At 42.2% G+C, this 144,179-nt stretch overlaps 2 protein-coding genes across 5 annotated transcripts; both read left to right on the top strand.

The window, feature by feature from the left end:
• Nucleotides 1-42,217: 42,217 nt before the first annotated feature.
• Nucleotides 42,218-58,721, top strand: LOC125452717 (tudor domain-containing protein 15-like). The gene is given in 4 exon segments (XM_059645712.1): nucleotides 42,218-42,312; nucleotides 48,536-48,649; nucleotides 48,878-53,983; nucleotides 58,004-58,721. Coding segments are annotated over 2 exon segments (5,121 nt in total). The 5' UTR covers nucleotides 42,218-42,312; nucleotides 48,536-48,649; nucleotides 48,878-48,882; the 3' UTR covers nucleotides 58,024-58,721.
• Nucleotides 58,722-75,583: 16,862 nt separating this feature from the next.
• On the top strand, nucleotides 75,584-93,033 carry dusp23b (dual specificity phosphatase 23b). 4 transcript variants are annotated; one of them, XM_048531826.2, is made up of 3 exons: nucleotides 75,584-75,709; nucleotides 79,255-79,532; nucleotides 91,640-93,033. In XM_048531826.2, the coding sequence occupies exons 2-3, from the start codon at nucleotides 79,266-79,268 to the stop codon at nucleotides 91,823-91,825; spliced, it is 453 nt and encodes a 150-aa protein (XP_048387783.1). In that variant the 5' UTR covers nucleotides 75,584-75,709; nucleotides 79,255-79,265; the 3' UTR covers nucleotides 91,826-93,033. The 4 variants fall into 4 exon arrangements, with proteins under 4 accessions (XP_048387783.1, XP_059501620.1, XP_048387784.1 ...); XM_059645637.1 differs by lacking the exon at nucleotides 91,640-93,033 and adding an exon at nucleotides 84,100-85,671; XM_048531827.2 differs by having other exon boundaries at nucleotides 75,599-75,691.
• Nucleotides 93,034-144,179: the final 51,146 nt, after the last annotated feature.

The following is a 144,179-nucleotide window of genomic DNA, read 5'->3' as shown; positions in this document are numbered from 1 at the left end:
TTTCAGCAACTTCTGTTTTTGTTCCTGATAATAAGCAGGACTGACTGTTACCCACTCCCCAGGCAATAGATGGGCTGATTCACCAAACCTGAATGGCCCAAACAGACACTGAATGAGGCAAGACCCCTATACTGTAAGGCCATCCACCAGGTGCCTTCACACTCAGGAAAACAAAATCACAAACTTGCAGTAATCCAAAAAATCCAACTTCATCAACCACACAAAGCTCTCTCAAATTAGGTTCAAGAAGTCACAGGAAAAACCTTTCTCGGCACCATGTTCCTTTATCTTTATAGTTTATCATGTTGAAATAACAACTTAGGCAAAATATGGAAAGCAGATAATGAAAGGATACACTATCTATTCAAAACATTAAGTCAGCAAATCAATTGGTCTTGAACTCTTTTTGCAGTACATGAGAACAACTACGTTCCTTGTTCATGTAATGTCTGCGGCTCACGGCTATTTTGTTGTCAGTTACAACTCCAAGGTGTATTATATCACAACAACGTCAGAAATTTCAGTCCAGTAAATTTAATGAGGTTCATAATATTTCACGTTAATCTTCAGAGTACCATTCAAAGTTTTGTGTTATAAATTTTGTTTCCACTTAGTGCATACTGTTCTGGTCACTACATTACCAGAAGAATGTGGAAGCTTTGGAGAGGGCACAGAAAAAATTTACCAGGATGTTGCCTGGTATGGGAGATCTTAGCTGTGAAGTAGGGTTGGATAGACTGGCTTTGTTTTCGCTGGTTTGCAGGAAGTTGAGGGGCAACCTGATTAAAGCTTATAAGATTGTGAATGGCATTGATAGAGAGGAAAGTATGAGGCTTTTTCCCAGGGTAGAGAGGTCAATTACTAGGGGATTCAGGTTCAAGGTGTGAGGGGGGAAAGTTTAAAAGAGATGTGCGGGGCAAGTTCTTCAGACAGAGTGGTGAGTACCTGGAACACGGTGCCAGAGGTGGTGATGTAGCAGACACAATCGCAGCTTTCAAGAAGCACTTGGATGAGTACATGAATAAAAGGGAAATAGAGGGATACAGATCCTGTAAGTGAGACAATATTCATACGGAAGAGCAAAATGTATCCACACAGGCTGGGAGGGCCAAAGGGCCTGCTCCTGTGCTGTATTGTTCTTTGTTCTTTGTCCTTTGTTGTACATGTAATGTATTGAATTTATTCATTAACACACTCTAGAACAAATTTTATGTATTTACCAAACACAAAACCTAGCTTAGTGGCACAGTCAGTTACAATGTCAAAATCTGATGTTACAGTCTAGAGTGGCCCAGTGCCAGAGGTGCAAAGGACATGTGTATTCAGCTAGATAAAGCATCAACACTGAAATCCAGATTATTCAAGCATAGAAATTTATCTATTCAAAAATCTGCTAAAATGCAATGATCACATGGCCATCCTCACTCCAAGCACCCAACGGAAACTTGTACAATTCTTATATATACTATGTTATTGAGACAGATAGTCTGGTTTTCTAAAACAATTACTACAGTCATGCAAGCTAGAGGATAACATCAAGGTCTTTTATGTATCTGAATAAATCTAATTATAATTTTATAGGAGCTTGTTACGGTGCTTTAAGCATCAAGTCTATTATTCTGGGACTCAAGATTCAAAAATAAATTTTCTATCCTCTTTTCCTACTCGGTATGAATAACTTTTAATCTCATCATAATTTCAACCTCAATCTTAACTGTTTAGTTGGACTTTAGTAAAGCCTTTGACAAGGTTCCACATGGTAGACTATTTAATAAAGTTAGATCACAATGGATTGAGGGTGAGCCTGCCAATTGATTACGGGAACCCTGCAGCCATATGGTATCAATGTGGACTTCACCAGTTTCAAAATCTCCCCTTCCCCTACTGCATCCCTAAACCAGCCCAGTTCATCCCCTCCCCCCACTGCACCACACAACCAGCCCAGCTCTTCCCCCCCACCCACTGCATCCCAAAACCAGTCCAACCTGTCTCTGCCTCCCTAACCGGTTCTTCCTCTCACCCATCCCTTCCTCCCACCCCAAGCCGCACCCCCAGCTACCTACTAACCTCATCCCACCTCCTTGACCTGTCCGTCTTCCCTGGACTGACCTATCCCCTCCCTACCTCCCCACTTACACCCTCTCCACCTATCTTCTTTACTCTCCATCTTCGGTCCGCCTCCCTCTCTCTCCCTATTTATTCCAGTTCCCTCCCCCCATCCCCCTCTCTGATGAAGGGTCTAGGCCCGAAACGTCAGCTTTTGTGCTCCTGAGATGCTGCTTGGCCTGCTGTGTTCATCCAGCCTCACATTTTATTATCTTGTGATGGTAGAGGGGTTTTTTTGGACTAAAGGCCTGTGACTAGTGGTGTTCCACGTGACTGCTGCTGGGTGAACTTTTGCTTGTTATTTATATAAATGATTTAGATGACAACACAGAAGGCATGGTTAGTAAGTTTGTGGATGACACCAAAATTGGTAGTATTGTAGACAGTGAACAAGGTTATCTAAGATTACAAAGAGATCTTGATCATTTGGGGTGATGAGTGGCAGATGGAGTTTAACACAGATAAATGTGAGGTATTGCATTTTGGTAAAACAAACAAAGTGCAGAATTTATACAATTAAAAGTAGGGCCTTGGGTAATGTTGTAGAACTGGGAGACCTAGGAGTTCAGGCACACAGTTCTTTGAAATTTACATCACATGTAGACAGGGTGGTTAAGAAGGCATTTAGCTCGCTTGCCTTCACTACTCAGACCTTTGAGTATGGGTGTTGGGATGTCATGTTGAAGTTGGACAAGGCATTGGTGAGGTCTCTTCTGGAATACTGTGTTCAATTCTGGTTGCCCAGTTATAGGTAAGATATTATCAAGCTGAAGAGGGTTCAGAAGAGATTTACCAGGATGTTGCCAGAAATGGAGGTTTTGAGTTATAAGGAGAGGCTGGATAAGCTGGGGCTGTTTTCACTGGAACGCCTGAGGGTAAGGGGTGACCTCAAATCATGAGGGGTATAGATTAGGTGAATGGCAGGTTTCATTTCCCTAGGGTGTGGAATTTCAAGACTACTGCGCATATTTTTAAGGTGAGAGAAGAAAGATAAAAAAAACACTCAAGGGGCAATTTTTTTTTTACACAGTGGTTCGTGTTTAGAATGAAGTTCCAGAGGTGTGGACTGGTTGGGCCAAAGGGTCTGTTTCCATGCTGTATGTCTCTATGAGTCTATGACTCAATTTCTTTCTCTCTTTTCCTGAATAATTGATTTCCTTTTCTCCCTAAATTTCTCTCTTCTTATAAGTTTTCCTCAAAGTATTAACAGCAACTTCTTCTAACCAATCATCTCCCGACTCTGACTGTAACTATTACTGATAAGACAATCTCTGGTTATTTTGTTTTATCGCTCTGTATTCATATTTCCCATCCCCCAGCCCTATTTCTTTCTCCGCCTTCTCTCCAAAGTCTCCTACCACTGTACTTTCAAATTCCCAAAGATCTAGCCTTTAGCCTATGAGTCATAACATTCTCACAGCTATCGATGTGTTAAATCACACCCTCTCCACTATTAATTTTGTTTGTTATCCCCATAAAAACCGTTACACTCTGTCATGCTAATCATTCAAATGATATATCGTCCCATCGCCACTTCCTTGACTCATGTTTGCTTTCATCATACATTTACCATATCTGGATGGATTACATAAAGCATAATTAAATCATGATCTTGATTCCTGAAACTATGCACTCTTCAAAGACTATTGAAGCTGTAACATAACATCTGGCTCATCTTCAACACCATTGATCATATGTTCAAACCATTCCTTTTCTGCTTTCTTCACCCTCATTTCTAACCACAGGTGCCAGGAGCTCTTAAAATTTCTATTACAGTAGAAGTAGCAACCATCTAATGCATGGGAGTTGTAGTTGGGAGAGGGCTGGCAGGGTGGTATTGAGACTTTTGGAGAAAAAAGTCAGTCAGGAATTTTGGAGATTACACAGTATGGAGCTGGAAGTACACAGCAGGCCAGACAGCATTATAGGAGCAGGAAAGTTGATGTTTCGGTTTGGGACCCTTCTTCAGGAATTTTGGTGCTTAGAATTAGATGGATGCAGACACCTAAAGGTGTTTACATTGGGGTGGGGTTGGAGGTTGAGATGAATTCAAAAATGTGAAAATAGTTCTAAATGCACTTCAGCCTTTCTACAAGCTGAATTATTGAGGTGCGAGGGTCCAGTGGGGATAAAGATTAAAGACAAATTCAATGATGAGTTATAAAATGGAAGGCCATTACAAAGTGAAAGTGCTATTAATATTCTGTTTGGTGTGAAGAGACCTTTTTGATACATAATGTGAATGATTTCCCTGTGTGGACAGCATTCTCGAAAGCCAAAAATCAGATGACACCAAGCTATAATAGAACAGGTTTACTTAAAATCAAAAGTTTTTGGATTGCAGCAGGAGCACTCCAAAAGCTTGTAATTTCAAATTAACCAGTTGGACCGTAGTGTGGTGTTATGTAATTTTTGACTTTATCCACCCCAGTCCAACACCAGCACCTCTACTTCCTTAAAAATCATGGAACAACAATGTATCACAGCAGTTCAGAGATATCAACTTGACCAGGTGCTGCCTAAACATCTACAAAGTCTGGAAATATACATTAGAATGGTGCACTCTAAAGTATTTGATCAACAGACTACATATCAGGTAGATATAAGTGCACAAAAAGTAGATTAGTAATATTCATTTTTTTGCAAACTAATGGATCAACATTGTAGACAGTCAAGACGTGGCATACAATAAAAACATCCAGATTTTGCAAGTTCAACAGATTGGAAATGATAGAGCAATTAATGGCGCTGATTACTTTCAAAATTGAACTAATATGATAGAACTAAGAATATATGTCCTTCAGTGGCTCAGCAATTCAGTGAGAAAGATATGCTCTCCAATGAAGGGAAATACCCTCTCAGCATTCATCCTGTCAAGCCCGTTAATAATCCTACACATGTCAAAGAGATCACCTCTCATTCTTCCAAACTCCAGTGAGTAGAGTCCCAACCTACAGGTCGGCGCAACATCTGCATTGTATTGTTCTACGCTCTATGTTCTGTAAACTACTGGCATTGCTGACCCCTCCATATTTCACTTTTATCAGCACATATAGGAAGTAAATTGTTGAATTTTTGTAGAGTTGCAGAGGTGATCTCATTGACAAGTATAGGATTCTTAAGGGGATTGACAGGTTAAATGCTGAGAGGATGTTTCTCCTCATTGGAGACTCTAGGACAAGAGGGCAGAGTTTCAGAATAAAGGGGTGCCAATTTAAGACTGAGATCAAAAGGAATTGCAGAGGATTGACACATAAGCACAACAACTGGGTACAGTATCTCTCCATTTCTCTACTATTGCTGCAATGCTCCCATGCAGCAGATATTTTGAGCTGTAATTGATTCAGAGGTAGTAGGAACTGCCAATTGAGCTGTTGTTCACGTTGAAATTGAGAAATTGCCTAAGTCAATGAGAAACTATATGCCAAGGATGAAAAATATTCAGAGATTCACTCACCTTAAAATGTGAAACTGTTCTGTCAGAAACAATGATGGAGCTAACATTGCATCAGCTCTGGAAAAGGCAGAGGGTAAAAATATGCAAAAAAGGATGAGAACAGGGAAATGGAGCCAGAATGATAACTCTGAAATAGGTCTAGCAAGGATGTGGTTGTTGTTTATTATTGCAGAATCCTAATGCCTGTGCTACCCTTTATCAAAAAACATTGTCGCTGGAAGTGTACAAGCATCTGAATTAGAAGCAGGAGCTGGCCATTCAGCCAAGTTAGCTTGCTCCGCCATTGGATTGTGACTGATCTTATTGTGGTCTCAATGCCAAACTTCAAGAAATTACCAATTAACCATTCACTCCTTGGTAAGACAAGAATGCACCTACTTCTTTCAGTGGTCCAGGTCCGTTTGGCTGATCCCAGTATGGAAGGGTTGTTTTAGAAGCAAAGGTTAAACAAGTTGGGACTCTACTCACTGGAGTTTGGAAGAATGAGAGGTGATCTCTTTGACATGTGCAGGATTATTAAGGGGCTTGACAGGATAAATGCTGAGAGGGTATTTCCCTTCATTGGAGAGCATAGGACCAGAGGGTGGAGTTTCAGAAGAAAGGGGTGCCAATTTAAGACTGAGATGAGGAGGAATTCTTATTGAGGGTTATGAGTCTTTCGAACACAGAGAGCTGTGGGGGCAGAGTCCTTGTGTACATTTAGGCCTGAGATAGATGAATTCTTGATCAGTAGAGGAACCAATGGCTTTGGAGAAAGGACAGGAAAGTGGATGTGAGGATTGTTGGATCAGCCATGATCCTATTGAATGGTGCAGCAGGCTCAAGAGGCTGAATGGCCCCCTTCTGTTCTTATTTGATATGTTATTATAGCCAGAATTGATTTGAGGAAATGTCTTTCAAAGGCTTGTGAAACTCTGAGGGGAATAAAATCCTCATCTCTGACTTAAATTGGAGACAGTGATCTTGTTTTAAACAGCACCCCCTAGTTCTAATGTCTTCCACAAAAGTAAAAAATCCTTTCAGTATCTACATTTTGAAGTCCCCTCAGAATTGGATAGGCTTCAATAAGATCATGTCAAATTCTTCTGAACTCGATTGGATACGGGTCCAGTCTGTTTAACTTATCCTCACAAGATAACCATTCCCACTACAAGTGTTAATCAAGTGAACCTTCTTAAAACACCTCAGAAATATGTAAGATAATAAAATGTGAGGCTGGATGAACACAGCAGGCCAAGCAGCATCTCAGGAGCACAAAAGCTGACGTTTCGGGCCTAGACCCTTCATCAGAGAGGGGGATGGGGGGAGGGAACTGGAATAAATAGGGAGAGAGGGGGAGGCGGACCGAAGATGGAGAGTAAAGAAGATAGGTGGAGAGAGTGTAGGTGGGGAGGTAGGGAGGGGATAGGTCAGTCCAGGGAAGACGGACAGGTCAAGGAGGTGGGATGAGGTTAGTAGGTAGCGGGGGGTGCGGCTTGGGGTGGGAGGAAGGGATGGGTGAGAGGAAGAACCGGTTAGGGAGGCAGAGACCGGTTGGACTGGTTTTGGGACGCAGTGGGTGGGGGGGAAGAGCAGGGCTGGTTGTGTGGTGCAGTGGGGGGAGGGGACGAACTGGGCTGGTTGAGGGATGCAGTAGGGGAAGGGGAGATTTTGAAACTGGTGAAGTCCACATTGATAACATATGGCTGCAGGGTTCCCAGGCGGAATATGAGTTGCTGTTCCTGCAACCTTCGGGTGGCATCATTGTGGCAGTGCAGGAGGCCCATGATGGACATGTCATCAAGAGAATGGGAGGGGGAGTGGAAATGGTTTGCGACTGGGAGGTGCAGTTGTTTTTTGCGAACTGAGCGGAGGTGTTCTGCAAAGCGGTCCCCAAGCCTCCGCTTGGTTTCCCCAATGTAGAGGAAGCCGCACCGGGTACAGTGGATGCAGTATACCACATTAGTAGATGTGCAGGTGAACCTCTGCTTGATGTGGAATGTCATCTTGGGGCCTGGGATGGGGGTGAGGGAGGAGGTGTGGGGACAAGTGTAGCATTTCCTGCGGTTGCGGTCCCCTACTGCATCCCTCAACCAGCCCAGTTCGTCCCCTCCCCCCACTGCACCACACAACCAGCCCAGCTCTTCCCCCCCACCCACTGCGTCCCAAAACCAGTCCAACCGGTCTCTGCCTCCCTAACCGGTTCTTCCTCTCACCCATCCCTTCCTCCCACCCCAAGCCGCACCCCCCGCTACCTACTAACCTCATCCCACCTCCTTGACCTGTCCGTCTTCCCTGGACTGACCTATCCCCTCCCTACCTCCCCACCTACACTCTCTCCACCTATCTTCTTTACTCTCCATCTTCGGTCCGCCTCCCCCTCTCTCCCTATTTATTCCAGTTCCCTCCCCCCATCCCCCTCTCTGATGAAGGGTCTAGGCCCGAAACGTCAGCTTTTGTGCTCCTGAGATGCTGCTTGGCCTGCTGTGTTCATCCAGCCTCACATTTTATTATCTTGGAATCTCCAGCATCTGCAGTCCCCATTATCAAAAATATGTACATCCCTTTTTAAAATAAGGAAAACAAAGTCATACAAAGTAATCCAAATGTGGCTTCAATAATGCTCTATACAATGGTAGCAAAATATCCTTATTTTTATAGTCCATAATAATTGACAACATTCCATTTGCTATCCTAATGACTTGCTGAAACTGCATGCCAACATTTTGTGATTATGTGACAATATAAACGTTCCAGCTACACCCTTGAGAGAGTAGGTACACAAAATCTCACTACATGCCAATCTTCATGAGATTCCTTTGAAGCTGAAGAAATGGGAACTCCTACCATGGGCAGTCCCCATGCTAGCTCCACCCTATCAGTGCCTACCCTACCAGCCTGCTTAAGTGACTAAGCAATCTTTGTGCCCTTGCTTATAAAATACAGAAATTGCAAAAAAAACATCTGAACACCTTAGCACACAATATTTAGATACTAAATCACTGACATACAGAAATAACTTGAGGTTAAGTTACCTTATTGAAAGCAGGGACAATCCTAGGAAAATATTAGTTCTATTGATGGTTGCCAATAAAAGGGTTATGACTAAATTGGAATCACAGCACCTGCAAAAGAATGTTATTGTTCTCTATCCAACTAGCTCAACAAATTGCTCTTAATCAGAGTACATCGGTCTGAACAATCAGGCATAGATATACTTGTGTACTACACAGATCACAAACTGTAGGACTTTGTACACTAATGATCCAGCTTGGCTTAAACTTTGAACAAGATAATAAATCTGTATGCGTGGCAGGAATATCACCTGGTGATAAATACTGTCACAAATATAGTTTAAAAGATTTGTCATATTTAGATGTGTTTTCTTTTCCTTGTATATTTGTACGTACCTAATTATAGGTATTTTTCAGTTGAGTTTGTTGGATAATATTCTACAAAACGCTATTTGCTTCCTCTCCTCTTAATGAAATTATCTAGAACCCAGGGCTTACAATAAGCCAGAAATGACCCCGTTATCCGAAAGCCCATTCAGCAATCCTTTAAAATTAACATATTGATCTTAAAGATAAGTAACCACAATCCAGCTTTACAAAATTTAAAATAAAATAGAACAAGATTAGACAATTAGTTTGGCTTACAACCATACCATGTTGAGTCATTATCTTGGTCATAACACTTAAACTATTTGATTCTCAGAATTGTCCTTTCTTGAGAATGTAGTGTATTCACAAACCTGTTTAATAGAGAAACGTAGAAGCAGCAACAGAGCCATTCAACCTTTCAAGCCTGCCCAATCAATATAGAGTCATATAGTCATACAGCACAGAAACAGGCCCTTCGTTCTAACCATAATCCATGCTGACCATAATCCCAAACTAAACTATTGCCACCTACCTGCCCTTGGCCAATATCCTTCCAAACATTTTATTCATGTACTTATCTAAATGTCTTTTAGATGTTGTAACTCAACCTGCATCCACCACTTCTTTTGGAAGTTCATTCCACGTACAAACCCCGCTGTGTAAAAAAAATGCCTCTCGTCATTTTTAAATCTTTCTCCTCTCATCTTAAAAATAAACCCCTAGTCTTGAAATGCCCTACCCTAGGGGAAAGACACCCGCCACTCCTCAAATCTATGCCCCTCATGGTTTTATAAACCTCGATAGGGTCATCCCTGAACCTCCTACACTCCAGTTATAAAAGCCCCAGCCTATCCAGTCTCTCCCTGTTACTCAAGCCCTTCATTCCCAGCAACATCCTGGTAAATCTCTTTAGAACCCCCTCCAGCTTAATAATATCCTTCCTTTAGCAAGGTGACCAGAATCTGACACAGTAGTCCAGAAGAGGTCTCACCAGCATCCTGTACATCCTCAATATAACATCACAACTCCTATATTCAAAAGTCTGAGCAATGAAGGCAACCATGCTAAATGCCTTAATCAACTTATCTATATGAGATGCAAACTTCAAGGAAATATGTACCTGAAACCTAAGCCTCTCTGTTGTACAACACCAAAGCTCTACTTTCAATTGTATCAGCCTTTGTTTGTTTTTACAAAGGGAAATACTTTGCATTTATCCAAATTAAACTCCATCTGTCAATCTTCAGTCCATTGACCCAATTGATCAAGATCTCTTCGTAATCTTAGATAATAATATATGATTTTATATACACTGTATAAAATATTAGGTGATCATGGTTGATCATCCAATGCAGTATCCTGTTCCCGCTTTCTCCCCAAACACTTTGCCCAAGGGATGGTATCCAACTGCTTCTAGAAAATGTTATGGCTTCAGCCACTTTCTGTTGCAGAGAATTCAGTAGGCTCACTGCTCTCTGGGAGAAAGAAATTTCTCCTCACCTCAGCCCTAAGTGACCTACCCTGTATCTGTGGGCTGTGAGCCCTGGTGCTGGACTCCCTGGTCATCAAGACCATCCCTCCTCCTTTCTGCATTTACCCTGTTTAAAACTGTCAGAATGTTGCATTGTTTTAAACTCTAGTGAACAAACTGTTAATCAGAACATCCTTCCTCAGGTAAGGAGACTAAACTGTGCACAGAACTCCAGATGTGTGAAATAACTCCACAGAGGCTGATATCCTATTACCAAGTCAGCCTTTATTCACACATGCAAAGCACTTGACACTGGCCCAGCTTCCACAGAGCCAGCTCATAGAGTGAACAGAAATTCTGACACTTCAATTTATCTCTATCAGCTGGGGCTCCCTGATTGGACCAGATTAACAGCCCAATCAGGAAACCCATATTCTGTGAGGTCCACCTGGCTGACCTCTTTACAATCACTGTAATATGATCTCACCAAGGTCCTGTACGATTGCTGAAAGACATCCCTGCTCCTGTACTCAAATCCTCTTGCTAAGAAGGCCACGCACCATTAAGCTTGACTTCTGCACAACCCCCATTCCCAACCTACCACCTTTCAGATAATAGAGATAATGGGAACTGCAGATGCTGGAGATTCCAAGATAATAAAATGTGAGGCTGGATGAACACAGCAGACCAAGCAGCATCTCAGGAGCACAAAAGCTGACGTTTCGGGCCTAGACCCTTCATCAGAGAGGGGGATGGGGGGAGGGAACTGGAATAAATAGGGAGAGAGGGGGAGGCGGACCGAAGATGGAGAGTAAAGAAGATAGGTGGAGAGGGTGTAGGTGGGGAGGTAGGGAGGGGATAGGTCAGTCCAGGGAAGACGGACAGGTCAAGGAGGTGGGATGAGATTAGTAGGTAGCTGGGGGTGCGGCTTGGCGTGGGAGGAAGGGATGGGTGAGAGGAACAGTGGAACAGTCCCTCTTCCGCACCTACACAGGCCCCAAACCCCACCTCTTCCTCCGGTACATTGATGACTGTATCGGCGCCGCCTCTTGCTCCCCAGAGGAGCTCGAACAGTTCATCCACTTCACCAACACCTTCCACCCCAACCTTCAGTTCACCTGGGCCATCTCCAGCACATCCCTCACCTTCCTGGACCTCTCAGTCTCCATTTCAGGCAACCAGCTTGTAACTGATGTCCATTTCAAGCCCACCGACTCCCACAGCTACCTAGAATACACCTCCTCCCACCCACCCTCCTGCAAAAATTCCATCCCCTATTCCCAATTCCTCCGCCTCCACCGCATCTGCTCCCACGATAAGACATTCCACTCCCGCACATCCCAGATGTCCAAGTTCTTTAAGGACCGCAACTTTCCCCCCACGGTGATTGAGAACGCCCTTGACCGCGTCTCCCGCATTTCCCGTGACACATCCCTCACACCCCGCCCCCGCCACAACCGCCCCAAGAGGATCCCCCTCGTTCTCACACACCACCCTACCAACCTCCGGATACAACGCATTATCCTCCGACACTTCCGCCATTTACAATCCGACCCCACCACCCAAGACATTTTTCCATCCCCTCCCCTGTCTGCTTTCCGGATAAACCACTCTCTCCGTGACTCCCTTGTTCGCTCCACACTGCCCTCCAACCCCACCGCACCCGGCACCTTCCCCTGCAACCGCAGGAAATGCTACACTTGTCCCCACACCTCCTCCCTCACCCCCATCCCAGGCCCCAAGATGACATTCCACATTAAGCAGAGGTTCACCTGCACATCTGCCAATGTGGTATACTGCATCCACTGTACCCGGTGCGGCTTCCTCTACATTGGGGAAACCAAGCGGAGGCTTGGAGACCGCTTTGCAGAACACCTCCGCTCAGTTCGCAACAAACAACTGCACCTCCCAGTCGCAAACCATTTCCACTCCCCCTCCCATTCTCTTGATGACATGTCCATCATGGGCCTCCTGCACTGCCACAATGATGCCACCCGAAGGTTGCAGGAACAGCAACTCATATTCCGCCTGGGAACCCTGCAGCCATATGGTATCAATGTGGACTTCACCAGTTTCAAAATCTCCCCTTCCCCTACTGCATCCCTAAACCAGCCCAGTGCATCCCCTCCCCCCACTGCACCACACAACCAGCCCAGCTCTTCCCCCCCACCCACTGCATCCCAAAACCAGTCCAACCTGTCTCTGCCTCCCTAACCGGTTCTTCCTCTCACCCATCCCTTCCTCCCACCCCAAGCCGCACCCCCAGCTACCTACTAATCTCATCCCACCTCCTTGACCTGTCCGTCTTCCCTGGACTGACCTATCCCCTCCCTACCTCCCCACCTACACCCTCTCCACCTATCTTCTTTACTCTCCATCTTCGGTCCGCCTCCCCCTCTCTCCCTATTTATTCCAGTTCCCTCCCCCCATCCCCCTCTCTGATGAAGGGTCTAGGCCCGAAACGTCAGCTTTTGTGCTCCTGAGATGCTGCTTGGTCTGCTGTGTTCATCCAGCCTCACATTTTATTACCTTTCAGATAATAATCAGCTTTCATGTTTGTTGGTACTGAAGTGTATTACCTCACATTTATCTACACTGTACTTCATCTGCCATACATTTGCCCACTTAGTCAACGTGTCAAAATTGCTTTGAAGTACCTAAACATCCTCCTCACGGCTTACCCTCCCACCCGACTTTGTGTTATCTGCAAACTTAGAGATTTTACCGTCATCTAAATGATTAATGATTATTGTGAATGTCCAGGGTCAAACCATTGATCCCTGTAGTACCCTAGTAGTCACTGCCTGCGAGTTGGAAAAAGAGACATTTTCTATTATTCTTCTTTCCTACCTAGAAGTAAGTTCTCTAACCATGAAAATAGACCTATTTGAAAATCATAGAAGATGAATTTATGTTTCCTACATGTCATACATTTTTTCAATCATCCATGGGATTTGGGCGTCATTGACTAGGCCAGCATTGATTACACTTCCCTAGTTGTCCTTGAGAAGGTGGTGGTGAGCTACGTTCTTGAAGTGAGATAATAGGAACTGCAGATGCTGGAGAATCTGAGATAAAAAGGTGTGGAGCTGGACGAACACAGCAGGCCAAGCAGCATCATAGGAGCAGGAAAGCTGACGTTTCGGGCCTAGACCCTCCTTCAGAAACTGGGGACAGGGAGGGGGCTCTGAAATAAATAGGGGGAGAGGGATAGGCAGATTGAAGATGGATAGAGGAGAAGATAGGTGGAGAGGATATAGAACAGTCAAAGAGACAGGGATGGAGCCAATAAATGTGAGTTTAGGTGGGGAGGTAGAGAGGAGATAGGTAAGTCAAGGGAGGACATACAGGTCAAGGGGGGCAGTATGAGATTAGTAGGTAGGAGATAGGTGTGGGGCTAGAGGTGGGAGGAGGGGAAATGTGAGAGGAAGAACAGGTTAAGGAGACGGGTTGAGCCGGGTTGGTTTTGGGATGTGGTGGGGGGAGGGGAGATTTTGGAGCTTGTGAAATCCACATTGATACCATTGGGCTGCAGGGTTCCCAAGCAGAATATGAGTTGCTGTTCCTGCAACCTTCGGGTGGCATCATTGTGGCACTGCAGGATGCCCAGGATGGACATGTCATCTAAGGAATGGGAGAGGGAGTTGAAATGGTTTGCAACTGGGAGGTGCAGTTGTTTAGTGTGAACTGAGTGTAGGTGTTCAGCAAAGCGATCCCCAAGCATCCACATGGTTTCCCCAATGTAATGGAAGCCACAGCGAGTACAGCGGATGCAGAGTACCACATTGGTGGATGTGCAGGTGAACATCTGCTTGATGTGGAAAGTCATCTTGGGGCCTGGGATAGGGGTGAGGGAGGTGGTGTGGGGACAAGTGTAGCACTTCCTGCAGTTGCAAGGGAAAGTGCTGGGTGTGGTGGGGTTGGAGGGGCGTGTGGAGCAGACAAGGGAGTTGCGGAGAGAATGGTCTTTCCGGAAGGCAGACTAGGGTGGGGATGGAAAAATGTCTTTAGTGGTGAGGTCGGATTGTAGATGGCGGAAATTTTGGAGGATGATGCGTTGCATCCAGAGGTTGGTGGGGTGGTATGTGAGGACTAGCGGGATTTTCTTTTAGCGTTTATTGCGGGTGCGGGGTGTGAGGGATGAGGTGCGGGAAATGCAGGCGTTCTTGACCACTGCAGGGGGCGAAGTCGTGGTCCTTGAAGAACGAGGGCATCTGGGATGTGCGGGAGTGGAATGCATCATCTAGGAGCAGATGCGGCAGAGGCGAAGGAATTGGGGATAGGGGATGGAATTTTTGCAGGAAGGTGGGTGGGAGGAGGTTTATTCTAGGTAGCTGTGGGAGTCAGTGGGCTTGAAATGGACATTGGTTTCTCAGTGGTTGCCTGAGATAGAGACAGAGAGGTCCAGGAAGTTGAGGGATGTGTTGGAGATGGTCCAGGTGAATTTGAGGTTTGGGTGGAAGGTGTTGATGAAGTGGATAAACTTTTCGAGCTCCTTTTGGGAGCGAGAGGTGGCGCCGATACAGTCATCAATGTAAGGAGGAAGAGGTGGGCTTCAGGGCCAGTGTAGGTGCAGAAGAGGGACTGTTCCACGTAACCTACAAAGAGTTAGGCATAGCTTGGGCCCATGCGGGTACTCATGGCCACCCCCTTTGTCTGTAGGAAGTGGGACAAATCGAAAGAGAAGTTGTTGTGGGTGAGGATGGGTTCGGCCAGGCGGATGAGGGTGTCGGTGGAGGGGGACTGGTCGGATCTGCAGGACAGGAAGAAGTGGGGGATCTCCCCCCCCCCCATGCATCCCAAAACCAGTCCAGCTCGTCCCCACCTCCCTAACCTGTTCTTCATCTCACCTATCCCCTCCTCCCACCTCAAGCCGCACATCCATTTCCTCCCTCCTAACCTCATCCGTCCCCCTTGACCTGTCCATCCTCCCCAGACTGACCTATCCCCTCCCTACCACCCCACCTATGTTCTCCTCTGCACCTATCTTCTCCTCTCTCCATCTTCGGTCCGCCTCCCCATCTCTCCCTATTTATTTCGGAATCCTCTCACCATCCCCCTTTTCTGATGAAGGGTCTAGGCCCGAAGCGTCAGCTTTTGTGCTCCTAAATACCTGATAGGGCCCATCCCTTAATTGTTAAGCTTCAGGGATATATTCATAATCCTGGATCATGGCTCTTTACTCAGCTTCATACACTGCAGTTTGATGTTCTGAATAATTAATGAAAGCACATGTAGCTGTACTTATCAGGACACTTAGTAACATTAAAGGCCTTTTCTTCAAGAATTGCAACTTCACAGATATATTTTTAAATTGATGAACTAATTTGCAATTCTATTGTCTGAAAATTCTGTCCCTTTGCGCGGATTTCTAGGTAAATTAAATCCTTTATTGGAATCAGAATTATCCTCCAAGCTACCATCTCTTCCTCCTTCCTTTATCATTTGGGGCAGCACAATGGCTCAGTGGTTAACACTGCTGCCTCACACCACCAGGGACCCCTGTTCCCTTCCAGCCTCAGGCAACTGTCTGTGTAGAGTTTGCACATTCTCCCTGTGTTTTCATGGGTTTCTTCCCACAGTTCAAGGATGTGCAGGCTATGTGGATTGGTCATGCTATGATGCCCAGGGAAGTTTAGGTTAGGTGGATCAGACATGAAAAACGCAGGGATAGGGAATGGGTCTGGGTGGGATGTTCTTCAGAGGGGCAGTGTGGACTTGTTAGGCTGAATGGCCTGTTGCCACACTGTAAGGATTCTATGAAGTTATTATAAGGTTTTCTCTAGCTGAGTTATTTGTTTGACTTTCCTTGCTCTTTGTAATTCAAGATTCTTAAAATCTAGTTCCTTTTCTTTTACCTATTCCGGTCTTCCCACTTCTCTTCAGTTTTCTTTCTCTTTACTTTCCAATACAAACATTCTAATTTTTATTTCCTTTCTTTTCTCCTTCCTTTTTTTTTCATTTCATTGTCCAGCCTTCCCATTTATCTTTTCGTTCACTTGACTTTTATTGTCATCCTCTCATTTTCTTTTACTTTTTCACCTGATTGCTAGAGTTAGCTAAAGAGTTACAATTTCAGGTTTCCCTCATTTTAACTCAGTTCTGGATTACAACTTTAAGCATCTCATTCTTACAAGTTTCTGCTGTTAGTTTTACCTTTAACATTGCTGTTAACTGTCTCAGTTTAGCTCTAGACAAAGACTTTGGCTGTGAACTTAAACCGATGTTTCTGTTGATGCTCCTGCTGAGCCTGATCTGTTTTACATGCCATTTGGTGCACAATTTCTTGTAAAATGACAAACCTTTCAGTGGATTGATGGTACGGAGCTTATAGTTTTACCAGCTTCTCCTCTTTTTCATTTAGCTCTTTGGTCATCTTTATGAGCTAAGCAGAAAAAAAAAACTTACTCAGATATGGTGATGTCAGGCTTAGATTTCACCTGAATTAGAATTTTAGCTATTTTCTCTTCAACTTTCATTTTCCCCCCCCCATAGAATAGGCCTGAGGTTTTAGCTCCGCTCATCCAGAAGACGACAAACAGCTGTCATTCTGTTCTGCAAGCATTTCTTGAATAGGGTGCTACAGTGTTACAGTATCTGGTGTCCATGTAGTGTGACTATTGGGAGGTCACAGCATGCTGGTGTACTCACAAGTATTGGATTGACAGGATTTGTAATGAAGTGCATCTGCGACATCCAGGTATATTCACTCCAACACTACTAAGCCATTGTATGCTGAACAATTCACATTGTCAGTTTTGTGTTGGCTTCCCATGCCCAAGGATGCATGTTTTCTTAGAATTTACAGGACTAGCATAAGTGCAATTGTTCTGTGTCAGCCTTTGCCAATAATGAATAGTCATGAGCTTTATGAGGACAGCTGATTTGAATTCTTGCAAACACTTCAGTCAATGTGAGGGCATCAATGTTTTTCAAGAGATTGACAGTGTGAATATGCTTTACCAATCTTTGTGCACATTGTCAGGTCTGGTTTCTCAACTACTTCACGCATTTGCATCTGGCATAGTCCCAGGCAGTATTTATTGTGGTTTGAAGGCACTTGTACACAGTCTGTTTGGGTCAGCACAGAGCTCTTTGTAGCTCCATTAGCCTTTGCTCTGCTCTGCCAAAGGCCTCTTTTCCCCAATACCTTGTAAAATAGGTTGAAAGTTGACATTTCCATGGTGCCTGTAGAAGGCCACATCACCTGCATCTCTCGCCATGTTTGGGTGTTCTATTAATTGTGTCAACCACAGTTTGTGTAGTTATAAGTTTCATTGACCTGTGAGGATTGCTTTGTACTTGCATAATCCTTAGCAGCTTGTTAACATTGTAAGTTTTTAGCTGATCTGGCATTAGGAATGGATGCAATCACCAACTCACTGATTCTGTTTGGTAGTTGCCCATCTGCAACATCACACACTGAGCAATTTCTCTGGATCTGCTCGTGAAGTGATTGATTGTTTTTGCAACTTTCTACACAAATGACATGATTGGAGCTGACAAATACAGAAGCTTAAGCTGACTATGAATTGGTCCTCTGATGTGGCTTTTATGTCTGTGTTGACTTGCATTCTTTATTGATGAGCAAATCTTAATGGGTTCTGTTTCTATATTGGACAAACTGGATAATCATTGGACAATGCTGTTTAAATCATTTTAAATCCTGTTAGGAGGTTTGCTGTGTCTCAAGTTAAACTTGGGACATTCTGACAATATACATGAATGTCCGTTGCATGCTATCAATTCAGTACACATCCTAATCACCTGTCTTTTTTCAAGTGTGTTAAACAGGTCTCCTGATATGGAACTGTCTGCACACTAGCAAGCTGTAATTTCAACATTCTGACACTGAGCGAACAAATACCTCAAGCATTCTCTCATGCACATTAGCACAATTTATGTTTGTTGATTATGCATTTCACCTTTAGGTTAACTTGCTTGCTCAGTGTTCGAATGTGATAAATCTTATCGGCATGTTTATTTCCACCACGGTTCAGCATGTCGTGTTAATGGTCAAATGATCAATCACTCTTTGGAGAATTGATTAACTCAATAGATTAGTTTGTTGAAATAGTAAAACAGTTATAACTTATGAAGCAGACATTACAACAGCCAATTCATTTATTTGCGTTTTCAGCTTACAAACCCACAGCAGACTCATTAGACAGAATCACAATATTATCTACATTAAACTATGGTGTGTTTAAAAGGAAATTCTTTTGAAGGGAAGGTATACACACTGGTGTGCATTGCCTTGACAATCAATGACAATAGCAGCTGGGAAACAAATGCGAAAGAAACAGAAATTGCTGGGAAAGCTCAGCATGTCTTGCAGCTTCTGTGGAGAGAAATCATAGTTAATGTTTCAAGTCAAGTCACTCTTGACCTGAAAGTGACTCAGATCGAGGATCACTTGGAAGCTTCTATTGTAGGAATAAAAAATTGATATTTTCATAGATTAAATCATCAATGTCATTCATTAATATGGAACTTCTTGTGCATAAATGGTATCTTTGGAATCATGCATGAGGTGCATAAATGCACATGTCTTTTGGATCACAGCATTTAAAGGAGGTCATGAGCAGGTGAATGATCTACGAAGGGAAGGTGAGCCACTTGGAACTACCTGCCACAAGTCAATCATTTTCAGCAAAAAACAGAGATTGAATACCCATAGCATTATGCCTACCACACAATTGATCAGCATTGTATATGAGTTACAGGACTAGTACAATGCCATATATATAGGTCATTAGTTCAAATGAGTGTCTGATCAAATCAAATAATAAATTGTTTGGTTGTTCATAATAGGCAGAGTACACACTGTACTCAATTAGCCTGTGCTTGAAAATCTCCACTTACATATAATCCTGCACTTGGACAACACGTGCTGAACAATCCCAAGTATGCTAATAGCTACACTAACAGCCAAATAAATCCATTGTGCCTGTAGTGTGGCTCATTTAGTGTGCAAAGTAATATGCTTTCACATGCAGGTACAGATTGCCTCAAAACAGAAGCAAGTCTTGCACCTTCTTCAAATTAGCGTAGTCTTGGGGAGACTACAGTTCCCCATTACTTCGTCAATGACAATGCCTTAGCCAGAGTTTACTTGATCACGAGTAACATGTTATGCTAAGTTGTACTTCTTGCAATTGTATTGATGGGTGCAAGACAATGGCTTTGACAACATGTTTCCCCTTTCAGCAATGAAATGTACATCATGGATGAATAAAGGTAGCTATTAAGCACCATGCTGAAAATGAAGTTTCACTGCAATGACTGTTCTGGCAGAGCTCTACAATATGTTTCCAGATAATTGTCACTGGCTGTATATAGCCTAGCTTAACACAGTAAAGGGTGACTTTGTGACTACTAAACTTCAGATGTCGTCATCTGACAAGGACAGAGGAAGTACAGCATGCAGGACAGTGTATTGAAGTACCTGGCCAATATGTGATGGAAGCCTATCAGTCCCTCATTCAAGATAATAAAATGTGAGGCTGGATGAACACAGCAGGCCAAGCAGCATCTCAGGAGCACAAAAGCTGACATTTCGGGCCTAGACCCTTCATCAGATGAAGGGTCTAGGCCCGAAACGTCAGCTTTTGTGCTCCTGAGATGCTGCTTGGCCTGCTGTGTTCATCCAGCCTCACATTTTATTATCTTGGAATCTCCAGCATCTGCAGTTCCCATTATCTCAGTCCCTCATTCATACCAGATTCCATAAGGCATCCTGATTTTGACAAATTCTATGCTTAAATCTTACACCCATGAGAACTCTGCATCTCCTATTGACAATGGTGTACCATAGCCCCTCAAGAAATGGGAATATTTAATTGGCCACCACCTTAAACAATCACGTGATAGTTAAAACATGCATCACCTTGAGAAATGACATGCTCTTTCTCATAGATTTATAAGCATTACAGTGTGGTGTAACCCAGGCACTCAGCAGCTCAGGTGCAGGCAGGCTGTTGAGTGCAATGCCCCACTACCTGACATGAACTCGACATCCGATCTCTGTTTGCTCAAGGTCTGGAATTGCCCAGCATGATTGAAGGGCTTCTACATGGATGACTGTGACCACAAACGGAGGTGTTAATAGAATAGCATCTGAGGAGTTACTACTCACTCTGATATAGCCCTCAGAAGATGCCAGCTGGCATTTCTCACATACGGTTTTCAATGCTACCTCCCTAACTACCAGGAATGAGGCACCTCTGGATGTGTCTGGATGCCTATTCCCTCTCTATCTTTGTCATGTGTAGGTCCATTCAGCTAGGGATGGCAAATTGTCACTCCCCAAAGAGTATTAATGAAGCTCATAAGTTTTGATGGCTATTGGCAATACTTACATGTTCGGCATTTAACCTTTCTTCGAATTCCATGATTATTGAATCAAATTTCACCATCTACCAGAATGAGTCGTACCCGTATCCCTGGAATGTTAACCTGGGACTCTGGATTAGCAATCCAGCCATTTTACCATTATGCCACCACTTCTCTGAGAGCTTCTGGCAATGCTTTTATTTTGCTCAGTCTAATACAAAATGTACTAATAAACTCAGTCATGAGATAAATATATGCATATTAAAAATGCAGTCAATTTTTTAAGCTAACCATGTCCTGTTCCAATATATTCTAAACTGCAAAACTCAATTTATATTTAAAAAACTAATCACAAAAAACTGCTAAAAGATGGTTACCATCTGACTTATTTTAACATTTGAAACACTCCCCAGTCTCAAGAGGTAACAAAACAGACCACCCTGCATTTAAGTAAAAATGCTCATCATAATAATCTTGCAAAATAGATTGACAATTGGATCAGCTTTTAACACCCTGGAGACAATGACATTAGTGTGTGATCAGTCACTGACAACAGAAAAATCAGTGAGTAGTGAAGAACTTCCAACTGAATTATGATATAGCTCATGAATTAAAAGGAGAATGTACATGTGTTTGTGAAAAATGATTTGCTTTTATTTCTTGGGATGTCACTGGATCTTCCAAGCTTGCATTTATTGCCAACCTGAAGGTAGTCATGGGCTCTCCCTCTCATTTTAAGGGCGATTAGATTTTCGTTTACTGCACTATACATTGCATTTATACAGTTATTCAGTTATGAATCAAAGTGTTACTTGAGACTACTTCCAAATAACAATGTTATTTTTAAACTGCAGCTTTTAAGGAATGGCTTCTGAGTTTCAGAAGAGTTTTCAGTTCATTTTTATTTTGGCCAATCAGTGTGATTAATTTAGTTATTTGAGCCAAATAGGAAAATAAAATTCATCAGAGAAAAGAAACTGGTGTCACATTGCAGATCAATATGCTCAGATTCATGAGCATATCAGAGGTCACTAACGAAAAAGATCTCATCCTTTTGGCTTGGGTACGGATGAAAGCTCTATTACTATGAAGTCAGAGTGTTCCTAACTGGTTTGCTTAAAAATCACTGATTAAAGGGAAATTATGTTTGACAACCTATTTTAAACTTATTTGTAAACACCTAGTACGTGCATAAATATTGATTTAACTTGGAGCACACTTTTCACAGGCAGGGACAGGTTTAGCATAGAGCACACTTGCTGATCTCAAATACATTTCCCCGGTTCCATTTAATTTGAAAGGTGTGTTTCCCAGATGACACTGCAAGCAGTGGAAAATTTTTGTACTGCATCCTCTCCAGTAGCCCTTGAGAAACCTATGTGAAATGCACATGAGAGATAATGGGAACTGCAGATGCTGGAGATTCCAAGATAATAAAATGTGAGGCTGGATGAACACAGCAGGATGATGAAGGGTCCAGGCCCGAAACGTCAGCTTTTGTGCTCCTGAGATGCTGCTTGGCCTGCTGTGTTCATCCAGCCTCACATTTTATTATCTTGAAATGCACATGCTTTGTTTCTGTGAAGTGATATTTACTTTTGGTAAATTGCTGTGTGGGACTACTGTAAAAAAGATTTTTTTGCAGTAATGAATCTTCTTGCAGCAATGAGCCAAAAGCAATTCTCCAGATTTTCTGAAAGTTGTAATGGTCAAATAATTGAAAGCATAGGAGGACTTTCTTCACTGACTCACACCAAGAAGGTTACAAGAATGAGAAAATACCAGGCATTGGCAAATATTGTGGTGATTGTTTAGGCCAGGATTACAACTGATAGGTCTTTGGTTCAATGTAAGAAACGTTTCAATGGCCTGACAGCAGCGATGAGTGTGTGCTCAGTTCTTCATTTCTTCACCTGTTTCAATAACAAATGGCTATGCCCTTCATCCACTCTGAAGAATTTCATCTTCTATATCACATCCTTCATTTACAATCTGAGAGTCGTACAGCATAGAAACAGACCCCCAGTCCAGACCGACCGTAAACCCAAACCAAACTCCCCCCAACTGCCTGTGCTTGGCTCATATCCCTCAGAATATTTCTTACTGATGTACCTATCTAACTATCTTTTAAACATTGTAACTGTACCCACACCCACCCGCTTCCCTGGCAGCTCATTCCACGCATGACCCACTGTCTGAAAAATAATTGCCCGTCATGGTTTTTAAATTCTTTCTCCTGTCACATTATAAATACGCCCCCTAGTCTTGAAAGACCCCATCCTAGGGAAAAGGCACCTGCCATTCCTCTTATCTATACCCCTCATCATTTCATAAGCCTCTATAAGGTCATCCCTCAACCTCCTATGCTCAAGTGAAAAAAACTCCAGCTTATCCAGCCTCCATTCCCAGCAACAGCCTGGTATATCTTGGAAATGGATTCTGATTCGGATTGCTTACAAAATTTAAAGAAAAACAGATGACCACCTTGACAACTGCTACTACATAGCTTATCAATACCTTGTTAACTTGTTGCCCCTCCCTGTAGCTTATTGGTTCATCTCAGCTTTAAGAGCTTTCAAAAGGTTAAAACTCAGAAGAATTATTTGGAGGGAAACATCATCCAGCACATTATACTTCCTAAAGACCAACCACAGAGATAGGAGCCTGGGTGGAAAATGTTTCATCATTCTGTGTATATTAAGGCACATAGCAGAAGTTAGCAGAAACACATTGTAGTGGTGAGGAGCTTTGTGCATAATGACCAACGCAGGGCAAGGTTTCCTCCCAGCTCTGATGCAATGCTGAAATCATTCTAGCTTTGAAGAGAGAAATGGCATACCTCGCACACTCAGAATCATACAAGGTCCTGGAAGGACTGTCAAAGAGTTTCAGCAACCGTTGATTTATGAAAGAATAGCTTTCACTTTGTGTGATGTCAGTTCACACAGCTTCACCATTCTGTAGCCTATCTTGGAGCATTGACTTTTCATGAAATCATCCTTCAGATATGGAAATCACAAAATCTTGCATTCATTGCCCACTTCTAATTGCCCCGGAGAAGATTGTGACAGGCTCATCGTCCTGAACTGCTGTGAACAGCAGTGACTGCAATCCCAAAGTGCCACATCCAGGTATTTCAACCAAAAACAATAAAAGAATGGCAAAGTTTTTTTTATTATCCTTTCATGGGATTTAAGTGTTGCTGAAAAGATCAGCATTTATTGTGTTCCCCTAATTGTTTAGCGAATTGAATGGATTTCATTTTTTTTACTGGAACACCTTAGGATACTGAACAATTCTATGGGAAATTAAACATTTTTATATTTTCTGCGGAATTATTCTTCGTTCAAGTCATACAAAATCCACTTGCCAATTGATGGATAGAAAATAGATTCTCTCTTTGTCTGAGGACCAGAGACTCAGTTGGCTGAACTGCTGCTGAGTGATGCCAACAGCATGGATTCAATTCCTGCACCAGCTGAAGTTATTTTGAAGGTTTCTCCATCTCAACCTTTCCACTTGCCTGAGGTGTGGGTGACTTTCAGTGTAAACCATTATCAGCCATCTTTCTCTCATGCGAAAGCAACGCTGTGGTCTGGTAAGTTGATGGTGACTTTACCTTTTCTATTCATCCATGAAGAAGTATTAGAAGCACCTCAATTGACACTCTGACAAATTTACCTTCTTTTCAAGGAAACAACTTTTTGACTGTATTATCCGTTTAAAATTTGACTGAGGTCATCTAACACGCCCTGGAGAAGGGAAAAGAGCAAAATGTACAGCTGAATCTGAGTACCTACCATTCAACAAGTAAACAATTTCAGTGTTTGGTGAAAAATAAATATTTGGTGCGTTTAGCACCTGTCTGTTAATATTCATTCTGGGCAACCCAAGATACTGTGAACTGCAGCCATCAAGTACATGCATTCAATGAATAAAATCTCTCCTCTCTCAGGCATAGTAGTCATCATATTCACATGTGAATTTTTAGCAAAAATGAAAACTCAGCAGTTAGGATACATTTATGGTTAACAAAATTTCTTTATTTGTACTACACATTGACTATATAGCAATCCCAATATAGCAAAGCCTTGGTGACTGTGTCATTGAACATCTACGTTCTGCTCGCAAAAAAGACCCTGAACTACCTGTTGCCCGCCACTTCAATGCACCTCCTTGCCCCCTGGCCAACATCTCTGTCTCTGGCTTGCTGCAGTTTTCCAGAGAAGTCCAGCGCAAGCTTGAGGAACAACACCTCATTTTCCGCTTGGGGACGCTATAGCCCTCCGGACTCAATATCGAGTTCAATAATTTTAGGGCCTAAACTCTTCCATGTCTCAGTCCCCACCCCACACACCGGGCCTTGTTACCACATAGCCTGCCATGATACACCCCCTGTTGTTGGTCCCCATTAATAACTATTCATCCTCCCAGGCTGATCATTAGCAACCTCTTTGTCTGTCCAACTGTCTTTCTCTCTCTTTGAGCTCTATCCTATTGTTTACCCCCTTCCCCAGCCACCTCCCTATTTTCTGCAGATAAACTGACGTTTTCCCAGCCACCACCAGTTCTGAGAAAGGGTCATTGGACTCGTAACGTCAACTCTGTTTTCTCCTTCACAGATGCTGCCGGACCTGCTGATCTTTTCCAGCAACTTTGTTTTTGTTCCTGATTTACAGCATCTGCCGTGCCTTTTGTTTTTCTTAGTAGAAGACAAGCCGCTGTACTGAGCCAAAAAAACTGTGGATTTGAAAGGAACTGTCAAGAGGTCACCAGCAGAGCAAGCCAATAGGTAACTACTGATGTAGGGAATTGATTTGGAGCTCTGAGATGGAAACGATGCTGAGGTATCTTTTGGCACACTGACACTGAACCTACCCATGAGCCAGGAGGCCTGTGTTCAAGTCCCACCTGCTCCAGATGTGTGAAACAACATTACCGGGCAGGTTGCTTAAAGCAGCAGGTTATACCCAATTTGCAAAAACAAAGCATTCAGAGCTGGCAAGAAGCAAACAGACTCAAACTGAGCTGTATTGACAAGAAATGCAGGCTGATGGGTGACAATAAACATGGAAAACAAATTTGATTAACCATTCGAAATAAGAAGTGGCAACATAGCTGATTCTGTGCAAAGATTGAATCATAGAATGGAATCCCTACAGCGTGGAAACAAGCCATTCAACAAATCACGTACATATCAAACCACCTAGACCCACCCTGTCCCTGCAACCCCACATTTCCTACACCTATTCCACCTGACCTGCACATCCCTTGACACATGGGAAATTTAACATGGCCAATCCACGTAACCTGCATATCTTTGGGCTAAGGGAGGAAACCGGAGCACCTGGAGGAAATACACGCAGACATAGAGAGAATATGCAAACTCCACGCAGGCCGTCATCCAGGGCTGGAATCAAACCTAGGTCCCTGATGCTGTGAGGCAGCAGTGCTAACCATAGGGCCACCATGCTGCCATGCAGTTGATAGATTTGGCGTATAGATTAACAGCTCACTGAAAGCAAAATAAAGTGTGCAGTGGTGTTAAGGAAAGCCAAATTAAATTTGATATATATCGCTAAGGGGATACAAATCTCAAAGGATGACAATTAGATTGAGCAAGGCAATCATATATATACTTGTGGATTATCTTGCATAATTCAGGTCACTGTTTGTATCAAGCTATTCATAAAGTGTCAGTATGCAAACATCAAGTGTCACGATGTGCTGAGTTATAAATGCCCAAAATATTGTGACAGGTGGGCCTTAGCACTCTGTTGCAGAACATTGAGTCGGGCAGTGCTGTTCCAGACATACCTCATGAAGAATACTAAACACAAGATCATCTCAGGCAATAAAGGACTTGTGGGTCAAGGAGAGAAGGGATCCTGTCAGATGGTTCCCTGAGAAAATTATAAAAGTCATCAGGCAGATTGTTTCACTGTCAAAACTTTCAAACAGTGAGCATGGTGGCTCAGCAGTTAGCACTGTTGCCTCACAGCGCCAGGGACCTGGGCTTGATTCCACCCTTGGTCAACTGTCTGTGTGAAGTTTGCTCATTCTCCCTGTGTCTTTGTGCGTTTCCTCTGGGTGCTCCAGTTTCCTCCCATAGTCCAAAGATGTACGGTTAGGTAGATTGGCCATGCTAAATTGCCCTTAGTGTCCAGGGGTATGCAAGTTTGGTGGATTCGCTATGGGAAATGCAGGGCTAAAGGGAAAGGGTAGGGGGATGAGGCTGGGTGGGGCGTTCTTCGCAGGGGCAGTGTGGACTTGTTTAGCTGTTTGGCCTATTTCCACACAACATTATTGGCTACTGGAGAACCATCAATCAGATGTAAAATAACCCTTGATCTGCTAAAATCTTGCCAGTCTTCAAGTGCAAAAGGTTGTCAATGATTAAGTTTTGTACATGTGGCACATTCCAACAACCAGGTCAACATGGCAGAGATGCATAAAACCTGGGTCAGTTGCCACAAAACCTCAGCGGGGAAAGGCCACTGTTAGAAAGCCCTGACAAAGCACACTGAAGGGCTAGAAGCCAAATGCAACGCCTTAAGCTGGATTCACTACAGAATGTTTGATTTGAAGTGCAAGTGTATATTGTTAATGAAACCTGCATGACTGAAAGCAGCTGATCTGTATTTCAATTTACATCACTTCAAATTTCAAATGTTTTGTAGTGAAGTTCTACTCATTTAAAAATATATATTTTCAGAAAAATAACTGTACAATTTTGTTACTGTGCAGTAATGATATCCAGATACTGGAGACTATAAGGAGAAAGGCAATCATACCACATCTAACATTAAGTATGAAGAGAGGGATGTTCAGTTGTTAATAATTGATCTTTGCAATGTACACAATAAATGAGTGAAATAATACTGAGAGACTTTGGTGGGGGGAAGCCCAATGGAGCAGAGGAACAGTGTTTAGCTCTGCTGCCTCACAGTGCCAGGAACCTGGGTTTGATTCCAGCTTCAGGTGACTGTGTAGAGTTTGCATATTCTCCCTGAATCTTCATTGGTTTCCTCCGGGTGCTCAAGTTTCCTCCCACATTCCAAAGCTGTGCAGGTTGGGTGGATTGGCTCTGCTAAATTGCCCATAGCATCCAAGAATGTGCAGATTGGATGGATTAGCCTTGGAAATGCAGGATTGTATGGATGGAGTAGGCAGATAGGTCTGAGTTGGATGCTCCTTGGAGGTTAATGTGGACCACTAGAGGTTGTGATCTGGGCCAGCATTTATTGCTCATCCCTAGGTGCCCTTGAAAAGATGGTTGTTGATTGCCGTTAATGGAAGATAGGCCCACAATGCCGTCAGGGAGGAAGTTCTGTGATTTTCATCTCGTGACACTGAAGAAACAGTGGTTTATTTCTAGGTTTGGATATATTATTCCTTTATTCATTCATGGGATGAGGGTGTTGCTGACTAAGCAACATTTATTGCCCATCCCCAATTTCCAGGGGGAAGTTAAGAGTCAACCACATTGCTGTGGCTCTGGAGTCACATGTAGACCAGACCAGGTAAGGATGTCAGTTTCCTTCCCTAAAGGGCATTCGTGAACAAGATGGGGTTTTCTGACAATCAGCAATGACAGTGAATGGCTTGGAGGGGAATTTCCAGGTGACGGTGTTCCCATATATCTACAGCTCTTACCCTTCTAGTTGGAAATGGTTATGGCCTGGGAAAGAACTCCTGAAGGAGCCTTGATGAATTTCTACAGAGAATTTTGTATATGTTACACAGTGCTGCTATTGAGCATTGGAGGTGAAGGGAGTGAATGTTTGCGGATGTAATCCTGTCAGGTGGGCTGCTTTGTCCTAGACAATGTCAACAGTCTTAAGTGTTATTGGAGCTGCACCCATCCAGGCAATTAGGGAGTACTCCAACTCACTCCTGTCTTATACTTTGTCAATGATGAATATAGTTTGGAAAGTCAGGAGGTGAGTAACTGACTGCAATGTTCCGAGTCTCTGACCTGCTCTTGTAGTCATTTTATTTATATGGTGCGTCCAAGTGGTCAATGGTAATTCCCAGGATATTTGTAGTGGGAGATTGAGTGATGTGGATGCCATTGAATTTCAAGGGGCAATGGTTAGTTTCTCTCTAACTGGCGATGTTCATTCTCTGGTACTTGCACGGCATGAATTTGTCTTGCCATTTATCTGACCATGTCTGCATTTTGGCCTTGTCATGCTGCATATGGACACAAGCTGCTTCTGAGAAATTGCAAAAGGTGCTGAACATTGTGCAATCATTGGCAAACATCCTCACTTTTGATCATATGATGGAGGCAAAGACATTTATGAAACAACTGAAGATGGTTGGGCAAGGGCACTATTCTGAGAAACTCCTACAGAGCAGTGCTGGTGCCTAGGTGACTGATGCCCACCTTCTTTTGTACCAGTTGTGACACCAATCAGCAGCAAGGGTTCCTCTGATTGACTCCAGTTTTGCTAGGGCTTTTTGAGGCCATGCTTGATCAGTTGTGGTCTTGATGTCAAGGGTTGTCACTCTCACCTCTCCAGGATGTCTTGCATTTAGTCACAGACAGCTTCAGTATTTGAGGAGTCATATATGGTGTTGAGCTTTGCACATGTTGTGATAGATGGAAGGCTGTTGATAAACCACCTGAAAGTAGTTAAGCCTAGAACACTACACTGAGGAACTTCTACAATATTGACTTGTGATTGAGACAATTGAGATCTAAAACTAGAACCATCTCTGTTTTTGCTAGTGATAATGGGAACTGCAGGTGCTGGAGAATCCAAGATGATAAAGTGTGAAGCTGGACGAACACAGCAGGCCAAGCAGCATCTCCGGAGCACAAAATCTGACGTTTCGGGCCTAGACGCTTCATGAAGGGTCTAGGCCCGAAACGTCAGATTTGTGCTCCTGAGATGCTGCTTGGCCTGCTGTGTTCATCCAGCTTCACACTTTATTATCTGTTTTTGCTATGTATGATTCCATTGAGCAAAGAGCTATTTCATGATGCCCATTTATTCCAATTATTATAGAGTTTCTTTCTGCCACATTCAGCCAAATGCTGCCTCGCATCCCCTTGATAGTAGGAACTGTAGGAATACAATACTGTAGAAATAGGAGTAGTAGTATTTTCTGAAGAAGGGTCTCGTCCCGAAATGTCAGCCTTCCTGCTCCTCTGATGCTGCTTGGCCTGCTGTGTTCATCCAGCTCTACACCTTGTTATCTCATGTCTGCTTCAGCTCAGTTAATTTGTACATGTTTGAAGGAAAGCCATAATGAGGTCAGGAAATGAATGGGCCTTTTGAAATGCAAACTGAGTGTCATTCATCAAGTGCTATTTGACAGCATTATTGCCAACATCTTCCGTTACTTTGTAAATGATTGAGAGTAGTCTGATGAGGCAGTAACTGGCCAGTTGGATTTGCCCTGTTCTTTGTGACAGGACACACCTTGGCAATCTTCCACGCCACAGATTGGGTGCCAATGTTGCCATTGCACAAGAAGAACTTGGTTAGGAATGCAGATGGTACTGCAACACAAATGTTCAGTTATATTGTTGGAATATTGTCAGTTCACAAAGGCCTTGCATTATCCGATGCCTGCATATCTTGATATCACTTGGGTGAATTAAATTGGTTAAAGACTGCAAGTTATAAAACTCGGGATTTCAAGTGGAATTAGAATTAGATGGACCACTTGGCCCTGCTGGCTGTAGATGCTTGTAAATGCTTCAGCCTCTTTTTTTGCATTGATGCTGTTTCCCCCGCTATTGAGAACTTGTGGAATTTTCGCCTCCGGTCAGCTGTTCAACCACCACTATTCAACAGTGGATACAGCAAGATTGCAGAGCTTAGATTTATCCATTAGTTGTGGGATACAAATTGTCTTGAGTTGCACTTTCAGCAAGTTGAAATTTCATTTTTATTAGGTATGCCTGGTGCTGCTCCTGGTAAACCCTCCTACACTCTTCAGTGAACTAGAGTTGATCTCCTTGCTTGGTGGTGGAGGTAGCAAGGGGAATAAACCTGGACAGGAGGTTTCAGATTGTGGTTGAAAATAATTCTGTTCTGTTGATGGCCTACAGTATCCAATGGATGTCCAGTCTAGTATCTCGAGATCTATTCAAAATCTATCCAATTAAACAGGTGGTAGTGCTACATAATACAATAGAGGATGACCTCAATGAGTGTGGGAAGTGGTCTTGACTCAACAAGGACTGTGTAGTGCTCACTCCTGGAAATACTGTTATGCACTGTATGTCATGGTAAGTAAAGAAATGGTCAAGTATGTTTTTCCCTCTTGTTGACTCTTTCATCACCTGCTGAACACCATGTCTAAGAGCTATCCTTTAACAATGAGTAAATTCATTCAGTTTGGTGCCGCTGAATCACACATGGTGATGGACATTTGAAGTCCTCCACCCAGAGTCCATTCTGTGCTTTTGCCACCTTCAGACTGTCCTCCAAATGATGTTCGACATGGAAAAGAATGATTCATTCACTGATGGGATCAATAGGCAATGATAAGCTGGGGGTTTCCTTACCCACATTTGACCTGATGCCATGAGACATCCATGGAGCTCAGAGTTGATGTTGAGGCCCTCCTCATCCTGACTGTATATCATAGCATTCCCACCTCTGGTGGGTCAGTTCTGTCAATGGAACAGCAGACACCCAGGTAATGCAATAGCATTGTCTGGAACATTGTCACTGACGTATGATTTTGTGAGAATGACTATGTAAGGCTATTATTTCAATAATCTATGAGACAGTTCTCCCAATAACACCCCAGATGTTATTAAATATGGAAAACCTTGGGCTCAGGTTTGAAATGAAACCTGGTTGACAGAAAAAGCTAAGAAGTATGTCAGCTCCACCAGCAGCAAAGACTTTCACTTTTGTTAAAGTTGTGGTTTTCATTCCCCAGGAGATAAATTTCATTCAATATGGAGAACAGAAAATCAAGCCAGAACTGAATGGCTGTTTGAGAGAAAAAAAACATAAAATGTTGAAATCACTCACTAATTTGGCACCAGAGATAAAATGGCTGATTTGGGGACATTAGCTTTTGAACTCTGTGTGAGACCTGCAGATGCCTTTTCTTCCCTTCATTGCCCTCTGTAACTGTAAAATTTATTCTTGTTCATAGGATATTTATAAACAAGCTGGTTTCCTCTTACAATTAGTAAAATACTCTGACATATTTATGATTATACAAATAAAATTATTAGTAAGCCTAGTGCTTCAATTGAACACTGTGTTGATGCTCCAACCAAGTGCATACACAACTTTACTACTGTGTAATTTTCTTTTACCTTCCTTTGTAAGCTTTATATTTGATTACTGGTGCTGTACTTCCCTCGGTGATTGTTGTGAGTGAGCGAGGGCCAGAGCAATTATAGTTCCTGCACATCATGCAATTTTAACATCCCAGTGTTTTATTTTCCCGAGTAAGTTCTTTGCTTGCAAGCAAACCTGATTGATTGTCTTCAATCTTTGTCTGGTAAGGAATACTCTGGTGGTGGCCATGGATAATCAGCAGCAGGTAGGAAGCCTGCTCCTGAACTTGTGACTGTGTAGGAGAGGCAGGGGCAAATGAGTAGGAAGGTAAGATTGGTGGCTTGGTGAGTTAGGAGTAAGTACTGTTGCTCCTCCTGTTCCATCCATTCTGTTATACAGGCACTCACCATTCCTACAAAGTAATCTTTAACTACCTTCAACTGCAGTTATCTGAAGCTGCATAGCCATGAAGGGGGAATAAATCTGAGATAAGCAGTCTCATTGTAATATTTAAATAACTAACCCACCTCCATCGAGCAAGTTGGTCAACTGCACTTGACTCATCTCTATTAATAGCGGAAATGAGCAAGTTTGGGTTGTGCTAGGAGGTTTCTTAAATTTTCATATCTGACTCAATCCAAACCCACCCACTGCTGGGGTTAAAATTTCCCTTGATATGATTGCAGCATTAAATGTTTACAATGCTCATTATTTATTAATGTCAAATGACCAGGTTCTGAAACAAAGTTGATAAAGCTCTAGGTCACTTGCTGTTTACAAACGCACTGTTCTCTTACAATGTTTAAGTAAAACATTTTCAAAGAAAATATTAACAGATTATCTATTGGACAAACATTGAGACAACATCCGATGTTCATGAGCTGAAACAATCTACTTTTCGAAAAATTGACGCAAATCTCCTCGCTTAGTTTAAAATAATACCTGTTAAAATATAATAGAGCCGACTTTCAACTTACACACTATTTTTGAGGAAATCAGTTGAACAACAACAGTACCTATGGAGGATTGGTATTGAGACCCTGAATTGTTATTGTTTCTTGAACGTAGTTGACCAGCTGGGCTATCAGATGGCCACCTTGCTGCAAGTTGGGTAGAAGGACAGGAATACTAAGCTTAGCCTGCAGGCAAGTTAGGCTGTAGGAAGTGTCTATCTTGAAGCTTAAATAGGGTATATGTACAGACAGGCACTGACCCCTAAACAACTAGGAATCAGGAAAAGCCCTGTTCTGGGCTTTTAGATTAAGATTCACCCAGCATAGGAAAAGTCCCTTCAGCCCATTATCTCTATGCCAACCAAAAAACACCAAACTACACTAACTCCATTTATCTGCACTTGGTCCCTGGCCTTTTATGCCCTGACATTTAAATACTCATCATCTCAAATGCTTCTTAAATGCTACAAGGGCACTTACCTCCACCAGCCTCTCAGGCAGCATTTTACATATATCTACCACCCTCTGGGTGAAAAATATTTTCCTCAAATCTTCTCTAACCTTGATCCTCACTTAAAACTTATGCCGTCTGGTCTTAGACACATTTGCAGTGGGGAATACATTCCCATGAACTACTCTGTCTATGCCTCTGATCATTTTGTACACCTCAGTACCCCCATCACCGCCTCCTCTGCAGATGTGCTAATTTACAGATTTGCACAGATATTGCAGCTGATGTGTCTTGAGTATCCATGAACACAGCAACATACTGTCCATTTCCCATTGGCAACTACCACTCATCATTTTTCAAGATGACAATCTGATGGCCAGATAATCTCCCTAAAATTGAACAAATTGAATGTATCACTTCTACGTTAAACAGCAAACATATTTGTATTCTAAACACTGAAGTACCACTTCTTTTTCATTCCTTCACACATATGAACATTACTGGGAAGGCTAGCATTTATTGCCTTTCCCTAATTGCTCCTCACAAGGTAATGCTGACCCATCCTTTTGAACTGCTGCGGTGCATGTAATGTGGGTACACCCACAGGGCTGTTGGGAAGGGAGTTTAAGGTTTTTGACCTAACTACACATGAAGGAACATTGATCTAGTGCTGTGGACCACAGCAGTACAGAAGGCAGCTCATCACTACCTTCTCCAGGGTAATTAGGGATGAGTAATAAATGTGGCATAGCCAGCAATGTCCTCATCCTATGAATAAACAAATCCAGTTCCAAGAAAGAGTGGGGTGTGTGACCAGAAGGGGATCTGCAAATGTACATTTGCTGAGCTTCTCTTATGTGGAGGATTGTCACAGATTTGGAAGCAGCTGTCGACGGGGCCTCAGTGATTTACTGCTCAAATGGGACACATTGCCGCAGCGGTATGGGAAGGGAGTGAATATCTAATATACTTGATAGAATGCTGATTATAAAATTGTGTCCTGCAAGTTGGTGCTCTCCTCTGAGGCAGACATTGATGGATGAACCTTCCTTCCTGGAATACTGCATGGCAACATGACTCCATGACTGACATGCTGCAAATTTCTTCAGAAACCCCTGTTGTTATGTTTGTGAGTTAAGTCCAATGGTATTGGACAGCTGAGAAGAAAGTTTCAGTTTGAGAGTCTGCAGATAGTTTAAGCAGTGTACAAGCAGCAGGGGGAAGGTTAGCAATATGGTTTGAAGCAACAGCATCAAGCCATGCTGACTAAATTAGCTTCCCTTGGAGAATACTTGATATTCCTCTCTCCTCCACACATCTATTGTGGAATAGAATTTCAATCGTAAGGCCCATCCCCTGGCTCTCAGTTACTGACTCAATATCCCTCTAGAATTATAACACTTCCAACAGTAATGCAGATAGATTGCAACAATCAAACCTGGGCGTCCCTGTACACCTGTCACGAAGAATAAGCATGCAGGTGCAGCAGGCAGTGGAGAAGGCAAATGGTGCGTTGGCCTTCATAGTGAGAAGATTTGAATACAAGAGCAGGGATGTTTGCTGCAGTTGTACAGGGCCTTGGTAAGAACGCACCTGCATATTGTTGCAGTTTTGGTTTCTTTATCTGAGGAAGGATGTTCTGACTATGTAGAGAGTACAACAAAGACTTACCAGACTGATTCCCAGAATAGAAAGACTGACACATGAATAGAGATTAGATCATTTGGGCCTAAATTCACTGGGGGTTTCATGTGAAATCTTACAAATTCATACAAAATTAACCTACAAAATTCCAAGAGGGAGTTATGCAGAGTAAATGTTTTTGATGACTGGGAGTTCAGGACCAGAGGTTACAGACTGAGGATATAGGATAGGACATTTTGGTTTGAGATGAGAGGAAGTTTCTTCATCCAGAGAATGGTGAGTCTGTGGAACGCTCTGCCACAGAAATCACTTTAAGCCAAAACATTGAAAACTTTTCAAGAAAGAGTTAGTTTTAGTTCTTGGGGGTGAAGGCACCAAAGGCTGCAGGGAGAAAGCAGAAGCAGAGTATTGAGTCATGTAATCAGCTATGATCATATTGAACGATGGAGCAGGCTTGAAGGATCCGACTCCTGCTCCTGTTTGGTAGGTTTATACAGTTCCATAAGAATTGCCGTATTGTTAAAATCCCAGGACAGGCAGGCGGGTTAGTGAAGAAGGTGTTTATCATGTTTGCCTTTACTGATCAAAACATTTAAGTAAACAAGTTGGGATGTCATGTTTAGGCTGTATAGGATACTGGTGAAACTATTTTTAGAATCCTGCATACAATTCTGGTCAGTCTTCAGTTGGAAGGATGTTGTTAAACTTCAGAAGGTGAAGAAAATATTTACAAGCATGTTGCCAGGATTGGAGAGTTTGAGCGATAGGGAGAGGCTGAATAGGTCAGGGCTTTTTCCCTGGATTGTCGGAGACTGAAGGGTGACCTTATAGAGGTTTATAAAATCATGAGGGCCGTGGATAGGATGAATAGCCAAGGTCTATTTCCTAGGGTAAGGGAGGCCAAAACTAATGGAGATAGGTTTATGGTGAGAGGGGAAAGATATAAAAGGGATGTAAGGGGTAACTTTTTCACACAGAGGTTGGTGCGTGCATGGAATGAGCTGTCAGAGGAGGTGGTGGAGGCTGGTACAATTACAACATTTATAAGGCATCTGGATGGGTACATGAAAAGGAAAGGATTAGAGGGATATGGGCTAAATGCTAACAAATATAGGCTAAATGCTAACAAATTTGATGTTAGTAAGATAATATGCTGGCACAACACCGTGGGCCGAAGGACCTGTACTGTGCTGTACTGTTCTATGTTCTATGTAAATAGGACTAGGTTAGATTGGAACGTCTGGTCAGCAGGAATGAATTAGACCAAAGGATCTATTTCCGTGCTGTATGACTCTGCAACAGAATACAGTCAAGAGTTAAAACTCACTTATGTAATTAATGTGCTTATTTCTGCAGCTGCCATCATTTCGCAGTAGGCAGACAAGGTGAGAAAAATGAAGTAAACCTTTCAGTTAAGGGTAATGGTTAAAGAAAGTTTAGGTTGGAAACAACCTAGAGTGGGTTTTGTTGCATGCAAAAAAAAAGAAAATCATAATTCTCCACGTCCTTGAACAACATGGGCCATGGAGGTGTGGAGGGTCATTGGGAAAATACAGTGAGTTCCTGAAAATTAGATCCTCAACATGAGAGGAATAAAATGCAATTTTGCTCTCAAGGCTTGAACAGAGAGTCAAAAATCTCACCAGTTAGCAAAATTATTAAAGTCTTATTGTTCTGTATTGTGTCCAAATTTATACGCAGTTTGCTATTCTCCTACATGGAGGAGAAAGATGACAAGAATTCCCCAAACAGATGTTAGAGCAGGTAGCTGGAAGCTCCAGCTCAACACTTGCTTGTCCAGGCCTGCACCTTGGCCAGCAGTCCCTAAGATCTGAGGGCATGCTCAGTGGATAGTGCAGCCTGCTTTTCCCTATCCATGGATGATGGCATTGGACAGCTTCACCATATCATGATCGTACATTTCTGACTCAGTTAGTTAAATGTTATTCATTTAAATGCTATATCTCTGGTGACCCCTTATGTTGTAATGCTGCTGCCAGGTGCTTTCAAAAAGGAAACGGCACCCATATTGTGTGTCTCTTACTTGTTTCCATAGCGCACACATGTTTTACACCCACCTGGATGCTCACAGCATCCTTATCTTGCCCTTCCTTGATTTTTTTTAATTTTTCCACCTCATTCAGAACTTGAATGCTCACAGATCTTTTACTTTGCCTTGCTTTATAGTGCAGACCCAACACCGGGAAGCTTGTCATATTTGCCAGAAATGATGATATTGTTGTGGACATGTTTTTTGACACTATACTGCGTTAAAGTTCTACATACAGCATGTGTCACCCTACAGTACAAACACACTGAATGTTTCTTAACCAAATGACCAAATCTGAAATTCTGAAGGGAGCAGTGCTCAGTCAAAACACAGGCACCAGGGCTAGGAGTTAATTTTCTGGTATAAAGTCACACATGATTCTTGTAAAGGATGTTGATAAGTTTCATAGAACATTGAACTGTATCAGTTGGGAGATTTGAAATATTAAATCACTATGGAGGCAGAAATACTCAAATGCGCGTCTTTTGCAGTTGCATAAATTTTCATTGATGTCACTTTAACTTGATAAAGATCTATGAAATTGGTCAGATAAAAGGGATAATTTACAATTAGAATTAGCTTTATTGTCACATGTCAAATGAGTATAGCAAAAAGTTTACAATAAAATGTGAGGCTGGATGAACACAGCAGGCCCAGCAGCATCTCAGGAGCACAAAAGCTGACGTTTCAGGCCTAGACCCTTCACCCTCTGATGAAGGGTCTAGGCCCGAAACGTCAGCTTTTGTGCTCCTGAGATGCTGCTGGGCCTGCTGTGTTCATCCAGCCTCACATTTTATTGTCTTGGATTCTCCAGCATCTGCAGTTCCCATTATCACTGTAAAAAGTTTACAAGTTGTCACTAATGGCTTACTTAGGCACAAAGATACCTGTGTACAGATTCTTAAGTAGAAATTCTTAGGGTAAAAAATAAGGAAAATAAAGAAATAAAAAGACCAGCATTTCAGATCATATGAATAAATTAGAAAGAATAAATAAATAAAAAGTTCAGAATAGCAGTCCCCCTAATCCAGTCCATGCTGGCATGGAGCCTTTAGTTCGCACTAGGCCTTCATTCCAGACAGTACCAGTCTTCACCTTGGAGTTCTCGAGTTCAGGAGACTGGTCCGGACTTTTGCAAACTAATTGACACATCAAAGGATGAATCACTATTCAGTAGAAAATGACAAAATAAGATAATTATTACATTTTTAAAAAATCAATCAGGAATTGGGCAGGCACTACCTAGCCAATCCAATACTGACCATGAACTGTTCATGCACCTATGAGCCAATTATATTTCGGGATGCCTCTGATCATGCAGAGAGGGTAATGGCTTGCAAGTGTTAATAAGTGGTGATTCTCACCAATTTGATGCACAAGTAGGAAGGCTGAAACCAGAAGGGCTATTTCAGCCAACAGAACAAGAGGTTTGTGCCTAGTATATCAGTGTCATGAACTTGTAATCTGAATCGATTGACTGCAAACCACTGATTTCATTAAAGTATTATTTCTTTTCCACTTTTTACGACAACTTTCATATACTCTGTACAACTTGTGAAAACATAACTGCACCTAGAATAGGTCTTCTGAACAACCAGGACTCGTAGCCCTTTGCATTGGCTCTGCCAGATTGAGTCTTTAATTGTAATTGAGTTTGATTTTTTTTAAACACAAGTTAAAGAAATTGTTAAAATCTTTAAACACCTCCCTGCAGAAAGAAATGAGAAGATATATTTGGGAAGCATTTGAATTTTTTCCTACTACAATTTACCTTTTCCAATATTACTCTGCTTATTCAAATTGACTCGAACAGTTATACGTTTACATTAAATATATAAAAAGTTCCATTATAATCATATTATATATCAGTCCATTCAATCATTATATTTGCATTTCCTCCAAATTTGCTCTTAATAAAACATCCACCAGGATTTTAACTTTTTCTGTAATGTGAATGTTTGTTTCAAACTGAATGTTGGTAGCGTTACGCTCCAATGAAACAGGTTTAAACTCTTGGCATTGTCAGGACTCCATTTCTGTACTTAATGATTACGGGAAGAGTTGGAAGATATTGAACTCTATGGACACTTTCTGAATTAAACAGATATTGTGTCAGGGGAGAACGGCACTCATGTTTCTTGGAAAATGAGGTCAACAGTTATACGTGGGTTGTGACACTCCTGCTAAATACAGAAATTAAACAGAGTTTGGAAAAACTGCCAAACAAAGCTCTTGGGAAGAGAAGAGGTGGGATTTATTGTCCTTAATTTCTGGAAAGCCTAGTTTTGGAAGATACAATGAAGCTCTGTCCTAAGGACTGCCTTTCTAGTCTTGGTTTCAGTTTTAGAAACCTGAGAAGGCAGAAATAAGAAAACTTCTAAAACTTGCAGTAAAGCTACAAGTTGCTCTTTTCCTGTTCTGGTTAAAGTAATTGGGAACTGACAGTTTCCACACCATAGTATTACTATCTTGCAAAGGTAGAGGATCTGAACTGTGACAAACTTTCCAAAGATTTGGAAACAATTTGATTTTCATCAAAACTGAACATTGCTTGGAAGATCTTCTATCAGTTTACAAATCAATTTCATCAATAAGATAACTATTAGACTGTGAGAATTCATCAAATTCTATCTTTTGCTTTTCATAATATTGGCCAATAAGGATATTTTCTTTTGTTCTTCTCAAAATATCAGAGTCTTAATTGTTTTTTTGTGCTGTGTGAGTGGGTTTGTATTAGAACGAAAGGGGCATATCATTCTAAATCCAGATTATTGCTTCGATGTTGACTAATTTGGACACTTGTTTTTAGAAATGAGTTTTGTTTTACAGGAAGACAAACCAAAAAATTATGGATCCTTGAGATCTTAAACAAACAAAAACAGAAATTACTAGGGAAACTGAGCAGATCTGGTAGAATCTGGACAGAAAATACAGTTAATGTTTCAAGCCCAGAACTGGCAGCAGCTAGAAAAAGATGGTACTTATGTTGATAACCAGGCGGTAGTTTGGTTGGGGGTTGGAGTAAAGGAATAAACAGCTAGACGGAGACGGAGCCCAGGAGAGAAACAGTTAGAAAACAGAGTAGCATACAAAAGGGTTGTTGATAGTAAGGCAAGGAAGAAGAGTTATAGAATCATGTAACATGGAAACAGACCCTTCAATCCAACTCGTCCATGCTGACCCAGTTTCCCAAACTAAACTAGTCCCATTTGCTTGTGTTTAGCTCATATCCTTCTAAGCTTTTCCTATTCACGGAGGAAAAACAAAGTTGCTGGGACAGCTCAGCACATTTGGCAGCATCTGTGGAGGAGAAAGCAGAGTTGATGTTTCGGGTCCCGTGACCCTTCCTCAGAACTCGGACCAGAAGCGTTAACTCTGTTTTCTCCTCCACAAATGCTGCCAGACCTGCTGAGCTTTTCCAGCAACTTTGTTTTTGTTCCTGATTTACAGCATCTGCAGTTCTTTTGGTTTTTCTATTCACATACTTGTCCAAATGTCTTTTTATTGTACCTGCATCTACCACTTCCTCTGACATTTCTTTCCATGTGCAAGCCACCCTCTGCATTGAAAAAGTTTCTCGTCAGATCCATTTTAAATTTTTCCCCTCACCTTGAAGCTGTGCCCTCTAGTTTTAAATTCCCATGCCCTCGGGAAAAGACGTTTGATATTCATCTTATCTATGCCCTTCATGATTTTATAAACCTCCATAAAGTCACTTCTCAACCTCCAATGCAAGAGAATCTAGATGGATGATAATAGAGACTATGAGTAGCTGAAAATGAGGTGACCGTGCTGAAAGAACCTATTATACGATTCTGTGCTGTTGGTGGGGGAGGTAATAAACTATTATTCTAAACTTTTAATTGCTTTATTTACAAACTATTAACTATATCTTTGAATATTTATGGCATATACTTTAAATCCTGATCTGATTGTTATTCCTTAGGTAATCAATAATTTGTAAGTAATTGAATTAAATCCTATGCATTAATTTTTACCTTAATTTTTCCCAACTCTTTGACGTAGAGGCAGGAGTTAACACTTCAACAACCATTCATAATCCCTGTTGATTTAATGTAAAGGATCCAGGCATGATCATTTGAAATGTAGCAAAAGTTATTGGTGAAGCTGAGATTCCAAACTCACATATCATTGAGATTAAAACCAGTAAGCTAATGAGAAGGAAGAGAGTCTGTGCTCATGTTAAACCAGAATAGGCAAGGCAAAAATTGATAATTGACAACACTAGCAATGTCACTTTCTGGTGAGATAATACCAACAATTGGGCTGGACATTGCAAACTCTAAGGGCCCTGACAATATTTTAGTAATAGTACTGAAGACTTGTGCAACAAAATGTGCCGCTCCCCTCTAGCCAATCTCTTCCAGTTCAGTTACAACACTGGCTGCTATCCGAAAATTGCCCAGGTACGTCTTCTACACAAAGTAAGGACAAATCTGACCTGGCCAATTACTGTCTCAACACTCTACCCATGATTGTCAGTGAAGTGATAGAAGGTGTCTTCAACAGTGCTGGGTCATAAAACAGTAAGGAGTAGGGTCATGAGAGGAGAGGGAAAGGATGACAGGTGTGAGAAGAGGAAGGAGGATGGAAGGGGAAAAGGAGAGGGAGGGGATGTCAGATAGGTGTGCGAGGGGACATGCATAGATGGGCCAGAGCAGGGAAGGGATGGCGGGAGAAGGAGTGGAGATGAATGGGAGGGCAAGTGGGGGCAGCAAGATGGGAGTCGGGTGGTGGAGGCGAGAGGGAAGGGACAGAGAAATGAGGTGAGGATTTGAGGGAGAGCAGGTGGTGTAGGAGGGGGACATCGAGGATAGATTGTTGGAGCGGAGTTTGGTGAAGGGGATTTGGGAGGGTGATTGGGGAAGGGTAGGGAATGGGTAAAGGTGGGGGTTAATGTGGTGAGGTGGGAGAGTAAAATGAGTGAGGGGAAGGGGGAGATTGGAAGGCTGATGGGGGACAGGTGATGAGGAGGAGGGGCGATGGGAAATGGGGGGGAAGGGGCAATGGGGGCGGGGCTTTTGGGGATGGGATGGGGCGATAGGAGATGGGGGAAAGGGGCGGTCGGAGATGGAGGCGGGGCCGTGAGAGGGGTGGGGCGGCCGGGGCCGCTGGTGCGCGTGCGCAGGCGGTTGGTTTTGGAGGGAGTGCGGCACTGAGTGCGAGAAACAAGTCAGGAGGGGCGGCGGGGAGCACCGGTAAGAAACATCGAGAAATTAACGTGTTGGGGCGGCAACAACCAGAACATACCCCCCCCTCCACTCCGTGACCTTTGGGGATTGGGGGGGCACAGTCTGGAAATAAAGTCACTTTCCACTGTCCCTGCCCCCCACCGTGTCCCAGCTCAGCAGCTCTGGCTGTTAATATTTCGAGTTCAGTGACCCTTGTTGCTCATTTGAAAAGCCACTGGATTTGCAACGTTAACTCTTTTCCCTCTACAGATGCTGCCAGACCTGCTGAGTTTCTCCAGTAATTTCTGTTTATACCCCTGAACGTTGCTGTGAACTGCATTTTCTTTCTCTCTTTGATGCGGCGTTTTATCGGGGTTAATAAGTCAAAGCGAAAGCAATCCAAATTCAGTAATATTCAAAAATTGCACATGATTCCATCTAAACATGTACAGAATGTGTGCATTTATGTCATCAATCAAAAAACGCTGGCTGTATTGGTTTCTTTCACATTCAGCCTTACTGAGTTGAATCTCATGCTATGATTGATTTGGCAATTTCAGCAGACTGCCTATGAATCAGTTCATTTCAAATTTCAATGTATTGTGGAAAATTGCTGTTTCCTGATTGCCCATTGTAGAAATCTGCAGGGTATTTAGTTTAGTGTTGAACCAATATCGAAACATAGCAGTTATAGAGGTAACAGAACACCAGGATAACAGCATTTATATAAAAGTAGAGTGGACAGTGGTGGAACTTAGCTGCAGATGGGTGGAGAGAGTGTGAGTTCTGTTTTGACAGCTGCATGGGGACTTTGTGTATGATGTTTAGGAACAGCAGTCCATGGAGCAGTGACTGGAATGGTGTGGATCTTTTCTCTTGTCATCTACTATTTTCTTGAAGAATGATTGATTCAGTGAGGATTGATGGTTAGGTATGTCAAAAATTCGAGGAAAACTGTATGGATCTTCCTATAGTGCACTTGGAAAATTTGCACGTGAGTTCTTTCCCACCTATCTGTATCTTCAATAAATTTAGCAGTCATAACTTAGGGCTTCCTTGTCCAAATCACTTACATAATTTGTTAAAAGACAAAGCCGCAGCACTGATCGCTATGGATAAGATTCTAAACATTTTGATCAGTTCCTAACCATTTATGCTAATTGTATTTTCAGTTAATTAGCAGATCTTCTATTCACGCTAAGCAACACCACATTTCCGTGAGTTTTTATTTTCCTCATCAAATACCATCTGGAAATGTCAGAACACTGCAAACCCGAGTTACCCTTTATCTGCAGCACAGACTGAGTGTTTTGCTGAACACTTCAGTTCAGTCTACATCCATGACTGTGAGCTGATGTATTGATGCTGCACACCACTCCCACCCTGACCTTTCTGTACTTGCACTGCCACACTCTTCCATTGAGAATAATCGGATCGAGTTCAGCAGTTTTATGTCATAAACACTGCACCAGTTTCTTTCGATCTGCCCCGATTCTCCTAAACTCCAATGAATATAGGCCCAGTTGAATTGATTTCTCCTTTGACAGTTGTGTCATCGCCACTCTCAGCTAAGTGAGCCTTCTCTGCAATAGTGAAGGGTCACTTGGCTGATAGTCATGTATTTTGACTTAGAGAAATATAGACTCTGTTGGACTGCACGTAATACTTAAGGTGTGGTCTTGACAAGGCTCTCCATTACTGCAATAAGACATCCTTACTTGTGAACTCAAACCCTTTTGCAGCAAGGCCAAAGTACTGTCCATCTTCCTAATTGCTTGCTGCACCTACCTGTTTACTTTCATTGCAGGTGTGCAGACATCGCTTTGTGAACCACATTTCCCAGTATATCATTTTGTAAATGATACGTGTATTTTCTGTTTTTCACACCGTGTATAGCATCACATTTATCCACGTTATACTGAATCTGCCATGTGTTTGTCTACACATTCAATTTGTCTGCATCACTCTGCCTCCTTATGTCCCGTTAATGATAGAGTATCTAGAACCATACAGGGTTTATTCTTCTTTCGGGTGATGGGGCTTTCATTGGCAAGGCCACCATTAGTTGCTCATCCCTAACAGCCCAGAGGACAGTTCAGAGTTAATCACATTGCTGTGGGTCTGGAGTCACATGTAGGCCAAACCAATTAGGGATGGCAGTTTTCTTCCTATTCATGAATCAGATTGTCTTTCCTGACACTCAGCAATGGTTTCATAGTCATCATTAGACTCTTATTCCAAATGTTTATTGAACTCCAATTTGAACATCTGACATTGTAGGATTCAAACCCATTATCACCCATAGAAATATCACCATGCCATGATCTCCCCACTGGTAGAATGGCTAAGAGTCAACCACCGAGGGTGGCACGGTGGCTCAGTGGTTAACACTGCAGCCTCACAGCACCAGGGACCCGGGTTCGATTCCCGCCTCGGGCGACTGTCTGTGTGGAGTTTGCACATTCTCCCCGTGTCTGTGTGGGTTTCCTCCCACAGTCCAAAGATGTGCAGGTTAGGTGGATTGGCCATGCTAAATTGCCCGTAGTGTTCACGGGTGTGTGGGTTATAGGGGGATGGGTCTGGGTGGGATGCTTCAAGGGGTGGTGTGGACTTGTTGGGCCGAAGGGCCTGTTTCCACACTGTAGGGAATCCAATCTAATTACCATGTTACTGTGGATTCGGAGTCACATGTCGACTCGATCAAATGAGAATGGCTGATATACTGATGCTGAGGAAATCAATGGTAGTCTCATAGACTAACCTAATACATTGAGAACTAACAGCTACCTTTTTGGGATTTGTACCTGTGTTCCTGGATCTCAGGATTACTAGTCTGGTGACATGACCCCTACACTACTGCCTTTTCCGGATCAATTTGAAAGACTCGTAATCCTGTGAGCAAAGAAACTTCTCACCTTTTTCCTAAGTGATCAACCCCTTATCCTGAGATTGTGACCCAGGTTCTACGTTATCTGGTTTAGAGAAACATTATGTTGACACTATAAAACTCCAGCGGAATCACCACTTTTTTTCAACGAGGTCACTTCTCATTCATGTAAACTCCAGAGTATCGTAAGACCGTAAGACATCGTTAGATAATCTTCTCATCTCAGAAACCAGTCTAGTGATCTTAAGTTGTACTGTCTCTAATCAAGTATCTCTGAAAGGTGGAAAACAAAATTAAATGGAATGTTCAAAATGTTTTGCCAACTGCCTATAAATAGCAACTTCTCCCTGTTGTTATTAGACTGCTGCATGGAGTTTTTACTGGAAATCATATTAATCTTGCTTTGCACATCTCTTGTGCAATTGTAACATAGAAGGACTGAAAATAGATGCAGGAATAGGCCTTTTGGCCCTTTGAGCCTGCACCATTATTCAATATGATCATGCAAACTCAGTCCCCCATTCCTGCTTTCTTCCATACCCCTTGAACCCATTAGCTGCAAAGGCCATGTTCAGCTCCCTGTTGAATATATCTAATGAATTGGTCCTAACAGCTTCCTGTGAGTGAGAATTCCACAGGTTCAAAACTTTGAGTGAAGAAATTCTTCCTCATCTCAACCTTGAATGGCTTGCCTCAATCCTGAATGGCTTACCTCTTATTCTTAAACGGTAACCCCTAGTTCTGGACTTCCCCAACATCAGGAACATTCTACCCGTATCTTGCCTATCCAGTCCTGTCAGGATTTTTTAATTTCAGTGAATACAAGCCCAGTAGATCCAGCCATTCCTCATATGTCAGTTGTGCCATCCTGGGAATCAGCCTGGTGAATCTTCGCTGGACTCCCTTGACAGTAAGAATGTCCTTCCTCCGACTAGGAGGCCAAAACTACATACAGTGTTCAAGGTGTGGCCTCACCAAGGCCCTGTATGACTGCAGCAAGATATTCTTACTCTGATTCTCAAATCCTGTAACAACGAAGGCCAGCATACCGTTAGCTTTCCTCACCGCCTGCTACACCTGCAGGCTAACCTTCAGCGACTGTTCCACCATGACACCCAGGTGTCACTGCATCTCACCTTTTTCCTAAACTGCCACCATTCAGATAATAATCTGCCTGCCTGTTTTTGCCACCAAAGTGAATAACCTCTCACGTGTCCACACCATATTGCATTTGCCACTTAGCATCCTCCTCACAGCACACACTACCACCCAGTATAGAGTCATCTGCAAATTTGGAGAAATTGCATTCAATTACTTTGTCCAAATTGTGAATGTATATCATGAACATCTGGGGTCCCAGCACTGAACCCTTTGGCACCTGACTTGAGTGGCGCCTGCCACTCTGAAAAGGACCCCTTTATTCCAACTCTCTGCTTCCTGTCTGCAAACCAGTTCTCTATCCGTGTCGATACATTACCTCCGATACCATGAGCTGTATGCCTTGCTCTGTCTAAACACAGTATGATCTGTATGTCCTTGATGCTATGATCTACCTGTAATGCCAGCAAAACAAAGCTTTTCACTGTATCTCAACACGTGACTACAATAAATCATATCAATATACTCCAAACCCCTTGTAACAAATGCCAGTATGCCAATTTAATTACTTGCTATACCTGCATAATAACTGTGTTGTTTATGAGTACACCCAAATGTTGCCGCATGAAGTTTTTAATTTTCACACTCTTAAAAATCAGCAGGCAGAATATTCTTGATGAGCAAAATGAAGCATCGCATTTCAGCAAACTGTGCTCAGTCTGCCACCTAATTCCTGCCCACGTAACTTGTCAATACCTTTGCAATCTCCTCACATCTTGCGTTCCCACTTAACTGTGTATGGTAAGCAAAATTGGAAACATTATGACTTGGGTGAAGAGGCCAAATTTAAGTACAGTTTGTAAATGGTATGTTCGTGAATATACTACAACTTAGTTCATTGAATTCAAACGATTTATGAACCATTCTGCTCATTGAAATTCAAAAATTAAATTTTCACTGTCAATTGGTTATTAGTTTTGATTTGTTTAAAACTATGGAAGAATTAGTGTTTATCTTTGAGGATTTGTAATAAGCTGTTTATCTGGTAATGATCATTATTTTTTATGTTTCATAAGTTGCTAGCGAAGACCTCTGATTACATAATCCTAGTTGCATTTTAAGGAACCTTTTCAATGTGTGAAAAGACTGACCAGATAGAGATGTTTGTGAAGATACATCCAAATAGTTATCTCTGAAAATCAGGAGGTTATTCTCATTTTTGTTATAAATGAGTCGAGGGCGTAACCTTATAGAGGTTTATTAAATCATGAGGATACGATGAATGGCAGATGCCTTTCCCTTGGGTGGGGGATTCCAAGATGAGGGAGCATATTTTTAAAGTGAGAGGAGAGATAACTCTTCTACAGAATGGTTAGTGTGGATTAGTGGTTAGAGGAAGTGGTGGATGCAGATACAGTTACAACATTTAAAATGCATTCAGATAAATACATGAATAAGGAATGCTTGAAGGGATATGGGCCAAGCGCCGGCAGGTAGGACTAGTTTAGTTTGGGATTGTGGTCAGCATGGATCAGTTGGACTGAAAGGTCTGTTTCCGTGCTGTATGATTCTATTACTCTCTCAGGCTATGAAGAGTCCTTTGGTGGACATATTTCTCAACTGGTAATTTTATGAGCTATAGACCTTAACCACAAGAAAGTTAATGGATACTAAATTACTGTGAATATGTCTTTAAATATAGGAACAGGACACATTGTGACAACCTATGAAAGTTCTATTTTTTTTGTAGAGATTTACATATTTTTAACTGTGCAAACCAAACATGTTAGTACTAAGTGACATCATTTTCATTGTTGGCTTAAAACTTACAAGCCTTAATTTTGGACTTAAGCATATAAATTACATTGATATTCCATACGCCCACCTGTTGCCTAGGAAAGGGTAGGAGAGTTCTCCCTTTCAGCTGGTCAACATTTATTCCTCAAAAAAACGTTAACAAGTCACTAATTGCATTTTTTGCCTATAGAAACTGTTAAGTATGAGATCACATTTTCCTTCCTAAAACCTTAAAGGTAATCATTTGGCTGCATAGATTGTGGAAAGTTGTGATATATGGGCAAGTTCTTCCATTCTTTCAGTATTACCATTTTGTGATGCGGATTTTTTCATGTAACAATTGTTCACGAGAACAAGATTGTAGTCTCTTTAAGAGTAATGATCAGCCAAAGTGTGTTTGGCTGTGTGTCTCTATATAATTCATTTCTACTTGTAATAATTAATTTGATTTTGTTTTTTCTTTCATAGGATGAGGATATTACTGGCGAGGTGAGCATTTATTGCCCATCCCTAATTACTCGGACGGTAGTTAAGAGTCAACCACATTGCTGTGGGTCTGGACTCACATGTAGGTTGGACCAGGTAAGGATAACAATTTTCTTCCCTAAAGGACTTTATTGAACCAAATGGTTTTTCTGACAGTCAAAAATGTTTGCTATGTTTGACTTATGTACATCAACACAAAATCTGTGCATCAACAAAAATAAACAGTTGTTTTAATTATTTTCAATTAAGGTAGATTGTCAAAGATCTGCAGTTGTCCATGTTGTATTCTACTTTCTATAATTTTTTCAAACTTTTGTTTTGCAGGCCTTATGTGTTCGACCTTTACTCCACCTCCTCACTCTTCACTCCTTGATCTGAATATAACCCGTGTGGAGTGTCATCCAGATAAAATATTAGTACGTTTCTGGGGTCGGTATAATCACATATGTGAATTGGATTATCATATATTGCATAATGAAGTACAGAATGCAGCAAAGGTTAGCACCAACATTGCAGTTGATGACTTTTGTTTCGCAGAGGACCTTTACAATGGCGAATGGCATCGAGGAAGGGTAATAAGAAAGGATGAGGAATCATATGAAGTATTTCTCATAGATGTTGGGATGGTGTTGACAGTTGATTCTAGACATATTGCTGCTGCTACTAAGAATTTATTCCAGTTGCCTCCAAAAGTGGTATGTGGCATATTTGCCAATATAGTGCCAATAAGAGGGATATGGTCCACAACAGCAACCAAATATTTTTCATCACTGACAACTTCCCGAATCAGAGGCTATGTTGAACCGCTTTTGAAGTGCCAAATTATTTTGTTGGAGGTCCCTGATATTAACCAAAAACTCTTTGAACTTGGTTTAGCAAAAATTATTGATGGTAATACTTTCAATTTTCTAATGGAAATTTCGAAAGATTTACTAGGATTACCTGGTTATGAGATTACTGAACCTCTGTATATGCAGAAATGCTGCAGGAAACCTGTATTTGATGAAACAATTATATTATCTCCAAGTTTCCAACGAATCCTGGATGTTTTGAGCCCAAGTTTGCAAACTGGTGTTACAGAGACTGTAAAAATAACGTGTGCTTTAGGGCTTCATAACTTTTACTGCCAGTTGAAAAGACTGGCTCCGGAGCTAGAAACAATGACCAGAGACATGCAATGCTACTATGAAACTGAAGGGAAAGAATTAAACGATGGACCTATTGACAATTTTGGTGCACTTTGTGCTATAAAAGGCAAAGATGGAAGATGGTACAGGGGAGTTGTAAAGCAACTCTTAACCTCTGGCCAGGTAGAAGTTTGGTTCATGGATTGTGGAAGGACTGAAATTGTCCCTCCAAATTATATTAAAAAATTGATGCCAGCTTTTTTTATGATGCCTCTGATGTCATTTCCTTGTGCACTAACTGGCTTATCATATCAGACTAAACAATGGATAAGTTTGCAGGCTGACATTTTGAAGGAATCACTGTTTGAGGAAACATTAACTATTAGCATCGATTCCTATTCCTCTGAAGAGAATTTATACTATGTTACACTCTACAGGCAGAAAGACATCAGCATCCACCAAGTAAATGGAATAATGTCAGAAATAAATCCAAAGATTGAGTGTAGCCCTAAGAAGAAAGAAACTAGGGATAGTAGCAACGGACAAATTAGAAAACTTCAAGAAACCAAGGGGAAAGGAACTTGGAAAGAGACATGTAAGCCAATACAACATTCTGTAAGATCTGATGAGATGAAAATAAATTATTCCTATGTTGGATTTGTTGAATATGTAATTAACCCATCTGATTTTTGGATTCGAACATCAGAGTACAATGATGAGTTTGAATATTTAATGATCAACATTCAAAACCACTACAGCAAAATTGGCATAAATGAAGGGCGAATTCAGAAACCAGTACCTGGTTTATTTTGTTGCGCTAGGTATAGCAAAGATCTACATTTTTACAGAGCAGTTATTAAAGAAGTACTTGATGACCAACTCAGAGTATTTTTTGTTGACTTTGGAAATGCTGAAGTTGTAGATTTTGATACTGTGAAATCCCTGCCTCCTGAGTACATGAATCTGCCTACTTTGGCAATGAATTGTTCTATTGCTCATGTTTTTCCCATTGAGGAAGTGTGGACTAAAGATGCAACTAACTTCTTTAAAAAAGCTGTATTCAACAAGAAACTTTCTATTGATGTAGTCTCAAGGCAGGGCAGCAGATATGTCATAGAAATTAAAGATATGGAGTGCAGGGAGCAGTCATCTATTAGCACAATGATGCTTGAAGCTGGGTATGCTGATTTTTGGAATGTACAGCCGAATGTTATGTTATTTGAACAGAAATGTCAATGGAAATTTCCAAAATCCAGAACAACCAAATCAACTACAAGTGAGAAAAGGATATATACAGATAAAAACTGGAAGTTGAAAAGTTCATGCAGTGTTCCATTTTCAAATATCTCAGTGTCCCCTACTTTATCTCCAGCTATTGCAATGCATAATAGCTTTCCACGTGTACATCTTCACCTGCCATCATTGATTAAAGAGTCCAAAATGGCATCACCATATAGACAACAAGTATTTAAACTTGGGTCTGTTCTTGATGTGAGAGTGAGTCATATAAATTCTCCAGCAGAATTTTGGTGTCAACTCCAGAATAACTCAAATCAGCTTAAATTGCTCATGAGGAATATGCAACATTACTACAGTATTCCAAGAGATACTTTTCAATTTAAGCACACTGGTTGTGTTGTAAAGCATGCCGAAGATGGTCAGTGGTATAGAGCATCGGTTATTCAAAGAAACTTTCCAAAAGAAGAGGTTACTATATTGTTTGTTGATTATGGTATCCAGCAAAAGATACCTGTCAAAAATCTTTTTGCTATTAATCCAGAATTTCTCCATCTAGAAGGACAGGCATTTAGATGCACTCTTAACAACATTATTCAATCTGTAAGCCGTGATCCTCCTGTTTGGGATCATGCTTCCTGCAACAAATTTAAACAGTTCATTGACAATTGTTTAATTTCTGGGGATCGTCTTAAATGTACAATTTTCTCAATGGCTCTGATGGATGGAAAAGGTCTGTGCAATGTGGTAGACCTTCATACACCATTTATTAATGTATGCCAGTTACTTTTGGATATGGGACTAGCTACTTGCATTGAATCACCATCTTCATTTAATCCCTCAATTCAATTATACACACCGTATTACAGTGCCCATGATATAAAAGTTGGAAGTGAAGAGAAGGTGTATGTAACCCATGTGTCGAGTCTGTCAAAATTCTATTGCCAATTGGACAAAAATACTGTCGTTATGGATACACTTAAGACTGAGGTGGACATTGTTAGTGAAAAAATGCAAGGACAAAGATTAGATTTGGATAAAACCAGTATGTGCTTAGCTAAATATTTTGAAGACGGTCATTGGTATCGTGCTATAGCCCGTTCTGTGCAATCACCTGAACATTTTAAAGTGTTTTTTATAGACTACGGCAACACCGAGGTAGTTGATAAGAATGACGTTGCTCCAATTCCTGAAGATGCGAAGGGTTTGATTTTGATACCAATGCAAGCAGTTAAATGCTGTTTGTCCCTTTGTCGTCAGCAACTATCTGATGAAACTCTTGTCTTGTTTAAACAGGCTGTAATGGGAAAACCACTAACTGCATTTGTTGTAGCAAAAAAGTCTGATGGTCAATTAATTCTTGAGCTTTATGATGGAAGTGTAAAAATTAGTGCTCAAATAACAGGCCAGTGCATACCTTATCAGTATGGAAGAGACATAATGTGCCTTGATGAAACACAACGGCAAAGTGGCAATTCTCTTCATCCAGCAAAAATAGTTCCTTCCACAGAACAACTGATAAGGAAACAACCTGATTGCTTAGTGCACTTAATCAAAGAAACAAACAAACTGATCCGCTCCTTTTTGAAAACAGACCAACATGATGTCGGACATAAAAATAAAGAGCAGAACAGCAACCTTAGAAAGGAAAATGCGCGATGTGTGGTTGGAAAACGTTTCAAAAATAAAAAGAATTGCCAAAATGAAATTATCCCTAAATTTAATGCACATCTTGTAAGACTGAAAAAAACATGCAACAGAAAGAACTTGAGTGAAACAGACCATACAGTCAAGGCTGCAAGCCACCAGGGGAAGATTAAGAAGGCAGCTCATGGTGTAATTACCTCCAGGAAAACATTGCCATTTACTAAACTTTGTCATCTTGTACAAAACAGTCCTGCAGTGCAAAATAGGATGATGTTGTCACAGTGGCCTAGACTACAAAAGGACAGCATCGTTGAACAAATCATTGTGTGTCAACAGAATGCCTTTGAAAAAGTTAAGCATCTGTTAACTAAATATGTAATGTACCCTGTGATTCTGTTAACTGATGAGGAAGTTATCAAATTGCTACGAAAGTTGGATTCTAGATTTATGGAGGTTCAGATTAACCAAGATGCTGTTTCTCGCACTGAAACATTTTCTGTAATGGTCCACAAAAATCAGTTAATTCGTGCTTCAAAAAATTATTCCCCTAGTTTTGATGGATTGATGAAGGAAATTAGTTTTGCAGAAATGGAGAACAAAATGGCAAACAAACAATGTTTGGTGTCACCAGAAACTTTGCTTCCTGTTGATAAGAATGTGTTTTGCTCAGCATTGAACCCAATTTTGTGCAGCTGTATCCAGACGAGAATAGAATATACTGGCTTTGCTACTTCTGTGATTGATCCTTCAGAATTCTACATTCAGCTTGAAGATACTTTTGAAGCAATGAAAACACTCTCTTTACTGTTGGCTGAATTGTCAGAGGATTGTCATCCTTTACCTCGAGACCTCATGAAGCCTGGTGTAACTTGCCTAATCAAGTCTGCTACAGATCAGCAATGGTCTAGGGTGGAAATATATGAAGTGCCTCAGCAATTTGTTATTGTTAGAGCTGTTGATTATGGGCATTATATTTTCGTACCATTTTCAGATTTGAGCAGATTGAGAGAACTTCCAACAGAACTTGCAGAAGTACCACGCTTGACTAATCCCTGTAGTCTAAGTAATGTTGTGCCTTCAGTTGGGCATAACTGAACAGATGAAGCTATAATTTTCTTTCAAAACTCCTTAAATGAGCAGACTTTAACCATATGTTTCAAGCAGTGTATATCTGTGTTGCACTGGGAGGTAGATCTTGTCATGAACAACAAGAATGTTGCAGAAGATTTAGTTTCTGCAGGACATGCAGCTTTTCTGAAAGGAATTCAGAACTCCTCAATCAAAGATACTGTTAGTTCAGAGAACATTCAAGTACCGACTGAACCTGTTTTAGAGCAACAGTTTCATAAAAATGAGCTTGCAGTCATTTTACTGAATGGAGATACCCTTGAGAAATTTGAATCCACTTATCCAACAGAATGTGAGTATTGATTTTATAAAAATCTTTATTTAGCAATGTATACATTTCATTTTTAACTAATAGCCTTCCAAATTTGACAATAGTTCTGTAGTTTTTAAATATTACTAAGTGCTTGGTGTAGTTAATTGATCTTCTTTTTCATTTGTGTCAAATTTTCAAAATATCTTTTGAGTTGTATGGAAATTATAAAGCTACTAAAAAAATGCCTTTCATTCCTTAATTGTCAAATTTTGTCTACAACAGTAAAATGTCCTAAGATGTTTCACGTTTATAAACTGTTAGGGAAATGCACATTTGCCGTTCAAAGTACCGTGTCTCTGTGGGAGAAGTGAAAAAAATCAAAAACGTAGTTCATCAAGGTGTAGATAGAGATAGAAGAGTGACTCACTGGTTAACACTGCTGCCTCACAATGCCAGGGAGCCAGGTTTGATTCCACCCTTGAGTGACTGTCTGTGTGGAATTTGCACATTGTCCCTGTGCCTGTGTGTGTTTCTGCCAGGTGCTCAGGTTTCCTCTCACAGTCCAAAGATGTGCAGGCTAGGTGGATTAGCCACGCTAAATTATCCATAGTGTTGAGGGATGTGTACTTTAAGTGTAACAACGTATAGAGTTGGATGGACACAGCAGGCCAAGCAACATCAGAAGAGCAGGAAAGCTGATGTTTAGGGCCTGGACCCTTCTTCAGAAATGCCAGAGGATGATGCGTTGGATCCGGAGGTTGGTGGGTTGGTACGTGAGGATGAGCGGGTTTCTGTTTTGGTTATTGTTATGGGGAGGGGCTGTGAGGGATGAGTTGTGGCACTTCTGCCATCTGCAATCTGACTGCACTACCAAAAACATTTTTCCCTCCCTGCCCTTATCTGCCTTCCAAGGGTCCACTCTCTCCGTGACTCCCTTGTCCACTCCACACACCCCAACAGCCCCAGCACCCCTGGCACTTTTCAGGAAGTAGCAGGAAGTGCTGCACCTGCTCCATCCCCGCCCCCATCCCCATTCCAGGCCCCAAGAAGACCTTCCACATCAAGCAGATATTCACCTGCACATCTGCTAATGTGGTGTATCCGCTGTTCGTGATGTGGCTTCCTCTACATCAGGGAAACTAAGTGGAGGCTTGGAGACTGCTTTGTGGAACACCAATGCTTGGTTTGCGACAAACGACTGCACCTCCCAGTCGTGAAACTTTTCAACTCCCACTCCTTGGATGAAATATCCATCCTGGGCCGCCTCCAGTGCCACAACAGTGCCACCCAAAGGTTGCAGGAACAGCACCTCATATATCGCTTGGGAACCCTGCAGCCCAATGGTACCAATGTGGACTTCACAAGCTTCAAAACCTCCCCTCCCCTGAGAGCATCCTGAAACCAGCCCAGCTCCTCCCCGCCTCCCTAACCTGCCTGTCCTTCCTCCCACCTGTCCACTCGTCCCACTCTCACCCCCTACTAACCAGCCTCATCCCGTCTCTTTGTCTGTCTGTCCTCCCTGTCCTGTCCCCACCCTAACTCCCCGCCTACACTCGCCTCTACTGGCTCCATCCCTGCCTCTTTGACCTGTCTGTTTCCTCTCCACCTATCTGCTCCTTTTTCCAGCTTCCATCCGCCTCCCCGCCCCCTCTCTCTTTATATTTCAGAATCTCCTTCCCCTGCCCCATTTCTGAAGAAGGGTCCAGACCCGAAACATCAGCTTTCCAGCTCCTCTGATGCTGCTTGGCCTACTGTGTTCATTCAGCTCTGCACCTTTGTTATCTCAGATTCTCCAGCATCGGCAGTTCCTACTATCTCTGTAGTTTAGGTGTGTTAGCCATAGAAAATGCAGGGTTACAGGAAACATGTAGGGGGCTGGATCTGGGTGGGATGCTCTTCGGTGGTTTTGGTGTAGATTTGCTGGGCCAAAAGGCCTGTTTTCACACAGTAGGGATTCTATGATTGGAAAAAAGGTATTGAAAATTCTCCTCCTAGGCAGTCAATATAAGTTCAGGAGGTTGCAATGACATGATAGTATTGTTTAGTATCTATCTCTTTTGTAAGACAGTTTCCATCCCACCCAGAAATTGAGTCTACCCATGTCAAATGGTTTAATACTGACTATCCACACTGAAAACTTGTTCTTTAGTTCTTTTCAAAGAGAACAGAAAACCTGTCTATCATACCACCTATTTCTTCACTTGTATAATTTGGGCGTGTTATCTTCTCCGACTCATCAACTTTTGAAAAATTTTACGATGTGCACCCTGATACAACTGATGGAAGTAATGTGTTGATAATCAAAGCCCACTTGTCCATTTGCACATTAGTATAAATATATGAATCAATTTGTCAAGTAGGCCCCTTGATCTCCCTTTTTGTATTACTATCCAGAATAAAAGTGACTTGTAATAAGATATTATAATTAACTAGTAAGCATCTGTTCATTATAACCCAAACCTTTTTAAAACAGTGGCATGGTTTAATGTGAAATTAGAACTACATCCCCTCAATCTGAAACACATGCACACAACACAAAGGAAAATTATCTCTGGAAGTGGTTTCTTCTTTTGCCGTTTTTAAAAAAGAAACCTTCTTGTTAGCCAAAACAAAGGATAGAATTTGATGACTGCTCACAGTCTACAGTGTTTCTTGTTAACAAATTGAATTACTGATAGCTGCAGATTGAGGGAAGATCTTCAGTTTCAATGAAAATCAAAAATCTTTGGAAAGAAGCTGTGGTTTTAGCTTTTAGGGATTCACAAAGTAGTAGAAATTTGCGGAGAAAAGTGCCGCACAAAAATAACGATTTTATTTGATTAACTTGGTTCAGTTGGCCAGCCTTTTATCTTGGTATGTTTAAAATATATGCATTAGACCATAAGACGTAGGAGTGGAAGTAAGGCCATTTGGCCCATCAAGTCCACTCCGCCATTTAAATCATGGCTGATGGGCATTTCAACACTACTTCCCTGCACTCTCCCCATAGCCCTTGATTCCTTTTGAGATCAAGAATTTGTCGATCTCTGCCTTGAAGGCATCCAACGTCCTGGCCTCCACTGCACTCTGCGGCAATGAATTCCACAAGCCCACCACTCTCTGGCTGAAGAAGTGTCGTCTCACTTCAGTTTTAAATTTACCCCCTCTAATTTTAAGGCAGTGCCCACGGGTCCTAGTATCCCCGCCTACTGGAAACAACTTCCTAGCGTCCACCCCTTCTAAACCATACATTATCTTGTAAGTTTCTATTAGATCTCCCCTCAACCTTCTAAACTCTAATGAGTACAATCCCAGGACCCTTAGCCGTTCATCATACGTTAAACCTAACATTTCAGGCATCATCCGTGTGAATCTCCGCTGGACACGCTCCAGGACTAATATGTCCTTCCTGAGGTGGGGGGCCCAAAATTGGACACGGTATTCTAAATGGGGCCTAACTAGAGCCTTATAAAGCCTCAGAAGCACATCGCTGCTTTTATATTCCAACCCTCTTGAGATAAACGACAACATTACATTTGCTTTCTTAATCATGGACTACCTGCAAGTTAACCTTTAGAGAATCCTGGACCAACACTCCCAGATCCCTTTGTACTTCTGATTTGCGAATTTTCTCACCATTTAGAAAATAGTCCATGCCTGTATTCTTTTTTCCAAAGTGCAAGACCTCACATTTACTTACATTGAATTTCATCAGCCTTTTCCTGGACCACTCTCCTCAACTGTCTAAATCTTTCTGCAGCTTCCTCACCTCCTCACTACTACTTGCCTGTCCATTCTTTTTGAATTAACTGCAAAAGTTGATCAATTCAGTAGTTGATTTGTAAAAGTATTTTGCTGTAATGAATGAAATTTGACATTTAATTGATATGCAATATTTTAATATAATTAAGTCAGACTAATCATACCATTAATTCTAAGAATGTTAGGTACGGACATGTAATACAAAACAATGAAAATGTTATTTTAATGAGTTATCTTCCTCCAGTTAAGATTTTTTAAATCAAAGAAGCACAAATGATGCTTAATCTATCTTACAATATAGTTTTGTTTTGTTTTTAGGTATGAACACAACTTTCTAAAGCTACTTTCCTGCAAAACGAAACTTTAAAGACTGGCCTCTGCAGCGACATTATTCATTTCACTGTGTCTTGTATTGAATCATGCTCAAAATTGTTTAAAAGTATATGAGATTGCAATTAATCGTGAAAAATTAAGTGAAATTGTTGAAACACTGAATCTTTCAACATTCAGAACCTTTGAAGGATGTCAGAAATGCAAAAGCTGTAATTAATCTTATGGAGATTTAATTGCACAGAATTTAAAATAAGTTTCAATGGTCCAAACAGGTCAGTGGAGATTAAGAATCTGTCGCTCATACGACTGGATATAAAACTGGAATTTTCTGTTTGTGAAACTGCTAGAATTGCAGATTGATTTTGTTGAAGTTTGCTTATTTGAAATTTATTTAGGATAGGACTCTACTTAAGAATGTTCAAAATGATGTACGATTTTTGTGAAAGTGCAAGTGAAGTTCAGATTTGATTTAATATATTTGATAAATACATCCAAAATATCTTGAGTTTCTTACATAGTCTTTTAAAGAAAATAATAATTCTGTTTAACTGGTTGAAATAAAAGTTTTTTTTGTGTTTGCTTTAAAGATGTTAGTATTTAGTAGTTATTACTATTTGAAAACAAGTATGGAGTGTGCTTGTGGGAACTGATGATATACTTTGGAGCTGAACTAAACTTCATGAGCATAAATGAAGCCAGATTGAATAGCTCATTTCATTAAATAAATATAACTAAAAATACTGACTTTTGTCTCTACTAGTTTGCAGTCACAAATGTTGAAACGTGCAAATAATGCACTTGCTGATCCTATCTGCTGACCATCTGTTTTATCTCTTACGAATTTTGATTGAACAAAATCTGTGGGGACTGAGTGTGTATAAATGCATAGGAGGATTAATTAACAAATTTAGACTTCATAGATCATAGAAACTCTACAGTGTGTTTACAACTCAATGTTCCACTTTGGAAAATGTTGTGATGACTTGTACTTTTTTCTGCAACCCTAGAATTTGAACATAAGAACTAGGAGCAGCAATAGGCAATTCAGCCTTGAGTCTGTTCCACTGTTTGATATGATCGTGGTTGATCTCATCTTGGCCTCAAATACACTTTCTGACTCAACCTCTATAACCCTTCGATTCATTATTACTTAAAAATCTGTTTATCTCTTCCTTAAATGTACTCAGAGAACAGAAAACAGGCCGTTCAGCCCAGGATGTTGTGCTGACCTATTATCCTACTAAGATCAAACTACACTGTGTACCCTAGGTTTTACTATCCTCCATGTACCTATTCTAGAGTCACTTAAAACTTTCTAAATTATCTGACACCACTGCCACTGCTGGCAGCACATTCCACATGCCCACCACTCTGTAAAGAACCTACTCCTGACATCTCCCCTATACCTTCCTCCAGTCGCCTTAAAATTACACCCCATTGTAATAGTCATTTTCGCCCTGTGAAAAGAGTCTCTGACTACCCCCTTTATCTATGCTGCTCATCATCTTGTACACCTCTTATCAAGTCACCTCTTATCCTTCACTCCAATGAAAAAAAAATCCCTACCTCCCTCAATCTTTCCTCATAAGATCTGTCCTCCAGTCCAGGTAGCATCCTGGTAAATCTACTCTGCACCCTCTCTAAAGCTTCCACATCCTTCCTATAATGAGGTGACCAGAACTAAACATGATATTCCAAGTATCAGAGATAATGGGAACTGCAGATGCTGGAGATTCCAAGATAGTAAAATGTGAGGCTGGATGAACACAGCAGGCCAAGCAGCATCTCAGGAGCACAAAAGCTGATGTTTCGGGCCTAGACCCAAGGGTCTAGGCCCGAAACGTCAGCTTTTGTGCTCCTGAGATGCTGCTTGGCCTGCTGTGTTCATCCAGCCTCACATTTTATTATCATGATATTCCAAGTGTAGTCTAACCAGAGTTTAATAGAGTTGCAGTGTAACCTCGCGGCTCTTAAACTCAGTTCCCCTGCTGATGAAAGCGAACACGTCATATGCCTTCTTTACAACCCTATCAACTTGGGTAGCAACTTTGAGGGATCAATGGAAGTGGACCCCAAGATCCCTCTGTTCCTTCACACTGCCGAAAATCCTGCCATTAACCCTGTATTCTGCATTCGAGTTTGACCTTCCAATATGAATCACTTCACACTTTTCTGGGTTGAATTCCATCTGCCAGTTCTTTGCCCAGCTCTGCATCCTGTCAATGTCCCGTTGCAACCTACAACAGCCCTCCAGGTTGTCCACAACTCCTCCAACCTTTGTGTCATCGGCATACTTACTAACCCACCTTTCCACTTACTCATCTGAGTCATTTATAAAGATCACAAAGAGCAGAGGTCCCAGAACAGATCCCTGTGGAACACCACTGGTCACCGAGCTCCAGGCTGAATACTTTCCATCTAATACCACCATCTGTTTTCTATTGGACAGCCAGTTTTGTATCCAGACAGCTAAATTCCCCTGAATCCCATGCCTCCTTACATTCTGAATGAGCCTACCGCGTGGAACCTTATCAAATGCCTTGCTAAAATCCATATACGCCACATTTGCTGCTCTGCCTTCACCAATGTGTTTTGTCACATCTTCAAACAATTCAATAAGGCTTGTGAGGCATGACCTGCCCCTCAAAGTCGTGCTGACTATTTCTAATCAAACTGTACTTTTCCAAATAATCATAAATATTATCTTTCAGAATCCTATCCAATAATTTGCCCACCATAAAAGTAAGACTGACTGGTCTGTAATTCCCAGGATTATCCCTATTCCCTTTCTTGAACAAGGGAATGATATTTGCCACCCTCCAATCATCTGGTACTACTCCAATGGACAGTGAGGACACAAAGATCATTACCAAAGGGGTAGCAATTTCTTTCCTCATTTCCCATAGTAACTTGGGTATATTCTGTCGGGCCAAGTGGACTTATCTATCCTCATGTTTTTCAAAATTTCTAGCACATCCTCCTTCCTAACCAACCTGTTTGAACAAATCTGCCTGTCTCATGCAGTCCTCACAAATGTAAAGGCTCCCTTCACTGGTGAATACTGAAGCAAAGTATTCATTAAGGACCTCCCCTACTTCCTATGTCTCCACGCATAAGTTCCCTTCATTATCCCTGATAGGCACTACCCTCACTCTGGCCATCCTCTTGTTCCTCATGTAAGCATAGAATGCCTTGGGTTTTTCCTTGATCCTACCCACCAAGCTTTCTCATACCTGCTACTAGCTGCCCTAAGTCCATCCTTCAGTTCCTACCTGGCTACCTTGTAGACCTCTGGAGCCCTGTCCAATCTTTGCTTCCTCAACTGTAAGTCAGCTTCCTTCTTCCTCTTGACTAGATGTTCCACATGTCTTATAATCCAAGGCTCCTTTGTCTTGCCATCCCTTCTTTGCCATAGTGGGGCAAACCTATCTGGTACTTGTAGCAACTGCTTCCTAAACAACCTCTACATTTCTGTCGTGCATTTCCCTGAGAACATCTGATCTCAATTTATGGTCCGCAGTTTGTGACTAATAGAATTGTAATTTCCCCTACCCCAATTAAATCCTTTCCCATACCATCTGCTCCTATTTTTCTCCATGACCATAGTTAAGTAAACACACTCTGGGGTAGCGAATTTCACAGATTCACAGTCCTTTGAAATAAGTAATTCTTCCTCATCTCTGTTTTAAATATGTTATCCTCACTCTAAAACTGTAGTCTCATTTTAGAGTGCCCCACATGTGGAAAAATTCTTTCTATTATCTATTCTGTCAATCCCTTTATAATTTAATACACCTTAATTAGATTTTCTCTCTCAGTCTTCTGAACTCCAGAGAGTACAGACCTAAACTGCTCAATCTCTACATAAAGCAAACTCCTCATCTCTGGAATGAATTGAGTGAACCTTCTCTGAACTGCCTCCAATACAATTATATTCTTACTGAAATAAGGGAATCAAACTTGTACTCAATTTTCCAGGTGTCTTCTCACTAATGTTTTGAACAGCTTAAGCAATATTTCTCTACTTTCATGCTCTAGTGCCTTAGCAATAAGTGCCAAAATTCTATTGGCCATCTTATTACCTACAGTACCTGCATTCTAGTTTTCCCCGATTCATGCATGAGGACACCCAGATCCCTCTGCACTGAAGCACTCTGGAGTTTCACTCCATTTACATAATATTTGGAAAATAACTAATGAAAATGGATGAAACTAAAATTAGACTGACAACCAGTTTTTTTTTCTCCTGTTCACATTCATGGGCAATATATAGCAATGGAGAAATTAGTCACAGTAACAAGGAGAAAGCGCAGGCAATACCACCTTTTGGACCTGCTCTGGTTTCAGTACAGTCATGGCTGATCCTGTATGTGAATGTCAAATTCTTGCTTTCTTCCTATATCGCTTGATGCCCTAATTTCCTAGAAATAGATCAATCTCTTTCTTGAATATATTCAGTGACTTTCCCCTTATAGCTTTCTATGACAGTGATTCCACAGTTTCACTACCTCTTAGTGAAGATATAGACCTCATGCCAGTCCTAAACGATCTATCCCAAACCCTTGACTGTGGCAACAAAAACAGAAATTGCTGAAAAAAAAGCTCAGCAGGTTTGTTAGCATCTGTGGAGAGAAATGAATTAACATTTCGGGTCTAGTGACCCTTCCTCAGAACTCGGAAAATGTCAGTTTAAATGCAGAAGATATGGTGGAGGAAGGGAGTAAAGCTAAATGATACAGCCCAAAGAGAGAAGAATGTTGGACAGATAAAGGAGTGGATAACAATCTAGTTCATAAGGGTGAATAGCTATTAGTGGAGACTGTTAGTTGTGTGGGCTATGTTGTCATAGCAGGGTTGGTCTTTGTGGATTGGGGTAAGGACAGGGAAGAGCTCAAGCCCTAAAGTTAGTGAACTGAATGTTGAGTCTTTGACTGGTCTCTGTTTAGAGACTCCCCAGCCAGTGAAAATACTTAGCCTGTCCAGCTGTGTTAGAATTTCATATGTTTCCAAACAGATTCCCTTCTATCCTTCTAAAAGCTAGTGAACACAGACCTAGATAAACCAATCTCTCCTCAGAGGACAAATCATCTCATACCTGGTATTAGCCCAATGAGCCCCTGCATGCTCACCCTCAATGGCAAGTGTAACCTTCCTGATGAAGGGTCCAAACCCGAAATATCGACCCTCCTGCTCCTCTGATGCTGCCTCCAGCTGCTGTGTTCCTCCAGCTCTACACTGTGTTGACTCTGACTCCAGCATTTATGGTTCTTGCTACCTGTAAGTGTAACCTTTCTCATCTTAGGAGACCAAAATCACATGTAATACTCAATATTACCAAGACATTCCACAACAGATACAGCAGTTTTAATTTCAGGTTGGTTGTAACCAGGTGAAAAGGAATGAATTGACTCCTCTCTCTTTAAGGGCTCTCAACTGTCATGTTGATGGTAATATCTTAGCATGGATTGAGGATTCACCAACTGATAGAAGACAGATAAGGGGATAGGGGGATTTTCAGGATGGCAACCTGTAACTTGTGGAGTGCCACAGGGATCAGTGGTGGGGCTACATTTATTTACAATATATGTTAATGACTTGGATCAGGAAATTGAATGTGCTCTAGCCAAGGTTGTGGATGACACAAAAGTAGTTGGAGAGGTAAAAGGTGAGGATGACGTCTTCTGCAGAGGAATATAGACAGGTTAAGCAAGTGGACGAAAAACTTATCAGATAGAATATGTGGGAAATGTGATGCTGTGCATTTTGGCAGAAAGAGTAGAGGAGCTCTATTATTTAAATGGAGAATGTCTGTAGAAACTACAGAATAGTGGGATTTAGGAGTCAAAAATAAAAAAGGAAGCAAATGTAAGGTTTGGGAAACTGAAATGAGACGAGGAATGAGACGATGAGAAGCTGGAATTAGGAGGGCTAAAAAGGGCCATGAAATGACCTTGACAAGTAAGATGAAGGAGAATCCCAATGCAGTTCAAACATGTATTAGGAGCAAGAGAGTAACTTGAGAAAGGGTAGGTTCATTCAAGGACTTAGGAAGAGATTTATGTGTGGAGACAGAGAAAGTGGGTGAGGTCTTTAATGAGGACCAAGGAGAAGGATGTTAGGGTAAGATTAGGGAGGGATATGTTGATATTCTAGGGAATGTCAATATAAAGGAAGTGGTGTTTCGTATCATGAAAAACATTGATGTAAATAGGTTCCTGTGGCTGATGGAATCTATCTGAAGGAGGTGAGGGAAGAGATTGCTGTGGCCTTGACAGAGATTTTTATGTTCTCTTTAGCCACAGGTGAGGACCCAGAAGACTGGAGATTAGCTAACGTTGTTCCTGTGGTTAAGGGCAGAAGGGATGGTCCAGGAAAATAAAGCCAGTGAGCTTTACATCAATGGTAGGGAAATCATTGGAGAAGATTCTTAGAGACAAGATTTATTCATATTTGGAAAAGAATGAACTTAATGGGGTTAGTCAGCATGGCTTTTTGTGGGGGAGATTTTGTCTCACAAATTTAATTGGGTTATTTGACCAAGTGCTAAAGATGATTATTGACAGAGGGAGGGTAGTAAATGTTGTCTGCATGGACTGTACTAAAGCATTTGATAAGGTTCCTCATAGTAGGATGGTCCAGAAGGTTAATTCACATGTGATCAGTAGCGAATTGATAAGTTGGGTACAAAATTGGCTTGGTCATAGTAAACAGAAGGTAGTTGGAGAGAGGTGTTTGTCTGATTGTGGGTCTGTGACCAGTGGTGTTCTACAATGATCAGTGCAGTCACCTCCGTTATTTGTAATGCATATATATATATATATATATATATATAAATGAATTGGATAAAAATGTAGGTGGCCTGATTTGAACATTTGCAGGTGACATGAAAGTTATTGGAGTTGTGGATTGTGAGCAAGTTTGTTAAAGGATACAGCAGGATATAGATCAGTTGGAAAGTTGGTCAGGGAAGTGGCTGATGGAATTTAATCTGAATAGGTTTGAGATGATGCCTTATGGGAAGTCAAATGCAAGAGGAAAGTACACAGTAAATGGCAGGACCCTTAAGAAAATTGATATACAGAGGGATCTTGGGGTGCAAATCCATAGCTGTCTGAAAGTGGGAACACAAGTGAGTAAGGTTATGAGTAAGGTGGTAAAGAATGTATATGGCATGCTTGCCTTCATTGTTCAAGGCACTGAGTATAAAAGTTGGTAAGTCATGTTGCACCTATATAAAACTTTAGTTAGGCCACATTTTGGGTACCAGATGCAGTTCTGGTTCCATTCCGTAGGAAAGATTTGTGACAACACAGTGTGGAGGTAGAGGAACACAGCAGGTCAGGCAGCATCAGAGGAGCAGGAAAGTTGAGGTTTTGGGTCAGCAATATGAGGTGCTTCGCCTCCAGTTTCCAGGTCATTGTGACACTGGAGGAGGCCCAGGATGGATATTTCACTCAGGGAGTGGGAGGGGGAGTTGAAATAGTTCGCGACTGGAAGGTGTTGTCATTTGTCACAAATGGGGCACAGGTGCTGTATGAAGCCTCCCTCTCATCCCCACCTCCTTGAACTGGCACAACCTGTCCATCTTCTCTCCCACCTATCCATCCCTCCCACCTCACTGACCAATCCCCACCACTGTCTACCTGTACTCACCTATCACCATCCCACTTACATTCCGCAGCCCCAACTATCTTCTCTGTAGTTATTTCCCAGCTCCCTTCCCCCTCCCCTATTTCTGAAGAAGGGTCCCAACCCAAAACGTCAACTTTCCTGCTCCTCTGATGCTGCCTGGCCTGCTGTGTTCCTCCAGTTTCACACTGTTGTCTCTGACTCTAGCACCTGCAGCTCTTGCTATCTCTTTGCAAGAATGTGCAGGAGGCTTTGGAGAGGGTGCAAAAAAAATTTACTGGGATGTTGCCTTTCTTGGAGTGTATTAGCTAAAAGGATGGAATTGTTTACACGAGAACGTTGGAAACTGAGGGGCAACCTGATAGAAGTCTATAAAATTATGAGAGGCACGAATAGGGCAGATAGTTGGAGGCTTTTTCTCGAGACTGAGATGTTAAATACACAGGGGCATAGGATTAAGGTGAGAGGAAGAAAGTTTAAAGTAGATGTGTGAGGCAACTTCTTTTACATAGGAACTGGTGGGTGCCTGGAATACACTGCTGGGGAGATGGTAGAAGCAGATACGACAAAGTTTAAGAGGCATTTAGTTAGATATATGACAAACAGGAAATAGAGAGAAATGGACAATGTACAGGCATATTGGATTAGATTAGAATCGCAGTATGGTCAGCACGAACATGGTGGGCCAAAGCGTTCATTCTGTACTGTCATGTTCTATGTTCCTTGTCCATGAATCACAAAATGCTAGCATCCAAGTTCAGCAGGAGGCAAGTGGAATGTAGTCCTTTATTTCAAATGGAATGAACTGTAAAAGTAGGAAGGTCTTTTTAAAACTGTACAAGGCACTAGTCAGACCACAGCTGGAATATTATGATCAGTTTGGGACCCCTGTCTAAGGAAAGATATACTTGACTAGAGGTAGTCCAAAGAAAATTCACTTGCCTGTTACCAGGTATGGAGGAACTGTTTGAGAAGTTGAATAGATTGGACATCGACTTATTGCAGTTTAAAAGAATGACAGGTGGCCTTATTGAACAATGTAAGTTTTTAAGGGAAGTTGACAAGTAGATGTACAGAGGTTGGCTGGATAGCTGGTGGGTTCGAGTCAAACACGGGCCGAGGTTACCATCAAGATCTTGTTCTCACCCCTCACCTCAGGCATGGTGATCCCGAGGCTCTGGGAGACCAATCTTCTGGAACGAAGGAGACTTTACTTTTTATTAAAATGATGTGAGTGTTCATACCTATCCACAAGGATTTCATCAGTGCACCTTGCGGAGAATCGATGTTATTTTCTGGAATTTCCTGCAGAGTGAATGTGAGAAGATGATGGGCATGCACATGAAGTTTTCCGTCAATACAACACAAAATCCATCATGTTCCATCACCTGAAGTTATTTTTAAAAAGTCCATACTATTCAAATAGGAAGCATGAGTGAAAGTAGGTATTTTAGGATTATAAAGCATTCATTTTGATTTTTAAATGCCATAAATTAGCTGGAGGAATAGCAAATTATTTTCTGATGTTGTAGTCGTCAAAAGTAAATAGCAATAATTCAGTAAATATAGTTCAACAGGCAAACAGTTTATTGTGATCAAGGCATGCTATTCCAGTGCTTCTTACTAAACATACTATTCCAGCCATGTCCCTTATACATTGTATTTGGCCAAATTTGTACCAATAGTGATAGTTTGATTTCAGCCAATCCCACAGTCATTCAGATATTGGAGAACACTTTCCAGCTTTAACCAGAAATCTGCACCAGAGACATGATGCTTAGGTAGTAAAGACCTGCATTTCAGTGTGCACTTGCAACCAGCATTGAAAGTCTACTGCATGGATACTTTGAATGCAGGGACAGGAATCAAGCTCACTGACTGGGCAGGGCTGAATCTTGGAGCTGCTCATATGTTGCCTGAATATACTCACACAGCCAGGCAGGTTGACATGATTGGCAACACTGCAGTCAAGGGAGTATACGTCTTTCTATATGACACTGCGCTATATTAATCTCATGCCTGCACACCACGTAAGCTGCTGGCACATGGTAAACACAGTGCACGTGCAGCAAGCAAGCAGCCATTTCTAAAAGCCTTAAGGGAGTAGCCCTCACCAAAGTTCATGGAGGCATCATTAGTCAGCAGATCATGGCTAAGTAAGTCAAGGGCAGCTTCTGGTAACAATCCAGGGTATTGGCCATGTTCAGGCATCTGCTTGGACTGTTATTGACCAGGGGGACCGCACCTTTGCAGTTCAATGGTTCACACTAAGTCTTGAGGCATCATAACGGCCAGTACCAGATGTTTGGTCTAACATAATCAGGGAGATGTACAGCCATCAGACGGGTATGGACACCTGTCATCCAGGGCTGTACAGGTAGGTCGCTCAGATCCGTGGGCCACAGTTCATCAGATCAATCCAAATAAGTGAGGGGAAATGGGATTTGCGGGCTGCTGCATAAGGATCTCAGGAACCTATTTTTGGGGCTTGGAGGCTGCAAGCTGCAGGGAGATGGTAGGACGACTCCTGGGGCAACTGTATTTGTAAGGGCAGGATGGTAAAGTGTGGATGTGAACAGAATAGTGCAGGACAGGCTTTTATCTATGGTCAGGATAGTGTATGGCATAGGCACCCCATATGCCAGGGGCTGGAGGAAAAGGAAAGCTGGTGTAGGCTCATGTAATGGTTGAGTGCCAACCTGGGAAGGTGTGATGCTTTTGGGATTCATGGGAAGGGAGTATCAGGTTGTTTAGGGCTTCACTGACACAGAGGCCAAGGCTGAAAATTGCTAGGTGAATGGTGGTTAGCACTGCTACGATAGCGCCAGAAACCTGGGTTTGATTCCAGCCTCGGGCGATTGTCTGTGTAGAGTTTGCACATTCTGCCTGTGTTTGGGTGTGTTTGCTCCAGTTTCCTCCTACAATCCAAAGATAGCAGCTTAGGCAGATTGGCCAAGCTAAATTGCCCAGAGTGTCCAGGGATGTGCAGGCTTGGTAGATTGGTCATGGGAAATACAGGGTTACAGGAAAGGGTGGGAGGGTGGGTCTGGGTGGCAGGCTGTTTGGATAGCAAATTGTTCTACACTGTAGAGATTCTGTGATTGTATGCTATGATTCTATGAACAATGTGGTATAAAAATGAAATTGCACAATGTGAAAGAAAATGTTTGCGAATACACCTTGAGTCGATGGAGTAAGTGTCCCAACCTGTGAGGGAAGGTTACAAGACCCACTGATGTAAGATCCTTTAGGGCAAAAAACTTTACACATAGATACATGGCTTGTCCAGGAAACAAACCTGTGGGCTTCCTAATCATTGGTGATCTTAATCCATTGGCTTCTTATATGTTGTACACCTCCCTACCCCACATATTGCTGACCATTGAATTAAGGAACCATAACTTTGCACACAAAGGCCAGGGAAAGAGTAGTGATATTTGATCAAGTGGGGTAATTTATCAGTACAACCCTTGCCCTATATATACCTTGTTCATCTTATTTGCACATACTACAGCAGCCTCTCAACATAGATCTTGATCCATGCTACATTGTGGTGCAGTTACACTTTGGGGCTTGTCAGAGACTCAAAACATATGGACGGCTGGCAAAACAAATAACATGCATATTAGAGACTTTCTACCCAGTGCACTTTTGTCTGTGCCACCTTCAAAAGGTTGTTTTCTTTCTTTCCCTCCCACTACATCTCAATGTTGTCCTAGGTTCTTCAATTCAAGTGGAGGGAACCTGCTTGGCAATGGAGCCACTTGGATTTGGCAGTTTCAGTATACAATTCTGAGGTGGCGAGTTTGTGTTTGGACAGCCCAGACATGCTGAGGTCTTCTTGCCAGAGGCAAGTGGGCCCTTGACAGCTTGAAGGTGCAAGGATTGGAATGGGGCAGGCCATTTTTCAAGTGTCCCAAAAGGAAATTTCTGTCAGGTCAGTGTGAGGTCCCTTCTCTGCGTGGGTGCCTCCTGGCACTGCCCTGTATCCTTTGGAGGAAGGGGTATCTGGAGCACACACTGACCACCTATTTACATACCATCCATCATGAGGACCAATGGCTGGAGTGCTCAAACACGGGTGTGTGCATCTGTATCCAGCAGACCCAATGAACGCTGGTCTAATGTTGATTTTCTATCTTTCCCTAACTGACTTTTGAAAAATCTGTTCTTTAACCTCATTCAGGGGATTAATCAGCTCTTGGTGTTTGGGAAATACTGCTTTGTAATTGAACAGGACTTCACAACTGTGGAGGACTTGTTGGAAAAACACAATGATCTTTACCCAGTTTTACTTTTTTGTATGTTCTTATGATGTTTGAGCACACAGCAGCTTTGTGAAAGTGCTAAAATAACTATAAAGTGGTCCTGTGCTGCTCCTGAATTCTAAATTCATGATGACGGTGTTTGTCAGAGCTCTCAGTACAGACAATTTTATTTTAAAGCTAGCAATCAATCATGGTTATGGCATAGATTATGTGAATATAAATATAATTAGCCATAATCCTTAAAGGGCCAAACTATCTATCTGTATTGAAGAGACACAATTAGTTACATTACTGTATATGCTGCTGTTGGCTCAACATGTTTTCCCATTGCGGAAATTTGAAACTGAATTCAGTTAAGCAGTTCCATATTTGATTATACCCCACTGTGCATGATTCCTGCAATGGAAAAGTTACTGGAATCCTTGCAGTTGTAAAACTGTCACTATTAGTGTAATCTGGGAATTGTTAAAATTACAATTTCTATGTATCTGTTAATAACTGAACATTTGGAATAATTTTTCTTTCACTTTTGTAGAGAGGAGTTGTAGTAACGAACAGCATTTGTGTATGGAATGAAAATAAGAAACAGTAGTTTTATATGATCACAGAATGGTTTGGTCCCAGTTAAAGCAAGCACAATGGGGGGGGTTACATATATATATTTAGGGTAGTTGCTGTCACAAATGACATCCTGCATGACTATTACAAAGGTAATATGCTCCTTTTCATCCTTCTTAATCTGACTGCAACCTTTGACATTGTTGACTAACCCCCTGTCTTTCCTCAACACAACTCCACTGTCATCCAAGTGGGTGGGACTACTCTCAAGTAGTTCAATTTTCTATCTTTTTAATTGTACCCAAAGATTCACCTCCTTTGGCTTCATTTCCTACTCTTGTGTTAGCGACTGGACCAAACACCATCATAATATTCAGAAGACAGTTTAGATCCTGATTTTTCCTTATTTTAAAGGTAAATGAAAGCTGTTGTGTTCAAGATGTAGTTGGATTGGTCAAACTACTGAATTTAAAGCAAAACATGCTTTAATCATCCACTATTGTTAAAATGCAAGGAAGGAATTAGAATAACTTAACTCTACTGGAAACCGCAACAGAATAATAGATACAGGAAAAATTACTAATTAATTATTCTAATATACCAACATCCCATTAACACACCCTTGACAAAAGATAAGTTCAGAAAACTGACTGTCTCATTTGCAACTCCCATAGCAGTCAGAGACCCCCAGCTTTTGGCTGTAACTGAGAGAGGTACGAACAGCTTTCAATTCTTCCAGACACCAACAAGTGCTAAAAACAATATGACCACACCCATTCAGGCTGCTTCAATTGTTCCATCTTAAAATAAACCAAGGCCTCAGAAGCTGTTTACTGTGGTGGTTCTGCCCTAAAACCTTTCTTCAAAAACAACTAAGAAAAAATAGCCTTTAAAAGCCACAGCATTGTCACATTGGCTATTTCCTAACACGTCCACTCACTGTTTCTTGGTGACATTAATAGAAGGCACAATGTTAGTTTTCACACTTACAATGATATCACCCAGCTGGATCTCACCCAAAAGATTTTCAAATAACTTCCTTATAATTTTGTGACAGTAGCAGAAGAGAAGTGAGTGACCAGTGAGTCTTTTTTTAGTCAATTTTGCTATCTGTAGATAGAAATGTTTTGGAAGTTCTGACTGTTGGAGAGCATATCCTGTACTACGCGGAAGCTCCAGGATATTTTTTATGTCTTGAATAAGCATATGTGCAGATGGTTTCATTTGTTGCAACAAATCAAACGTCTGATTTCCGGGTTAGAACAACAGCTAGAGTGTCTGTCAGTCATTAATGATATTGAGAGCGTTTAAGATAGCCCACCATAATCCCTGTACCAAGGAAATCACACGCAATGTGCCTTAATAACTACAGCCCAGTGGCTGACCTCAATAATCCAGAATTGCTTCAAGAGGCTGGTCATGACCCATAACAACTCCTGTCTCCCAGCTTGTCTCAAACTCCTGCAATTTGCCTCCTGTCATAACAGGTCCACAGTGGGTGCCATTTCCCTAGCTCTGCATGCATCCCTGAAATATTTGGACAACAAGAACACTTACATCAGACTCCAACTCAATGACTACAGCTCCGCCTTCAACACCGTAACGCACTCCACACTAATCTCAAAACTCCGAGATCTTGGTCTCAGCTCTGCTCTCTGCAGCTGGATCCTCAGCTTCCTGACCCACAGGCCGTAATCACTGAAGCACCTACTCTGCCTAGGACTGTGAGAAACTGGAGAAGCTTATATGCACAGCCCAGACTATCATAGAAGCCAACCTCCCATCCATGGATTCCATTTACATTTCCTGTGGCTGTGGAAAGGCTGCCAACATCATCAAAGACCCTCCCCCACTCCACCCCAGTAATGCTCTCCTACGATCTCTTCTGCCAGGCAGAAGATACAGAAGTTTTAAAACACGCACCAACATGTTCAAGAACAGCTTCTTCCCTGCTTTTATTAGACTGCTGAATGGGCCTCTCTACCTTCAAATAACGTTGATCTTGCTAATGCTGATCTTGATCCCCTTGCAGTGCCTTGATCTGTCTAAGCACCCCATGATCTGTACAAAAGTAAGAACTGCCAATGCTGGAGTCAGAGAAAACACAGTGTGGAGCTGGAGGAACACAGCAGGTCAGGCAGCATTAGAGGAGCAGGCAAGTTGACATTTCAGGTCGGGTCCCTTCTTCATTTCTGAAGAAGGTCCAGACCCAAAACATCAACTTTCCTGCTCCTCTGATGCTGCCTGGCCTGCTGTGTTCCTCCAGCTTCACATTGTGTTATCTATGATCTGTATGTCCTTGTTTACTATGATCAGCCTGAACTGCTTGGAAAACAAAGCTTTTCACTGTACTTAGATACATGTGACTATAATAAATTAAATCAAATCAAAAAAGGTGGCTGTTAAGATAGTATGTGCATTGGTGTTAATTTTTCAAAATTTGTTAGGTTTGGGAAAGGTTCCTTCAAACCAGAAAATATCAAATGTCTTCTAGGAGAACATTGGAAGCCACAGGCCAGTGTATGTCAGTTGTGGGAAAGGTGTTGGAATTGATCATCAAAGGGGTTATAAGTGGACAGTTAGAAAACCTCAGGGTGATCTGGGTGCCTCTTCTCACGAAGGGCAGACATTGACAATGAAATTCGATACCACCTCCAGAATGCCTTAGACTCTTAATTCTAGATATGTATTGAGTTCCACTTCCATGATCTGCTGTGGCAGGATTTGAACCCTGATCCCCACTAGGCCATTGCCTTCCCTTATTAAGGACCTCTCTGCTGGAATTACTGAGGCAAAACCATCTTCAACTGCTTCATCAACGACCTTTCCTCTATCATAATGTCAGAACTAGAGATGTTCGCTGATGATTGCACAATGTTCAGAACAAGATACTGAAGCAATCCATGTCCAAATGCTGAAAGATCTGAACAATTATCCAGGTTTTGGCTGACAAGGGGCAAGTGGCATTCACACCAGACTGGCAGGCAGTGACTATTAGCAACAAGACAGAATCTAACCATCACCCCTGACACGACTGTCATTACTGTCACTAGACTCAATGTCTATTGAGACATTCAATGAGAGACTCAATGCCTCTCAGAGGAATCACCAGTGTAAGTGGGAAGAGACTGAATCGAAGGGGTGGGAAATGGGAAATAAAGTCAAATTAGGAATAGATAAATTCAGTGGGTCAGGAACAGGCTGAAAGAATGGGTGTTCCAGGCCAGTCCTGTTTGTGGATTTTGGGAAGGAGATAGAAGCAGGCTGTGCAGAGTTTGGAGATTATGATGTTGGAAGATGTCGAGGGGAAATCTCCAGAGGAGATTAGGTTTGTGACAGTCCTGGAAACTTCAGCCTGATGTTTGATCCAGGTCACAATCATGGGAGTGACAGGATGTAGTGTCTGACAGTTGGCACATAAACTCTGCAATGTACAGATCAGCATGCCAGATGGCGGTGGCACCACTCTCATCAGCAGCAGGTTTGATAACAAGGTTTGGGTTGTGCCTTATGGAAGGGAGTGCAGCAAGTTCAGAGCAACACAGGTTAGAGTAAGTGGGGTGGGGAAGGGCAGAATAATTAAGGCAGCAAATGTCTCACCAAGAGTTCTCAATGAAGACATGAAGTGCTGCCAAAAGGCCTGAGGAAGTGGTCCTGGAGAAGGGGGCGTATAGGAGACAGGTGAAAGGTTCTATGGATGGGGAGCAGGATTCCCATCCAAATAAATGGGTGATGATGATGGAAGAAGAGTTCAGCATCATATTGCATCCAAAATGCGTGTTTGGGTTACAAGGAGATATAGCTAGGTTCTTTATTTAGCACAGATCATTCAGCATCAGAAAAGTCAGAGGTTATGGTAAATACCAAGTAGGACATTGGGTTAGATGAAAGGATGGAGTCAGAAAGGGGGTGGGATGGGGGGTCAAAAGATCCAGAGAGGCATTAGTACACCTTAGTTCCTTAACACCTTAAAGACAAACATTTTTTTTTGGGCTTTGAATGAGACAAAGGATGGAATGGAACTGGGGACTGGGACAGTTTTGACCGAGTATGAGGCATTGCTGATGATTTGGCCTGAACTGGATCATTGCATTCAGTGCTATGCTCCTGACATTGGAGAATGTGAGTACAATAGAAATATTTGAAAACAGGATTAATGGGAATTCCAACAATGAGAAGTTATGTAGGTAAGTTATAGAAGTTGGGACACTTCCTGCTGGAGGAAAATGGGGAGAGGAAAATTGACACAAATATTCAAAATCATGAAAGATCTGGACAGAGTAGAGGGAGAGAAATTATTCCCATTTGTGGAATGATTTAGCATCAGGGGACACAGATTTAAGATAACTGCCAAAAGAAACAATAGTGCCGCAAGGATTAACTTATTTTGAAAGTGGTCAGTGCTTCGAATTGGAATTTGTGCCTGTGAGTGTGGAGGCAGAATCGATTACTGATAACACAGAATGGAATCATCTGAAAAAGGAATTTGTTGCAGGGCTATGGCATGAGTTGATCAGAGGGGCCAGCATAAATATTCCTATTAGATAGTAGGAACTGCCGATGCTGGAGAATATGAGATAACAAGGGATAGAGCTGGATGAACACAGCAGGCCAAGCAGCATCAGAGGAGCAGGAAAGCTTATGTTGCAGGTCCGGTTCCCTCTTCAGGAAGAAGGGTCCCGACCCGAAACATCAGCTTTTCCTGCTTCTCTGATGCTGCCTGTCCTGCTGTGTTCATCCAGCTGTACACCTTGTTATATCATAAATATCCCTGTATTTTTGTTTCATAAAATCTCCCTCAAGTACTTTGCATTGAATTTATAGTTTTTTTTCACTTAGCCTATTTGGAGATGTTACGACAAACCTTTGGGCCAGGTGGGACTTGAACTGACATCTTCTGACCTAGAACTAAGGAAGTTATCAGGACGCCACAAGACCCGAAAACACATGGGCCCGAGCCCTTTTCTGTACGTGTTGTGATACACCCTAGAAGCTGGGAGACTCCCACGGTATCACGAGAGCCTTTACTACATTGCAATTATAAAATGGAATTACGCTATTTATATTGCGATGCACGCAACATGACCCGCCTTCTCGCTGGTGATGCTGTCTCAGCCAGTGCTCTCGTTGGCTGTAGCTCAATTGCACAAAAGGTGTCAGTGAACATTTAGGCAGAAAGCTCTGGCTGGAATCTCAGCCACCCGTTCTGCGGACTCTTGTATGTTTCACTGTTGCGGTAGGTGACACGGATACATTGTCAAAAAGTAAACAGATGCATATGCTCGTTCTCCCCGGCAAACGGTTTCAGTATCTTATAACTGCAGATCTGCTGCTGTGTTTGGGACTGTCACTTCCTGCTGTTAGTTACGCTTGCACGACGCGGGCCACACGCACAGGAAAAAATAAGCCTAATCTCTGATGCGCATTAAATTGAAAATCGCAGTAACGGGCGACAAATACGCCTTAAAGTGCAACTTCCTGCCAGCTGGGGCCTTGTCCGTCCTATTAAATATTGTGGATCTGACCTTTTGGAAGGGCAAGTTGTCTTATTGGTGGTTACAATTGAAACTGAGATCGGGATTTGTTAGTGCCACTCAGCGTCAGATCAGTAGTCGCCAGTATTTGCAATAGATCCGTGACGAGCAGTTTAAAGATTTGGGATTGAAAAACAAAAAAAAGACCCAGGAAAGTCTGTAAGGAGAAATTTCAACTCGCTGTTGTTTCACTCTATTGCAGAACAATATAAATTTTCATTTAAAAAAAAATAACAGGATGAGGGTGTTGCTGGCTAGCGAGGCAGCATTTATTGCCCATCCCTAATTGCCCAGAGGGCAGTTGCGAGTCAACCACATTGCTGTGGGTCTGGAGTCACATGTAAGGCAGACCAGATAAAGAGAACAGCTTCCTTCCCTAAAAGACAGCAGTGAACCAGATGGGTTTTTCTGCCAGCAACTGACAATGGATTCACAGTCATCATTAGATTCTTAATTCCAAATAATTTATTGAATTCACATTCCACTGTCTGCTGTGGTAGATTTGAACCCAGGTCTCTGAATGTAATCTGTGTCCCTGGCTTAATAGTCCAGCAATAATACCACTAGGCCATCACCTCATGTAACAAAGGTAACAGAGAGAGCAGGAAGAACAGAAGAGATGAAAAGTGTGCTGTAGCTATTAAGTGATCCAGATATAATTGTGTGACAACCAGAATGGTAATCCAAAGACTAAAGAAACCAAGATGTGACCAGATGAGATGTGAATGGAAATATAGTGTTACAAAAAAAATGAGGCAAGACTCAACCAACAAAAAAAAATTGAGGCAAAGTTCTGATCTAAAGTTGGAGATAGTAAGAACTAACAATGCTGGAGTCAGAAATAACACAGTGTGGAGCTGAGGGAACACAGCAGGCCAGGCAGCACCAGAGGAGCAGGAAAGTTGATATAAAAACCAAAAGAACTGTGGATGCTTTAAATCAGCAACAAAAAATAAAGTTGCTGGAAAACCTCAGCAGGTCTGGCAGCATCCGTGGAGGAGAAAAAAAGAGTTAATGTTTTGGGTCCAGTGACCCTTCCTCAGAACTGATGGTGGCTGGGAAATTGTCACTTTATATGCAGGAAAGTTGACATGTTGTGTCAGGGCCCTTCTTCCAAAATGGGCCCTGACCTGAAATGTCAACTTTCCTGCACCTCTGATGCTGCCTGGCCTGCTGTGTTCCTCCAGCTCCAAGCTGTTCTCTCTTAATTTTGATCTATAGTCGTTGAGCTCAATGTAAAGAGTCAAGTTGGGGAAAAAAAACTTATTCCTTGAGCCAAATGGAGCTTAACTGGAGCATGATCAAACTGTGGGAGGGAAAAGTAGCAAAGTGGAGTTTTGGCAACATTGGACTGGCCATCAGCGTAGTCAACACATTTTCACCTACTTACGGTCCCCATTATCAGCTTTTTCTTTTGAGCACACAATGATCCATCCATTTTTTTTCTTCCTCACTGTTGTCCACTCCCTAGGTTCCATCACCCAGCCAGTCTTCAGCAAATATACCGAGCTATGATCAGTCTGAAGAAGAGTCACTGGACTCAAAATGTTAACTCTGCTTTCTCTCCACAGATGCTGCCAGGCCTGCTGAGTTTCTCCAGCAGTTTCTGATTTTATATCTTAACATCCATGATTGTTAGGGCAGGTTACAAATCACCCAGTAGCCTACCCTTGCTGGTATTTCTTTTGTCCTGCTGCATTTGGAATGTAGAGCAGTACAGCCTCGGTCTTTAACAAGTGATAATGGTTCACTTGATGTATATTTGGGATGAAAGGCCTATCCCTTTGTAGAAAGGTGATCAAGTTGTGCCTAATCATATTGGAGTTTAGAATGCATGAAGAAATAAGAAATTGATAGGTTTGGTACATGGCCAAAAGTTTAATGAATGGATTTTGATTGGATAAGTGAGGTTATCCATTTTAATCTGAAGAGTAAAAAGGCATCTGAATGGAGAGAAACTTTAACATGCTTCAATGCAGAGGGATCTGGGTGTCCTTGTACATGAATTGCAAAAAGCTAATATGCCAGTCCAACAGCTAATAAGGAGGGCAAATGGAATTTTGGCACTTTATTGCTATAGGAATGGAGTATAAAAATAGGGAGATATTATTGCAACTGCACAAGGCATTAGTGATACCACCTCTGGATTAATGCATACAGGTTTTCGTCCATTTATTTGAGGAAGGATGTAATTGTATTGGAGCCAGTTCAGGGCGGGTTCACTAGATTAGATTAATTAGAGATGAAAGGCTTATGTGAGGAGAGATTAAGTCATAAACTGCTCAATGCTTTGTGGTACTTTGTTAAATGCCCATCTACTGCATCCCCTCTGTCCACTCTGGTTCAGACTTCCTCAAAAACTCCCCATGCTAAATCTGCTTAGTAAGATTATCATTTTTCAAATGTTCTGTTATTACTTTCTTAATTGATTCCAGTGGGTTAAAGGGTTATGGTGAAAAGGCAGGAAATTAGGGATGAGGCTGAGATGAGATCAGCCATGGTCATATTAAGGGGCAGAGCAGCCTGAAGGGGCTGAATTGCTATTTGTGCTCCCAATTTGTATGTAGAAGAATGAACATTAATCTTAGTGAAACATGACCCTGAGGAGATTTTGTTGAGTGGCTACTGGGAAGATTATTCATCATGTAGGGGAGATTAGAACTGGAGGACATCGTTTAAGAATAAGATGTTAAGTTTGGAGATGGGATGTTTTATCTTTTGAGGGTTGTCGTTCTGTGGAAATCTCTTTCCCCAGAAAGAAATGGAGAATGAGTCATTGAGTTTATTCAAGGCCGAGTTGAATTGATTTTTGATAGATGAGAAGAGAGCCAAGGGTTGTGGGGCAAACAGGAAAGTCAAGTTGACACCACCAATAGATCTCACATGATTTTATTGAATGACAGAACAGACTCAAAGAGTTAAATAGCATATTCCTGAAGTCCTTTGTTCCTATGTAATGTAAAAAAGACTGTTAGTGTTTTTTTTATATACAGCAGTTAAATGTTAAAGGAGACAGCCAGAAAAGTGCTACTATATCAACAAGCAGATCAACCAAAATATTATCGAATGGCAGAGCAGCTCAATGAGCCATTTGGCCTACTCATTCTCCATCTTAAAATCTTTACAGCTTTCTCTGGATATAATAAAACCCTCTGAATCATAGTGAAACACATGTTGGGCAATTTAAAAATGCATATTTAATCCTTGTTAACATTTTACATGGCACTAACCATTGTTCTTTAATCAGGTGAATGAAAAATGGCATCTGCTCCACACAACTTTTCCTGGATTGAACCCAAAAAGCTGGCAGGGATGGCCATGCCACGATTACCCGCTCACTATCAGTATTTGTATGATAATGGCATTAAACACCTCATCACGCTTAGTGAGAGAAAGCCACCATATCACGATACTTGTCCAGGACTGAAGATCCATCATATAAAGATTGATGACTTTTGTCCACCTTCTTTCGAACAAATCAAAAGGTTTCTTGCTATCGTTGAGGAAGCCAATGCAAAAGGCGAGGTATGACTGGGCATTGATTACTTTTCTATATTAAGCACACACAATGTTGCTGAATTTTGTGGTGGAACATCTCTTAAACTAATAACATTCTCCTGTTCAGGGAAATGTCACTCAGTGCTCGTGCATAGTAGCAGTGTGAAACTCTTGCTTAAGCTGTTGTCCAAATTTTTGAGATACTTTGCCTTTTCAGGGTGACGAGGGACTGCAGAATGAACACTTCTCTGCATCAAAAAGGTTCATTTGTAAGTTTTCATGATACAGAGCAAACAGTGATTTGAACAAGACAGTCATCATGCTTCTATTTCTGCATCAAGACTGCAAGATGACCACATGTCCCGGGTCCTGTGGACGAGACTGTTGATCAAACTAATCTTATAGAGTTTCAGTATTGGTGTTATGTCAGATACATAGTCATACAGCATGGAAACAACTATTCAGTCTAGGCCAACCATAATCCCAAACTAAACCCATCCCAGCTGCATGCTCCTGGCCTATTTCCCCCTAAACATTTGCTATTCATGCACTTCTCTAACATAACTGTTACAAACATAACTGTTCTCACATTCGCCACTTCCTTGAAGTTCATTCCACATGCAAACCATTGTGTTTTTTTTTTAAAATTGCCCCATGTCTTTTTTAAGCCCTCTCCTCTCATCTTAAATATATGTACCTAGTCCTGAAATCCCCTTCCTCAAGTCAAAACACCTACCATTTAACCCTATCAATCCTCTCATGACTTGATGAACTTCCATAAGGTCACCTTTCAACCTTGTAAGAAGCACCAGTGGAAAGAAGCCCCAGCCTTTCTTTATAACTCAAACCTTCCATACATGGCAATACCCTGGTAGATCTCTTCTGAACCTTCTGAGCTCAATACTATCCTTCCAATAACAGGGTGATCGGAGCAGGACACAGTACTCCAGAAGAGGCTTAACCAATGTCCTGTACAACCTCAACATGACTTCCCAACTCCTAGGCAATGAATTGCAACAATGAGCTGACCAAATCAAACGCAACATACCTTCGCTCGTTTGTGATCAGCGGAGTAGAGACAGTACTCAACTGGCCACTGTTTGTAAAACCCAAAACAAAATGTCACTTGTTAGATGTGATTCCGTTGAATACTTTCTGAACAGCATGTGCTAATAAGCTATGCTAACACCCAATTTAAGATATTCAGTTGAGCTTGTGAAATGGCTCATTTACACTTACAAGAAACCTTCAAACAGAGGGATCTGATCACTGCAAATGAATTTAATGTTTTAGATTTATTCCTTTGATTTACCAGAAGCTTTGGGAACCAATAGTTCCCTGTTGCTTTGTCCATGGAAATATCTTGGTGAATCAAGGTCAACTCATCAACCAATCAACGTCTTTAAACAATAAAAGCAAGGAACTGTAGATGCTGGAAATCTGAAACGAAACAGAAAGTGCTCAAGAACCTCAGCAGGTCAGACAACACCTGGACAAAGAAAGAGTTAATGTTTTGAGTTCAATGATCCTTCATCAGAGCTTTTGGTTTTTGTTTCAATCAGCATCCTTCCCCCCTGTGGTGTAATTTGTTGATAGATTGAACTCTGGCACTGTTGCATTTGTCATAATGAGTGCCATATAAAATCTGCGTCAATGTCTTTATTACCCCAGCAATGTTGACGTTCTTTACAACCTAGTAACTTTTATAAATAAAATTACTGTTCTTCCTTTGGTTTTCTGTTATAGGTATTGTCATCTTTGTTTCTGACTTGAAAAGAGAACGCAGTATATTTGAGCTCTGTACATCTAATAATATCAGATACAGACTGTATTGACACTTAGAACGTAGAACATATAAAAATTTTGGGGCCGTTCTTCTGCATACATCCACTTCATTTTCAGAAATAATTGCTTTATGAGAAATCAGTGGAATTCTCTAAATTCACTGCAAATTAGAGACTGAATACAATATTGCTGAACTAATGTAATTTCATTGTGTTAATGCAGTCAGAAACTTTTAAATATGCTATCCTGAGGAATTTGATAGTATATGCTATTTTTAACTCTGGGATTTAGATTTAAATTTAGCCTTGACTAATGAGAAGAAAATATCTCTGCCAGCTGTAATAGCCTCCTACAAGATGAATTTCTACCTTGTTTGCAATACTTGTGACTCTAGAAATTACATGTAGTAAAACTTTTAATGCCACAAAAGTTGTAATTAAAATATTGAGATGACAAGCTGAATTTGTCTGGGTGTGGATGCACATGTGCCACATTCAGCATTTTTGGACAAAATCTGTTTTTTTTCTCTTTTCTCCCAACTCCATGCCATATTCCAAGATAATGGGAACTGCAGATGCTGGAGAATCCAAGATAACAAAGTGTGGAGCTGGATGAACACAGCAGGCCAAGCAGCATCTTAGGAGCACAAAAGCTGACGTTTCAGGCCTAGACCCTTCATCAGAGAGCTCTCTGAAGGGTCTAGGCCCGAAACGTCAGCTTTTGTGCTCCTAAGATGCTGCTTGGCCTGCTGTGTTCATCCAACTCCACACTTTGTTATCCATGCCGTATTCCTCTGGCTTTTTTTTTTGGCATTTGGAAATGCCTGATGTGCAAAACACATTCTCTGCTGCCTCAGAGATAGTAAGAACTGCTGATGCTGGAGTCAGAGATAACACAGCGTGGAGCTGGAGGAGCATAGCAGGCCCAGGCAGCATCAGAGGAGCAGGAGAGCTGCTGTTTTGGGTCGGGACCCTCCATCAGAAATGAGGAAGGTGGAAGGGAGCTCCAAAATAAATTGAGAGAGGAGGGGTGGGGTTGGGAAAGGTCGGTGGGATGATGGTAGGTGAGTGCAGGTAGAGAGTGGTGGGGATTGATAAGTGAGGTGGGAAGGATAGATAGATGGGAGAGAGGATGGACAGGTTGTGTTAGGGCAAGGAGGCGGGGATGAAAGGGATGGTTGGTCATGGAATGAGGCTGGGGGTGGGGAGATTTTGAAACTGGTAAAGTCCACATTGAGACTATTGGGGCGTAGGCTCCCAAGGCAGAATATGAGGTGCTGATCCTCCAGTTTCTGGATGCCATTGTTGTGAACTGGAGGGAGCCAAGGATGGACATGTCACCCTGGGAGTTGGGGGTGGGATGGGGCAGGCAGGTGATTGGAATGGTTTGCAACTGGAATGTGTTGTCATTTGTTGCGAACAAAGTGCAGGTACTCTATAAAGTGGCCTCCAAGCCTCTGCTTGGTCTCACCAATGTAGAGGATGCCACATTGGGAATAGTGGATGCAGTACGCCACATTAGTGGATGTGCAGGTGGAGCTCTGTCTGATGTGAAAGGTTTGTTTGGTGCCTTGGATGGAGATGAGCTGTAGGGGCAGGTGTAGCACCTCCTGTGGTTGCAGGGAAGGGTTATGGAGGTGTTGGGGCTAGTGCGGAGTGTGGAGTGGATGGGGGAGTCACGGAGAGAGTGGTCCCTATAAATGCAGATGGGGTGGGGAGGGAAACGTCTCTTTGCTTGTGGGGTTGGATTGCAGGTGGCAGAAGTGGTGGAGAATGATATGTTGAATATGGAGGTTAGTGGGGTGATGTGTGAGGACAAGGGGGATTCTGTCTTTGTTGTTGTTATGGGGAGGGAGGTTTGAGAGTAGAGCTGCAGGAAGTACAAGAGGTGCAGTCGAAAGCATTTTCAGCCACCAAACAGAAGTTACAGTCCTCCAAATAAGACAACATCTGGGATGTTCGGGAGTGGAATGCCCCATCTTGGGACCAGACGCGGTGGAGGAATTAGGAGTATGGGATCGCATTCTTGCAGGAAGGTGGGTGAGAGGAGGTATGGTTCTAGGTAGCTGTGGGAGTTGTGGGCTTGAAATAGATGTCGGTTTCGAGGCGGTCACCAAAGATGGAGACGGAGAGGTTCAGGAAGGGGAGAGAGGTATCAGAGATGGTCCAGGTGAACTTGAGGTTGGGGTGAAAACTATTCGTAAAGTTGTTGAACTGTTCCAGCTCCTCATGGGAGCACGAGGCAGTGCCAATACAGTCATCAATGTAGTGGTGGAAGAGGTGGGGGATGTTGCCAGTGTAGCTGCGGGAGAGGGATTGTTCCATGTATCCTGTGAAGAGGCAGGCATAAACTTGGGCCCATGTGGGTTCCCTTGGCCACCTCTTTTGTCTGTAGGAAGTGGGAGAAGTTGAAGGAGAAGATGTTAAGGGTAAGGATGAGTTTGGTTAGGTGGATAAGGGTGTTGGTAGAGGGGGACTGGATGGGCCTGCGGGAGAGGAGGAAGCAAAGGGCTTTTAGACCATTCGCATGGGAATGTAAGTATACACGGATTGGTTGTCCATGGTGGTGATGAGATGTTGGGAGCCAGGGAATTGGAAGTCTGGGAGGAGGTGGAGGGTGTGGGTGGTGTCCCGGACATAATAAGGGATGTAGGGTTGTCTGGTGACCACCTCGAAACCAACATCTATTTAATTGACAGCTATTACTGAGGGAACAGTGATATATTTCTAAGCCAGACTGGTGACTGGCTTGGAAAAAAAAACTTGCAGGTGGTGGTGTTCCCGTGTATCTACTGTTCTTTTCCTTCTAGGAGATAGAGATTGTAGGTTTGGAAGGTGATGCCCAAGGATCGTTGGTGAATTCCTCCAGTGCCACAATGATGCTACACAAACTGGAGGAACAACACCTCATATTCTGCCTCGGGAGCCTATAGCCTGATGGCCTAAGTGTGGATTTCACCTGTTTCAAATCTCTCCACCCCCGGCCTCATCTCATGTCCAACCCTCCCTCTCATCCCTGCCTCCATGACCTGACACAATCTGTCCATCTTCTTACCCACCCATCCACCCTACCCATCCCACTGACAAATCCCCACTATCCCTACCTGTATCCACCTATCACCGCCCCACCCCTTTCCCCTTCCCAGTCCTGTTGAAGTGTCTAGGCCTGAACATTGACACTCCTGCTCTACTGATGCTGCCTGACCTCCTGCGTTCCTCCAGCTCCACACTGTATCGCACAAACTTCCTGTTCAGTCAGCATTCAGGACAAGTGGCAAGCAGAAAGTGAGGAGAGGCTGAGAGACTGACAGAGGGAGGAGAAGCAGTGAAAATTCCACAGGATAGACAAGTTCTAAAATGCTTCTAAGCTCCGTGACCTTCAGAGTGAATTTTGGCTCTTAATTCTACCTGATTAATGTCAGACATGGCTCTCTCCCATTACTTTGCTCTCAGGAGATTAAACAATTCTTTGTTTGCTGACCGGAGTAAGAATAATCTCATTCACTCATCACAATGAGCACAACTAAAAAGGTTAAAAGCCCATCACTTTCGAAGGAAAATGGAAAGAAAACTGGCCTCGTCAGTGCATTTGTTTATACTGACCTCAACTAACAGTCCAGGTTTGCTAAGCTATAGAGTTTCTCACTGCCAGGCATCCTATATGTTTTCTTCATATGTTGGTGTACTCTTTACAGAATTTAATGGCAGCTGTCTTACCAACAGACAAATCAATGTGCAGAGCAGAATTATGTTGGGTTGCCAGATTTAAAGTCGGATGTGTTTAAACGTATGGGTGAAATATCCCAGAAAGGTTGACTTACAGTTTCTGTTAAGATTATCTATATTATCAAGTCATTTGAAAACCTGCCAATGTCTCCTACCTCTACTACATTAGATGAAAACAAATCTTCTGCTAAATGGTGACGAGGTGCTAATGTCTTTGCATGTCAAGAGGCGGTGGTTAGATTCCATCTTGTTGGATATGGTTATTGCCTAGCATTTGTGTGGTGTGAATGTTTCTTCCCACTTGTCAGCCCAAGACTGGAAATTATCCGGGTCTTGCTGCAATTGGCCCTGGACTGCCTTAGTACCTGACAACATGATGAAGTCCCAACATGATGCTGAGTATAGAAATCCTACCAATGAGTCTGGAAGATTCAGAAAGTAAATGTAAAATGCTTTCACTTCTTCACATTTTCAATATTATGTGTTGCAATGTAATTCGTATCTTTTTAGTGATTAAGAGGATCTGGGATTTCCCTTTTAAAGACATGTTGATTTTTACATTGTCATTTTCACAGGCATTACTGTACTTTTCCAAAGGAGCATATGGTCAGAATGTGGTAAAAAATGTAAAATAAGTTGTCCTACACTGATTTTTGTTTTAGTGCTCGGAATTAATTGAACAACCAGTTCTTCCTGTTTATGGAAAAAACAGACTTCTGAAGGTGGAACGACTGTCCTGTGTCTGCGGCCCTCCATAATTTGACAGGCTTTGAACAGCTGCCCATTTCCAGTTCTGTAAATGGAAGCTTCGTTGTCATCGCTAGCTGCTCTGTTCAGCAGATGGTATTATTAAAGTTTTACAAATCTACAATAACAGAATGTGTCTTTGTGGCCTTTTATAAATCTAAGAGGCATTTAAAGGATTATGATTTTTTTCTTGTGTCCATGGTAATGTGTTTATGTTCAGGGTTATCTTAAATTGTTAAATGTTTAATCCTTTTTGAATTATTTCAAATAATTTCCAATGCCACTGTGTGGCTCCTGAGGAATGTACATTACATACTAGGTGAGTGGCTGTGAAGGAGCCAGTGGCATAGGTAGTTTGAGGGGATGTGGGCTGGCATGATGGATGGATGAGCAAAATGAGCGAGATGAGGTTTAGGAAACTGAAACCCTTTTTGGAGCTTGGCTGCAATGTGGGGTACTAAGATTGATCTTGTAACTGGCTGGCATCCACACCCAGGCTCCATTTCTGCTTGGAATAATATGCTTAAATAAGTTTGAGACACAGGCAATCAATATTGATCTTGTGAAAGATAAATCATGTTTAATCAATGTATTAGTTATTCAAGGAAGTACCATATCCTGTGGGTAAAGGAGAAGCTGCAGATGTACAATATTTAGGATTCCAGAAGGCATTTGACAAAGCGACACAGATTATTGTGGAGAAGCTCACAGTGTAGGGAGTGCCATGTTGGCACGACTGGAAGATCGCTGGCCAACAGGAGCAGAAGGTAGTCATGGGTCTTTTTAGAGTTGGCATGATGTTCCACATCAATTAGTGCTTGGACTTCAACTGCTTCCAATTCATATTTTAAAAACTTGGATGAAGGGTCAGAAATTAATTGCCAAGGTTGCTGATGACACAAAGGTAGGAAATTTAGTGAAAAGGGTATGCAAGTAAATAGATAGGTAAAATGGCAGGGCAACAATCTTAACTAGGTGTAATGTGAAAAAAAAATCAAATTGTCCATTTTAGCCAGGAGAATGAAAAGCATATGATATCAATGGTGAAGTAGTCAGCCAGAGTTGACACTGGTCAGCAATCTAAGGGAGTTCTTTAGAGGAGTATTGAGAGTGTGGATAGGGGAACCTGATGGATATAAGATACTTGGACTTGCAGAATGCATTTAATAAAATATCTCTATAAAGGTTATTATTGAAACAAGAACTCCTGGTGTAGGCAGCAGCATATTGGAATGGATAGACAATTGCTTCCTGTTAGCCTGCCAAAGAGCAATGTCCATTGTATTGTTATTATTTATTATTAATTATTATTATTTTTATTATTATTCTACTGGCCAGCAATTGTACATTGTCCACTTTTAGTAGAAAGAATGGGGAGAAAAGAAATGATCTAAACAATGTGGGTTTGTAGACTTGAGATGGAGGGATCTGGCTGTTCTTGTGCTTTCTCTGTATTCAACAAGAGAATGGTCAATTTGATTGTGACCACACTCTCCATTCTAACCTCATCCTGACAAATTTTGACTTGCTGATTCATCAAAAATCCAAAACCTTTCTAATATTCTAACCAACCTGCCATGTCGCATTTTATCAGATGCTTTCTGAAAGTCCAAATATACAACATCTATAGCAGCACCCACATGTACTGTGAGTGTAACCTCTCCAATTAACTCAATTCAATTTGTCAGACGACCTGCCATTAACAAAGCCATGTTGCTGTCTAATGGAAATTATTTTTCTCTAAGTGTATTTTTGTCTTTTTCCATATTATTGGTCTCCATCAGTTTTCCCACTATCAATATTAAGCTGACAGGTCTGTGATTTCCTGGGTTATCCTTTGCTTAAGGGCAAAGGCATCACATTTGCAATCCCCCATTATCCCAGGACTAATCCTGTGTTCAGAGCTGCCTCAAATTTCTGTCAATGGCTCTGCAATTTGCTTCTTTACCTCTGTTAGCAATCTAGGATGCACCCCATCTGGGCCTGGTAACTTCTCTACCAGAAGTGCTGCCAGCCTTTTTGCACCTTTTCTCTTTTTCTTTGTCTATCCCTATAATCCTCTCTGGTTGCTCAATAACCACATTTTCACCTAGACTACTGTCACCACTAAATTGGTAAAGACAGAAGCAAAATTAAGACTAAATATCGGATTTGGGGCAGGTAGCAGGAGAATCATTTCTAAACCAAACTGTTAAGCTCTCAAAAGTACGGGGTCAGTGATGTATGGGCCATATTGTTAGTTTAAAATAGTGTAAGTACTGGTTTAAGAAAGTAGAGATAGGAACAGTGGATTGCTGTAATTAGAAAGTTAAGGGCATAGAAAATGGTGGCAGGAATAGACCTTTGTCCCTTTTGAGCCTGTACCAGCATTCAATATGATAATGGCCGACCACGCTATCTTGGTATCCCGCTCTCTCTCTCTTTCCATACCCCTTGATTCCTTTAGTCACAAAGGCCATGTTCAGCTCCCTCTTGAATATATCTAAGGAAATAATCTCAACAGTTTCCTGTCAGAGTTCCAGAGGTTAACAACTCTGAGTGAAGAAATTCTTCTTCTCAGTCCTGAATGGCTCAGCCTTTATTCTTAGCCTGTAACCCCTTGTTCTGGACTTCCCCCAACAAAGGGAATATTCTTCCCATATCCTACCTGGCCAGTCCAATCAGGACTTTTTTTGAGATTCCATCCCTCCCACCCCCATTCTTCTAAATTCCAGCAAATGCAAGCCCAGTAGATCCAGTCATTCCTCATGTCAGTTGTGCTATCCTGGGAATCAGCCTGGTGATAGCAAGAATGTCCTTCCTCAGACTAGGAGGCCAAAACTGCATACAGTATTCAAGGTGTGGCCTCACCAAGGCCCTGTATGACTGCAGCAAGATATTCTTACACTGATTCTCAAATCCTGTAACAATGAAGACCAGCATACCGTTAGCTTTCCTCACCGCCTGCTACACCTGCAGGCTAACCTTCAGTGACTGTTCCACCATGACACCCAGGTGTCACTGCACCTCACCTTTTCCTAAACTACCTCCATTCAGATAATAATCTGCCTTCCTGTTTTTGCCACCAAAGTGAATAACCTCTCGTGTATCCACACCATATTGCATTTGCCACTTATTTGGTCACTCAGACAGACTATCCAAGTCACCTTGCAGCCACTTAGCATCGTCCTCACAGCACACACTACCACCCAGTACAGTGTCATCTGAAATTTGGAGAAATTACATTCATTTCCTTCGTCCAAATTGCTAATGTATATCATGAACACCTGGGGTCCCAGCACTGAACCCTGTGGCACCCGACTTGCCACTGCCTGCCACTCTGAAAAGGACCCCTTTATTCCAACTCTCTGCTTCCTGTCTGCAAACCAGTTTTCTATCCATGTCAATACATTACCTCCGATACCATGAACCTTAATTTACCTTACTAATCTGTTGAGTCAAACTTTGTCAAAAGCCTTTTGAAAGTCCAGATATGCAACATCCACTGATTCACCTTGTCTCTCTATTGGTCACATCCTCCAAATTCCAGAAGTTTTGTCAAGCATAGTTTTCCTTTAGTGAATCCATGCTGACCAGGACCGATTCTGTCACGGCTTTCCAAATGCTCAGTTACTACATCCTTAATTGACTCCAGCAATTTTTCCCATCACTGTCAGGCTAAGCAGCCTTTAATTGGGCATTTTCTCTCTCCTCTTTTTTGTAAAGAGCAAGGTTGCATTAGTTACAATCCAGTCCATTGGAACTCTTTCCAGCATTCTATAGACTCTGGAAATGATCACCAATGCATCCACTTTTCTTCGGGCCATTTCCTAAAGTACTCTGGTTTGCAGAGCATCAGGCCCTGGGGATGTATTGGGTTTTAATCCCATCAATATACCCAGTATCATTTTGTAATTAATAAGGATTTCCTTCAGTTCCTCCTTCATGCTTGATCCTCTGTCCTCTAACATTTCCTGAAGATTATTTGTGCCCTCCTTAGTGAAGACAGATCCAAAGTATTTGTTCAACTGGTCTGTCATCTGATTGTCTGTTATGAATTCAACTGATTCTAACTTCAAGGGACATACATTTGTTTTCATCAGTATTTTTCTCTTCACATACTTGTGGAAGACAATTGTACAGTTAGAAGATATATCAACAACAGCTTGGTTTGTGTTCAAATTAGAAATGATTAACCTTTTTGAAACCTTTTCATTATATTTTAAAGCTCAGGTTTAAATGTTTGCTTCATATTTCCATGTGATTAGAAATACATCTATAATTTTCTATAGCCTACCCTTGAATTGAAGGGATTTTTAATATGTTATATGGTATGCAAATACAGCTTTGTTAATGCTGGGGTTTAGGCATCTATGCAAGGACTCATGTGTGCCCGTGCGCTGCACACTGCTACAATGTCTGTTTGTAAGTTGACCCAAAGAAATTCAAAATTAGTTACACCTGGGAATAATCCAGATGTTAAAATTTAGTTTTGCAAGGATACATTTTTTGTTTGTTTGAAACTGGTTTGACACCATCATCACAAGTAATTTATACTTCATTGAAGTTGTAATAAAGCTGATATTTCTCTGCCTAGAAGCTGTAGTAGTTTTCAGGTGAATGATATAATGGGCAATAACAAATAACCCAAAGGAATTTGAAATTCTATGGTTAATGCGTATTGAAAGGCAGTAGAAATAAGTGCAGATTTCCCTGAATCTCAGCGAAAATATAGATGTAATTTATTCTGCAATATGCTGAATTTTGGAGTTTTTATATTGAAGTGTACCCTCAAAATTATCACGTTTATTTTGCATATTTTTAACCACACAACAAATGGCGTCTTTAACAGAATTCTAGCAAAGACTTTTACAGCTTTTCTTGTCAACTGTAATGACTAGTCTTTTATACATTTAGAATCCTTTCTTACTCAGAGTGCTCAAATATCCACTTTTTGGGTTACCTTTTGCATTCTACACCTGCTGATATTGAGAAATTAACCTGTATATATTGACCAGAATGATTGTTGAATAAATATTTTGTAATGGGCAAATATGCATGCATAATTTATCCACAAGTAAAAAGTAAGCTGACTAATTGAATGAGCTAACACGGTGTGAGGCTGGATGAACACAGCAGGCCAAGCAGCATCAGAGGAGCAGGAAAGTTTGTTTTGGGTCAGGACGCTTCTTCAGATTTTCTGTGTTTATCCAGCCTCACGCTGTTATCTCAGATTCTCCAGCATCGGCAGTTCCTACTATCTCTAATTGAATGAACTGTTGTTTGTTTGTAAAAATGCACATTAAATTTGCAACTTAATAATAGCTTCAAGAAAGTTAAGGGTTATTTTGAGTTTGAGTATTCCACTGAATAGGAGAAGTTGCTGTTGACAAAACAATTTCAAGGGTAACCTTTTCAACTGAGTTAGCATTTACTGACTTGCCAGTCTCTAAACAAACAAACTGAAATTGCTGGGGGAGCTCAGCAGATCCGGCAGCATCTGCAGAGAGAAAACAGAGTTAATGTTTCAAGTTCCATGTTGCTTCAGACGCTGCTGAGTTTCTTCAGCAATTTTCTGTTTCTTTCATTCCAGACCTCCAATATTTGCAGTTTTTTTTATATTGGTCTCTAAAGATGGCTCAAAATAAGTAAAAATATCTTTAACAGTCCAAAATATTGGCAGTAGGCTGGAAAGGTTGCATGCACACTTGCCTTTATTAAGATCTATGCATGTTGGCCATTATAAGTAATAGTAATTTAGTGGCCAAATAATGATTTACTAGTTGTGACATAAAGAACCTGACTTGTCGTGCAATAACGTCAGTGGGTCCCATAGTGTGGTGTTGCAGTCTTTTGATTTGGTTACTAACTGGCCTCTTTTACTTAATTTGTTTCTAGGGAGTTGGAGTCCACTGTCTTCATGGCTTTGGGAGAACTGGGACAATGCTTGCATGTTATCTTGTAAAAAGTAAAAAAATAACAGGAGTTGACGCAATTGCAGAAATACGAAGAATTCGTCATGGCTCTATAGAAACCCATGAACAAGAAAAATCAATTATACAATTCCACCATCGTATTAAATAAGTAAATTTCAATTATTACCATCATACAAGTGGTGTATAAAGATTTTTTTTTCACCAGGATAACTATTTCAAATCATTTCTTTTTAGTTCAATTGATGGCCAGTACAGGACACTTTTTTTACAATAAAACAGATCTTGCCAGTCTGGGACGCTTTAATTATGTTCACTGTCGTAAAATCATTCCTTTTATTTATATCCTGCTCAGTTTATCCAGAATTATCGTGCGTTTGGTATATTAGTTAGATTAGAACTGGTTTTCTGTCAGAATTTATTATAGGCCTATGTATACTTCTCGAGTTTAATTTGATACCCTAACACATAATGCTGCTATTCCACATTGTCATTGGGAAGATGTGCATTTTAAGGTTTGCGATAAATGAATAAAATGGCTGTGCCACCTCTTAATGGGTAAATACTGCTTCAAAGTACTTCAACAAGCAAAGCTGGTTTCCTTCCACATGAAGTGACAATATACTATACTTTGCTGTCTCGTATGTTACTGTCAGAGTTTCTCAGTGTGATATCTAAGTCAGACCATCTTCAGTTGATTTATCAATGACGTCCCCTCCATTAGGGCAAAAAAGGGATGCTGTCTGATTGCACCATGTTCAACAACTTTTGGAACTTCTCCAATATTGAAGCAAACTGTGACCGTGTGCATCATTCAGGCCAAAGCTGAAAGGTGGGCAAGTAACATTTACACTGCACAAGTGCATGGTTATAGCTATTTCCAACAAGTGGGAATCTAAGCATTTCATTTTGACATTCAATGGCGTTATCATTGCTGAATGCCCTGATGTTGACATTGGGGTTGGAGGAAGGGGTGGGTTGTTACCCTTGAGCAGAAACTGAACCAGACCAGTCACGTAAATACTGTGGGTACGCAAACTACGAATTCTGTGGCTAGTAACACATGTTCTGACTCCTAAGAGTCCTTCCATCATCTACGAGTCAGGAGTGTGATGGTACACTCTCCCCTTGCCTGAAAGAGAACAGCATCAATGATGTTCAAGAAGCTCAACACCATCCAGGACAAAGCAGTGAACTTCATTGGTACCACATCCACCATCTTCAATATTTGCTCCTCACATATTGACACATTGTAGCTGTAGTGTACATCAGTTATAAGATGCACTACAGCAATTTGGCACTTTCCAAACCTATAACCTTAACACTGAGAAGGATAAGGGTAGCAGATGTCAGGGAACGGTGCTGCTTTAAAGTTATACGGGGTGGGAGGGGGGGGCAAGTGGCCTTGTGGTAATGGCGTTGGACGAGTAATCCAGAGATTCAGGTTAATGCTGTGGAGACTTGGTTTTGAACTGTACTATGACATGTATCCAATATAATCTTTATATTTTGAATTCAATACAATCTAGAAATAAAAGCCAGCTGAATAGCATCTGTGCAACCATTATCAAATTGTTATTTTTAAAAGAAGTGGTTAGCTAATGACATTTCAGGAAGAGTTCTATGGTCCTTACCTGATCTGGGTTATATGTAACATAGCACTGTGATTGATATGAATGACATAGCACAGGCAAGGCAAAGCCAATTAGAAATGGGTAATAAATACAGTGATGACCATATCTGACAAGCCTTTTCTTTAATAAAGCACACACCTACTTGCCTTGGAATTACATTGTCATTCCATCAGTAGAGTTTATTCAGAATCTCAGAGCTATCTTCCTAACAGCAATATGGATGTACCTACCCACCCAGGACTTCAGCTCGTTACCTCCATCTTCTCAATGGTAATTAGGGATGGGAAAGCGAAGATGGGCTAGCCAGTAATGCGAACACTCTATGAAAGAACTACAAAAAAAAACAATCTTTACTGAACCCAAATAATATTAAGTAATTTAGTTATGAAGTTGTCTGTGTCTTCTCCCTCCTGAATTATTTGATTAGAATGGTTAGTTGCAAACAACACCTAGCTCAATGACTCTCACACATATGAGCCTCTGATGCCATCAAGTGGAATTGTTTTACTGTCATGCCTTGTCATGCCTTCTGGTGGTTTTTACAACTGCATCATTGCAACATGCTTACATAATTCATTTGACTGTTTTCAACAGAGTCCTTGTTCTGCAAGCTAGGACACCTGAAAAGGATGAAGTTTGTTTGAACTGCAAAGGTGGGGAATAAGTATTCACGTACCCAACCACCCTTTCTGATGATGATTATAGTAAATGTCCTCCAAATAGTTTCAAAGCCTCTTGGCCTAAGTGATATCTGGAACCATTGCGTCGACATTTCATGCACCTTATCTATTGCTAGAAAAAACAATGCAAATACCTCTGTGCCTGACAACACTTATTTTGATATTTCTGAAATTTAAATTTTAAAGAAAAACACATTAAGCGGTCTGGATGCTGTAATTGTAAACGGATTGACTGGACAGCAGAGGAAGGTCAGACCTTTCTGCAAGTGGCCACCTGGCAGTAGCAGTAGATCCAGATGCACTTTCCTAGACTTTTCCCAGGGTCTGTATTTCCGGAGACTGCAGTCCAGCAACAAAGCTTTGGAGGTGTTCCATTTGTTGCTGCAGCCAGATCTACAGACAAGGCCCATAAACAGGTAAAACTCTGGTTCTGGCTGATAAAGTTATCACCAGTCTCTGCATTTTGCCACAGGGAGATTTAGTCTGATCAGCCAATTTACGGCACACTCGTCTTGAAGGCAAGCCACTGCTGCAAGCATAATTAGGAAAGCTCAATTTATTTAGTTTTGGGAGTGCTGCCAGATAGATGATGGGATCTACCACAATGTGTTTATGCAATCGATCCAGTGTCACAGCTGAGGCAAATCACAATCAGACTGCTGTTCAGAAATTCTGTCTCAGGATGTAGCTATAGCTGCTGCTGCTGATCTCTCAATGTGATGGAGAAGCTGGAGGTGAGCTTCCACCTTAGACCACTGTAATCCATGTGGTACACCCACACCCACAGTGCTGTTGGACAGGGAGTTCCAGGATTTTGATTTGGTGACAATGAACAAATGGCAAGAGATTTATTTTCTAATCAGGATGGTTTGCAGCTTAGAGGGGACGTTGAGTGTAGTGATGTTCTCAAGTATCTTCTGCTGTGAGAGGTGGAGATCACAGATTTGGAACGTGTTGTTGAAAGAGGCTTGACGATCTGAGTTAAAGAGGTGAGGCTTCATCAGCAAACACAATGAATGTGATATTCTGCCTTTGGCAACTGCAGAGGTCAATATGGCACTGGACCACAATATACAAGTGGACCCTTTATGGTCATAACGTGTGTGACAATTTCATTACCTTATCCCAGACCTTCACCGAGCCAACAGTTCAGTCACGCATCCCATCTTGAAATGAAGGCCAACAATTCAGAATATTTGTGTTACTATGCCAGATCTCCTCATATGGGTTCGCCATTTCCAGGTGTTATCATGTTTCAAATACAAGTTGGGACAACGTTGCAAAGTTTTCAAAATTACAGAACAAACCACTCAAAAAATAAGGGAATAAATATTGTACATACCAACATGCAGGTGTGGAAATGACTGAAAATCAGTCATTTATCCCAGATTGGATACCTATGTGCGTAAACAAGTGTCCTTAATGCCCCATGAGCCTGGATCCTATAATGCCTCAACACATAATGACAATGCACATACAATACATAAAGAGGTCAATATACAGAGGTCTTGATCTCTGGAAGGTTATCCTATCAGGGGATCTAGAAGGGTTGTCAAACCAACTATATACTGAGATAACAAGGTGTGGAACTGGATGAACATCGCAGGCCAGGCAGCAGCAGGGGAGCAGGAAAGCTGACATTTCAGGTCTGGACCCATTTCTGAGAAGGGTCCAGACCCAAAACATCAGCTTTCCTGCTCTTCTGATGCTGCTTGGCCTGCTGTGTTCATCCAGCTCTACATCTTGTTATCTCAGAATCGGCAGTTCCTATTATCCCTTTACTTTATACTAACCCAGACATGTTAAGTTTATACTTTTTGGTGGTGTCAATAAGTTTTGTCACCATCTAATGTACGTATTTTCACTCAATCTGCGTACTTGAATCTTTGAAAAAAGATGGATGTAGCGTTGTGTTTCAAGAGATAAGTTTGCCAGTTAACCAGGGACTGGGATGACACCACATGACCTGCAACAATGGAGTGCAAACAGCAGAATGCTGGATTTAAGAAGATCATTTGAAAATTTCAAGTACAGCAAACTTTTGCTAACCAGTACCTATGGGATCAGGAGCGTACTGGTTGATCATATATTCTGGATAGTCAAGAGGTCCACGTAACCAATTAAAAAAATCACGTACTAAATAATAGAAACATAATGCAGGAGATATATACATCACACTACATACAGCATAAGTTGCTTAAATATCAATGCAACTTTGCCTTAAATAAAGTTTACTGTCAGAGAGCCTTCTCCCAGGCACTTTAACTGGCTACTCACGCATTGCAGAGGTCACGGGATTTGGGGAGAAATTGACTTGAAATTGAATCAACTGTTGATATTCCATGTGAGCGTTTGATGGAACAGCAAATGTATTCACATTGAGACAAATAAATTTTAAAAACCACAACAATTGAACAGAATAATGCAGTAAATTTTGTGGTATTTGAGATTTATAATTTTTACTGGTTTATCAGTTCTCATTTAAAACAAAGTGTGCTGTAAATTGACTTAATCCTGCACAGCAATCCAGTTGAAGAGATAATGGGAACTGCAGATGCTGGAGAATTCCAAGATAATAAAATGTGAGGCTGGATGAACACAGCAGGCCAAGCAGCATCTCAGGAGCACAAAAGCTGACGTTTCGGGCCCAGACCCTTCATCAGATCCAGTTGAAGAGTACTGATTCTGTGTTAAGGAGCACAACTTCGGAATATGACCATGACCTGGAGAAAAATGAACAGTATATCATTTATTCTGGTGTGTTTAAACAACATTCCATCTCAATCAGCTACTTTGCAGACCTCTTGCGAGTAAACTTATTAAAGAATGTATTGAGACATTAAATAAAAGTGGGTTTATATTTATGAATCCTCCAAAATGGCACCCAAAAACTCTCGTAACTCCAATCGTATCTATCATGCAAATATCCAGAAACCCCTGATCAAAACCACATGGTGCTGAGAAAACCAGAAATAGATAAAAAAGAACATAGCATAGAAACCCACAGCAAGGTGGTGGAAATGAAGGTTCCGGGAGACGGAGTGAAAGAGCTTACAGCAGAAAATCAATCAGTTACAAACTATAAATCACAAGAAAAGTGCAAAGTGGCTCAATGTGGTGATCCAAAAATGAAACCTCTGAAAGGTGAAGGCTACATGGTAGCACTGTATTTGTGCCATGTGTCACTTCTTCTAAGTTGCATGGCTTTCAATGCGCACAGCCTATTCTGACATTCTGCAAATGGTAATTGACACGTTGAAGCGGGTATCAGCATTGCCTTCCGTTTCTGTAAACTACTGCCGCACGCTGACCTCCATGCCGAAGGAAAACTGAGAGGGACACTTGTGTTGAGAGGTGATAGCTCACTGCAAAAATATGAATGAGGGTCTGACACTCCAATGATAGATGGCATGGAAATGCCAGGAATCTCAACTGAATCTTGTCCAAAATGTGAACTGGTGTGACTCAATGTGTCAAAAGCGATTAGCTACACACTAAATCATTGTACAGCAACCCATAACTAGTGCAGTGTCACAATTACTTACGTTATATATTACTGACTTGAATGAGGGCAATGAATTTAACGGTGCCAAGTTTGCAGATGATACAAAAATTAGTGAGAAGGCAAATGTTGAGGATGACACGCCTGTAGAGGAATAAAGACAGGTTCAATGAGTGCGCAAAAGCCTTGTAGATGGAAGTTAGCTTCCTTCCAAGCTGAGTATGCTCATTCATTTGGAGAGTCCATGCACAACAATAATCATGCTGACACATTGATGTCCAGCTTTAAAACTTACTGCCACACACAGACATCCAACATCTGCAGAGAAGGAAAAGGTATTGGGTGAAACACTGAATGGAGGAAAGTGTAAGGTTATGCACTTTGGCCGGAATAACTGGTCAGTGAAGTGGGAGGGGCGGTGAAGTGGGAGAGAAGATGGACAGATTTTGTCAGGTCAAGGAGGTGGGGGTGAGAGGGAGGGTTGGTCAGTGGATGAGGCTGGGCCCACCCCCGGCCTTTCCCATCTTCTCTGCCACGTATCCGCTCCTCCTATCCCAATCACCAGTCCTCACCACTGCCTACCTGCACTCACCTATCTTCCCCAACCCCAACCCTCCTCTTTCTATTTATTTCCCAGCTCCCTTCCCCTCCCCCATTTCTGAAGACAGCTTTCCTGCTCCTCTGATGCTGCTTGGCCTGCTGTGTTCATCCAGCTCTACACCTGGTTTTCTCAGATTCTCCTGCTATCTCTCTCTCTCCCTCAGTGCAGTCCTGTAACATTGACCAGGCTCCATCTGATGGCAGAAGTTGGTCGGTGCAGCTGGATGCCCACAAGTACTTGCACTGACTGGCTCTTGCCACTAGGTGGTAGCCAGGACTTTGATTTGAATTCTGGAATGAAATTCAGGAATTCAGTGAAATCCAGACCCGGAGGTCCAGGGAGAGAACAGGGGTAGGGCAGGAGGGTGAGAGAGGAGGCAGAAAAGGAAGCAGGACCTTTTACTCACTGTCAGAACAAAGGGGGAGGGCAGAAAGAGAGAGAATTTGCATCTCTGACATTGATGCCTAACTCAGTCGCTGATGACACAATCAGAAGTTAAAGTCAAAAATAGGAGGAACAGCTTCAAAGAATAAGCATTAAAATGGAGATGACGCCGGTGGAGCAAATTAAAACAAAGATTTACTGCATAAGTATTTTGCCCTGCCCCCTCCGTACCAACCCAGAGGATTATTCAGGTTTCCTCAAAGGCAATTTGTATCGAGGATTTTTAAAAAATCACTCCCCACCCCTCAATTCAGGTAGTGATCAATTCCTTTTTGAAATCTATGATTGCTTTGATCTCTGGCAGGGCATTCCAGACTGTGAAAATGCGCTGCATAAGTGTTTTTCTAATGTCACCATTGATGCTATATGACAACCACATTAAAATCTGGACATACTGGTTCTCCCTACTTCTGTCAATGAGAACAGTTTCTCTATCCATTCAGTCTAGAGCCCTCATAAGTATCACTACCTCACTCAACCCTCTATTCTCCAAGGAGAACTGGCCACAGCATCTGCACCCATACAATGGCTTTTGTGCTGTAGTTATAGCATCCCTACCTCTGAGCTAGGAGGCCTTTGTTCATATCCCACCTGGTCTGGAGCTGTGTAATAACAGATCTGAATCAGGCTCATTTAAAAAAATCGATCAAACACATACATGTAACTGAAGTTGCTCATTCCCAGGCGATCACTTGGAAATTATTTCTGCATCCTTTCGTACTTACATAACATTCTCCAATTCCTTCCCTAAGGGCATTGTGGACCTACTTACAGCATAAGGCCACAATCGACCAGGTGTGGCATCAAGGAGCCCTAGCGAACCTGGAATCGAACGGCATCTGGAACAAACTCTGTGCTGGCTGGAATCATACCTGGCACATAAGGAAGATGGTTTGTGATAATTGGACATCAGTCATCTCAGTTCCAGGACACTTCTGCAGGAGTTCCTCAGGATAGTGTCCTCACCCCAACCATCTTCAGCTGCTTCATCAATGACTATCAAGAGAAAATCTCATTCAACCTGACAACTTTTACTTAAAACTAACATATTAAGAGTAAACTGTTCAGCTGCTCCAGCCTAACCTTCCAACCAATAAGATCGTAGAGAGAGAGAGAGATAATGGGAACTGCAGATGCTGGAGATTCCAAGATAATAAGATCGTGTCTGGTCAGATTGTAATCTCAAATACACATTCCTGAACAATCTTTGAACACCTTGCTTAATGTATTTTAATATATCATGGTGCGTTGTTTACAGTGGTCACAGGATCACCAGTTATACCAGAGGTTGCAACCAAATCTGCACAATGCAGTTGATACCATATCCTTTTTGGGCCAGAGTCTCCTTACTTTTAAATCCCTTCTTTCTCTGAAGAAGAGTCACTGGATTTGAAATGTAAACTCTGCTGTCTCTCTGCACGTGCTGCCTGAGCTGCTGAGCAGAGTAATTGGGGAGCTATTGTACAGAAGAAAAGGGACACAGGCGTGTGCAGAATGGAAGTGGGCAGAATATAGCCAGTTCTCGAGGAATTGTAACAATACTATGGTTTGGGGAGGTGCATTTTGTCCTTTTTAACACAAAAATAGTTTGAGACAGAAGAGTTGAGCGGTATGATCCAATCAATAAACAGAGGCCTTGAGGTTTTGTTTTAAAGTTGGAACAGTAGAAGCAGCATGAAGGGGTGAACTCAAGCGCCTGCAGAGCTCAGATTTTAGTTACTGAGGTCTCGAAACTCGATGTGGAAGCTGTTATCGCACTCTCCGTTACAGCTAAATGCTCAGGTTCTTTTCCTGCTGCTAGAACTGTATGTAAGGCAATCTATTCTCCTGACCTTGCCTTTGCTAAGTATGTGCTTATGAGACGTGACTATATTGGAACAGTTACTGTTTAGTAGTTAAATAATCTATTTTTCTGTTAACTTTTTCAACAGTTATTATTCCAATTCTTCCTTCTTTTGTTTTTATTTTAACTATAGTGTATGAATGAGGTATGTTTTGCTTCAAGCCTAGTAGTTTGAGCAATCAAATTCCATCTTGAACACAATGCCTCCCACTTGCCTTTAAAAATAAGTAAAAGTTGGGATCTAGGCTATTTTCTTGATCTATTTTGAGGGGATTAGGTCTGGTCTATAACAGGTCAGTATATGAATGAGATCTTCTGATGGCTTTAATGTATAAATACCTGTTTGTACAGGTAGCAAAGGAATTAAAATATCTCTTGTCTGTTTGACTTTTCTTTCATCCCTCCCATACCAGTTGTCCTCTGAATCCCAGTTGCCCTTCCCCAGCTGTTCTAACACCCTCCTGTGTCTCACATCCCCAGTACTGCAATGTATACCCTGTACTTTTTCAGGACATCTCTAACCCTGCCCAATCTGCCTGCTCCCTTCTGTCAAATCTTACTGCGTATTCTCTTTCCCCTACCCCTAATATCTCTGGTCACCATTGGCAGTTCTTTACCCACCTGTTCTATTGCACACACAAACATCCTGCCAACTACACCAAGCTGTTCGCTGGTAGGAGGAATAACCCAGTCCAGAGGCCCCAAAGGATCTTTTAACAGTCTCAATCAGAAAGTCCAAAAGAACAAAGCAACATGTTTCCTGACTCCCAGAATAAAGATTATGGTGTATTTTATAGTACCCAGCTACATTAGATTACAATGTTCACATGATCTACCAAATATAAAAGGGAATACATTCCAAATCAAGTCATCAAGTCATAAACTCAAGTGGATGCTAGCCTTGCCTGTCCAACCTTCCCTCATAAGACAATGCATCCATTCCAACTACATAATGATTAAATCTTCTCTGAACTGCCAGAACATTGATATAGTTCCTTGAACAAGGTGACCAGCAGCATGCACTGTTCTGGATCTGGTCTCACCAGTGTCCCATATAACTTCTATTTTCAATTCCTTTCACAATAAATAACATTCTAATACTATTCCTAGTCATTTGTTGTACATGCATACTGAACTTTTGCTACTCATTCACAAGGACACCCAGGTCCCGTTGCCTTTCAAGCTGTGCAATCTCTTTAACATTTCGGTAATTTTTTCCCCTAATTCTGCACCCAATCTAATTTGCATGTGGTTCAGGTAATCATGATGGTGTAATGATTTTTGAGGTTCAAGTAATCTTACAGAGATGATGAACTTTGAGGTTTGGCTTTCTAATTTAACATCTATTTTCTTACACTGACTATGTAGAACCTCCTTTGTCCTGCTTACGATGTTAGTACCAACATGAACCACATTGACTCAATCCTCCCGCTCCCACTCTCAACTTCTCTCCAGCCCTGTGCAGATGTACTGGACCCTGATGCAGAGACAGGCAACACAGTTATATTACACACCTCTGCTGCAGAGAATGATGTCAATCCCTTTCACTATATGACCCTCTACTACCACTACATTCTGCCCTCGTGTGGTATTCTGCACCAGTTAGCTCAGTCAACCTACAGCCCTCACTTTCGTGCAGACAGCTGTAAAGAAGTTCAAGCCTGTTGGATGATTGAGAAGCCTGTGCTCCTGTCCTCTGGGTGTCCTTACCTAATTCAGTCAGTCACTTTTTGCTGTCCTCAAACACTGACCAAGTCAGACAACCCAACTTCCAGAAGTGTGACTGCCACCTGTACAGACCGTCTATATAAATGTCCCCCTCTTGGTGCTCTGGTTATTTCACACACAAGGGCCTGAGAGATCCTAACAGGACAGATATTGAAAGAATGTCTTCTGGGAGAGACTGAGAGAGACATTTTAAAAACCCAGGGTCTCCCATTGAAGACAGTGACAAGTAAATTTTTTTTACTGACATTTTTGAATCTTGTTGAGCAAAATAAACTTGCAGGGCTACAAGGGTAGAGGGAGGGGAAAATGGGACTGGCTGGATTGTTTTACAAAGTGTTATCATGGACTTATTAGGCTGAGTAACCTAATTCTGCCCTTTAATATTACTAGGACTCCATGACATTCCTTTGTTAGTTTCAGCCATTGAAGAGAGGTGCAAAATGGAGACATTTTAATGATATGAATGAACAAGTTGCCACGATGAATTGTTGGCTACCCAGGATGGCCAACCCCTGGCTGAGAATGTAAGGGACACGTTTAGCATTGGGGGAAGCCTGTAGCTCCAGCGGTGAGAGTAGAGGGAGGCAGCCAGGGGTATTTTCAGCTGATCTATGAGAAGAGGTGATTTTGGGAGGGGGTGTCGGGGAGAGTGCTCGTAACATCAGGATGGGGACACACATTCAAACACAAAGGCTGGCGAATCACATCAAATGGATCAACAGATGAAGCCCAGCACCAAAATGCTTAGTCAAAATGTGTGGTCATGAGACAAGGCGACAATATTACTGAAAACTGTAGACTGGTCAATAACCCTGCAGTAGCTTGTCTTGTGGCTGTGAAAGTAAGAGTTGAAAAGTCAGGTGGTGAAAGTTCTCAGGGGTCAGCGCTGTGGGAGGGAAATTGTGGAACTCCATTGTGGGATTTAAGGGGGTGGCCGTGGGGTTGGGGCAAATATGGTCATAGGGAGGTGGGAGGTGGTAGGAGGTGTTGTGGAGGTGGTGGTCTCATCAAACATCAGCTCCCAGCTTTGCTTTGATTGGGAAACGGTGCATCTCTGCACCTGATATGGTGACTCAACATGTTTTGAGTTTGACGGCATCAAAAAATGGGTGGGAATGTTTGGTTCAATCGATGCTTTGGGAGGGTAAGTGGAAAATCAAGTCTAATGGGGTTGATGGGCAGGGCAAACACGATGGAACCTGGTGGTTTTGTGTGTTGGAGACATAAAGACCTTGAACTGAAACTGTGGCCGATACCTGCTCCACTTCTTCCCAACCTTCATTAAAATACCAAGTACACCGTAGAGATGACACTGCCAGTCACTACAGCTGGACTGGGTGGGGTAGCTGTTTCATCCTGTGACTGGCAGAACTCTTGAGCACTATGAAACCCTTCAAAGGACAATAGCATGAATCATAACACAGTACAGACTTCTGCATTCACAACTTACTGCATGTGAATCTTCACCATTGACCTGTGGTGAGGTCCAAACACATCAAACGACATTACTGATCAATCAAACTAATGACTGAGATGCGCAAACAGCATTTTGTAGCTTGCAAAGAATGATCTTAGTTGTCAAAGTAGTAAGCGCCTTCCAAAGCCCCATTGCCGACACAAAGTGCAGGAGCTACTCACTTCACACATTGGACCAGCTGCTATTGAGAGTGAGCCACCACACCTTAATTCTTGAGGATAGAAAGACATGTGCTCACAGCTGCTAAGGGAGGTGAATATATATTTACAATGTTGAGAAAGTATTTACAATGAAGTGTCACCCATGCCGTCTATGTGCATTCAGAAGGTCTCTCTCCTTTCCCTCCCAATACTCCTCAGTACTCTTCTGGCCTTGACAGTTGGGGTGGAGGGAGCGTGCCCCATTGTGGAGCCTGTTCGCCATGGAGTTTTGGTTGGGCAATTCCAGAGGTGACATTTGTGGGACCACAGCCCTGACAGACTGTGTGTCCTTCCCAGAGTCAGATGCACCTCCTCAGGCTGCACTCCTCAGCAAACCCCTGGAGTGCCTCGAGAGGTCTGTTCTGGGGGAGCAGGGGGTGGGTCTGTATGTTGTTCCTCCACCCTGAGGGATGACTACTGGCACTGCTGGCCTCCCCGGGAGGAAGGAGAACCTACAGTGATCTCAAGGCCCCTCATCCCCCCACCCATCACCTTGCTGAACGCTAATGCCTATTTCAGTAGAGTGCAAGTCTGTGTGTATATCCAGGAAGACCCGGCTCTCCAAAGTATGTAGATATTGACTGGCATGCCAAAGACAGCGTGGAACAAGCAACGTCAGTGAATTCTCCAACCTTTGATTTGGTTTTGTAGAATCATGGAATCCCTGCAGTGTGGAAACAGGTCCTTCAGCCCAACAAGTCCACACTGACACTCAGAGCATCCCACCCAACCCTATACCTGAGAAACCATCAAATTTACACATCCCTGAACTCTATGGGCAATTTAGCATGGACAATCCATCTAACCTGAACATCGTTGGACTGTGGGAGGAAACCGGAGCACCCAGAAGAAACCCATGCAGACACGGGGAGAATAGTTTGGGCTGTGCCTGTGATAAACTGAGTTGTTGCTCCCATCTTTGTGCGTTTTGAAGCAATTGCTAATTTCTGACACTATTGGGAGGGAGGGCTTGGTGGGGGTGGGGCCATCATCTCCTGTCTGGGGACGAATGAGTCCTCATCTTCAGCTGTCCTCTGAGTACGAGCAGTGAGAGTGTGAAATAGCCCCAGGGGGCTTAAGTGGCACAGTGATACTGCTGCCCACCTCTAGGCCAGAAGGCTTGGGTTCAAGTCTCACCTGCCCCAAGGCTGTGCTTGAACAGCCTGGGTGAATTAATTTTACAATATCTCAAACAAAGAGTGCTCCAGTATGCGAGCTACCAGAGGGAGGATGGTGGCACTCACCGTCACCATGGGCAGAAGGTCATTTGCGATTTATCTTCATTGTCCATGTTCTTGCAGCCCATGGTACTGAACCAACTGGCAACCTTAGGCCAGGCTGGCCGTGTCTTGTGGTGTGATCTCCGTTGTTGTTCATGAGAGAAGAGGACGATCCTCCTCTGCACCACGCTATTCACCAGGAGCTCCAGATCTCCGTGGGAAACGCAGGATAGTCTTTTCTCACCTTCAGGAGAATTCACACAAACCGTGCAGGGCAGCTCTGAACTGAAGGCAAGTGGTCTGATGGGCAACTGTATTTTAAACTTACCACCGGATGTTATCATTTGTGAGTACTTCAGCCTCTGGCCAGAGGCAAGATAGGACAGACAGAAGGGTATGATGCAGATAGATAGAATCGAGTTTTGACACATCGCTTGAGAAATCTCACTGACTCCAACAGAGAAAATCCTCTCTGAAACTTGCCAAAATTGACTCTTGTCTGATTATGTTAGGATTTGGCCCTTTGTCTCCTCTTAAAACACAACATACAAATCAAACTTAAAGCGATGCATCACTTATCCATCTCAGTTTCCAAACAATATATTATGAACCTTCATAACAATATTTGGCAGATAATACAGACATGTCCATGTTTGTGGTACTAATTTTTCCCCAATTCCTGAATATTCAAGCCAAATTAACAAAATGTTCAACTGTTTACAACTAACACCTGATTAAACACCACTCTGAAATTTTGCTTCTATTCACTACTGGAACACAGACACCATTGCCTGGGTCAGAATGTATTGCCTGCCCCTGGGGGCCCTTGAGGAGGTGGTAGTGAGCTGACTTCTTGAATAGGTCCTGTCCATGTGCTGTAGGTTTATGATCCTAGGGAGGGAATTCCAGGATGTTGACCCAACAAGCGTGAAAGAACGGTGATCTATTTCGAAGTCAGGATGGTGAGTGGTTTGGAGAAGATCTTGGAGGGGGTGGTGTTCCAATGCATCTGCTGCACCTTGTCCTTCTAGATGGAAATGGTCGTATGTTTGGAAAGTGTTGTCTGAGGGTCTGAGGTGAATTTGTGCAGTGCATCTTGCAGATAGTACAGACTGCTGCTACTGAGTGCCAGTGGTAGAGGGAATGGATGCTTTTGGATGTAGTGCCAATCAAGTTGGCAGCATTATCCTGGATGGTCTCAAGCTTCTTTAACAAGAAACAAAGAAAATTACAGCACAGGAACAGGCCCTTCGGCCCTTCAAGCCTGCGCTGCTCCAGATTCTTTATCTAAACCTGTCACCTATTTTCCAAGGACCTGTATCCCTCTCCTCCCTGCCCATTCATGTAACCGTCTAGATACATCTTAAATAACGCTATTGTGCCTGCCTCTACCACCTCCACTGGCAATGCGTTCCAGGCACACACCACCTCTGCAAAAGAACTTCCACGCATACCTCCCTTAAACTTTTCCCCTCTCACCTTGAAATCGTGACCCCTAATAATTGAGTCCCCCACTCAGGGAAAAAGCTTCTTGCTATCCACACTGTCTATATCCCTCATGATTTTGTAGACCTCAATCAGGTCCCCCCTCAATCTCCGTCTTTCTAATGTAAATAATCCTAATCTATTCAACCTCTCTTCATAGCTAGTGCCCTTCATACCAGACAACATCCTGGCAAGCCTCCTCTGCACTCTCTCCAAAGCATCCACATTCTTTTGCTAATGTGGTGACCAGAACTGCACGCAGTACTCCAAATGTGGTCAAACCAAAGTCATATACAACTATAACATGACCTGCCAACTCTTGTGCTCAATACCCCATCTGATGAAAGAAAGCATGCTGTATACCTTCTTGACCTCTCTATCAACCTGTGTTGCCACCTTCAGAGTACAATGGACCTGAACACCCAGATCTCTCTGTACATCAATTTTCCCCAGAGCTTTTCCATTTACTGTGTAGTTCGCTCTTGAATTGGATCTTCCAAAATGCATCACCTCACATTTGCCTGGATTGAACTCCATCTGCCATTTCTCTGCCCAATTCTCCAATCTATCTATATTCTGCAGCATTCTCTGACGGTCCCCTTCACTATCTGCTACTCCATCAATCTTAGTGTTGTCTGCAAACGTTGGAGCTGCACCCATCCGGGCAAGTGGGAAGTATTCCATCACACTTGTGCTTTGTGGATAATGGAGAGCTTTTGGGGAGTCGGGAGGTGAGTCACAGTGCAGTATTCCCAGCCTCTGACCTGCTCTTGTAGCCAATAGGTTTATGTGGTGATAATAAAATGTGAGGCTGGATGAACACAGCAGGCCCAGCAGCATCTCAGGAGCACAAAAGCTGACGTTTCGGGCCTAGACCCTTCACCCTCTGATGAAGGGTCTAGGCCCGAAACGTCAGCTTTTGTGCTCCTGAGATGCTGCTGGGCCTGCTGTGTTCATCCAGCCTCACATTTTATTATCTTGGATTCTCCAGCATCTGCAGTTCCCATTATCACTGATACCAGGTTTATGTGGTGAGTCTAGTTGAGCTTCTGATCGAGGACAACCCAGGTATGTTGATAGTGAGGGATTCAGTGATAGTAACACCATTAATATGTAGGAACACCTCTGCAAGTAATAGCCCAGAAAGATACTTCACAACCTAAAAGCAGAAGGTCCCTATGTATACTAAAATAGGTGTCTATTGCAGCAATAAAGATTACACAATTGATTTAAATATTCTGTATTCCAAGTGGGGAAAAAATGTAAACAAAGTTCTTAAATTCTAATTGATAATCAGTGATCCCTTCCAGGAACTGTGCATATGAATCATAAAACCAGGATTATGCCCAGTCATAGTGAGATTTGCTGTGACAACGTACTGGTGAGTGATGAGTCATTAGGTGAAGCACTAAAGATTTGATGGCATTCTTTGAACTGTGCCTCAGCATGAGTCAGCATCATGGGGGAAGTGAAGTAGCTGGCTAAAAATAGTTGAATTCTACTGTGTGCTGTGTTATTGTCTTAGGACAATAAATGTAATGACAACTGTTTGGACAAATAGAGCTATTGATTGAATGCCTATCTCAGGCCCAGATCCCATGACACTCTGGAAAGAATGACATAATTGCTGTGTTATTTCGGGGATGAAGGAGCAAGCAGGTTATGACCAGCTTTGATTGAACTTTGCAGTTCAGCCTTTTCATTCCTTAAGGATTGCCTGTGCAGCCAGGCTATAGGTGTCGATGGCTGTGATGAATTATTTTACTGATGTTCCTCTTTCCCAAAAAGCAAGTGGCAACTTTCTATTTGTCCCAGTCACAATATGGAAGCGGGTGGGTCTGTTTGGGATGCTCTTCGGAGGGTCAGTATGGACTTGATGGGACAAATGGCCTGCTTCCACACACTAGGGATTCTATGAGAAGTGAGTTTCTTCATCTTCTGTGCTATTCCTAAAACATTTGTTAATAATTCATTCAGAGGTAGCAAGAACTGCAGATACTGGAGTCAGAGATAACACAGTGTGGATCTGGAGGAACACAGCAGGACAGGCAGTGTCAGAGGAGCAAGAAAGCTGATGTTTCGGGTTGGGACCTTTCTTCAAATCAGGAACATGTACTTTCCTGCTCCTCTGATGCTGTCTGGCCTGCTGTGTTCCTCCTGCTCCACACTGTGTTATCTTTGTTGATAATTCATGTTGCATATTACCATGTGTGCAGTTTATTTGCCAGTGCAGTAATGTGTTAACTTATTTTATTTCAAGATAGCAAAAAAGAGATATGAATATATTATACAATGAGCAAAAGGAGGCCATTCAGCCTTTCTAGCCTACTCCACCATTCAAAATGATGAGGGCTGACTTTCTTGTTTCGAATTCCACATTTCTAACTATTTCCAATAACCTTTTATTCCTGTTCCTGAGAATCTATTCGCTTCTGTGTTAAAAATAAAGTTATAAGTCACACAACACCAGGTTACAGTCTAACAGGTTTATTTGAAACCACAAATTTGAAACCCTCAGCTGGGGCTGAACCATCTCCTGCACATTGGCCCTCACCCCCTCTTTTCCCTTCCACAACAGTGGTAAGGTATCCATGGTCCCCACTTGCCAAACCACCAGCATCTGCATCCATTGGATCATAAACTGCTATCCCCATCATCCCCAGTGGGAGGCCATCACCAGATACTTATTCCCATCTCCTCCCTTGTCAGTCTGCTGTAGGGGATGTTCCCTCTGGTACTCTGTGGTCCACAGCTCATTCAAACCACGTGTGACTTCTGACTTTGGCCACCCCAGTTCAACACCACCAACCCCACATCATAGTATTAAAAATATTCAATGATCCTGCCTCCACTGCCTTCTGAGGCAAAGAGAGCTGTAACATTGTACCACCTTCAAAAAAAAGTTCTTCTCGTCTTGGTCCTGAAAGAGCATTTCTTAATTTTTCTAATTGGGGACTGACCAACATGGGGAAACATCCTCTTTCAAGAACATTCAGGATCTAATATGCTTCAATGAAATCATTCCTCACTCCAAACATTGGAGGAGACAATGGCCTAGTGGTATCATCGCTAGACCACTAGTTCAAGAAATCCAGGTGCCGTTGGAGGTGAAGAGATGAAGATCCATCAGTCTACTCTTGATCATCAGTAAAATGATGATCAACAGTGCTATCATGCAGCATCTGCTCTGCAATAACCTACTAAGTGATACCTAGTTTGAGTCCTGCCAGGGCCTCTCAGCTCCTGACCTCATTACAGCCTTGGGAAAATGGTTGGTGTGGGCTAATTGGATGAAAGGGTGTGTTTCCATGCTGTATGACATTATGACAAGGGTGGGTGGAAGGACTGAGCAGATAGGTAGAGACAGAGTTCAAGGGCGAGAGAGAGAGAATATTAGGCAGACAAGGTGGAAAGCAAAGCTGATAAGAGCCATAAGTATGTGTATAGGATCGGTTGAAAAATGAAGAGTTAATGATAATATTCAACAGCTGCATGAGAAGATAGAGGCTGGATTTGTAGCCCGGTCCTCAGAACTTTAGCTAAGCTGCAGGATTAATAGTCTAGTGATAACAGGGTTGTAAAATGACCTATACTCAGTTTGTGAGATAATGGGAACTGCAGATGCTGGAGATTCCAAGATAATAAAATGTGAGGCTGGATGAACACAGCTTGGCCTGCTGTGTTCATCCAGCCTCACATTTTATACTCAGTTTGTAACTGGAGTGATGCCCTTCAGGAGCTCAACACCCAGATGGGAAAAGTAGCCAAATGACCATAAGAGAAATAGGCTCTTTGGCCCATTAAGTACCCCTGAAGTGCAATGGGATCATGGCTGATCTGATAATCAGGTTCACATTACTGTCCTTTCCCCATAACCCTTGATTACCTTTCTGATTGATTGAAAATCCATCTATTTCAGCCTCCAATCTGCTTCATGATCTAGCTTCTACAGCCCCATGGTGAAGAATTCCACAGATTCACTACCGTCTGAAAAAAAGAAACTCTTACTCATCTCTGACTTAAAAATGGAACACCTTATTCTGATTTTAAACTCCAAACATCTCTCTCTAGCCCATCTCCCACCAGGTCGTTTGCTGCAGTCTTTGACCATGGCTGTTGGAGCGAGGCATGGGAGTTATAGCAGAGTCACTGGAGCTGGTGATAGTTCCACTTATGAGCACATGTTCGAACAAGCTGGCCACCCAATGACTGCCTGATCCCATATTTATTGCAGCTATCATACCCTCACCAACTCTGTCTTGACATCTTTCCTTTCCACGCGTTAATACACACCTGGTTGCAAGGGGTTAGTTGGACAATTAATAAAGGCATTCACTGAGGAATAGTGAGGCGAAGGAAATTTTCTGTCTCTTCAGCATTATTTCATTAGAAATTCCTCTTAAGGCAGTTCTGAAGAAGGGTCACTGGACCTAAAATGTCATCTCTGTTTCTGTCTCCACAGATGCTGCAAGACCCACTGAGTTCCTCCAACAATTTCTGTTTTGTTTTTCATTTAAAGGAAGAATGAATTCACTTCCCATGCTTTGGAGCATCTTGAAGTTGAGAAAAAGTGTTAGCAATTAACTGATGTGTGGCCACTGTGGCAGGAACCATGATTCTACACACAAACACAATTCACAAAAAACAGGACTCTCATTAGTTCATTAGTGTTGGTGTAGACATAGAGGCAAGAATAGCAGGATCATTTTTCTTCAAATGATACTATAAGAGCTTTTAAAGGTCTAAGTGGAAGGATGTCACCTTGGTTCAATGTTTCAGCTGAAAGTATTAGCTCATTATGGCACTGGAGGAACAACCTGGATCAACGCTCGAATCCCTGAATCAGATTTCGAATTCCATCCTTTCTCTCTTACATTCAGACCAGAATGTTTGAAGTGATTTGGTACAGGCTACAAGGTGTTATAGAGGAGTTTAGCACTGGTCTCCCATTCTTGCTCATCCAACCCCATAGCACAGATATGACTACTACAATTCTCCAATTTGGATGCAGCTTCTTATGGGAGCACACACTGGCAAAATATGATAATTGGAACAGGAGTGGGCCATTCAGCCCTCAAGGCTGTTCCACAATTCGATGAGACCATGGCTGATCTGTGACCTAACTCCATATATCTTACATTGGTCCATGTCCCTTAATATCTCAGCTTCACAAAAATGTATCTATGTCAGATATAAAACTAACAACTGATCCAGCATCCACTACCATTTGTGGAAGCGAGTTCCAAACCTTTATCGCCCTTTGTGTGTAGAAATGTTTCTTAACATTTCTCCTGAGGGGTCTGGCCCTAATTCTCAGTCTATGCTCCCCAGTTTAAAAATCAGTGGAAATAGTTTATTTTTATCTATTCTGTCTTTATGTTTAGTTTGGGTGACCATCACTGATCTCTTGATGTTAACACAGAAAAATTGGATCAATTGAAAGACTGAATTCAGTGTTTATACCCAGCTACATTCGTGTCTGTTGAAACAGAACTTCTACATTGTAATCTCATGCTTCAGAGCCTCGATACTATTTTACTCACATTAAAACTTCAGATTGTTAAATGTTCATGCATGACCAGGCTTGATGTTCCACTCTTCAGTTACATCTATGAACCTATGACCCACAGCCCATCATTCTCAGTAATTGCCACATGGACCCAGCTGGATGATTGTAGGCGAAGACCGAAAACCATTCATCCAAACAAAATTCTGTCAACGTGAGGTGGTCTTAGAAACATGAAAAACAACTGTACCAAAAAAAAACCTTCCTGCAGCTTTGGGAGAAGTAAATTAATTGGTTTCTCAAGCCACTTATTGCTAATCATTCCCTGATCGCCTTAAATATTTGTCTCATTAAGTTTTCCACTGAGCAATAGTTATCTTACTCTAAATGTTGCATATTGATGTTGTTTTTAAAACAAATCCCATCTAACCACTGAAGCATGGCTGCAATTTGCTTGAAAGAATATGCACCAGTCTGGAGTTTCAGGCAGGATATTGCAAGTAGTTTTCATATTTTGTACTTTTGACGTTTTTGTTCATTCAAATTATTGTCAGTTCGAGCACATTTACAAAAAAAACCCACACAAGCAAATGACTGTAACTTGCAATTAAAAGGAAAACTGAGGCAGAGTCTTGGCGGGATTCATTAATCCCCGATTATGACCTTGTTGGGACATGGAAAGCTCAAAGACATGGCCTGGACACTTTTCTGTTCCGTTACTGCTGAACTTGTCTTTCGGACACTTGGATATTCTAAAGCAGACTTTCTGGGTCTGGACAACATATTAATTCAGGAGTTTGCCTCGTTAATCCAGCATCTTCCATGTCCTCAGAGGTGCTCCCAGTAGAAAGCCATTTCCAACCCAATACTGTACAATCTGCTGAACTGTTTGAATACAACAGGAGGATTAGTCCTTGAAAGCACCAAATAGCTCAAATCAACATGTGATCAAAATAACAGGTAGCTACTATTTCAGCAAAGTATAACAATCTCCTCAATAGAGACATTCATTTTTGTTCTTAGCTGTCACCAATAAACCACCTGTGTAATGAATCAGATATTTAATGCAAAACCCTTAAAGAGAAATGCAAGCTGTCAGAAGTGAGGGAGAGGTAGGGAGGGGATTTAATCAAAGTGGAGTTCATAGAATCCCAACGGTGCAGAAAAAGACCATTAGGCCCATTGAAACCACACCAACCCTCCAAAGAACATCCCAACGAGAACCAGCTCCCCCGCTCTACCCCAATACACTTACCATGGCTAATCTGCCCTCTGCACACTACATACAAGTTAGCATGGCCTAATCTGCATATCCTTTGAGAGCAGCAGGAAGCCCACACGGACATGGGGAGAATGTGCAAACTGCACACAAGTAGTTACACAAGGCTAGAATCATACCTGGGTCCCTTGTGCTGTGAGGCAGCAGTGCTAACCACTGAGCCACCGTGCTGCCCCAAGGGGAGATAAGGTACTGCATTCCCTCGTGGTGCCTACTGCAATAGCAACTATTTAGGGGTACTGTTCTTTTTCACTACTGATGTCTTTTTAAGAGCAATAATTGCACTGAGGCTTCTGCCTTACGGTAAAGTGATCGTTTCTCAGTGGGTCTAACACAGCCAAACTGGGTTTTGAAACATCACCTCTGAATAAATTGATTAGAAAGTATCTAGAATGAAGCTTCTGTTCTGTTTGCGTATTAGACCACATCCTCCTGCCCTTTATATGTTAACAACAGCTAAATTAGTGAAGGGCAATAGAGGGTTTCTAGGCGCCAATTCTGTAGCAGTTTTATTGTGGGCCTTCCCATCTCCCTGAGAACTCGTTGCAAACAAAACGCAGTTAGTTCAGCTCCAATGCATGGTGTCGAGTTTTCCTCTCCATTCTCAAAATCCCATACTCTTTATTGCTGCCATGACTTCAAAAAATCTGCAATGGTTTTCTGCTATTGAGTTAAAAAACGACAATTAAGACCACTAAAGGGTGTGTGGATCCAATTAATTGTAACCACATTATATTTCCAAACAGGTATGTGCTGAGCGCAAATAGAGATAGAAGTCATACTTACAATTGATATTCTAAATAATTGTTGCGTAGGATGGTCAGTTAGGCAGGCATCATTTGTCATGAGCAACAGAATATGAGTATTCCACTGCACTTTATTTGTTTTGGCTTTCAGATTACTTTTTCCATTTCTAATTTAGTTTTATTTAAAACGTCAGAAATGCAACGCATTATAAAATCTGCCCAAGAAAATAAGCATGATGAACTTTCAATAGCAATGTATATTATGTAGGCATGTATTATGTTTCTAAACTACTTCAGCTTGCACTAGATTTACACTGTGATCCTCTCCACCACCTGCGCTTTTTCTCCATCACCTCCCACTTCGTGGCCATAGTTTCTGATTACAAGAGGGGATTTGTTAGCAACAATCCCCACACATCTTTTATTCTCTAAGTACAGCCATTGTTGAGCTCTGCTGTAAACATACAGTCTCATTTCTGAGAACTGCCTCTTTTTACTTCTTGCCACTAGATGGTACTACTTATCTGCGCATTGCGGCAGAAAAATTTGACATGAATAATTTAAAAAGAAGTATTTTAAGTAAAATAACTCAAAGGTTTGTGATTATTCCTCTGATATGTAATACGGTTTCTTGTCCCCAGTTAACCCCTGTTGTAAGGTTGCACAGAATAACCAATCCCCTACATTTGTCATGACGAGCCTGATAATAGTTACTGTGAAAAACAATCACCAGGTTAAACTATAAGTCAAACAGTTGGTGCTAGCTCATTCAGTAAATTACCAACATGGAGAATCAGCTCAAGATTTTATTACACATGGCATATAAAGATTTTAAAGGGATGTTATTTATTTTATTCTTTCAGGGATATGGCTTGGTCGCCATTTATTACCCAATTGTCCAGAGAAATAATGGGAAGTCCTTTCCTTGAAATGTAGCTGTCCATGAGTTGTTAGGGACATTCACAGAGCCATTAGGAAGGAAGATTCAAGAGTTTGATCCCAATACTGAAGCAACAATAATATATTTTCATGTCAGGAGACTGTCTGGTTTTACAGGGGTGGTGAATTTGCAGGTAGTGATGTTTCCATGCTGCTCTTGTCATTCTAGATGGTAGAACTCACACATACTATTGAAGGAGCCACAGTGAATTGCTGCCCTGCATCTTGCACTGCTGCCACTGTGTCAGTGATGAAGGCAGTGAGTGTTGAGGGTGATGGATGGTAATCAAACTACTTCATCCTAGATGCTGTCAAACCTCATGAGTATTGTTGGATCTGTGGGAAATATTCCATCACACTCATGACTTGAGACTTGTAGATGGTGGACAGGCTTTGAGGAGTCAGGAGGTGAATCACTCATCTGCCTGACCTGCTCTTGTAATTCCAGAATTTACATGATTAGTCAAGTTCTGTTAATCATCAAAAGTATACCAATGGTACAATAATGTCAAAGGGATGCAATTTGATTCTTTTGTCTTTGAGGCAGTTATTGCTTGGCACTTGTGCAGATTGAATGTTGCTTGCTATTTATTCCGGGTTTGAATTTGGTTCCAGTCTTATTACATATCACACAGCCTACTTCAGTAATTGGGGACTCATGAATGCCGCTGAACACTGTGCACTTCTAACCACATGATGAAGGGAGTGACATTGATGAAAAGGTTGAAAATGGTTGCACCTAGGACACTACTCTGAGGAACTCCAACTTTGATATCCTGAGACTGAGATAATTAGCCTCCAACAATCACAAACTTCTTGCTCTGTGGCAGATATTCTATTGTGGCAAACATATGCAGGGTTATAGGCTTCAAAAAAATTGATCAATTTCTATATAAACCAAAACAATCTTCTGAAACAGGCAGGTATGATATGAAAAATAATTAATGATCTTTTATAATTGAATGCAGATACTTCTTATATTCCAGAATAATTGATTTTGGATGCAGTTTTGTCTAAAATACCTGTTAATTTATTTTGTTTCATTTCTTCCCAATAATAGCATGCTTCTTTTCTTCTCATAAAGATTATTTTTGTTTCCTTTCCCAAATTATTATTATTGTACTGTGTAGGAACATAGTTGTGCAGTCAGCTGAACAACTGTATTTTCGTAAGAATTATGGTATAGACTGCATTTTTATTAACTTCCAAGTGTGCTGCTTTCTATTTTGTTTAACTTCATGTTGGTATTATCCATTCTGAAGGATACATTGTCATTGAAAATTTTCGGTGTCCATGTGCACAGGTCCTTGAAAGTTGCCGCCCAGGTTGACAGGGCTGTTAAGAAGGCGTACAGTGTTTTAGCTTTTATTAATAGAGGGATCGAGTTCCAGAACCAAGAGGTTATGGTGAAGCTGTACAAAACTCTGGTGCGGCCACACTTGGAGTATTGTGTACAGTTCTGGTCAACGCATTATAAGAAGGATGTGGAAGCTTTGGAAAGGGTGCAGAGGAGATTCACTAGGATGTTGCCTGGTCTGGAGGGAAGGTCTTACAAGGAAAGGCTGAGGGACTTGAAGCTGTTTTCATTAGAGAGAAGAAGGTTGAGAGGTGACTTAATTGAAACATATAAAATAATCAGAGGGTTAGATAGGGTGGATAGGGAGAGCCTTTTTCCTAGGATGGTGACGGCGAGCACGAGGGGGCATAGCTTTAAACTGAGGGGTGAAAGATATTGGACAGATGTCAGAGGTAGTTTCTTTACTCAGAGAGTAGTAAGGGAATGGAACGCTTTGCCTGCAACGGTAGTAGATTCGCCAACTTTAGGTACATTTAAGTTGTCATTGGACAAGCATATGGACATACATGGAATAGTGTAGGTTGATGGGCTTGAGATCGGTATGACAGGTCGGCACAACATCGAGGGCCGAAGGGCCTGTACTGTGCTGTTATGTTCTATGTTCTATGTTCTATGTAATAAGTGGTTTATTTTGGCAAGTTTTCAACCTATAGTATGTATCGAGATTCATTGGGTCTTTGAGGGCATCTGATTTTTATTTGCCTGTCATCTGACTTTGATGATGCTCTGTAATTACTAACTTATTAGTATTTCAGTCTTGCTGGTTTATATTACTAAAAGGGATAATCTTAATTTTCCTACGTGTACCTGATATTGCATTTTAATAATTAGACATAGAATCCTGACAGTGCGTCAATGTTTGAATGGATACCCTATTACAGCAATTTCTAAAGTCTGGTTACAAATCTGCATTGAGGAACAATGAAGTGTGTTGTCATCTCTCCCTCTTCCAAAACTGCTCCTTGCAGCAGTGATGAGGCCCAGGCAATGTCAGTTTTTCTCTGAATTGTACCATTGTTATTTTCATTTAATTGGCACACTACTGCTGTAAAATAGACTAGTTCTACAGAAAAAAAAACAAACATTTGTCCTTCTTCTATTGAAGTTTCTACTTGAACCCATCGTGGCATCAGTGACTTGCTTCACAAGACCATTTAAGAATGTTGCCTGCAGAACTGCAGCCATACTAAAGCTGTCAGACCTGTCGTGCACTCCCCTGGACAGCATAGGCTGCCTGACCTGTGCGTGTGAGTGAGATAGAGAGAGGGACCAATTACTGTGTGTACTGAGCTTAAAAGCCAGAGGGGATGATCAGTGTGTGTGAGCATGGGGAGAATTGGCAGGATAGGGAAGAGAGGCTATTAACAGTGTGCGATTATGGGCTGTGGGGAGAGGGATTGAAATAATTAGAAAATTATGTGACCCATGTCACATTAACATCACATTGTCAAGATGGCCTTCAGGGAACATCCATTTGATATTTCAGTAATGTTGAAAGCAAATGTGGACATCAAAACTATTCTCTGCTACCTGACCTATACCCATAAGCTGGATCAGGTCCAGATGAGGTAATAGACTAGTGACTACCTAAATAATACAAAGTACTTTAAAAGCCCATGATTTCAGAGTTATATGATATTGATCTGTAACACACAAACTAAGTGATATATACTGAGTGTTGCGGTGCTGCTTCATTGCTGTTTTGTTTGAGTTGATGTCTCAGGTCATGCTTATTTTCAAGTATTAGAGTAGGAAAATAGTTTGAGAAGTACTACTGTACACAGTAAATTTTTAAAAACCAAAATGTTCTATTTGACAATTTGATTTCTGTCTTTGGTGACAGTGAATGATTTATGCAAATATCATTGATTAGAAGCTAATGAAAATGCAAGTGTGTTACACAGCTAATTTTCTACTGCCTCCGTAACAGCAAAAAAGGAAATTTGGTTGCACTTCATTCTGCGTGGGCTATGGGCCGAAGAAAGAATTGACTCCTTAATGGTATTACACAGGGACGTCACTGTTACAGTTTGTAATTTTTCCCAATTTCTAAGAAGTTGCATAACAGCTGCCAACCCATGAATACCACTGAGTAGGAATTGCAGCTGGAAAAGTTACTATCATACTATTCGGTTGAGCAGAAATGTTTCAGTTTGTCAAGGACAGAAGCGACATTGATAATGAGGCAGGGCATCTGAGTGTTCAGAAGGATTGCAGCATCGCACCATGTTATGTGGCTCAGTCCAGCTTGGACCATGCTGTACCTAAACTGAAGTCAAGACTGCTCCTGGAAAAACTGGTTAGAATGATTCAAGTTAATAAAATGTGAGGCTGGATGAACACAGCAGGCCAAGCAGCATCTGTGCTCCTGAGATGCTGTTTGGCCTGCTGTGTTCATCCAGCCTCACATTTTATTATCTTGGAATCTCCAGCATCTGCAGTTCCCATTATCTCTGATAGAATGATTCAAGTAACCACATTCCCGCCTCAGCCTGTGAGACTGTCCAAAGATAGGTCACTGAAATTTGTTTTATTCATTTGCGGGCATAGCTGGCTGGCCAGCATTTATTACACATTCAGAGTTGCCCTTGGTGGTGAGCTGCCTTCTTGAACCGCTGCAGCCCACCTGCTATGGATTGATTCACAATGCCATTAGGGAGCGAATTCCAGGATTTTGACCCATGGATAGTGAAGGAATGGCAATATATTTCCAGGTCAGGCTGGTCAGTGCTTTGAAGGGAACTTGAATATGGTGGCATTCTCATATGTTGGTTGCCATTTTTCTTCAAATGGAAATAGGCAGCAGAGACATGTGGGAACACCATTACCTTCAAGAATGCATGATTTTATGATGCTATGTGGCTAGCATTATGAGATGTTGTCTTTTATTTAGTAATGAGAGTTGAGGTCAGCTATATGGAAAATTTTCTTTTTCCGGTGATAACATATCACTCAATCAGTATAAATGAATATGACAAAGGTGGGAGAAATAAAGGCCTTAAGTTAGTACACCTCAGGGTGGGATTTGATGGCGCTGAAATTTTAATGTTTGATTATCACATTCTGTGATTACAGCTAGCCCTATATAAGCACTGTCACCAGCTTGCACATTGGCCAAATATGAGTCATAAGAGAACAGATAAAATCATGGTGGACTTGAAATATTCCTTGTCCACAGACGTAACCAAGCTGGTGCACTTTTCCAGGACTTTCTGTTTTTATTTCAGGTATAATGTGTTTCAAATGATATAATGTTGTTAATAAGTTCAAGTACTAGAAAGGATGTGATGATTTTGTTACGTGCTCAAATTTAAAAACAAAATTCATAGGAATCCAATCATTGTAAAAAGCTAACATTGAGAATCATTACTTCACAGCTGAGCTATCTTAAAATACATTGTCATAATTTGCAACAATACTATTTGGTACATAAATTTTGAAATAAAATAAAATGATTGTGTTTTGTTCTACAATGCCTGAAGCTGTAAGCTGTGGTTGTGTGCAGTGATGTGAACCAGTGCTAATAGACAGTACAGTACTAACTGTTCTAATAATTGAATTTCACCCTAGCAACTGTGTTTTGAACCGATTATTAGTAAAAATGACAGTGATGCTGATAAACTGGAATATTTTAAGCACTGACATTTTATTAACAATTTATTTGCAATGCAGATTTGGCTTTCAAAATAACTCATCATGATGGTAATCCATCATAATTTTCTAATAACAAATATAATTGGATTATCAAATTCATGCTCCAATTTTCGCTCATTACATGCCTGAATGACTTAGAGAGCTGCTGTTGTCTTACTGTTCAGCTGTGTGTACCTGACAATAAATTATGTCTCTCAAAGGACTCCAGTTTCATAACACTACAAGGTAAATATTAGTTGATGATCAAAGTTTGTTGATTTTATAGGGTAAATGCTCTGATAAAAAGCTTAAGATGACAGTCAGCAATTTAAGTGAGAATGGAACACATAAAGCAGTTACTACTTACGGTTAGTTGAGAGTCGGCGAAAAATATATTGTTATCCAGGTTACAACCTCTTGTTGATGCTGCATTGCCCCACAATATGTTTCATAGGGGTCTTCCAAACCCTTTTCTACTTGCACTTTATTTCTATTGACTTGGGTTGGTTTGTTAAACGGTGTCAAATTTGGCACTTAATTATTTCTTGGCCAGGCTGGTGATTTTCATTGCTGCGGCTGTCTCATTTTAGTGTTATGGCCTTACATCCAGGTGGCACAGTTTTTAAGGAAAACAACTTAATTCAATGTGCATAAATTATAATAAAATTTACATTTTTTCTGTCATGGTACAGTCTCTGCAATGGCCATTTTAACTTTTGCGTTGATGTAAAACAGATGATATTCGACTTGCCAGTGTTAGATATTCTGAAAGGTCTTCCTATGCATGGAATGAAATGGAAAATTGTGCAGGGTGGACAATGGGAAGAAAATTTTTGCCTGTTGGTACCATTTCTGAAAGTTAAAATGATCAGCCTGACTGTTTCACAATATTAAATGTTCATTTACATCAAGTAAAAGCAACCTTTACATTTCATAATGCTTTTGATACAGAAACTCTTCTTGGGATGGGAGACTACCTTCTTTTGTCTGTTTCTTAATGAGTTATTTTTCAGAGAAGAGCAGAGAGTTCCCTCATTGCCCTGGTTAGGATTATTCCCTCAGCTGGCCTTAACAAATATTACCTCGCCTTTCCTTCAATGTTTGGACATTGCAGTGCACAGATCAGCTATTGGGCCAAATACAACAGTGCAATTGAGGAATTGATCCATTGGTTTTAAAGTGCCTGGTGATGTAATGCAGTATGATAGAAATACAAGCCCTTTCTTTCTAGTGTGGGATTTTTTAAGCCTCACATTTCCTTCATAAATGCCATTGTGTCTTCACCAGTTTGATAACATACAACAAATTACATGACCATACGTGTGCATGATGTCTCTAAGTTTGGCACAACTAGTAAGGTTTTGGCACAAAAATGAAATCCACACCAGGCATGTTCATTTCCAGTGTGGCATCCATTCAACACCATCTTGATGAGGGTGGGAATCCTGTGCCAATGTGAGAAGTATAAAGAGTTAGAAGGTCTCAAGGCTCAACATCCACCAGCCCATCACTAGTTTGATTCCACTGCTGCCATTTTGCACCTTGATACTCTATCTTAAAAAAAAATCCTGTAGAACATGCATTTAGCTATGTGGATGAACTCCACCAAATCCCCACTACTAGTGAAATTTAATAGGATTGTCAGCAACTGCGAAGCTTAGTTTTGTGGAACAGCTGCGTTTTTGAAAGTTTTTTTTACAATTGGTGAAATTTGTAGGGAGCGGCACATGTAGGGATTGCACTGGACATGACTGCAAGAACCAGGGCAGATTATGTGCTCCCAGACATCAGTGTTAGGATAAAGGTTCCCCTTGGACTGCACAATTAAAGGGAGATAGTGAGGCGGAGAAAGTAAGAAGATAAATTATTCTTAGAGTGAGGGGGAGAGAAAGAAGGGACATCATTGGGACTTTCCTGGAGGACTTGTCTTGCCTCCACTTGAGACAAAAGAAATAGAACATAGAACATAGAACATAGAACAGTACAGCACAGAACAGGCCCTTCAGCCCACAATGTTGTGCCGACCATTGATCCTCATGTATGCACCCTCAAATTTCTGTGACCATATGCATGTCCAGCAGTCTCTTAAATGACCCCAATGACCTTGCTTCCACAACTGCTGCTGGCAACGCATTCCATGCTCTCACAACTCTCTGCGTAAAGAACCTGCCTCTGACATCCCCTCTATACTTTCCACCAACCAGCTTAAAACTATGACCCCTCGTGCTAGCCATTTCTGCCCTGGGAAATAGTCTCTGGCTATCAACTCTATCTATGCCTTTCATTATCTTGTATACCTCAATTAGGTCCCCTCTCCTCCTCCTTTTCTCCAATGAAAAGAGACCGAGCTCAGTCAACCTCTCTTCATAAGATAAGCCCTCCAGTCCAGGCAGCATCCTGGTAAACCTCCTCTGAACCCTCTCCAAAGCATCCACATCTTTCCTATAATAGGGCGCCCAGAACTGGACGCAGTATTCCAAGTGCGGTCTAACCAAAGTTTTATAGAGCTGCAACAAGATCTCACGACTCTTAAACTCAATCCCCCTGTTAATGAAAGCCAAAACACCATATGCTTTCTTAACAACCCTGTCCACTTGGGTGGCCATTTTAAGGGATCTATGTATCTGCACACCAAGATCCCTCTGTTCCTCCACGCTGCCAAGAATCCTATCCTTAATCCTGTACTCAGCTTTCAAATTCGACCTTCCAAAATGCATCACCTCGCATTTATCCAGGTTGAACTCCATCTGCCACCTCTCAGCCCATCTCTGCATCCTGTCAATGTCCCGCTGCAGCCTACAACAGCCCTCTACACTGTCAACGACACCTCCGACCTTTGTGTCGTCTGCAAACTTGCTGACCCATCCTTCAATTCCCTCGTCCAAGTCATTAATAAAAATTACAAACAGTAGAGGCCCAAGGACAGAGCCCTGTGGAACCCCACTCACCACTGACTTCCAGGCAGAATATTTTCCTTCTACTACCACTCGCTGTCTTCTGTTGGCCAGCCAATTCTGTATCCAAGCAGCTAAGTTCCCCTGTATCCCATTCCTCCTGACCTTCTGAATGAGCCTTCCATGGGGAACCTTATCAAATGCCTTACTGAAGTCCATATACACCACATCCACAGCTCGACCCTCATCAACCTTTCTAGTCACATCCTCAAAAAACTCGATAAGGTTTGTAAGGCATGACCTACCCCTCACAAAGCCGTGTTGACTGTATTTGATCAAGCCATGCTCTTCCAGATGGTCATAAATCTTATCCCTCAGAATCCTTTCTAACACCTTGCAGACGACAGACGTGAGACTTACCGGTCTATAATTGCCGGGGATTTCCCGATTTCCTTTCTTGAAGAGAGGAATTACATTTGCCTCTCTCCAGTCCTCAGGTACGACTCCAGTGGAGAGCGAGGATGCAAAGATCTTCGCAAGTGGCGAAGCAATTGCATTTCTCGCTTCCCAAAGCAGCCGAGGACAAATCTGATCCGGGCCTGGCAACTTGTCAATCTTAATGTTTGACAAAATTTTCAGCACATCAGCTTCCTCTATCTCTATCCATTCCAGCATGCACACCTGCTCTTCAAAGGTTTCATTCACTACAAAGTTGGTTTCTTTCGTAAAGACAGAAGCAAAAAACTCATTTAGGGCTTCCCCTACCTCCTCAGGCTCCACACACAAGTTCCCTATGCTATCCCTGATCGGCCCTACTCTTTCTTTGACCATTCTCTTATTCCTCACATAAGTGTAAAATGCCTTTGTGTTTTCCCGGATTCCTTCTGCCAAGCCTTTCTCGTGCCCCCTCCTGGCTCTCCTCAGACCATTTTTGAGCTCCTTCCTTGCCTGCATGTAATCCTCTCTAGCTGAACTTGACCCTAGCTTCCTCCACCTTATGTAAGCTACCTTCTTCCTTTTCACTAGAAGCTCCACCGCCCTCGTCATCCAAGGTTCCTTAATCTTACCCCTTCTTGCCTGTCTCAGAGGGACATATTTACTCATCACTCCCAACAACTGTTCCTTAAACCATCTCCACATGTCTATAGTTCCCTTACCATGGAACAACTGCTCCCAGTCCATGCTTCCTAACTCATGTCTAATCGCATCATAGTTTCCTCTTCCCCAATTAAATATCCTCCCATTCTGCCTCATCCTCTCCTTCTCCATAGCTATGTAAAATGTGAGGCAGTTATGATCACTATCACCAAAATGCTCTCCCACCACAAGATCTGATACCTGCCCCGGCTCGTTTCCGAGCACCAAGTCTAGAATGGCCTCTCCCCTCGTCGGCCTGTCAATGTACTGCGTTAGGAAACCCTCCTGAACACACCTTACAAAAACAGCTCCATTCAAATCTTCTGCTCGAAGGAGGTTCCAATCAATATTAGGAAAGTTAAAGTCACCCATTACAACAACCCTACTGCGTGCACACTTTTCCAAAATCTGTCGACCTATGCTTTCTTCAATCTCCCTGCTGCTATTGGGGGGCCTGTAGTAAACCCCTAACGAGGTGACTACTCCCTTGCTGTTCCTAATTTCCACCCACACTGACTCGGTAGGCAGATCTTCCTCGACAAAGGAAGCTTCTGTAGCTGTGATACCCTCTCTGATTAGTAGTGCTACACCCCCTCCTCTTTTTCCCCCCTCCCTATTCTTTTTAAATGTTCTAAACCCTGGAACATCCAGCAACCATTCCTGCCCATGAGAAACCCATGTCTCTGATATGGCCACAACATCATAGCACCAGGTACTGATCCATGCTCTAAGTTCATCACTTTTATTCCTGATACTCCTTGCATTAAAGCAAACACACTTTAACCGATCCCTTGGTTCCTTCCCAGGAAAATCCTTCCCACTAGCTGGTCTACCTCTTGCTACTGCCTCACCTGCATCAACGCTCACCTCTGGTATACAGCTCAGGTTCCCACCCCCCTGCCATACTAGTTTAAACCCTCTCGAACTACTCGAGCAAACCTTCCACCCAGGACATTGGTCCCCTTCCAGTTCAGATGCAACCCGTCCTTCTTGTACAGGTCCCACCTTCCCCAGAAGGCATCCCAATTATCAACATATCTGAAGCCCTCCCTCCTACACCAGCTGCGTAGCCACGTGTTCAGCTGCGCCCGCTCCCTGTTCCTCACCTCGCTATCTCGTGGCACCGGTAGTAAACCAGAGAACACTACTCTGTTCGTCCTGCTCTGCAGCTTCCATCCTAACTCCCTGAAATCACTTTTTATATCCTCAAACCTATTTCTGGCTATATCATTTGTGCCAATATGTAACACGATTTCTGGCTGTTCGCCCTCCCCTTTCAGAACTTTATACACCCGATCGGAGACGTCCCGGACCCTGGCACCAGGGAGGCAACATACCTTCCGGGAATCCCGATCTTGCCCACAAAATCTCCTGTCGATTCCCCTAACTATCGAGTCCCCTACCACGAGTACTTTTCTATTCTGCCCCCTTCCCTTCTTTGCCACAGTGTCAGGCTCAGTGCCAGAGAACTGACTACTATGGCTTTCCTCTGGTAGGTCATCCCCCCCAGCAGTATCCAAAACGGTATACTTATTGCTGAGGGGAATGCCCACAGGGGATCTCTGCACTGTCTGTCTGTCCCCTTTCCTCCCCCTAACTGTAACCCATCTATCCTCATCCTGAGCCTTAGGAGTGACCAACTCCCGATAACTCCTCTCAATTACCCCCTCTGCCTCCCGAATGATCCGTAGTTCATCCAGCTCCAGCTCCATTTCCCTAACACGGTTTTCAAGGAGCTGTAGCTGGGTGCACTTCCTGCAGATGTAGCCAGCGGGGACGTGTGCCACATCTCCCAACTGCCACATTCTGCAGGAGGAGCAAGCAACTGCCCTAGCATCCATACCCCACTTATCTGAACACCCACTCAATACTAAAGCAGAAAGCTTACTTCAAGTAATAATAACAAATTAATAACAAACTTATGTTCAATAGAGAAAGTTTAGAATGAACCTTACCTTATTAACTAGGTTAGAGGAGGAGGGTGGGTGGGAGACACTACAGTTGTAGAGTCTCGGGTTTAGCCGCCTTGCTGATATATATGGTCACTGCTTTCCTTCCCGGCTGCCCCTCTGGTCCTCGTCACTTCCTCTGGTGCTCCCGCTCCTTCTCTGAAAGAGGAAAAAAAAACACCGCTGCCCGCTACCGGTAAGTAATTTTAAAAATAAACTGCTTTACCTTAGCTGCAGTCTTCCGGGTCCGTCTTGCCTCCGCTGCTGCTCGCACTCAAAAAAAATAGGTGCATGAGCTACAAGTCTTGAGGAGAATCTCATTGAACTCTGACAGTAGACCTAATCAACAACCTCAGAGACAGGACATTCACTGGAACAGATCTCAGTTGTGGGAAGGAATACTCTTAGTTATTTGATTTCATTGGACTTCTCCCGTAGACCTGTTTGGGGTGGGGGAGCATAAAGGGATTCCTCTTTGGCTCTCCAACTGGTGGGCAAAGCTTCTTGGTCAAAATCGTGGCTGATGGCTTTATTCTACACTGGGCCACTGTGCCATTAGTCTTTCAGCAACCATGTCAACGCAAAATATGGCTGCTGGGCAAGGAAGGATATTGGAGAGACATGTCACCATTAAATAGATCATTGGACAGTGATTGGGATGTTAACTCAAAGTTTCAGCTTTCTGCGCAGCTCTGGAGGAGCACTTTATTACTGTCTAAAGTACTCACCACCTAAATTAAGGTGGTGTGACCATTACAATCTGACTATAAGGAGACCACAAGCTTTTCTAAAAGGGATGCAACAAACAGCTCAGGGGCATGAGGAAGAAGGGCAGAGGCAACCATCACATCCATTTCTAGGTGGGCTGAGCGTAAGTGTCTTTTTCAACTAAAGGATGGGTTGGGTCTATCAGACATCTACATGATAACTTGTGCTGCAGTAAATGTAGAAGGAGTTCTGAATGAGTTCTGAATCTGCAAACCTTTTTAATTGCTGATATTTGCATTAGCAATGACAGCAGTCTGAACCAGTATTGTGAAAAGCTGGTATTTATGACCTTGGTTTGAACTTTCATCACAGCATTGTGTTGCCTTTGCTCCTGCTGAAGTGAAAGCTGAATCATCTGTTATCACACATTACTCCACAGTGTGGACTACTAATACTCTCACGGAGTTGGTCACTTGCTGGGCAGACAGGGTGTTCAGTCTGTGCAAAGCCCTGCGCCAGGTTGGAGCTAGACTCCTCCATGTACTTGACAATTATAGCAGGTTTTTTGGTAAACTTATCAACACATTTCTAAATGCATGTCAGTCAGCTTTTTACTAAAATCTCTACTTGAGTTCTGTCGTCTGAGGAGCTGGCAGTCATTTTATTTTATCCCTTCTGGCTTAGCTCACACTTACATGTGTTTGGAGATGCACCACAAGCAGATCCCAGCATTTTGCTGTTCCCTCAGATTTGCACAATGCCAACATCTGTTTGGTGCCTCTCATATTGATGATGTTTCTTCTTGACCAGCCTCTTCTTTGACTTTAAATTTCCACACAGCTACCTGGCCAGGTGACATGCCTTTTTAGGTATTTGAACAATATCAAGTCATTATGATCATGTTGGAGTGAAAACGGTGGTACACAAGTTATATCACTATAGCTTGTGAATCTTAAAAGGCTGAGGATTAAAGTAAAGTCATTTGTGAGAAGATAGGCCAGTTAGGAATGTACCCTAACATGATGGCACAGTGGTTAGCACCGCAGCTTCACAGAGCCAGGGGCACAGGTTCGATTCCGGCCTCAGGTAACTGTCTGTGCAGAGTTTGCACATTCTCCCTGTGTCTGCGTGGGTTTCCTCCAGGAGCTCCGGTTTCCTCCCACAGTCCAAAGATGTGCAGGCTAGGTGGATTGGCCATGCTAAATTGCCCATAGTGTTCAGGGGTGTTATAGGGGGATGGGTCTGGATGGGATGCTCCAAAGGGCGGTGTGGACTTGTTGGGCCACTGTAGGGAATCTAATCTAATCTAAGCCTTGATAGTTTTGGAAGTGAACTAATGATGGTGAGGGCTTGGAACTGTGCCCAACCATCCCTAAGGTCTCTGATGAAGGGTCTAGGCCCGAAATGTCAGCTTTTGTGCTCCTGAGATTCTGCTGGGCCTGCTGTGTTCATCCAGCCTCACATTTTATTATCTTGGATTCTCCAGCATCTGCAGTTCCCATTATCACATCCCTAAGGTCAGGTGTTTCTGCCTCCAGCTAGACACCGTCTTGCCTGCAAGAGTTTTCAGTGCAAAAGTGAGTGTGGTTTTAAGTGGGTGGGTGACATATCTACCATTGCTGATATTCTGCACAAGCAGTGAGGCATGACTGTGTGAGTTATAATATGGTTAAGTGTACCAGGTGAGCATACCAATGTGAGACATAAGTCTGAGTTAGAGATTGCTGGTAGCTGGAGGGTGGAATGTTGTGTAAAGTTATTTGTTTACTTGTAAGGAAATAACATGGGAAGCTACATACACTGACATTGACCACTCTACTGAGGTCATTACATTTCTTGTGATGTTATAACCAGGTCCTCAGGAGAAGATGGCTGACACTGACCCTGTTCCCACTGCCTTCTTGGACTGCAGGGCAACCTGGCCACCTAAAGGAAAAGGACATCCCTCCTTCTCTGCATCATCAAGACCTGCACAAGCACTTTGGTGAACTTGGCCTAAACTCTCTGACCTGCAGCACTATTCTAAAGGCTGACAAAATCTTGAACAACTTCTTCACCATTTCCAGCTCCTGCTGCAGCCAACAACCGTTTCCCTTTTAAGAGGTGTGGGCCAACTTTAGCTGGTGCTGGCTTGCTTTCAGTGGTGCTAGTCTTGTATGAGCCTAATCCCTACTAAGGTATTCGGCTGCTCCAATCTTTGCTTAGCACTGGGATAAATGCTGTAGTCATGATAATTAGCAGGCAGCATAACGTTTACATGCTACCTGCATTAGTTTGAATGGGCATGGATTAATTGTGATGAATTACAATCACAATGACTCATTTTCAGGGCTATTCAATTTTACCTCTGACAAACTTTATGCAATAACATAATGTAGAACTAAATGATTCTTTCATATTTTTGCAAATGCAGGCTTGTTATTTTGGAAGACAGATACATCAAATGCAAAATATGTGAGTGCTTTGTTATAGATGAATCTTAAATGATTCCCAAAATATAGAGATATGACAAAGTGATTTCATAAGTAGGAGAAAGATTATTGCTGGTGAATTTGATTTCTAAAAGTTGTATTGTCCAGTGTATTGACCATAGTGCTTTGCCTTAATTTGTGTGAATTGAACACAAATAGTTGATTAATGAAATGAAGGCATGCTTTACCATCTCTCCAGTGTATGTAACTTACGGGTAGTTTCACCATTAGGGCTGTGAAATGTATGTATCACTTAATGGCATGTTCCTCTATTAGAGACCAGAGAGATCAGTAAAGTACTACTTACAGTTCAAATTCTCACTCACTGGAATGGAGATTACGCACTTCCAGCTGCTAAATTATCATGACAGCACCAATGCATGTATGGGGTTGACAAACTAATAGAATGCTGCTTCTTAAAGGTCAAATCAACCCTTAAATTATGGATGTAACCAAAATGTAACATTTTTGTTCATTTTTTTCTTCCTATTCTAGATCATAGAACATCGGCTGACCCCTGATGCTTTGAATTATCTCATTGGTTATAACATCAATTTAAATGAATCAGATGTGGTGCTATTAGTTTCAGGGTCTGATGTCAATCTGTGCATTAACAGTACCTCATGACTTGATGATGAAGCCACACAAAGCAACAAGTAGAGTGGTTCATAGAACATAGGACATAGAACAATACAGCACTGACCAGGCCCTTCGGCCCTCGATGTTGCGCCGACCTGTGAATTAATCTAAGCCCCTCCCCCTACACTATCCCATCATTATCCATATGCTTATCCAAGGGCTGTTTAAATGCCCCTAATATGGCTGAGTTAACTACACTGGCAGGCAGGGCGTTCCATGCCCTTACCACTCTCTGAGTAAAGAACCTGCCTCTGGCAGCTGTCTTAATCCTATCACCCCTCAATTTGTAGCTATGCCCCCTCGTACAAGCTGACGTCATCATCCATGGAAAAAGACTCTCACTGTCCACCCTATCTTAGGTGGTTCCATTCTTCATGAAGTTTAATTTTCTCCATAAAGCATTCACCATTTGTTGCAAACATGAAATTAAAACAAAGAGCCACAGAGATAGTAAGAACTTCTGGTGCTGGAGTCAGAGATAATACAGTGTGGAGCTGGAGGAACACAGCTGGCCAGGCAGCATCGGAAGAGTAGGGAAGTTGACGTTTCATGTCAGGACCCTTCTTCAGAAATGGGGGAGGGGGAAGGAAATTGGGAAATAAATAGAGAGAGGAGGGGTGGTGCTGGGTAAGGGTAGGTGGGATGGTGATAGGTGAGTGCAAGTAGGCAGTGGCAGGGATTGGTCAGTGAGGTGGAAGGGGCGGATACGTCGGAGAGAAGATAGACAGGTTGTGTCAGGTCAAGGAGGTGGGGATGAGCGGGAGGCTTTGTAGAGCACCTGTGCTCTGTTCGCGACAAATGTCAACACCTTCCAGTCGCGAACTATTTCAACTCACCCTCCTACTCTTTGGGCAACGTGTCCATCCTAAGCCTTCCCTCGTGTCACAATGACCCGGAAACTGGAGGAGAAACACCTCATATTCCACCTTGACAGCCTACAACCCAATGGTCGCAATGTGAACTTTACCAGTTTCAAAACCTCCCCACCCCAGCATCTTCCTATGACCAACCCTCCCTCTCATCCCCGCCTTCTTGACCTGACACAACCTGTCCATCTTCTCTCCCACTTATCCGCCCTTCCCACCGCACTGACCAATCCTCACCCCTGTCTACCTGCACTCACCCATCACCATCCCACCCACATTCCTCAGTCCCACCCCCCCATCTCTATTTATTTCAGAGCTCCCTTCCCCCTCCCCCATTTCTGAAGAAGGATTCTAACCTGAAAGAACTACAGATGCTGGTGATCTGAAGCAAATAGTAACAGAAGTTGCTGGAGAAATTAATAGTTAATATTTTGTGTTCAGTGACTGTTCATCAGAATTGTTCTGGCAAAGAATCACTGGGCTTGAAATGTGAACTCTGCTTTCTTCCCACAAATGCTGCCAGACCTGCTAAGTTTCTCCAGCAATTTCTGCTTCTGTTTGATGCAAACATGATTCTTGGATGCTTTGTTGAGGGACACATCCCAAAGGTTGACATATAGATGTTCTACAATTGGGAATTTGAATGTTTTGATTTTTTTCCTTTACAGGCATATCTTGATCTCATTATTTATAATAGATCTGAGCACGCTCTGCCCTAATGAGCTGACCTCTTTCCTGGCCACCATGATGTCTATTTCACATATTATCTTACAAACCATTAACCATCCCAGCAATACTAATCAATTAATTCTTCCCATAATTAAGGAAAGCCAGTGCAGATTTTTGTTAAATTATCTTTGAGTTTTTTGAGTCACACTATGCAATTGTTCAGACCATTGTTCTTTCTGTAGAGAGAAGCACAGGGACTTAGGTACATAATTCATTGAAGGCGGCAGGACATGTTGAGAGGATGGTTAATAAAGCATTTGACCCATTCAGCTTTATCGAAAGGTGTGTAGCACACAGATACAAGGAAGTGATGTTAAATTTGTCTAAAATACTGGTTCAACCATTGCTGGGGTATTTTATTCAGTTCTGTGCACCACATTTCAGGCAGAATGTGAAGGCAGTGGAGAGAGTACAGGGAACATTCATGATAATGAATACAGGGATGAGAAACTTGTGTTATGTAGATAGATAGGAGAAAGTGAGACTGTTGATCTCCGAGAAGAAAAGTTTGAGAGGGGATTTAATCTCCATATTCAAAAGTATTAAGGGGCTGATCAGTATAGTTGGAGAGAAATGGTTCAAGATTGCGAGCCAGGAACTGCAACATAAAGGTGACAGCGAAAGCAGCAAGTGCAATATGTGAAAAAAAAGCCTTTTAATGTAGCAAGTGGTCCCAATCTGGAATGCAATGCCTGAGTCTATGGTGGAGGCAAGTTCAATTCTAACATTCAAAAGAGAAATAAACCTTTACCTGAAGAGGATCTATTTACAGGCCTGTGTGGAAGAGGCAGCAGAATGGCAATAGGTGCATTTTCTTTGGAAAGTTGGCACAGATATTATGGGCTGAATGGCCTCATCCTCTGCAATAAATGTGCAATGATTCTGGGGGAGGAATTTTACATTTTCTAGCCAGTGGGTTTACAGATAGGCTGGGGGGTGGGGGGCAGAGGGCCTTAAAATTCCTCAGAAAACCTCCTCATCCTCCACCCTACTCAGATTCCTGTATAATTTTATTATACAAAGTAAGGCCAAGAACAGTCCTCCTGTCCATTCATCAATTAAGGCCCTTAGGTGCTCTATTAATGATTATTTAAGGGCCATTTCTCATGAAGACCTAATTTTCGGTCTTTCAAGAAGAGGTTAGTGTAAGGGTAGAAGCTTAGGAAAAGTTCGAACTTAGGGTTCAGGTGGGGCATATGGTGTCTTAGATAATAACCTAATAGCTTCTTTTCAACATCAGTCACTGACCCCACACAGGATTTGTTTCTTATGGATACTCCCTTCCACTGACCGCTTGCTAATGCCTTGACCTTGCATCCCACTTGGACTTCACTTCCCTTCCCTTCTCCACTCTGAATCTCTGACATCAACTTTGTTCAAGATGTAATGTAACTGCTTACAGTCACAGTCCTTTCCATTAAAGCTTCTGACATTTCTGGGGCTGGAGAATTGCTGCTTAATTTGACCGTCCACCCATTCTTTGAGATGGGACTTCCTCCTGATGAGTTTTTGGTCGAAGACTCATCTCAAGTCAACTAACGCTTGTCATAGCACGAAACAGTTGTGGGCCAGCCAATAACAGTGGACATATTTTTACTGCCAACTCTTCAAATATCAGCAGAGAAAGTCTGTCATTCTAAAAGTTCTACTAAATCTAGTACCCTATGTGTCACCAAAATTTCATACTTGCTAGCATCAGGTCCTTTGCTTCTCTATGGGATCTGATGCCACTTTGATGCTGATGGATGGAGTGCTAAGTGCAAGTGCAAAATACCAAAAATTGGGATCCAGACAGGTGCGTAGGTTTGGCCGTAGAAAAATGACATTGGAGGAAGAAATATACAGAGCATGGCACACCACACTTTTATTTTGATCCATCAACCATGCAGAAGATTTTTTGCCATCAGCCTTGTCTTCAAAGGATTCATGTGTACAGACAATGTTGCGATCCTGCCTGCCAGCTAGTCCTCTGTGGGCTTGCAAGTTACACTCGTGGAATCAATTGGTAGCTATAAAGTCTGCTTCTTCATAATGGACAATATGTTTTAGTTTTTAAAAATTGGTTGAACATGACAATAGGAGGACCCATTTCTGTTTGTCAGTCACTATGCAGAGTTGATCTGTGGAATATGTCCTAAATTCCTACGTATCTTTTTGATATCATAAACAATTTATCACTGCCTTGATCTCATTTGAAGTTGTTTGAGGCACCTATAATCTGAGATATGTATTTCTGATGCCAACTCCTACTGGGATTACAATTCTAAAAATGCAATTATTAGCTAAAAAATGGCAGATGAGACAACTTACATACTGAATCATCCTAAGTAGGAAGTCTGGCACCAAAATAATTGGTTCAGAGATAATGGGAACTGCAGATGCTGGAGAATCCAAGATAACAAAGTGTGAAACTGGATGAACACAGCAGGCCAAGCAGCATCTCAGGAGCACAAAAGCTGACGTTTTGGGCCTAGGCACTTCATCAGAGAGGGCGATGGGGAGACGGTTCTGAAATAACTAGGGAAAGAGGGCGAGGCGGCCCGAAGATGGATAGAGGAGAAGATAAGTGGAGAGGAGAGTATAGGTGGGGAGGTAGGAAGGGGATAGGTCAGTCCGTGGAGGATGGACAGGTCAAGGAGGCGGGATAAGTTGGTAGGTGGGAAATGGAGGTGCAGCATGAGGTGGGAGGAGGGAATAGGTGAGAGGAAGAACAGGTTAGGGAGATGGGGACGAACTGGGCTGGTTTTGGGATGCGGTGGGGGAGGGGAGATTTTGAAGCTTGTGAAGTCCGCATTGATACCATTGGGCTGCAGGGTTCCCAAGCGGAATATGAGTTGCTGTTCCTGCGACCTTTGAGTGGCATCATTGTGGCACTGCAGGAGGCCCAGGATGGGCATGTCATCTGAGGAATGGGAGGGGGAGTTAAAATGGTTCGTGACTGGGAGGTGCAGTTGTTTATTGTGAACCGAGCGGAGGTGTTCTGCAAAGCGGTCCCCAAGCCTCCGCTTGGTTTCCCCAGTGTAGAGGAAGCAACACCGGGTACAATGGATACAGTATACCACATTGGCAGATGTGCAGGTGAACATCTGTTTGATATGGAAAGTCATCCTGGGGCCTGGGATGGGGGTGAGGGAGGAGGTGTGGGGGCAAGTGTAGTACTTCCTGCGGTTGCAAAGGAAGGTGCCGGGTGTGGTGGGGTTGGAGGGGAGTGTGGAGCGGACAAGGGAGTCACGGAGAGAGTGGTCTCTCTGGAAGGCAGACAAGGGTGGGGATGGAAAAATGTCTTGGGTGGTGGGGTCGGATTGTAGATGGCGGAAGTGTCGGAGGATGATGCGTTGTATCTGGAGGTTGATGGGGTGGTATGTGAGGTTGCCTTATTTGGCAATTTATACATTGGAATGTGGGGTATCTGCCCAACTATGCTAAACTGACAGTTTCAAAATATGGAGGAAGTTCACTTGGATGTTTGTACGCTATGACAACTTAGATAGTGTTTCTTTAAATATCATTCACTTATTACATGACTATAATATATACTGGACATTTTCATAGACAGCAGACATATTGATATTTTAAATAAGTTCTGTTGAAGATGCTGAGGTAAACGCTTAGCTGTAAATCAAAAAATGAGGTTAAAAGTTTGTTCATTTAGCAAACAAACCACTTATGCATGATGTCTTACATTATCCCAGGATAGATATTTACAAGCTGTACTGAAATAATGAGAGTTACTTCATGAACCATGAGAAATTCAAGAACACAATCAACCTGCAAAAATGAAAGCAACATAATAGCTCGAGTTTTTACTTTTTACACGTTTTTAGCTATTAAAGTCTCAGAGCAAAAAAAAATGGAAAACCAGTGAGGACAGTCTGGACAAAGGCTGATGACAGAAATCATTATCACCATCAATTCTTCGCTCAGCAAAGTTAATGATGTTGAGTGCTGTAAGAGACATCCTTCAGAAGGTCTGAGTTCAAGGCCCACCTGCCATGGAGGGGAACAAGTTGATTAAAAACAAGTTGATTAAAAACATATCATAGAATCTTAGAAAGCCTACAGTATGAAAGCAGACCATTTAGCCCATTGAGTTCGCACCGAATCTCTGAAGCACAACCCACCCAGACCCGATCCTATCCCTGTAATCCCACATTTCTCATAGTTAATCCACTTCACCTGCACATCCCTGGACTCTATGAGCAATTTAGCACGGCCAATCCACCTAGCCTGTACAGCTTTGGACTGTGGGAGGAAACCCACATAGACACAGAGAGAATGTGCAAACTCCAAGCAGGCAGCCACCTAAGGATGAAATCAAACCTGCGTCCCTGGTGCTAACCACTGAGCGACTATGCTGCCTGCATTTAGTCCACATTGTCTTTTACCTGTAATCAGCATCATCTCCCTTCGCCTCCACTTTGTCTTTATCTCTCACCTTCTGCTCCTTCCCAATGAGGTTTCCCTTCCAAGGCCTCACTACCCTCAAACTCCACAGATAACTGGATGGCCAGTTAATGGAGAGTGAGGAGATGACTGCAATGAGGGTGATCCTACTGGGAAGGTATTGCAAGGCAGCACTTGTCTGGATCCCATGCCATCTCAGCCTATGATGCCCCATTAGTTGTGAATTTGCATACTGTCCAGAAGAGAACATCAGTAGCCTGAGTGATCCAGCTGACTACAGCCACCCCAAGGATGTCTGTAATTATCTGGCTAAAGACACATCCTTTGTAACCTACAAGAGCAGGTCAGAGGCTAGGAATACTACAGCGAGTAATTCATCTCCTAACTCCCAAGAAACTGTCCATTATCTACAAGGCACAAGTCAGGAGTGTGATGGAATACTCCCCACTTGTCTGGATGAGTGTAGCTCCAACAACATTCAGAATCTTGACACCATCCGGGACAAAACAATCTGCTTTACTGACACCACATTCACAGGCATCCACTCCACCGACGCTCAGCAGCAGCAGTGTGTACTATCCACAAGATGCATTGCACAAATTCATCAAAGGTCCTTAGACAGCACTTTCCAAACCCACAACCATTTCCATCTGGAAGGACAGATGCAGCATATCCATGGGAACACCACCCTCTCCAAGTTCGCCTCCAAGCCACTAACCATCCTGACTTAGAAATATACCGTCGTTCCTTCACTGTTGTTGGGTCAAAATCCTAGAATTCCTTCTCTAATGGCATTGTGGATCAACCCACAGCAGGTGAACTGCAGTATTTCAAGAAGGCAACTCACCACCACCTTCCAAAGAGGCAGTTAGGGATGGGTTATAAATACCTCTCCGCCAGCGAAGCTGACATTCTGCCAATGAATAAAAAAGAACTCAGACTCCTCTTGGGGACTGGATCTCTGTCATGCTCAGACTTCTTTAGCTGTGCACAAACAGCCTGGCCCACATAACTCCAGGATGGTGATAAACACCTGATCTGGTAAAGCTCCTGATGTGAAAGGGAGTCCTGTAACTTTAATTTGAAAGTGGTAAGCCTGAACACTTATCTATTGACACATTACTGGCCTCTATGCCTCAAAACTGCTATAGTTCTTGTTTTCCTTTGGCTGGTATGCAACAGTTAATTGCCCAGAGCATCAACTCCTCCTTCTCCAACCTGGATAATTCAAAAGGTTTCTGGAAATAAGATGAAGGAGAAGGAGTAGGCTATTCAGCCCATTGGTCTGTTATTCTGTAATCAATAGCAGAACATCAAGAAAATCATAATCTAATCAAACAATCAGCATGGCTTCATGAAAGGGAAACCAGATTTGACTAATTTGTTTTGAGGAAGACTCAACCAGAGCGGACAGAAGGTAACCAGTAGATGCACTGTATTTAGACTTTCACAAGATGTTTCATAAGGTGCCTCACAAAAGGTTGAGGCAAAAGACAAGAATCCATTGATCTTGGAGATAGTATATTGGCATGAAGAATTGTCTGATGGACAGGAAACATCAAGTGGGGATAAGAGGTTCTTTTCCAGGTTAGTGACCTGTGACCAATAAGGTTCCACAAGGATCAGTGCTGTGACTGCAACCATTTACACTATATATTAATATCTTGGAGGAATGAAGTGAACGCATTGTCACCAAGTTTGCAAATGACAGAAAAATAATTGGTTGCAAGAGACATACAAACAGTTTACAGACAGCTAGTGATAAGTTAAGTAAGTGGGCAAAAATTGAAAATGGAATATTATGTGAGAAAATGTGAAGTTGTTCAATTTGGAAGGAAGAACAAAAGAGTAAGATATTAAAATGGAGAAAAACCGCAGAAAGCCACCTCACAGTGTGACTTGGGGGAATTTCTACATGAAGCACAAAAAGCTAGCACACAGACGTAGCAAGTAATCAGGAACAGTAATGGAATGTTGACCCTTATTTCAAGGTGTTTGGAGTTTAAGAATCAGGAAGTCTTACTGAAACTGTACAAGGTGCTGGTGAGACCCTGGTCTCATCCAGAGCATTGTGAGCAGTTGTGGTTGCCTTATTCAAGAAAATGTATCGTTTAATTGGAGGCAGTACAGAAAAGTTTCACATAGATAATCCCCAGTCTGGTGAAATTGTCTAGTGAGCAATAGTTAAAGTGTTTGGAATTATACTCACTGGGGTTTTGAAGAAACAGGGGTGATCTCATTGATACATATAGGATTCTTAAAAGGCTTCATAGGGTAAACATTGAGAGTATGTTTCTCCTCAAGAGAGAGCGTGGGATCAACTGGTGTAGTCTCAGAATTGAGGAGTACAAATTTAAAAATAGTTGAGATGAGGAGGAATTTCTTCTCTCAGAGGGTTGTGAGTCTCTAGAGCTTGTTGCCACAGAGAACTGTGGCCGAATCAGTTGGGGAATCAAAGGTTATGGGGAAAGAGCAGGAAAGTGGACATGAGGAGTGTCAGATCCGCCATAGTTTTATTGGGTCTGAACAAATTACTCCTGTTCCTATTGCTTATGGCCTTATGGAGCTTGGACTTTTAGCTAGCCTTGAATGAGATTCATTGGCCAATTTTAAAGCACAAACATATCTAGAGGATAGCCTTCTCCATTGCCCCCTGAATATTGCTGAGAGCAGAAATAGAGTTGCCACATCTTTGGTTTGATTTATTGTAGTCACATGTACCTAAGTACAGTGAAAAGCTTTGTTTGGTGAGCAGTACAGGCAGATCATAACAAGCAATGGCATACGGATCATAGGGTGTTTAGACTGAGTGAGGCATACAAGTAAGGACCGCACAGGAGGTACACAAAGCAAGAGCAATGTTAGCAAGATCAAAATTATTTGAAGATAGAGAGCTCCATTCAGCAGTCCAATAACAGCAGGGAAGAAACTGTTCTTGAGCTTGTTGATGCATGTGTTCAGCTTCTCTATCTTCTGCCTTACTTCACACACGGTGCCACTGTCACTTTTACCAGCATCTGTTTCAACTTGACTTGGTCTGCGAAAACCAGGTCCAAAGAGTCTGCAGGATGATACGAGCAGGTTTCATGAGCCGAGAACAAATGTTTGGCAAATGGAGCATAAAGTAGGAAAATATGATGTAATTCACTTTGATAGGAAGAGCTGAAAAGCAGAATAATTGAAAGAGAGTCAGAAGGATCAGGTCCTGTTTTCTTTAAAAAACAGTCTTTTGTGGGATGCAGACATCATTGACTGGGCCTGCATTTGTTACCAGTTTTTAACTGCCCTTGAGGTGTTGGTGAGCCACCTTGAACTGATAATAGTGCTGATGGTGTGGCATAGATACAGTCAATATGCTGTTAGGAGGGACATCATAAAAAGCTATCATGCAAGTGCATTAAATAATGAAGAGAGCACACAGTAGGATCACATTCTGCCACCACACAATGACAACTCAATATTATTACCATCACATGGTTTTCCATTGAAGCTTTCTGGTTGGTGCCTAGTATCTGCTAAGCTGAAAAAGAAATCTCCTTTTCTAAGAGTTTGACCTCATTCAGGAGGCATCAGGTCAATCCCATGACATGCTCTGAAAAATGCCCACATTTTGACAGCTGTGACAAATTCCATCATGGAAACTGGGGCAATGTATAACATTCTTAAATCAGACACTTAAAAGAAATCCAAGATTTAGATCTGGATCTGCAATTTTGCAAAAAATTAATCTGCTCTTTCTTGGGCCTTACTTTATCTACGTTTCAAGTTCTGTTGAAATTCACCCATTTGTTTACAAGCAATCAGGCTAACAGGGAAAAACAGAGATAACAAGGTGCAGAGCTGGATGACCACAGCAGGCCAAGCAGCATCAGAGGAGCAGGAAAGCTGATGTTTTGGGAGTACACCCTTCCTCAGACATGGGGGAAGGGAAGGGGGCTCTGAAATAAATATGGAGCGAGGGGGAGCCAGATAGAAGATGGATAAAGGAGAAGATAGGTAGAGAGGAGACAGACAGGTCAAAGCGAGGGGGTTGGAGCCAGTAAAGGTGAAGGTAGGTAGGGAGTTAGGGAGGAGATAGGTCAGTCCAGGGAGGACAGACAGGTCAAGGGTCTGGATGAGGCTAGTAGGTAGGAGATGGGGGTGGGGCTGCAGTTCCTACTATCTCTGTAACAGGGAAAAACGCCTTTCAATAGAAGAGTAACTTGGAAGGCAAATCAGAATATGGACTTTGTTGCAAGGGGAATGGTATGTAAAACTAGCAAACTCTTGCTGTGACTGTACAGCTTTGCTGATGAGACCACATTTAAGAGTACTGTATACATTTTAGCTCTGGGTGTTTGGGGAGGCCAGCCAGAGGTGGAGAACTTCTGCTTGGGTTGGGCAGGTTTTCTCATGTTATGACATTCTTCTCAGCCTATAACATTTGCATGTGCTGGTAAAACACCAATATGTATGGGTTGGTGGACGGGGTGTTAGCGTCTGACCGGGAGCTTCAAAGCTCGAACTCCCAGCTGCCATATTTCAAAGGCACCAGGGCAGCATTTCACTCTCTGCAACTTGGCCAATCACTCGATCCCTGCTTGTCAACACCTAGAGGTGACAGAGACCAAACAAAAAATGGCACCACACCATAGCGATGCATCCCCAGAGGAAGGCTGTACTGGAGCAAAGGTAAGTTCTTTTCCCTAGAGATAGCCACAGGCCTTGACTTTGTCACTTTATCCTTTGCGCCTTTCTCAGGCTAATTACAGTTGAGTGAAACCTTGCTCTACAGCCACTGCTACCTGGCAAGGTACTTCCTCCATGAGTAGTGATTGCTTTTCCTCTTCTTCATTCTGCCATAAGAAGGTCCTTGTAGCCTTGACCTTTCATCGCTTCCCATGTGTACAAACTTCAGCACAATTTGACTTTTGGTCACTTTCAATATACCCAGCAATAAAGCCCTACAATCTTGAAATCTTTGGACTGCATGACAGTTTCATCCCAGTGTCCTTTACTTGCAGATCTGTGGCCCTATGGATGCTCCTTCACAGCTATACATGGACAAAGCCCTACGCCCGCACCATCGCGACGTTTGGTGAATCTTAGGTGCCCTTCCTTTCACTGTTAAATGAGCCATGAGACATTGTAAGGATGTTAGTGCACAGAATTGATAGAACTTTGACTTTCTCGTGTGGTGATTGCTTTCCTGTCGTGATAGGGGCCTTACCAATTGTACATGCACTAGTATTTTCGAGATTCTATTTGATTCCTTACAGTTTGGGTGTGTTTGCGTCATGCAGAATCAAGAAACACAACTCAGAATCCTTCCATTTGGACTGCACATTCTCTGTGAGGCCTTCATTTGCAAGACTATTTAGAAAAGAGATTTTGCTTATAAACTTTTAATTCTGTGCTCTCTCTCGACACAACACCCCTCTACACGCATTCCCTACCATCACTGTTGATAAGTTTAAATACGTGGACCAGCAGATTCAAGAATAGCTTCTTCCCTGCTGTTATCTAGGTCTCTTTGTTGGGCAATACTCCCCAGGACGCTACCATTAAATGCTAATGAGTATACAACAGGCTCCCAACCATCAAGGCCAGGAAAGCAGCCCTTGCCCGAAAGTTTCTGAGAAAGGAATAGCAAAAACTTTAACATAGAAACAGAAGATAGGAGTGGTAATAAGCCCACCGAACTGATCCAGCATTTAATACGATTATGGCTGATGATCAAGCTCAATACTACAATCCTGTCCTCCCCTTAATAACCCTTTGTCCTTTTAGCCACAAGAGGTACGTCTACTTCCTCTAAACTACCATTCAGGAAACTGCTTCGTGACCAATTAACATGCTCCACCTGCCCTTCTAAATATTTTGGGTGGGGCTAAAGATTATAACCAATGAATATAGTGGACACTGAGACAGACAGGCTTTTGAACCATTAGGGAATCAAAGGTTAATGGAAACCGGGGGCCAAAATTAGATCAACAGTGAGTTGTTAGGTTTCAAAGAGGAGGGGGTGTGTAGATTTCTCAACAATACCTTCAGCCCAGCCCCCTCGTAACTATAGACAACAATTCAAAGTCTGCAGTGCACTCAAAACAAGAATGTCCCTCAGTTGTGGACAATTGAGGAGCCCTCAGTAGGGGAGAGGTGCCAGGCTCTGTAATTGCCAGCTAATCAGATTATCCTGACATGTCTGTAGTGGGTGCCGCTAGGACTGCAGACAGGAGACCCAATGGAAAACCAGAGGGAGATATGTCCAGGGGCTTTGGCCTTGGGCAATGGTGGAACGTACGAACCTTTGGAATTGAAGGAGTGCATTGTAAAGGAAGGCCAGTTGGAGATATGGGGGAGATTTACTATCTTCTTGGGGATGTCACTGATAGGCTAGAGACACCCTTCAATGATTGCTTCTCCCACCCACCATGAAGCAACCGCTTTAAGCACTTTATAAAAAAGGATTGCTCATTCCCATATTACGGAGTGGTCAGCATAATATTTGGTTCATTTGCACTCTAAAAAAGCTCAATCAACTCTGAATTATTTGTTCCCACTTGATTTGGCCTATTTCATCTTCTGTCTCACACACACAGAAGCTAACTGCAACAATTTGAAGCAATCTTTATTTGTTGGAAAACAAAATGCATGAAAATGAATATGCTCATTGTGCACAAATTTCAAATGAACTTGGACTGAATTGCTGCATATAATTCATCCATCCAGAAATTGGAAATCAGAAATTCACTCAGGCACTGCCCTCTGAGTTGATATGTCACAGCAATACTCTGATTATGGTAATAACACAGCAAACTGCAGTTGGCAATCTACAACTGTCGAATCTCTGTCTCTTTTCACTGATAATAGAGGGCAAAAGTGACAGCAATCAACTTGTCTTAGCAGGCAGATTGTTGTTGGCTGCTAGTTTTTACTTAATGGGAGGTAACTCTGAGCTCTGTGCCATCTGATTGGACACAAGTCTTTGTGTGTCCTGCTGTCACTGTACCCGTTATGACTATCGACCTACATGTCCATGACAAATAGTCCAGGTAGATTTATAGGTGCCTGGTGGTTTATTATTTAACAGGTTGGCAGAGCAGTGTATGGGATACGTGTTAACACTTCAACCAGGTAGGTCTCGCTGTCTTCGAAGAATTGAAACAAAGAAGGCAGCTCGTCTGCATTGTTTATTATCACCTTTGTGCACTCTTCCCTTCTTTTCAACTTCTTGTCCCATTTCTTCGCCCTTCATTGAGGGCAAGGCTTGTCATCCCCACCCCCTCCACAACCATAACCGCTGAATGCTACAACTGCATATCATGCAGCAAACTTAAACATGTGGGACATTGCCCCCTGCTTACACTCTTGACCTTCACTCAAATGCTTCTATTCTTTGTGCAATGGTAATACCAGATACTGGCTTGTCTCGACACTCAGGAGTGATGAATCACATGTGGAGGAGCTTTTCACCTACTTCCCCAGGAACAAATCTGCCAACCACAAGGTTTGGGGTGAAAACAGGGGGGAATTGAAGACTGGTGTAGTTTAAAGCAAAGATGTTGTGAAACTTGAAAGGGTTCAGAAAAAGGACTTACAAGGATGTTGCTGGGGCAGGAGGGTTTGAGCTATAGGGAGAGGCTTAATAGCCTGGGGCGATTTAACCTGGAGTGTCAGAGGCTGAGGGGTGACATTATAGCGGTTTATAAACTTGTGCGGGACATGGGTAGGGTGAATGGAGTGATAGGTCTTTACCCCAGGGTTGGGGAGTTCAAAACTTCAGAGTGTAGGTTCAAGATGAGGGGGGAAAGATTTAAAAGGGACTTGAGAGGATTTTTTTTCATGCAGAAAGTGATGGATGCATGGAATGAGGTGTCAGAGGAAGTGGTGGAGTTGAGTGTAATTATAACATTTAAAAGGCATTTGGATGGACACATGATTAGGAAGAGTTTAGATGATTAAGGGCAAAATGGTGGCAAATAAGATTAGATTAATTTAGGATATCTGGTTAACATGGATGATTTGGACCGACAACGCTATGACTCTATATTTACCTGCTTAGTCTCCTGCCTGGAATCACATGCCAGCAAATAGACTGGAGCCAAAGGCTGGTGGGATAAACTGTACATGAGAAACTGTACCTCCAAAGAATGGAAAGGTTGAGTTTGAGGGAAAAACATCACAGAACTGTACATTCATTAAGTATTTTGTAAATTGTACAAAAGCAGGGTTAAATTTCAGAGGGCAGATCAGCCATGTGGAGCTCCCATCTTGTGGAGAACAGTGGACTTTTCATGTGGCCGAGATGGACACAAATATGGTAAGTGTCACTGGCTACAGAAAAGTTTCAGAACTCAAGCAACATCTGGAGTCACGAGTGCAGCGATGAGGCTGTAGATTACGTGGGTAGCATGTTCATAGAAATATTCTAATTAGGAACAGCTAGCCAGAT

Source organism: Stegostoma tigrinum, chromosome 4 (genome assembly GCF_030684315.1).
Source record: "Stegostoma tigrinum isolate sSteTig4 chromosome 4, sSteTig4.hap1, whole genome shotgun sequence".
NCBI classification, from domain to species: domain Eukaryota; kingdom Metazoa; phylum Chordata; class Chondrichthyes; order Orectolobiformes; family Stegostomatidae; genus Stegostoma; species Stegostoma tigrinum.
This window is presented reverse-complemented; position numbering and strand designations above follow the sequence as displayed.

What these genes read in the sequence shown, in the direction of transcription:
- dusp23b (XM_048531826.2), top strand. Translation starts at nt 79,266, where the DNA reads ATGGCATCTGCTCCACACAACTTTTCCTGGATTGAACCCAAAAAGCTG. An exon ending in AAGCCAATGCAAAAGGCGAG is followed by an intron (nt 79,533 to 91,639) that starts GTATGACTGGGC and finishes ATTTGTTTCTAG; the next exon opens with GGAGTTGGAGTCCACTGTCT.